This window comes from Gossypium arboreum, chromosome 10 (assembly GCF_025698485.1).
Source record: "Gossypium arboreum isolate Shixiya-1 chromosome 10, ASM2569848v2, whole genome shotgun sequence".
Lineage (NCBI taxonomy): Eukaryota > Viridiplantae > Streptophyta > Magnoliopsida > Malvales > Malvaceae > Gossypium > Gossypium arboreum.
The window spans coordinates 11845194-11989372 of NC_069079.1; the positions used below are offsets into that span (position 1 = coordinate 11845194).

The 144179-nt window shown below is 35.7% G+C and overlaps 6 protein-coding genes and 5 non-coding genes across 17 annotated transcripts in view; 5 read left to right on the plus strand and 6 right to left on the minus strand.

The window, feature by feature from the left end:
• Positions 1-16521: 16521 nt before the first annotated feature.
• LOC128282858 (small nucleolar RNA R71) lies at positions 16522-16628 on the minus strand. The gene has a single exon (XR_008273210.1). It is a non-coding gene; the product is annotated as a small nucleolar RNA R71 (small nucleolar RNA).
• An 8143-nt stretch (positions 16629-24771) lies between these two features.
• On the minus strand, positions 24772-24878 carry LOC128282826 (small nucleolar RNA R71). The gene has a single exon (XR_008273180.1). It is a non-coding gene; the product is annotated as a small nucleolar RNA R71 (small nucleolar RNA).
• Positions 24879-36010: 11132 nt separating this feature from the next.
• LOC128283094 (small nucleolar RNA R71) lies at positions 36011-36116 on the plus strand. Its single transcript, XR_008273436.1, has one exon. It is a non-coding gene; the product is annotated as a small nucleolar RNA R71 (small nucleolar RNA).
• A 937-nt stretch (positions 36117-37053) lies between these two features.
• On the plus strand, positions 37054-37160 carry LOC128283076 (small nucleolar RNA R71). Its single transcript, XR_008273418.1, has one exon. It is a non-coding gene; the product is annotated as a small nucleolar RNA R71 (small nucleolar RNA).
• Positions 37161-53087: 15927 nt separating this feature from the next.
• LOC128283396 (small nucleolar RNA R71) lies at positions 53088-53194 on the minus strand. Its single transcript, XR_008273737.1, has one exon. It is a non-coding gene; the product is annotated as a small nucleolar RNA R71 (small nucleolar RNA).
• A 25827-nt stretch (positions 53195-79021) lies between these two features.
• LOC108489240 (DEAD-box ATP-dependent RNA helicase 41) lies at positions 79022-82876 on the plus strand. 3 transcript variants are annotated; one of them, XM_017793627.2, is made up of 4 exons: positions 79022-79156; positions 79350-79473; positions 80296-80388; positions 81082-82876. In XM_017793627.2, exons 3-4 carry the CDS (start codon positions 80319-80321, stop codon positions 82617-82619), a joined length of 1608 nt encoding a protein of 535 aa, XP_017649116.1. In that variant the 5' UTR covers positions 79022-79156; positions 79350-79473; positions 80296-80318; the 3' UTR covers positions 82620-82876. The 3 variants fall into 3 exon arrangements, with proteins under 3 accessions (XP_017649116.1, XP_017649113.1, XP_017649114.1); XM_017793624.2 differs by having other exon boundaries at positions 79022-79473; XM_017793625.2 differs by having other exon boundaries at positions 79022-79473; positions 80311-80388.
• A 185-nt stretch (positions 82877-83061) lies between these two features.
• LOC108489241 (glyceraldehyde-3-phosphate dehydrogenase A, chloroplastic) lies at positions 83062-85461 on the minus strand. Of its 2 annotated transcripts, XM_017793628.2 has the most exons (5): positions 85096-85461; positions 84884-85006; positions 84175-84482; positions 83843-84087; positions 83062-83758 (listed from the first exon to the last, which is right to left on the minus strand). In XM_017793628.2, exons 1-5 carry the CDS (start codon positions 85141-85143, stop codon positions 83256-83258), a joined length of 1227 nt encoding a protein of 408 aa, XP_017649117.1. In that variant the 5' UTR covers positions 85144-85461; the 3' UTR covers positions 83062-83255. The 2 variants fall into 2 exon arrangements, with proteins under 2 accessions (XP_017649117.1, XP_052875834.1); XM_053019874.1 differs by lacking the exons at positions 84884-85006; positions 85096-85461 and having other exon boundaries at positions 84171-84376.
• Positions 85462-105692: 20231 nt separating this feature from the next.
• LOC108487371 (pentatricopeptide repeat-containing protein At5g16860) lies at positions 105693-109181 on the plus strand. The gene is made up of 2 exons (XM_053020789.1): positions 105693-108691; positions 108781-109181. Exon 1 carries the CDS (start codon positions 105971-105973, stop codon positions 108575-108577), a length of 2607 nt encoding a protein of 868 aa, XP_052876749.1. The 5' UTR covers positions 105693-105970; the 3' UTR covers positions 108578-108691; positions 108781-109181.
• An 84-nt stretch (positions 109182-109265) lies between these two features.
• Positions 109266-110944, minus strand: LOC108488949 (chlorophyll a-b binding protein CP26, chloroplastic-like). Of its 2 annotated transcripts, XM_053020790.1 has the most exons (6): positions 110553-110944; positions 110386-110472; positions 110261-110311; positions 110042-110182; positions 109842-109971; positions 109266-109711 (listed from the first exon to the last, which is right to left on the minus strand). In XM_053020790.1, the coding sequence occupies exons 1-6, from the start codon at positions 110879-110881 to the stop codon at positions 109451-109453; spliced, it is 999 nt and encodes a 332-aa protein (XP_052876750.1). In that variant the 5' UTR covers positions 110882-110944; the 3' UTR covers positions 109266-109450. The 2 variants fall into 2 exon arrangements, 1 of the variants encoding a protein (XP_052876750.1); XR_008273012.1 differs by lacking the exon at positions 109842-109971 and having other exon boundaries at positions 109596-109711; positions 110062-110182; positions 110386-110460; positions 110551-110933.
• Positions 110945-112601: 1657 nt separating this feature from the next.
• LOC108488349 (ATPase 9, plasma membrane-type-like) lies at positions 112602-117559 on the minus strand. 2 transcript variants are annotated; one of them, XM_017792635.2, is made up of 14 exons: positions 117029-117559; positions 116771-116890; positions 116574-116672; positions 116343-116480; positions 115931-116245; positions 115376-115702; positions 115170-115289; positions 114969-115091; positions 114757-114861; positions 114361-114670; positions 113770-114284; positions 113497-113670; positions 113207-113389; positions 112602-113114 (listed from the first exon to the last, which is right to left on the minus strand). In XM_017792635.2, the coding sequence occupies exons 1-14, from the start codon at positions 117080-117082 to the stop codon at positions 112836-112838; spliced, it is 2862 nt and encodes a 953-aa protein (XP_017648124.1). In that variant the 5' UTR covers positions 117083-117559; the 3' UTR covers positions 112602-112835. The 2 variants fall into 2 exon arrangements, with proteins under 2 accessions (XP_017648124.1, XP_052875953.1); XM_053019993.1 differs by having other exon boundaries at positions 113770-114304; positions 114336-114670.
• A 23664-nt stretch (positions 117560-141223) lies between these two features.
• The window catches only part of LOC108489450 (nuclear pore complex protein NUP96), an 8014-nt gene continuing 5058 nt past the window's right edge, over positions 141224-144179 (plus strand). The window contains exons 1-2 of one of the 2 annotated variants that reach the window (XM_017794008.2): positions 141224-141540; positions 142093-144179. The exon at positions 142093-144179 is cut by the window's right edge and continues 525 nt beyond it. In XM_017794008.2, the coding sequence (XP_017649497.1) occupies positions 141531-141540; positions 142093-144179 (2097 nt within the window). In that variant the 5' untranslated portion in view covers positions 141224-141530. The remainder of the gene's footprint in view (positions 141541-142092) is intronic. The other variant, XM_017794009.2, reaches the window with a different exon arrangement.

Consider the following 144179-nt stretch of genomic DNA (forward strand, 5'->3'; position numbering starts at 1 on the left):
ACAATCCAGACTTACTTAGTGCTTGACAAACTAGTCCATTCCAAAAATTAAATCGAACTCCCCGAACGGAAGCTCCATCAGATCAGCCAAAAATACTATCCATTGGACCTCTAATGGTACGTCTTCATACAATTTGCTAACTCGAATAGATTTCTCGAAAGGACTAACAACGGTCACCTCACTAGAAGTATTCTCAACCGGAATCTCTAAAGTTTCAGACACAATGCCAGCAACATAGAAGTGTGTAGAACCTATGTCTATTAATGCAAGATAAGGTACATTATAAATTAAAAACGTACCCGTGATGACGTCTGGAGCATCTGCCATCTCGTCGACGAGCAGGATAAACAAGAGCGGGCTGCCTTGCCTTAGTATGTCCAACACCTCTGCCCGGTGCTCTCTATCCATGGCCCATGCCTTTACCACCCCTAGCCTGACTACAACCCTAAGTGACTACTGAACTACGTTCGACGGCTGTGCAGTACCAGAACCCAGAGCTTGCATCTGATCAGCCCTCAGTAGACCCACATCTCAAACATGCCTCAGTTGTCCTCCAACATTCTCCCGGATGGCGTCTACTACAATGCCCACAAGGCAAGATCCCAGTAGGTGCAACAGGGGCCCCAACTCTAACTGGCCCATCAAGTCTGGCCTTTTTCTTTGGCCTAATCGCAGAGCTTGAGGGCTCTAAATCCCTCTTATTCTTGCCTCTCTTCTTATCTTGGTTTTGGCGCTCAGCGCGCTTCACCTCCTCGACAATCTTCGCCTTCTCTACCAGTACTGAAAACTCACGCTCCCTCTGCGGAGCTATCAAAACTTTCAAACTGTCCCTGAGTCCATCCTCGAAGCGGACACAACACTCATATTTAGTCGCCATCATGCCTCGCGCATAGTGGCTCAATCTCAAAAACTCGGCCCCATACTCAGCCACTAAACGATCCCCTTGTGTGAAATTTAGAAACTTACGTCTTCTAGCGTCGATGTTGCTTGCCCCTACATATTTACCTTGGAATCTCGACTTATAGAAATCCCAAGTCAATCGATCTTTCTAAGTTCCTTCCTTAACGGTCAACCACCATTGATATGCTTCATCATGAAGCAAAGAAATAGCACCTCTAAGTTTCTGATCGATTGTAAAATCCAAATCATCCACAATTCTTTCCGTGGCCTCCATCGAGTACTCGGCCACGTTAGGGGCGACTCTAGTGATGCCCCTAAATAACTTAGCCCCATTGGACTGGAGTCGTTCCGTAACTGATCCACGGCCCCAAAATCTAGTATTGGGCCCAGTGACCCTCTCTAAAATCCTTAACATAGTCTAGTAAAATGTGTCATCCCCGACCATGCAGTTTTGAGACCCAGTTTTTGTGGCAAGTGAAACTGACATCTCACTCAATTTTAAATTAGGCATGCTGCCAGATGACAATGACTTAGCTTGAGCCCCTCTACAGCCTCTTCCACGACCTCTAATACCCTGTCCACGGATACCTCGTTCACTCATCATAGATTCAAAGCTTATCTACATTAACAGTTTTATGAATCAGTTGCAATTCAATAATTATTAGCAGATGTTTTATGTAAATAGTTTTAGAAATTCAGAGTGATTTTCGTTACTCACAGTCTCTATCAGTTTTGCTACAGTCTCAGTATACACTAACTAAAGTATTTTCGGTACAGTATACTACCTATAGTAGTTTCAAAATATCATAACATATATCAATTTCAGAACAACTTACAGGATCGGCGCCGGAGACTCGGTGTACCACATACTCAGTCAAAAATATTTCAAACCATTTAAATTTTTTTTAAAACCTAGTTTTAAAACCCAAATCCACAGTTGAGTTTTACAACCTGGCTCTGATACCACTAAATGTAACACCCAAACCTGGCCGAGACGTTATGGCCGAATTTGGCAATGTCACATGGAATGAAATTCAAAAACAAGTTTTTTGAGTTAAAACCGTTCCAGTTAAATTAGCCTTTATCTTAATTCGAAGTAAAACACATGTTATTCGTTATGTTTAAAATCATATCTTTTTAGCGAAAGCTTTGGAATATACTTATTTTTAAAAGTACCATTTGATTTTGGTGAAAATCTAGTGTTATCTTGCTTAACAGTAATAAATCGTAAAATACTTAAGAAGCTGGAAACTTAACGCCGGACAGTCCAAAGTTCATAAGTTACAGCAAAACCCCAAGTAAGTAATAAAATCTAAAAATTTGCAAAAAATAATCTAAAATTTACGTGTGGGCACCGTTGAGTCCTCCGCTACGCTAATTTATCAAGTCTGGGGATTTCTTGTACAGATTAAACAGAAAGGGTGAGTTTTCGCAAACTCAGTGTGTAATCCCCATAGAAACATGCATACAGATACACTTCAAAATACAGTCAGATATAGGCTGGCCTGAGACCATTATAGATTCAATTTGGGCCTTAGCCCAATCAGATACAGTATGCAATAACAGAAAATCAGAATCCTACCCACCAACTTCTACACACCATCTCCGTCCATGCCTAATCAACCTACCCATCCCTACACACCATGCTGTACTGAAATGCGGCACAAAATCAGAATTTGCTGCAAAGCTGCCAGATAACAGGCTTGATAGCCTTTCAGATACTTCCTTCAAATAACAATAACCCAACCCGATGCAATACAACATACAAAAGATGTCATGCTATTATGCAGTTACAATCCATTTGCATATGGGTTAAGGTAACACAGGTTATTACCGGGGCTTACAGATCAAGCAGACAGAAATTTCAAACATTTTATATCATCGAAACAAAACATCAAAGCATCATTTTAATCCAGATTATAAACTTTCCAAAATTAATCTTATAAGTTCATTTACAATCAAACCACAAAATAACTATTATTTAGACACACTAGGTACATGCCGACACAATGAAATAAACATCTCCATATTTGAGTTCGGGATCGTTGTTGGATGCTGAATCAATGATCAAACTTAGGTATTTAACCTGCGCATGGAAAACAAAACCATATGCTGAGTAAAAATTCAGTGCTATTTCTATAATCTCAATGTTTAAAAATTAACAATAAAATATGTATAATAAGATGTTAAACACAATTGAACATTTAAAACCATACAATACTCAATTTTCATCGCTTGCTATATATAATAGTTTTCCACAATTTATTCACGTATCATTTAAATAATGGTAATGTCCATTCCACATTCAATTCATGAATATATAACTCGTGTATTCCATGTATTTACAATATATTTCACATTCTATTTTCAGTTCACTATCTCATATTCTTAGCCCAAAGTAGACTTTATAGAACACATCAGACATACACAACAAATATAGAGGTGCATTCTTATGCACTAATGAACAGAGAACACTGAAATGCTATACATAGAGCACAAACGTGCTAATCAGAGAGCACTAACGTGCTAATAATCAGAGAGCACTAACATGCTAATAATCAGAGAGCGCTAAGGTTCCTTAATGGCATGCTACTAATATCTTAGTAGTTCTAAATTCTGTCTACTTGGGCATTAAGGCTGAATTTCATACATATAAAAAATAATCCAATTATCATATTTGCACAATTTCACATTTACACACACACACACACACACACATATATATATATATATACCAATTCAATTCAACCAATATAAATTCATCACATACCAAATCAATCCATTTCAATTATAAAACACATTAATTCTCACCTTAATCACTTATCACAACATTTAATTAAAATACAACAATTAATAATTAGATTCGAATTATAAAAATACAAACCAGGAATTCTGAGCTATTCCTCATCGACAATATTTTTCTCCTTTTAGTCGAGAATTTCGGTACGACGCTAGAAAATGAACTTTGAACCTTGAAACCCCAAATTTTCCTTTTTCTATTTCTTTCTTTCTTTCTCCCCTGTTTCTTCTCTGTTTCGTTTCAATTTCATTACTGTTCATTATGTTTCTTTACCTATTTATATAATATATAAAATATAATATATAATAATATATAATAATATTCTTATTTATTAAGTAAACATATATATATATATATATATATATATATATATTTTAATCATAAAATCTTTGATACTTTTATATGTATGTCGCCTCAATTATAAAGAATGGCATAATTGTCTTTTAGTCCCTTTAGAATTTTTTAATCTATAATTAAACTTTCACCTCTATTGTAATTTAATCCTTTTACTTAATTATTTTTAATTCAAGCAAATTTTACTTAACTAAAACCTAAGCAACTACACAGCTAACTTCGTAAATATTTTTAATAAAATATTTACGAATCCGATTTACAGTGACGGAGTCCCGGGAATGCACTTTTTTTTCAATTTGGTCCTTTTTAATCAATTAACAATCGAAATGTTAAAATTTCTTAACGAAAATTTAATACCATCCTAAAGACACTCTGTAAATATTTATAAAAATATTTACGGCTCAGTTTATAATATCTCGGTGTCAATACCTTGTTTTCTACCCAATTTACCTAATAATTTCTTTTAAATCACAAAATTCACTAATCCAAAAATATTTCTAAAATCATGCTTAACTTATAATTATTAATTAATAAAATTTTCTAACTTTTTCATCGGATTTAGTGATCTCGAATCACTGTTCTGACACTACTGAAAATTGGGCTGTTACAACTCTTCCCCATTAAAAAAAAATTCGTCCTCGAAATTTCTCACTTGATACAAGCTATTAAGTCAAATCTTTCTTCCACCTTTTCAATCAAAGTCCATAAAAAAATAATCATAACTCATATTATTTCCAAACTCATATCAGAACTCATTTTAGAACTTGACACTGGGCCTGAACTTAACTGAGTAGCTCTGATGTTCTCCTGTCATCACTTTTTCACTAGTAGTATAACTATTGAGAAATTTCCAGTAATCGTCTGTCGAAACATAACTGAGAAACCCGGATTATTAAACTCTGACTGATGTTTCTGACGTGGTTGCATCTGTAACTTTCAAGTAATATTTGTTTCCCTTTTTACACACACACACACACACACACACACACACACACACACACACACACACACACACACACACACACACACACACACACACACACACACACACACACACACACATATATATATATATATATATATATATATATATATATAATATACCAATTCAATTCAACCAATATAAATTCATCACATACTAAATCAATCCATTTCAATTATAAAACACATTAATTCTCACCTTAATCACTTATCACAACATTTAATTAAAATACAACAATTAATAATTAGAATCGGATTATAAAAATACAAACCAGGAATACTGAGCTATTCCTCATCAACTATATTTTTCCCCTTTTAGTAGAGAATTTTGGTACGACGCTAGCAAATTAACTTTGAACCTTGAAACCCCAAATTTTCCTTTTTCTATTTATTTCTTTCTTTCTCCCTTGTTTCTTCTCTGTTCCGTTTCAATTTCATTCTGTTCCTTATATTTCTTTACCTATTTATATAATATATATAATATAGTATAATATAATATATAATAATATTCTTATTTATTAAGTAAACATATATATATATATTAATCATAAAAATCTTTGATACTTTTATATGTATGTCGCCTCAACTATAAAGAATGGCATAATTGCCTTTTTAGTCCCTTTAGCATTTCTTTAATCTATAATTAAACTTTAGCCTCTATTGTAATTTAATCATTTTACCTAATTATTTTTAATTCAAGTAAATTTTACTTAACCAAAACCTAATTAACTACACAACTAACTTCGTAAATATTTATTAAAAATATTTACGAATATTTGGCCCTTTTTAGTCAATTAACAATCGAAACGTTAAAATTTCTTAACGAAACTTTAATACCATCCTAAAGACACTCCGTAAATATTTATAAAAATATTTACGGCTCAGTTTATAATATCGAGGTCTAAATACCTCATTTTCGACCCAATTTACCTAATAATTTCTTTTAAATCACAAAATTCACTAATCCAAAAATATTTCTAAAATCACGCTTAACTTATAATTATTAATTAATAATTTTTTCTAACTTTTTCATCGAATTTAGTGATCTCGAATCACTGTTCTAACACTACTGAAAATTGGACTGTTGCAACTCTTCTCCCCTTAAAAAAAATTTCGTCCTCGAAATTTCTCACCTGATACAAGCTATTAAGTCAAATCTTTCTTCCACCTTTTCAATCGAAGTTCATAAAAATTAATCATAACTCATATTATTCCCGAACTCATATCATAACTCATTTTAGAACTTGATACTGTGCCTGAACTTAACTGAGTAGCTCGATGTTCTCCTGTCATCACTTTTTCACTAGTAGTATAACTACTGAGAAATTTCCAATAATCGTCTATCGAAACATAACTGAGAAACTCGGGTTATCAAACTCTGACTGATGTTTCTGACGTGGTTGCATCTGTAACTTTCAACTGATATTTGTTTCCCTTTTTCCATAAAAGCATCAAGCAATATCATTTTACACAACTGCAATAACTTCAACAACCAGGACGACTTTAAACCATAATAACATTTCTCGATTAAAACTTACCTGATAGATATATTTCTGTATCAAGTCTTCTAGAATCTGAATTTCTCATTCTAACTGTCCGTCTGTTTACCCATGAATGCAAAAAAATTTATTCCCGGACCTGAGAATAGACTCAAATGCATATAATTCAATTAACTTTACAATAAATAACCCACTCTAATTAGAACAACTAAGTCGATTTTATCTATCAGATAATAACATTTCAAAATAATTCCTTATTCTTATATTCAAGACAACTCGGATATACAATCTATCACAATTCCCTCAGAATACTAATCAAAGATCCTTAAAAACTGTATTAACTTAACGAAACATAGTGCTAGAAAAGGAAGTTAGAAAATGATTATATATAATAAATCTATTTCAATTATTAATATCAAAGCTTTGAACTATGCTGAAGCCATAACCATAAGATAAATTAAAAACCATAATGCTATAATAGGACCGACATCTCAACTGTATGGATAGAACAATACCTTAACATCAATAGTGCATTCCAAAATAGATGAAGAAAACTGAAAGTAGTCCCAATAACAACCAGTGCAGTGATACAACTTCTATAATCTGAGATCCATATCTCCGAGCTCCAATGATCGAACCAGGATTTATAACAGTAATAAATATAATTACCTCTGGCCAATGAATATCTTTTACAGATGAACCATGTTTGATAAATTAAACAATAAGGAGATAATAAAACTGAGATAATGAAATCTAAGATGTGAAGCTATACTGAAATTCCGAGAATAAAAACCACATTGAATGATAAAGAGATCGATGATATCCTATAGAAAATCTAGAACAAAAATATCGCTCATATGCACTAGAAATAGTTGTGATAAAGACAATGTAAATTGCATAAATGTAATTCAGAACATCAACTAGTAGAAGTAGAAAATAACTTCCTATGAGTCTGGTCATCAAGTCTTCTATCTAACATAATAGATTAGAAAACCAAAGAAAGATAGAGCAATGCCGATAATGAATCAACCAGACTAACAATACTTCCATCTAACGTTATGATTAACCAACCTTTCTATATAATAAGAATCACATCTGAAAATAAACAGTTGCATATACCTCTGAGGATAAAAGAACATATAGAATACCTATATAGAATACCTAAAGGAGATAGCTGTAAGATACCCGACTATAATTGCTGCATTCAGATATGTTTGCAATTTTCAACACTATCCCACTGATACGTGATATTCGCGACAGGTTTTAAAAATTTATAATTAATCATTCTTGAAACTAACTATTATCACGATGAAGGCAAGTGTACTTATCGAACAGTAATATAGCTTTAGCAAGACTGGATTCTTGAACCTAAAGGAACTAATAGTACTAGTAATTACTCTCTTTTTATTATCTAGTTTAAAAATTAAGGGATTTGTTTATCTAAACTAATTAACTAAACTAAGGGTGCACAGAGAGAAAATTGGGGAAAAGCTTTTGGGAAAACTTGATTGATTAAGACAATACCCAAGGAAAAATCCACCTAGACTTCACTTGTTATTTAACTCTGAATCAGATGATTTATTCATTTGACTTGATCCGTAGAAATCCCTAAGTTATATTATTATCTTTCTCGAGACTAATAACATCTAACCCTAGTTTGATTAATTGAAATCTCTTTCTAATTAACACCCTAGTGTTGCATTAACTCGATTTATGGACTCCCTTATTAGGTTTCACCCTAATCTAGCAAAATCTTGTCACCCTATCTCTAGGCGTGCAATCAACTCCGCTTAATTACGACAAATTTACTCTTAGACAGGGACTTTTGCTCCTCTGAATAAGAGCATTAACTTGAATCAATATCCTAGAATATTAAAATAAGAATTAAGAACACATGATCAAGAACAAGTCAAATATTTATCATACAATTCAGATAATAATAACAAGATCCATCTTAGATTTCATTCCCTTTAGGTATTTAGGGGGTTTAGTTCATAATTATGAAAGAAAAAAATCAAAAGAATAAAGATAACAAAACATAAAGAAAACCCAAAACTCCTGAAGGAAATTGAAGGGAGCTTCAGTTTTGACGATGAATCCGGCTTCTGAGATGGATCAATCGGCTTTCCTTGAGTAATTTCTTGCCTCCTACTCCGTATGTCCCTTTCTAAGTGCCTCCTCAGGTGTTTAAATAGGCTTTAGAATGCCTAAGAGCCCTTAAAAGTGGCCTTTTCCGAATAGGACTATACTTGGGCTCGGCAGGGACACGCCCATGTGCGATTGCTTCAGACCGTGGTCAAGGCTGTTAAATAGGCACGGGCGTGTGGTCTACCCGTGTAAGTCGTGCTTCGATTCTGTCAAATGCACACGGCCATGTGGATTACCCGTGTGAGGAAGTCCAGGCAGTGTTGATTTCCCATGTTAGCCTGTTTTCTCTGTTTTTGGCCTGTTTCTCGCTCTTTTTACTCTCCTATGCTCACCTAAGTATAAAACATGAAATTAAAGGATTAAGAGCATCGAAATCACCAATTCTAAGGAGAAATCATCCATAAATGTGCTAAGCATGGGATAAAAATATGTATAAATTACAGTTTATCACCCACTAACTATTAAAGTCATCAATAATCTCACATTATCCCAATCACTAAAGAAATCAATTCAGAAGAAATTTTGATTAACCCGTTCTTTAAATGCCATACCTAAATAAGTCGATTATTCGTGAATAACTTCTTCCTTTATAGCGACAATTCGTGTCCCAAATAATCTTCAGAAAAAAAATCTGATATCTTTTCTAGAACTCTCTTTACTTGCTATCTTATCCTCAGCTCTGATCACATTATTATTTATTTAATTATTGAAATCTTCAGTTGAACACTTGTAAGCTCAATGAATATAAATCTTATAAATTCCATTGCACAGGTGAGGGGGTGAAGGTCGTAAAGCCTCAAAATTTAACTCTCATATATACACGTTATCATCAACATAATCATTATAATCATTCAAAAATTTTAACTCTAAAACAAAAACAAATATATCAGCATCCAAATCCCAACTCAATTCAACTCAATTATGGCATGTACCTCTAGACTCAATTTCGAGCTCGATTTAGTCTGAGAATCAGCTAAACCTGCATAGCTCTAATACCAATAAATGTAACACCCTCAACCCGTATCCCTCGCTGGAACCAGGTTACGGAGCATTACCGGAACTTACAGATCAAACCAATAGAAATCTCAAACATTTTTTATCATCGAAACAAGACATCAAAGCATCATTTTCATCCAGATTATAAACTTTCCAAAATTAATCTTATAACTTCATTTACAATTAAACCAAAAAAATAACTATTATTTAAACACTCTAGGTACATGCCGACACAAAGAAATAACCATCTTCATATTTGAGTTCGGGATCATTGTTGGATGCTGAATCAACGATCAAACTTAAGTATTTAACCTGCGCATGAAAAATAAAACCGTACGCTGAGTAAAAACTCAGTGGTATTTCTATAATCCGAATATTTAAAAATTAACAATAAAATATGTATAATAAGATGTTAAGCACAATTAAACATTTAAAACCATATAATACTCAATTTTCATCTCTTGCTATATATAATAGTTTTCCACAATTTATTCACGTATCATTTAAATAATGGTACTGTCCATTCCACATTCAATTCATGAATATATAACTCGTGTATTCCATGTATTTACAACATATTTCACATTCTATTTTCAATTCACTATCTCATATTCTTAGCCCAAATTAGACTTTATAGAACACATCAGATATACGAAACAAATACAAAGGTGCATTATTATGCACTAATGAACAGAGAGCACTGAAGTGCTATACAAAGAGCACAGATGTGCTAATCAGAGAGCACTAACATGCTAATAATCAGAGAGCACATTAAGGTTCCTTAATGGCATGCCACTAATATCTTAGTAGTTCTAAATTCCATCTACTCAGGCATTAAGGCTGAATTTCATACATATAAAAAATAATCCAATTATCATATTTGCACAATTTCACATATACACACATATATATATTCATAATATATATATACCAATTCAATTCAACCAATATAAATTCATCACATACCAAACCAATCCATTTCAATTATAAAACACAATAATTCTCACCTTAATCACTTATCACAACATTTAATTAAAATACAACAATTAATAATTAGATTCAGATTATAGAAATACAAACCAGGAATTCCGAGCTATTCCTCGTCGACTATATTTTTCCCCCTTTTAGTCGAGAATTCCGGTACGATGCTAGCAAATTAACTTTGAACCTTGAAACCCCAAATTTTCTTTTTTCTTTCTTTCTTTTTTCCTTATTTCTTCTCTGTTTCATTTCAATTTCATTTTGTTTCTTATGTTTCTTTATCTATTTATATGATATATATAATATAATATATAATAATATATAATAATATTCTTATTTATTAAGTAAACATATGTATATTAATCATAAAAATCTTTGATATTTTTATAAATATGTTGCCTCAACTATAAACAATGGCATAATTCCTTTTTAGTCGCTTTAGCTTTTCTTTAATCTATAATTAAACTTTCACCTCTATTGTAATTTAATCCTTTTACCTAATTATTTTAATTCAAGCAAATTTCACTTAACCAAAACCTAATTAACTACACAAGTAACTTCGTAAATATTTATTAAAAATATTTACGAATCTGATTTACCGGAATGGAGTCCCCAGAATGCACTTTTTTTTCAATTTGGTTCTTTTTAATCAATTAACAATCGAAACATTAAAATTTCTTAACGAAACTTTAATACCATCCTAAAGACACTCCGTAAATATTTATAAAAATATTTACAGCTCAGTTTATAATATTTCAGTCTCAATACCTCGTTTTCGATCCAATTTACCTAATAATTTTTTTTGAAATCACAAAATTCACTAATTCAAAAATATTTCTAAAATCACTCTTAACTTATAATTATTAATTAATAAATTTTTCTAAATTTTTCGTCGATTTAGTGATTGAATCCTTTGTTCGATACTCTTGAAAATTAAGGTATTACATGGATTATTGTTTATATGATTGAGAATGAAATGTTACTAATGTTGTACATGATATATGAATTTAGTATAATGTAATGTATTGAGTATTGAATTGAAATAATGGATGGTTACATGTACTTATATGGCTAACTTGTGGATGAATGTTTATGTTTAGGCATTTGGAAACTGAGTTAAGTATACCTTATTTATTTCCTTAATTGTATAATGGTAAGTTTAATTCTGAATTATACGGGCTTATTAAGCTATAAAGCTTACTCTGTTTTTTTTTCAATGTTTTATAAAGGTTCGATAGCTTGCTCGTTTTGGACAAGTCGGAGTTAAGCATCACACTATCCAGTTGCCAATTGGTTCTTTTGAATTTGTGGATATATGTAAATATGGCATGTATAGGCTAGTATTAAAGATGATAAGTATGGTTACTTGAGATAATGAATTTTTGGTACATTTTGTGGTATAAGTCTAAGCTATGTTATTTGGCTAAATTTGGTATAATGCTTTGGTTGTATATAAGTGTTCAATTATGGTATGTTTGGTAAGTAGTAGATGGAATGGAATTATGCAGATGTTATCTTGATATGTGGTTGGCATATAATTGGAAAATGCATGGTGTTATTAGGTATTTGAAGACTAAGTTGAATTAGTATCATATATGTATAAAATGTATTGGAATGGCTGCCTATTGAGTTATGAATTGATGAAATTTTATGCTTGTGCCTGTATGTAAAAATAGGGTGGCAAAATGGCTTTGCAAATAGCCTATTTTTGTCCACACGAGCAGAGACACGGGCGTGTGTCTCGGTCGTGTGTGACACACGGTTATGTTACACGGTCATGTGTCCCCTGGTGTTGAATTAAAATGAAGTTAGTATGCTCCACACGGTCTCACACACGGGCGTCTGACCGTCCTTGTGGTACAAGTCAGTATACCCTCTAATTGGCATACGGCCTAGCACACGGGCGTGTGACTTGGTCGTGTTGCATAAGGCAGTATACCTTACAGTTTTGGCACGGCCTAGCACATGGCCTGGTACACGAGTGTGTGTGGCCACTTCGAAGGGCATACGGGCTAGACACACGAGCGTCTGGTCGGCCATGTGACCCAAGTCAGTATGTATACCCTATTTCCACATGGCCTAAGACATGGGCGTGTCTACTAGCCGAGTGAGGCACACGGCCTGTTCACACGGGCTTGTGATCCCTGTATATTTAAAATTTTTCTAAGTTTCAAAAATTTTCATATGTTATCAGTTTAGTCCCGAATCACTTCTAAAGTATGTTTAAGGCCTCGTATTGAATAATGATTGTATGATTTGATTGTTTGTATGCGAAAAGTACATGTATAAGTGTTATAAGTTGAAAAATGCTCCGTAACCCTATTCTAGCATTTAATACGGGTGAGAGGTGTTATATTTATTGTTATCAGAACTACGGTTTAGTCAATTCTAGGACTAACGTAGTGTATGTGAGTCTAGCTATACATGCCATATATAAAACTGTGATAGTGTGATGACTCCTGACATTTTCAAATTTGATTTTATATAGTAATGGGTCCCGAATGAGCTGTAACAAATGATGTAGAGAGTAACACGCCAGCTCTTGCTCAAGGGACAGTGTCTTCTGAATCTAGACCCTGTAGTTTCTCAAGGTATGAATCCTCTATGATTGAATAAGCCACTTATTGATAATATACGGAAACATGGGACTGAGGAATTAAGAGCCACTGTGAATGATAACCCTGAGAGAGCAGAGTTTTGGCTTGAAAACATGATTCGAGTATTTGATGAACTGTCATGCACACTTGAAGAATGTTTAAAATATGTTGTATCACTGTTGAGAGACACTACATATCAGTGGTAGAATACCTTAATATCTGTAGTTCCGCGAGAAAGAGTTACTTGGGAGTTCTTTCAAGTTGAATTCAAAAAGAAATACATTAGCCAAAGGTTCATTGATTAGAAAAGAAAAGAATTTCTTGAATTGAAACATGGTTGGATGTCGGTAACGGAATATGAAAGAGTTTGTACAATTCAGTAAATATACTTGTGAATGTGTTTCTTCTGAAGCTATAATGTGTAAAAGGTTCAAGGATGGATTAAATGAAGAAATTAGACTATTAGTTGGGATTCTTAAGGTTAAAAAGTTTGTCGTTCTATTTGACGAAGCTTGTAAAGCCAAAGAGCTTTGCAAAGAGAAAAAAAAAGAAGATTTTGAGGCTAAAGACTTCAGAAAGAGATTTGTGGGCAAGTCAAATCAATCAGCATCAAATAAATTTAAAGAATATCATTCTCGTTCTACTGCTTTTATGGGGATTTCGATCAGAGATAGAGATACAAGACATTTCAACTCTAAACCTCAAACGACATCTATTGCCAGTATGGGTAGTGTTAGAAATGTTGGACCTAAATGAAAGTACTGCAATAAACGACATTATGGTGAATGTAGATTAGTAAGAAGAGCTTGTTTTAAATGTGGATCTCTTGATCTTTATCTCCGAGACTATCTAGAAAAGTTTGTAGCTGAAAGAGATCAACCGGCGAAAGTAAGTAATACGGCTACTAGAGGCAGACCACCCCTAAACATTGGAAATACTAGTGGTAACTGAGGTGCTACGAGAGATTCTGCTGCAAGATCTGAGGCATGAGCACTTCCAGAGCTTATGCTATCCATGCACGGGAAGAAGCATCAGCACCAAACGTTATTACCAGTACTTTTTCTCTTTTTGATACTGATATAGTTATGTTGATAGATCCTGGATCAACCCATTCATATATCTGTATGAATTTAGTATTTAAAAAGAGTTTACATGTCGAGTCTACAGAGTATGTAATTAAAGTATTGAACCCTTTAGACAAGTGATAAACCGTAATTTATACATATTTTTACCCCATTCTTAACATATTTTATGGATGATTTCTCCTCAGATTTGGTGGATTCGATGCTCCTAATCCTTTAATTTCATGTTTTATACTTAGGAGAGCATAAGAGAGTAAAAGGATCGAGAAACGAGCCAATAACAGAGAAAACGGGCCAACGCAGGAAATTAGCACGGCCTAGAGTTCACCACACGGGTAGACCACACGCCAGTGTAGGTTTAACAGGCTTTGGCACGGCCTTAAGTAATCGCACACGGGCCCTAAACCCTAAACCCTAAACCCTAAACCCTGCCCAGCCCAAGTTTAGTCCAATTTGGAAAAGGCCAATTTTGAGGGCTCTTAGGCATTTCAAAGCCTATTTAAACACCTGAGGAAGCACTTAGAAGGGGGACACAGAGTAGGAAGCAAGGAGTTGCTCAAGTAAAGCCGATTGATCCATCTCAAAAGCTGGATTCATCATCAGGACTGGAGATCTCCCTTCAAGTTCTTTCAAGAGTTTTGGGTTTTCTTATGTTTTGTTATCTTTATGCTTTTGAGATGTTTTCTTTCATAAGTATGAATTAATCCCCCTAAATACCTAAGGGGAATGAAACCTAAGACAGATCTTGTTATTATTGTCTGAATTGTATGATAAATATTTAACTTGTTCTTAATTATGTGTTCTTAATTCTTGTTTTAATATTCCAGGATATTGATTCTAGTTAACGCTCTTATTCAGAAGAGGAATAGACCCTGCTTAAGAGTAAATTTGTCATAATTAAGCGGAGTTGATTGCACGCCTAGAGATAGGGTGATAAGATTTTGCCGGATTAAGGTGAAACCTAATAAGGGAATCCATAAATCGAGTTAATACAATTCTAAGGTGTTAATTAGAAATAGATTTCAATTATTCAACCTAGGGTTAGACGTTATTAGTCTCGAGAGAGATAATAATATAACTTAGGGATTTCTACGGATCAAGTCAAATGAATAAATCATCTGATTCAAAGTTAAATAACAAGTGAAGTCTAGGTGGATTTTTCCTTAGGTATTGTCTCAATCAATCGAATTTTCCCAAAAGTATTTTCTCGAGTTTTCTTTCTGTGCATTCTTAGTTAGTAATTAGTTTAGATAATTAAACCTCTTAATTTTTGGGCTAGATAATAAAAAGGAAGTAAATACTAGTACTCGTAGTTCCTTTGAGTTCGACAATCTGGTCTTGCTGAACTATACTACTGCTTGATAGGTAAACTTGCCTTAATCGTGATAATAAGTTAATCTCAAGAACGTTTCATTTATAAATTTTTAAAACCTGTTAAGAATATCACGAATCAAGTTTTTGGCGCCGTTGCCAGGGAACTAGGATATTAGGAAAACTCGATTTTTATTACTTTAGCCATTTACTTTAGTCGTAATTTAAGTTTTTATTTTCTTTTCTTTTCTAAATTTTCTCTTATTTTCTTCTGACAGATTTTTCTAGTTTATGACCAGAAGAAACCCGTCAGGACTACTACTTTTTGATGGTGAGATCGATCGCACAGTTCGCAGAAATCGGAGAGAAATAAGGCGAAGCCTAAGATACACAGAGGACGAGCAGGAGGAAGATATTTCAACCACAACCGAGGAGATGGCTGAAAACCAAGAAAATTCGTTAGCTCCAGCGATTGCTGCTGATCCAGTAAATCAGATTCCTGTTCCACGCACTATGTATGATTATGCTAAACTTAATTTAACAGGAACTGAGTCAAGTATAGCTAGACCTGCTATTGCTGCAAATAATTTTTAACTGAAACCTAACACAATTCAAATGATACAACAGCTTGTTCAGTATTATGGTTTGCATGACGAGGATCCCAATGCTCACTTGGAAATTTCCTATAATTTTGCGATACTTTTAAAATTAATGGCATTTCTGATGATGCCATTTGCCTTCGGTTGTTTCCCTTTTCATTAAGGAATAAGGCTAAACAATGGTTGAACTCATTACCACGAGGGTCAATCACTACTTGGGAACAAATGACCGAAAAATTCTTATTAAAATATTTTCAACCGGCTAAAACAGCGAAATTACGTAATGATATCTCTTCTTTTATGCAGATGGATTTAAAAACACTCTACAATGCATGGGAGAGATACAAGGACCTTTTGAGAAGGTGCCATCACCATGGGTTACCGCTTTGGCTACAGGTTCAAACGTTTCATAATGGCCTGAATCCTTCGACTCGATAGATGATTGATGCAGCCGCTGGAGGAACCATCAATAATAAGACACATGAGGAAGCTTACGAATTTATTGAGGAGATGTCACTGAATAACTATCAGCGGTAAGTTATGAGAACAAAGCTGACGAAAGCAGCCGGTGTTTTCAACCTCGACGCGATTACTATGCTATCTAACCAAGTAGAACTCTTAAATAAAAAGATTGATGGTTTGTGTGGTTCTACTCAGGTACATTCAGTGATGAGGTGCGATTCGAATGGAGGAGGAGCATGCATAGAATATCAACCCTTCAACCCCAGCATCGAGGAGGAACAAGTCCAATATATGGGTAACAATAACCCTAGACCCCAAAATAACCCGTATAGTAACACTTATAATACAGGTTGGAGGAACCATCCCAACTTCTCGTAGGACGGTCAAGGAAATCAAAGACCACTACCTCCAGGCTTCCAACAATCACCTTACCAACAAGAGAAAAAGTCGAACCTTGAGGAGATACTAACAAAATTCATCTCAGTGTCATAAACTCGTTTTTAGAATACCGAGACAGTACTCAAAAATCAACAAGCATCAATCCAGGGGCTCGAAACTCAGATTGGACAGCTGGCCAAGTTGAATTTCGAATAACCACAAGGTAGCCTGCCAAGCAACACTGAATCTAACCCAAGGGAACAACTCAACGCGATTGCCATTCAAGATGAGGAAGGGCTAGTTGCAGAACCAAAGCCAGAAATGGTGGTAAGCAAAGGTAAGGATGAGGTAGGCCACAATGAGCCAAAGCCGGTAATTACAGAATATAAACCTCGTGTGCTATACCCAATGTGACAAGGAAAGACCGCTCAGACGAACAATTTGGTAAATTCCTTAAACTTTTAAGAAACTACATATTAACTTACCATTTATTGAAGCCCTTTCGTAGATGTCAAACGTAGTCAAGTTTTTAAGGGAGCTTCCAGCAAATAAACGGAAGTTAGATGAAGCATCGTATATGGAGCTGAACGCGGTATGCTTAGCCATTCTACAGAATAAGCTGCCCAACAAACTAAAAGATCCAGGGAGTTTTACAATTCCTTGTTTAATTGGTAGCTTAGATGTTAATAATGTGTTGGCTGATTTAGGGGCTAGTATCAATGTTATGCCTTACAAGTTGTTTAGGCAACTAGGTCTAGGGAAACCCAAACAAACTAGGATGAACATTCAATTAGTAAATAAAATTATCAAATTTCCTAGGGGTATTATTGAAGATGTACTCGTTAAAATCGACAAATTTATATTCCCAATTAATTTCACTGTTCTAGACATAGAGGAGGATAGCAACGTCCCCTTAATTCTAGGAAGGCCCTTTTGAGCAACCGTCAGAAGAATTATTGACATTGGCACAGCTGAACTCACACTTCCTGTGAGAGACGAAACAATCACCCATCAAGCCCGTAATTCAAATAACACATCAAAAATCGAATGTGACTGTACAAATCATTTGGCTAAAACTAACCATATGGTGTAACCTTCTTTGTAGGAAACAGGTTCAAAGAATATACATAAGCCAAGCAACAACAAAGAACCCATCCATGAAGAACGAATGTTACAGATCGAGAAGCTAGATGAATGGCAGACACATAAACTAGGAAAACACGATAAACCAAAACCACGCCATGATGAGCTTAATTCCTTCGAAAATTAACTTAAAATTAGAGACAAAGTACTAATAGATGTAGCAGATCCTCGAATCATCACTTCTGAACCGAATGAAGAAACCCCTCTTACGGTAATTAGTATTTTTCCATATGGTACGGTCGAGGTAAATCACTCCAAAGTTGGCACATTCAAGGTAAATAGTACTCGTCTTAGACCTTATGTTGATAAAATTGATAACAGGGATGAGGAGTGTAAACTCCTCGATCCACCATGATCACACACCAGAGAGGTAAGTCGAGCTTAGACTATAAATAAGTGCTTCTCGGGAGTCAACCGTAGCACTAACAGTATTAATTTCTTTAAATTTTAGTTTTTAACATCTAACCTATTAACTAAGTCTTGAAATACAGGGTTTTCCCATCCACACGGCCAGGCACACGGGCGTGCCTTAGGCCGTGCTCACACCATAGGTGGAGACACGACCGTGCGATACGATTGTGTGAAAATAGGGCTAGATTTTTCCCCAACACGGGATGCGATACGTTGCCACAGTCGTGTGACATGGCCGTGGGTGAAACTGCCAAAACAACATGGGCATGAGATATGCCCGTACCTCAAAACCGTGGTTGAAATTGAGAATATAACACGAGCGTGCAACACGCCCGTGCCCTCCACCCGTGGTCGACACTGTTAAAATGAACACGAGTGTGGACCTATGTACACGGGCGTGGGAGAAGAGAACGAAGCAAGACACGGCCATGTACCCACACGCCCAAGCAACACGGGTGTGGGCCGAATGTCAGACGCACCTAAATTCATAATTCACGAAATACACGGGCAAAAAAATTAGGCCACACGGGCGTGTCCCACAGCCGTATGCCCTAAAATCTATATAAACCCCTCACTATTCATCATCTCCGTCCCCAAAAATCCCTAACCCTAGCCGCTGGAACTCCACACGCCCTACCCCCATGCCAGTGCACCGCCTACAACACTAATTCCGATTCCCCAAGTTCCTTCTTTTTGTGTTTATTTACTCTTTTCTCTCTGTTTTCTCTAAATATGTTGTCTATTTAATGATTTCTCTACTCTATTTGCCTATTTTAAATGAATATTCATAGTTAGAATAATAGAATACTTTTTCTCTTTATAAGAATTTTGTCATTTTAGTCACCACATTATGCCACACTCTTTCATTTTTCTTGTTTCCATGAAATTTATGCTTACACACATGCATCCATTCATTAGATATTCCCGAAACATTATTTTCATAAGTCCTATTTTCATAACTTAATATATTTGCTTTAATTGTTTTAAGTTTTATCTATTCATATTTAGTTTTGATTTTCCATACTATTCTTGAGACGTGTTAGCTGAACTTCAATTTTTGTTTTACTGCAGATATACCATGTCATCTTCACATGGAAAGAAAATCGCTTTCCCCGCCTCCAAGAAGAGGAAAGGAGCAGCATCATCCTCGGGTCCCATCTCGAAAAACTAACACCCATTTCTCTAGTTCCCACCAGGAAATCAGGAGGAACCTTTTCAGATACTTCGGGCCCGACCTTTAGGTGTGGGCCATTGCATTGACTGGACCGCGCTTGAACAAGTTCAGTTGGGTGACGATGTTTGAGCCCTCCTAACAACCGATCCATGGGAACTTTTCTTTACGATCATCGAGCCGATGTACCTTGAGCTTACACTTGAGCTCTGCTCGACCTTCTATATTCAAGATGTCATGACCAACTTCGATGACCCTGGAACGGTCTAATTCTGTCTCGGCGATTTAGTCCACTAGTTGAGTGTGCCCGAGTTCGTTATCGCTTTGGGCCTTTATACGGAGGAGTTCATGGAAGACAACGAGCTCAACACCCTCCATCGCCATATCCACAACTCTCCTTCAAAGTTTTGGAGGGCTTTGGTCCCCAGCTTGGCTTCCTACGATCCCAGCTGCTCCAAGGCATCAGCTCTCTCTCCCTCCTTGAGATACCTACATGCCATCTTGGCACACACTTTGACAGGCCAGCGAGAGAGCACTGGCTTCATCAACACTCATGACGCCTACTTTTTATGGAGTATGGCGAATGGGAACATCTTCGACCTCGCCTACTTTATTTCTCTTGCTATTCGCCACCAGATGGAGCGGCATCGAAGGGGTCATCTCCATTGGCCCCTATGTAACTCGGTTGGCTCAACACTTCGGGCTCCTCAACACAGCAGCCCAATCATTCTCCCTCACTCTCATCAGCCAAACATCCCCACAGGGCATCTCGAGCATGTTACATATGAGGATGATTGAGAAGCATCGAGGAACCCACCCTCCTCAATATCGCCTTGCCCAATCAACCGAGGAGGAAGACCTTGAGGACATTACTGATGATGTCCCTCCACGTAACGAGGACCCACCGTCTCAGCCACACCCCCTCTCATCCAGTTCATGCGGCAACCTCATACGCTGACATCTCTGAGTGCCTTACTCGATTCGAGCAGCAGTGTTTTCGGTGCTTTGATAACATTGATGCTACTCTACAACAGATTTGTCAACACTTTCACATCTCATCGCCACCCCCACCTTGCGAACCATCTAGCGATGAAGATGTTTAAAAACTTTTATTTATTATTTTATGTTGTTCCTTTTATTTTAATTTAAGACTACTTTTTATTTTTCTTTCAGCTTATTTTTATTAGGTTTTATAATTATTATTTTACAATTTTTAATTTCAGCTATTTCGTTATGAGTAATTATTCTTCCTTATATATTTTCTAAAAAAGTTCCTGATTCTATCACTATTATAAAGAGCTCCAAAGCTCACTATTACTCAGGAACTTGAAACTCCACTGGAAAAGGTTCTCCACGACTGCTATGCCCTGCTCGACCACGACCATAGACAACTTGAGTTATAATATTCTTTTGGCACAGCATTTGTGGAACCCAACCTCTACCACCACCGGAGTATCCTCCTTCACCCTCATCATTGCTTTCACCGTTCATTCTCCAAAAATCTAGTTCAAGGAGTTCATTCATCATTCAGGAAGTTTCACTTCTCTCCCTATCTTATGATTATAAATCTATCTTTTTCAATATATCTACCTTTGTCCATTGAGGGCAATGTACATCTTAAGTGTGGGGGTGTCTTTTATATCATCATTAGAAATCCCTGAATTGTGTCTTATTCTCACGTGAATCACTCATATCACTATTAGAATGAATTTTAATTAAGTTATGATTTTTATTGATGTCTTGAATTAAAACATAGGCATTTATGCATTGATTGTTTAAACTTTAAGACATTAGGGAATCAAGCATGATAAGTTGATTTTTGAAGAATTAAAAAAAAACTTTTAGGTTGTTTCCCTAAGTTTAGGTATTATCTTGAGTTGAAATTCACAAGTTTAAACATCAAAAAACCATAATTTTTGTGAGATTTTGAGCCTTTAAAGCATCTATTATTTCTTTCATGCTTATTTTTATTATTGCTTTGAGTGCGTCAGTATTGAATTGTTATTCTAGAACTTGCTTGATTATGCATGTCAAGACCACACCATTTGATTTGATATGTCAAGATGATAAAGGCACTTAGTTTAACCCACTCACTCCGTAAAAGCCTACCTTCACAATTAACCTTTAGTGAACCCCCTTGAGCCTAACAAACCAATCATTGATTTACCCCTAATATTAACTCATAACTCATTATTGTTGAAATCCCCTAAATTAATTTGATCCCTATTTTTGTCAAGATTTGAGTTAGAATAGTTGCTTAGCTATGTTTTATTCTATTTTGTATTTTGACTTGTTCTTTAAAAAAAAGGGAAAAAAACATTCATACTTACATATTAGATGTAATTCGGTATTGTTGAGTCGCAGTATCTGAATTCCATCTTCTGAGAAGAAGCTCACTTGTACTCAATTGATGTTTGATTACTTTTTCGAGTTAGGCAATTTTTCAATTCAATCTCGATTCTAACCTTTTCTTTCAGCTTGTGACCACACCCCCTAACTAAAGCCACGTTACAACCCTTTAAAGACCTTTTGATTGATGTTCATCTCAATATATAATGGTGGAGATTTGATTTTAATGCAAGCCTATGGTAATGGCTTTTCATTATTGACTATTGAGTGCTTCATGTATTGTCCTTAAACACCTCGAGTGATTTGAGTGAATCTTTAGTGAGGATGTGAAACTCTGTGATATTTTGAGTCGAAGGTAATTACTTAGATGAGGGGGGACACTTATGCTTTCATGATAAAATACTCAATTTGGAATGTTTGAAATTTTGATGTTCTTTCAGTCAAATTCTCAATGTATGATTACTTATGGATTATTTTGAGATATTATTAATAAGAATTATAAGTTAAGAAGAATTTATTTTGATTGTGAGTTGAGGGTTTTGCTTGAGGACAAGCAAATGCTTAAGTGTGGGGGTATTTGATCAACCGTAATTTATACATATTTTTACCCCATGCTTAACACATTTTATGGATGATTTTTCCTTAGAATTGGTGAATTCGATGCTCCTAATGCCTTAATTTCATGTTTTATACTTAGGAGAGCATAGGAAAGCGAAAGGAACGAGAAACAGGCCAAAAACGGAGAAAATGTGCCAAAGTATGAAATCAACACGGCCTAGACTTCCTCATACGGGCAGACCACACTGCCGTGTCAATTTGGTAGATTAGAAGCACGATTCACACGGGCGTGTCCCTGCCAAGCCCAAGTTGAGTCCAATTCAGAAAAGGCTAATTTTGAGGGTTCTTAGGCATTCCAAAGCCTATAAATACACCCTAGAGGAGGAAGAAAAGGGGAGGCATAGAGAGGGAGGAAGGAATTACTCGAAGAAAGCCGATTGTTCCATCTCAGAAGCTGGATTCATCATCAAGACTGAAGATCTCCCCTCAATTTCCCTTTAGGAGTTTTGGGTTTTCTTTATGTTTTGTATTCTTTATTCTTCTGAGATGTTTTCCTTTTTAGTTATGAACTAAATCCCCTAAATACCTAAGGGGAATGAAACCTAAGACGAATCTTGTTACTATTTTTTAAATTGTACGATAAATATTTAACTTGTTCTTAATTATGTGTTCTTAATTCTTGTTTGGATATCTCAGGATGCTGATTCAAGATAAGCTCTTATTCAGAGGAGGAATAGACCCTTTCTAAGAGTAAATTTGTCATAATTAAGCGGAGTTGATTGCACGGCTAGAGATAGGGTGATAAGATTTTTCAGGATTAGAGTGAAACCTAATAAGGGGATCCATAGATCGAGTTAATGCAACCTTAGGGTGTTAATTAGAGAAAAGTCTCAATTATTCAATCTAGGGATTAGACGTTATTAGTCTTGAATAGGGATAATAACATAACTTAAGGATCTCTACGAAACAAGTTAAATGAATAAATCATCTGACTCGGAGCCAGAATAACTAGTAAAGTCTAGGTGGATTTTTCCTTAAGTATTGTCTTAATTCAATCGTTTTCCAAAAGTAACTCCCCAATTCTACTTTTTGTGAATTTTTAGTTTAGACAATTAGTTAGTTAAAATAAAACCCTCTTATTTTTAGGCTAGATAATAAAAAGACAATCATTACTAGTACTTTTAGTTTCTTTGGGTTCGACAGTCTGGTCTTGCTAAAACTTTACTACTATTCGATAGGTACACATGCCTACATCGTGATAATAGTTAGTTTCAAGAATGATTTATTATAAATATTTAAAACCTATCACACGAAAATCGCGATCAAGTTTTTGGCCCGTTGCCGGGGAACTAAGATATCTGGAACGCTCAATTTTTATTACTTTAGCCATTTATTTTTCTTGCAATTTAATTTTAATTTTAATTTTATTATTATTTATTAATTTACTTTTTCTTTCTCTTGGCAGATTTTTATAGTTTATGACTAGAAGAAACCAGTTAGGACCACTACTTTTTGACGAAGAAATTGATCGTACAGTTCGCAGAAGCCAAAGAGAAATAAGGCAAAGCTTAAGATACACAGAGATCGAGCAAGAGGACGATACTCAACCCCCAATCGAAGAGATGGCTGAAAACCAAGACAATCAGCTACCTCCTGTAGTTGCAATTAATCAAAATCCTACTCCACGTACTATGTATGATTATGCTAAGCCTTCTTTAACAGGAATTGAATCAAGCATAGTTAGACCTGCAATAGCTGCAAATACTTTTGAACTGAAACCTAACACAATTCAAATGATACAATAGTTTGTTCAGTTTGATGGTTTGCAGGATGAAGATCCCAACGCTCACTTAGCAAACTTTTTGGAACTATGCGATACATTTAAAATCAATGGCATTTCTGATGATGCCATATGTCTTCGGTTGTTTCCCTTTTCATTGAGGAACAAAGCTAAACAGTGGTTGAACTCGTTGCCACGAGGGTCAATTACTACTTGGGAATAGATGACCAAAAAATTTTTACTAAAATATTTTTTGTCCGCTAAAACAGCCAAATTACGTAATGATATCTCTTCGTTTGTGCAGATAGACTTAGAAACACTCTACGATGCATGGGAGAGATACAAGGACCTTTTGAGAAGGTACCCTCACCATAGGCTACCGCTTTGGCTACAAGTTCAAACATTCCATAATGGCCTGAATCCTTCGACTCGACAAATGGTTGACGCAGCTACTGGCGGAACCCTCAATAATAAAACACCTAAAAATGCCTATAAGTTTATTGAAGAGATGTCACTGAATAACTATCAGTGGCAAGTCATGAGGACTAAGCCAACTAAAATAGCAGGCGTTTATAATGTTGATTTGGTTACTATGTTGTCAAACTAGGTAGAACTTCTAAATAAAAAGATTAATGGTTTTCTTAGTTCTTCACAAGTTCACCCAGTAATGCAGTGCGAAGCAAGTAGAGGTGGATCAAGCAATTCAGAATACCAACCTTATGGCCACAATATGGATAATGAGAAATTAAATTACATGGGTAATAATTCTCGATCTCAAAACAATCCATATAGTAACACTTACAATGCAGATTGGAAGAACCACCCAAATTTCTCATGGAGAGGTCAAGGAAATTAGAGACCACCTCCAAGCTGCCAACAACCTCCCTGCCAACAAGAAAAGAAGCCAAACATTGAAGAGATGCTCTCAAAGTTTATATCGGTGTCAGAAACTCGTTTTTAAAATACCAAGACAACACTTAAGAATCAACAAGCATCAATCCAAGGTTTGAAACTCAGATAGGCCAGCTGTCCAAACTAATCTCCGAACAATCACAAGGTAGCTTGTAAAGTAATACTGAACCTAACCCAAGGGAACAACTTAACGCAATTAATATTCAAGATGAAGAAGGAGTCGTTGAGCCTGAGCCAGAACCGAGACAAAAAACTGTGGTAAGTAGAGGTCAAGAAACTGTGGTCAGTAGAGGCCCAGGTGAGGTAGGTTATAATAAAAACAAATTAGTGAATGTTGAATATAAACCTTGTATGCCATACCCCAACGCGACAAGGAAAGACCCCTCAGATGAACAATTTGGTAAATTCCTTAAACTCTTGAAAAAATTACATATTAACTTACCATTTATTGAAGCCCTATCCCAGATGACAAACGTAATGAAATTTTTAATGGAGCTTGATCGCGTGATTCGTAACAAGTAATAAATATTTATAATGAAGATCAAACCTAGACTAACTATTATCACGACGAAAAGACAAGCGCACCTATCGAACAATAGTATAGTAATGGCAAGACCGGATTGTCGAACCCAAAGGAACTAAAAGTACTAGTAATGACTGTCTTTTTATTATCTAGCCTAAGAATAATGGGGTTTTGTTTTAATTAACTAATTATCTAAACTAAGAACGCACAAAGAAAAGAAATAGGGAATTGCTTTTGGGGAATATCGATTGACTTAAGAAAATACCTAAGGAAAAATCCACCTAGACTTTACTTGTTATTCTAGCTCCGAACCGGACGATTTATTCATTCAACTTGTTCCGTAGAGATTCCTAAGTTATGTTATTATCCCTATTCAAGATTAATAACATCTACTCCCTAAATTGAATAACCGAGACTTTTCTCTAATTAACACTCTAGGGTTGTATTAACTCGATCTATAGATCCCCTTATTAGGTTTCACCCTAATCCGACAAAATCTTGTCACCCTATTTCTAGGCGCACAATCAACTCCGCTTAATTATGACAAAAGTACTCTTAGACAGAGTCTATTCCTCCTCTGAATAAGAGCAAGACTTGAATCAGTATCCTGGGATATCAAAACAAGACTTAAGAACACATAATTAAGAACAAGTTAAATATTTATCATACGATTCAGAAAATAATAACAAGATTCGTCTTAGGTTTCATTCTCCTTAGGTATTTAGGGGTTTTAGTTCATAACTAAATAAGAAAACATCTCAGAAAAATAAAGAATACAAAACATAAAGAAAACCCAAAACTCCTGAAGGGAAATTGAGGAGAGATTTTCAGTCTTGATGATGAATCCGGCCTCTGAGATGGATCAATCGGCTTCCTTGGAGTAATTCCTTACTCCCCTATTCTCCGTATACTCTTTTCTCTTCTTCTAGTGTGTATTTATAGGCTTTGGAATGCCTAGAAGCCTTCAAAAGTGGCCTTTTCCGAATTGGACTTAACTTGGGCTCGGCAAGGACACACCCGTGTGCCACAGTTGTGTGACATGATTGTTAGGCCATGTTCGATCCGTTAAATTGCACACGGCCATATGGGTCAATGGCCAGGCCGTGTGAATCGTGAAAGCCTTGGTCGACACCCTCGAAAGACACGGGCGTGTGAGCTACCTGTGTGGCAAGGCTTAGACCGTGTCATCTTCTCGATTTGGTCTGTTTTGTCCCTTTTTGGCTCAGTTTTGGCTCCTTTCGCTCTCTTGTGCTCTCCTAAGTATAAAACATGAAATTAAAGCATTAGGAGCATCGAATTCACCAATTCTAATGAGAAATCATCGATAAAATGCATTAAACATGGGGTAAAAATATGTATAATTTACGATTTATCAGAGCTTTAAGCAAATAAACAGAAGTTGGACGAGGCGTCACATGTAAAGCTAAACGCAGTTTGCTCAGCTATTTTACAGAATAAACTACCCAACAAATTAAAAGATCCAGAGAGTTTTACGATTCCTTGCTTAATTGGTAGTTTAGATGTTAATAATGCATTAGCTGATTTAGGGGCTAGTATTAACATCATGCCTTACAAAATGTTTAAATAATTAGGTCTTGGGAAACCCAAATAGACTAAGTTGAGCATTCAATTAGCAGATAAAACTATAATATTTCCTAGGGGTACTATTGAAGATGTGCTAGTTAAAATCGATAAATTTATATTTCCCGTTGACTTCATTGTTCTAGATATAGAGGAGGACAGCAACACTCCTTTGATTTTAGGACGGCCCTTTTTATCAACTGCTAAAACTATTATTGATGTTGGCACAGGTGAACTCACACTCCGTGTGGGAGACGAAACAATCACCCTTCAAGCTCACAATTCTGGCACCACATCTGAAATTGATGGTGATCGTCTAAACCATTCTACTAAAACTGACAATATGGTACAACCTACTTTGTAGGAAATGAGTCTGAAGGAAGCACATGAGTCATTCTCAAGCAATAGTAGAGGACCTATTCATGAAGATCGAAGGCTAAAAATTGAGGAGCTAGATGAATGGCGGTCGCATAAATCGAGGACACACGATAAACCAAAACTACACCAGAACGAGCTCAATACCTTCTCAAATCAACTTAAGGTTGGAGATAAAGTCTTATTAGATGCCGCAAATCCTCACATTGTCACTACCACACTGATAAATCGTAATTTATACATATTATTACCCCATGTTTAACGCATCTTATGGATGATTTCCCATTAGAATTAGTAAATTCGATGCTCCTAATGCTTTAATTTCATGTTTTATACTTAGGAGAGCATAGGAGAGCGAAAGGAACGAGAAACGGGCCAAAATGGAGAAAATGGGCCAAAGTACGAAATCAAAATGGCCTAGACCTCCTCACACGGGCAGACCACACAGCCGTGTCAATTTGCCAGGCTTGAGCACGGCCTGAAGTAATCGCACACGGACGTGTCACACGGGCGTGTCCCTGTTGAGCCCAAGTTGAGTCCAATTCGGGAAAGGCTAATTTTAAGGGCTCTTAGACATTGTAAAGCCTATAAAAACACCTTAGAGGAGGAAGAAAGAGGACACACAGAATAGGGAGTAAGGAATTTCTCTAAGAAAGCCGATTGATCCATCTCAGAAGCCAGATTCATCATCAAGATTGAAGATCTCTCCTCAATTTCCCTTTCAGGAGTTTTGGGTTTTCTTTATGTTTTGTATTCTTTTTTATTCTGAGATGTTTTCTTATTTAGTTATGAACTAAAACCCCTAAATACCTAAGGGTAATGAAACCTAAGACGAATCTTGTTATTATTTTCTGAATTGTATGATAAATATTTAACTTGTTCTTAATTATGTGTTCTTAATTCTTGTTTTGATATCCCAGGATACTGATTCAAGATAAGCTCTTATTCAAAGGAGGAATGGACCCTGTATAAGAGTACATTTGTCATAATTAAGCAGAGTTTATTGCACGCCTAGACATAAGGTGACAAGATTTTGCCTGATTAGGGTGAAACCTAATAAGGGGATCCATAGATCGAGTTAATGCAACCCTAGGGTATTAATTAGAGAAAGGTCTCAATTATTCAATCTAGGGATTAGACGTTATTAGTCTTGAATAGGGATAATAACATAACTTAGGGATCTTTACGGAATAAGTTAAATGAATAAATCGTCCGATTCAGAGCCAGAATAACAAGTGCAGTCTAGGTGGATTTTTCCTTAGGTATTGTCTTAATTCAATCGATTTTCCCAAAAGCAATTCCCTAATTGTATTCTCTGTGAGTTCTTAGTTTAGATAATTAGTTTGTTAAAAACAAAACCTCTTTATTCCTAGGCTAAATAATAAAAAGACAGTCATTATTAGTACTTTTAGTTCCTTTGGGTTCGACAATCCGGTCTTGCTAAAACTTTACTACTATTCGATAGGTACACTTGCCTACATCACGATAATAGTTAGTTTCAAGAACAATTAATTATAAATATTTAAAACCTATCACGAAATCACTCGATCACACACCTAATGAAGAAATCATTCTTACGGTACTTAGCATTTCCCCATTCAGTACAGTCGAGGTAAGTCACCCATCACACGGTACTTTCAAAGTAAATGGACATCGTCTCAAACTTTATAATGGTGAGAATTTTAAAGATGATGGAAGACTACGACTCCACAAGCATACTGAATAAACCAACAAGGTAACGATCGAGCTTAGACTATAAACAAGCATTTCTCGGGAGGTAACCCGAGCACTAACGGTTTTAAATTATTTAAATTTCAATTTTTAAACATCTAGATCACTAACAGAATCTTTGAGCATAGGTTCCCAACTCCACATGGCCGTGCTTCATCCCGTGTGACAATCACGAATGGAAACACGGCCGTGCGATAGGGCCATGCGAAAACAGGGTAAAAGTTATCTTTCCCAACACGGGATACGATAAGTGGCCACGGGCGTGCGACCTGGCCGTGGTTAAATCTGCCAAATGAACATGGGCGTGCGATATGCCCATGTCTAGCACCCATGGACAACACTGTCAAAACAACACGGGCATACGCAGAGCTACATGACCGTGGGAGAAGCGAACCATATCGCACACGGTCGTGTAACATGATCATATAGCCACACGGCCTAGACACATGGGCGTGCCCTAAGGCCGTGTGACAACATCTCACTTCGCAACAAACACGGGTGAGACACGATCCACACGGGCGTGTGAACCGGCCATGCCACTAGAAAAATTGCATTATCTATCTTATTTTATTTTTATTTTATTAATTTTTGAATATTCTTTTGTTTTTAAACACGGCTTATCTTATGATTACTATCAAATTAGTCCCCCAATTATCCTTTTGTCCTTTAGAATCATGTTTGTCCTCTAGCTTTATTTCCAACAACTCGCTCTCGCTAATCCAGGAATTTCATCCATTTTGAACTCAGGAAGTTTCACTTTTCTCCCTATCTTATGAACTTACACTTCCATGTTCAAAATATCTATCTTTTTACATTGAAGACAATGTACATCTTAAGTGTGGGGGGTATTCAAGATATATCAATCAAAATCATAAATCAATTAAAATTTATCCTAAATATGATATGAGAGCTTTTCAAGAGAACAAGGTAATCATTCAGGGATTTTTCTGATAATGACATGAATACCCCCCACACTTGAGATGTACATTGCCCTCAATGTACAAAGATAGATATTAAAGTACAAAAAGAAGATAGAGGGAGAAGTGAAACTTCCTGTATTAAGAATGGATGATATTCTTGGATTGACAAGATCGAGTATTAGAGATAACTCTGGATAACAACCTTGACTCTGAAGGTAAGCCATTTTTAAAAGGAAACCAATTGAATCTTAAAAACAAATGAATCTTAAAAACTTAATAAAAGAAAAATAAAATAAGATAATTATTCTAATTTTTCAAGTGGCACGACTGGTGCATACGCCCGTGTGGTTCGTGTCCCGTCTGTTTTCGTCGCGAATTGTGATGTCGTCACACGACCTTCTCGCACGCCCGTGTGTATAGGCCGTGTGGCTACATGATTGTGTTGTAAGGCCGTGTCTGGCGTGGTTTGATTCTCCCATGGTCGTGTAGGTTTTCGCCTACCCGTGTCATTCTGACAGTGTGGTCCACGAGTTTGTTTGACAGATTTGACCATGGCCAGGTCACACGCCCGTGGCCACTTATCGCATCCCGTGTTGGGAAGGATAACTTTTACCCTGTTTTCGCACGGACGTCTCACACGGTCGTGTTTCTGTCTGTGGTGGTCACACGGCCATAAGCACGGCCGTGTGATCAGCCGTGTGGAGTTGGGAACCTATGCTTCAAATACTCTGTTAGTGACCTAGATCTTTAAAATTTGAAATTTAAATAATTTAAAATCGTTAGTACTCGGGTTGCCTCCCAAGAAGTGCTTGTTTATAGTCTAAGCTCGACTGTTACCTTGTTGGTTTACTCAGGGCAGTTTGTGGAGTCGTAGCTCCTCTCCATCATTTTTAAAATTGTCGCCATTAAAAAGTTTGAGACGATGTCCATTTACTTTGAAAGTACCGTATGACGGGTGACTTACCTCTATTACAACATATGGAAGAACAGATTGAATTACAAAAGGTCCTGACCATCGTGATTTGAGTTTTCCAGGAAACAATCTGAGTCTTGAGTTTTATAGTAAGACAAGATCTCCAACTTCAAATTGCTTTCGTTGCTTTAAGCGAGTGTCATGGCGCCGCTTTGTTGCTTCCTTGAATAGGCATGAATTTTCGTATGCATTGGCTCGCCACTCATCAAGCTAATTCAGTTGCATCAACCTACTTTTTCCTGCAAGTTCGGGATCAAGGTTTAGAAATTTGATAGAACAAAAAGCTTTATGCTCTAGTTCGAATGGTAGATGACAACTTTTTCCATAAACAAGTCTGCAAGGTGATGTCCCTATGGGGGTCTTAAAAGCAGTTCTATAAGCCCATAAGGCATCATCTACTTTCATTGTCCAATCTTTTTTATTTGATTCTACTATTTTTTCAAGGATCAGTTTGATTTCTCGGTTTGCTACTTCAACTTGTCCATTAGTTTGAGGATGGTATGGGATGGCTGTTCTATGATGAACTCCATATTTCTTAAGGGTTTTTTCAAATTGGGTATTACAAAAGTGTGTGCCCCTGTCACTAATAATTTCTCTAGGTGTTCTGAATCTCGAGAAGAGTTTCTTAAGGAAATGTACTACCACTCTAGCATCATTAGCAGGTAGAGCTTGGGCTTCTACCCATTTGGACATGTAATCAACTGCTACTAAGATGTATTTATTCCCAAATGAACTGGGGAATGGGCCATGAAATTGATACCCCAAATGTCAAATATTTCACATGAAAGTATATAGTTTTGAGGCATTTTATCACGTTTAGATATGTTACCTGTCCGTTGGCATTTGTCACATGAAGTAACGTACCTGTTAGTGTCTTTGAATAACGAAGGCCAATAAAAACCGAATTCAAGTATTTTGTGTGCAGTCTTAGTTCCACTATAATGTCCTCTGGTTGGCCCTGAATGGCAATGTTCCAATATTTTTTATGTTTCTGATCCTGTAACGCATCTTCTAATGACTTGATCTGCACATCTACGAAATAGAAAGGGGTCGTCCCAAAAGTAATGTTTCACATCATTAAAGAATCGCTTCTTTTACTATTGTGTTAACCCTTTTGGGATAATGTTAGCGGCTAAAAAATTCGCGATGTCTGCAAACCAAAGTACCTCAGAGTCAGATATAGCAAAAAATTGTTCTTCAGGGAATGAATCAGTTATTTCAACTTTATCTAGTTCTCTGGTATTGGAGTTCTCAAGCACAGACGGATGATCGGTAGTGAGGTTTTCAGCTCATTTCTTATCCTTAATTTCCAAGTCGAATTCCTGCAATAGGAGAATCCATCGAATGAGTCGAGGTTTTGCATCAGTTTTAGTTAAAAGGTAGTGAAGGGCAGAATGGTCAGTGTACACAACAACTTTAGACAATATGAGATATGATCGAGTTTTATCAAATGCAAAAACCACAACTAGCAACTCTTTTTCTGTAATGGTATAATTCTCTTATACGGCTGTCAAAGTTTTGCTAGCATAATAGATAGGTTGAAAATGCTTGTCTCTCCGCTGTCCCAGTACTGCACCTACTGCAAAGTCACTCGCATCACACATTTATTCAAATGGTAAATTCCAATCAGGTGCAATTATAATTGGAGCATTAATTAATTTATCCTTTAAAGTATTGAATGCTTCTAAGCACTCCTGATTGAAATTGAAAGGTATTTTAAAGCACTCCTTTAAAGTATTGAATGCTTCTAGCAATTTAGTCAAAGGCTTAGCTATTTTAGAAAAATCCTTAATAAATCTTCTATAAAAACCAGCATATCCTAAAAAGCTTCTAATAGCCTTAACCGAAATAGGAGGCAGTAATTTTTTGATTGTTTCTATTTCAGATTTGTCCACCTCAATCCTTCTACTAGAAATTTTATGCCCTAATACAATACCTTCTTGAACCATGAAGTGGCATTTCTCCCAGTTAAGCACAAGGTTCATTTCCTCACATCTTATTAAAACTCGTTTTAAATTTTTAAGACAGAGATGGAAAGAGTTACAGAATACTGAGAAATCATCCATAAATACTTCTATGATATCTTCCACGAGTTCGTCGAAGATGGCTATCATACAGAGCTGAAAAGTGGCAGGAGCATTACATAATCCAAAAGGCATTCTACGATAAGCGAACGTACCATATGGGCATGTGAATGTCGTATTTTCTTAATCTTCAGGAGCTATTGGGATTTGTAAATAACCTGAGAGTCCGTCTAGAAAGCAGTAGTACATGTGCCTAGATAATCTTTCCAACATTTGGTCAATGAATGGCAAGGGGAAGTGATCTTTCCAACATTTCCTGGGACTGTCCTTGTTGGAATTAATTCATTCTTCTCGTTGGTCACAACCGTCATGCCGCCTTTCTTAGGGACAACCTACACTGGACTTACCCAAGAACTGTTAGAAATAGGATAAATAATCCTAGCATCTAGAAGTTTAATTACCTCAGCTTTTACAACTTCCTTCATGTTGGGGTTCAATCGTCTTTGAGCTTGCACACACGGTTTGTATTCATCGTCCATCAAAATTTTGTGGGTGCAAAAAGAAAAGCTGATTCCTTTAATGTCAGAAAGTTTCCAAGCTATGGCCTTTTTATGTTCTTTTAATACTTGGATTAATTCCTCTTTCTCCTTGGGTTGCAAGTTAGAAGCAATGATAACTGGTAATGTAAAGTTATTTCCAAGGAATGCGTACTCCAAGTGGTTTGGTAATTGTTTAAGTTCTAGTTTGGGAGGCTCTTCAATAGAGGGTTTTTGCTTAAGTTCAGTGTTTAGCTTAATGCCCTCATATTCTACTTGTCTTGAAGAGTACTCATTAGGTTCATCATCTGTCTCCTCTTCTTGAGCTAGATACAGTTCCAATGTGTCCTCTTGTATAATTTCTTGAAAAGAGTCTTGAGTAGTATGATCAATACAATCAATAAAATAACATGAATCATCATGTTCCCTAGAAAACCTCATAGCATCATAAATTTTAAAGATAATCTCCTCGTCACCTACTCTAAGTGCCAATTTACCGTCACCCACATCGATTACAACCCTAGCAGTGGCTAAAAATGGGCGCCCTAAAATTAAGGGCACTTCCACATCTTCATCCATGTCAAGCACAACAAAGTCAACAGGAAATATGAATTTATCTACTTTCACGAGTATGTCATCTATAATGCCCCTAGGATATTTAACAGATCTATCGGCTAATTGAAGACTCATCCTAGTAGGTTTAGGTTCCCCAAGACCAAGTTGTTTGAACATTTTATATGGCATCAAATTAATGTTAGCGCCTAAATCAGCTAGTGCTTTCTCAACATTCAGACTACCAATTAAGCAAGGGATAGTAAAACTCCCTGGATCTTTCAGTTTGGTTGGCAACTTGTTTTGGAGTATGGCTGAGCACTCCTCGTTGAGTTCTACTGTAGACAAGTCCTCGAATTTCCTTTTATTTGTTAGAAGCTCCTTCAAAAATTTTGCGTATGTAGGCATCTGCGAGATGGCTTCAACAAAAGGTAAGTTGATATGTAATTGCTTAAAAAGTTTAAGAAACTTACTGAATTGCGCATCAATACGATCTTTTTTCAGTTTTGCTGGGTACGGAACCGGAGGTTTATATTCTTTCAGACCCATTTGTCACTATTTTCGATTTTTTCTTCCCCTCTTTCGCTTATCACGGCTTCTTGTGTTAGCTTCTTTTTAGTTTCCGCTAACACTTTCCCACTCCTTAGTGTAACTACTTCCACATGCTCTTTTGATTGGGTGTTACTAGGTAAACTCTTTAGTGGTCTTTCTAAAACTAATTTGGATAGCTGGCTTATCTGAGTTTTGAGCCCTTGGATCGATGCTTGTTGATTCTTAAGTGCTATCTCGGAGTTCTCGAAATGAGTTTCTAACACTGATATAAACCTTGAGAGCATCTCTTCAAGGTTCAGCTTCTTTTCTTATTGGTAGGGTGGTTGCTGAAAACCCGGAGGATGTTGTGGCCTTTGATTTCCTTGGCTTCCCCACGAAAAATTGGGATGGTTCCTCCAACCTGCATTGTAAGTGTTACTAAATGGATTGTTTTAAGGTCGAGGATTATTACCCATGTAGTTTAGTTGCTCATTATCCATGTTATAGCCATAAGGTTGGTATTCCGAATGGTTTGTTCCACCGCTACTTGATTCACACTGCATTACTGGGTGAACCTGTGAAGAACTAAGAAAACCATTAATCTTTTTATTCAAGAGTTCTACCTGATTTGACAGCATGGTGACCGAATCGAAGTTATAAACATCGACTGTTTCTGTTGGCTTTGTCCTCATGACTTTCCACTAATAGTTATTTAGTGACATCTCCTTAATAAACTCATAGGCATCTTTAGGTGTTTTATTATTGATGGTCCCGCCAGCAGCTGCGCCAACCATTTGCCAAGTCGAAGGATTCAGACCATTGTAGAATGTTTGAACTTGGAGCCAAAGCGGTAACCCATAGTGAGGGCACCTTCTCAGTAAGTCCTTGTATCTCTCCCATGCATCGTAGAAGGTTTCTAAATCCATCTACACAAAGGAAGAGATATCATTATGTAATTTAGCCATTTTAGCCGGCGAAAAATATTTTAGTAAGAATTTTTCGGTCATTTGTTCCCAAGTAGTAATTGACCCTCGTGGTAACGAGTTCAACCACTGTTTAGCTTTGTTCATCAATGAAAAAGGGAATAAACGAAGACAGATGACATCATCAGAAATGCCATTGATTTTAAATGTATCGTAAAATTCCAGAAAGTTTGCTAAGTGAGCGTTGGGATCTTCATCCTGCAAACCATCAAACTGAACAAATTGTTGTATCATTTAAGTAGTGTTAAGTTTTAATTCAAAAGTATTTGCAGTTACCTTGGATTAGGTTCCCTTGGGTTAGGTTCGATATTACTTGGCAAACTACCTTATGGTCGTTTAGAGATTAGTTTGGAAAGCTGGCCTATCTGAGTTTTGAGCCCTTGGATCGATGGTTGTTGATTTTTAAGTGTTGTCTCGGTGTTCTAAAAATGGGTTTCTGACACTGATATAAACTTTGAGAGCATCTCTTCAAGGTTTGGCTTCTTTTCCTATTGGTAGGGTGGTTTTTGGTAGCCCGGAGGATGTTGTGGTCTTTGATTTCCTTGACCGACCCACAAAAAATTGGTGTGGTTCCTCCAACTTGAATTATAAGTGTTACTATATGGATTATTTTGAGGTCAAGGATTATTACCCATGTAGTTTAATTGCTCGTTATCCATATTGTGGCCATAGGGTTGGTATTCCGAATAGTTTGTTCCACCTCCACTTGTTTCGCACTGCATTACTGGGTGAACCTGTGGAAAATTAAGAAAACTATCAATCTTTTTATTTAAGAGTTCTACCTGATTAGAGAGTATGGTGACTGAATTGACATTGTAAACATCGGCTGTTTTCGTTGGCTTTGTCCTCATGACTTGCCGAGTCGAAGGATTCAGGCCATTGTGAAATGTTTGTACTAGGAGCCAAAGCGGTAACCCATGGTGGGGGCATCTTCTCAAAAGGTCCTTGTATCTCTCCTATGCATCGTAGAATGTTTCTAAATCCATCTGTACAAAAAAAGAGATATCATTACGTAATTTAGCCATTTTAGCCGGCGAAAAATATTTAGTAAAAATTTTTCGATCATTTGTTCCCAAGTAGTAATTGACCCTCGTGGTAACGAGTTCAACCACTGTTTAGCTTTGTTCTTCGATGAAAAAGGAAACAACCGAAGACGTATGGCATCATTAGAATCTCCATTAATTTTAAATGTATCGAATAGTTCTAAGAAGTTGGCTAAATAAGCGTTGGGATTCTCATCCTACAAACCATCAAACTAAGAACTAATTACGGGGTTTTGTTTTAATTAACTAATTATCTAAAGAAAGAACTCACAGAGAAAAGAATTGGGGAATTGCTTTTGGGAAAAATCGATTGACTTAAGGCAATACCTAAGGACAAATCCACCTAGACTGCACTTGTTATTCTCGCTCCGAATCGGACGATTTATTCATTTAACTTGTTCTGTAGAGATCCCTAAGTTATGTTATTATCCCTATTCAAGACTAATAACGTCTAATCCCTAGATTGAATAACCGAGACTTTTCTCTAATTAATACTCTAGGGTTGCATTAACTCGATCTATGGATCCCCTTATTACGTTTCACCCTAATCCGGTAAAATCTTGTCACCCTATGTCTAGGCGCGCAATCAACTCCGCTTAATTATGATAAATGTACTCATAGACAGGGTCTATTCCTCCTCTGAATAAGAGCTTATCTTGAATCAGTATTCTGGGATATCGAAACAAGAATTAAGAATATATAATTAAGAACAAGTTAAATATTTATCATACAAATCAGAAAATAATAACAAGATTCGTCTTAGGTTTCATTCCCCTTAGGTATTTAGGGGATTTAGTTCATAACTAAACAAGAAAACATCTCAAAATAATAAAGAATACAAAACATAAAGAAAACCCAAAACTCCTGAAGGGGAATTGAGGAGAGATCTTTAGTCTTGATGATGAATCCGGCTTCTGAGATGAATCAATCGGCTTCCTTGGAGTAATTCCTCACTCCCTATTCTGTGTGTTCCCCTTTTCTCCTCTTCTAGGGTGTATTTACAGGCTTTGGAATGCCTATGAGCCCTCAAAATTGGCCTTTTCCAAATTGCACTCAACTTGGGCTCAGCAGGGACACGCCCGTGTGACACGCCAGTGTACGATTACTTCAGGCTGTGCTCGAGCCTGTTAGAATGGCATGGGCGTGTGGGATGACTGTATGAGGAAGTCTAGGCCGTGTTGAGTTAGTAATTTGGCCCATTTTCTCTGTTTTTGGCCCGTTTCTCGTTCCTTTCGCTCTCCTATGCTCTCTAAGTATAAAACATGAAATTAAAGCATTAGGAGCATCGAATTCACCAATTCTAATGGAAAATCATCCATAAAATGCTTTAAATATGGGGTAAAAATATGTATAAATTACGGTTTATCATTATTTAACTGTTAAATTATATTAATTCGATAATTAATTTAATTCATGTGACAGCTAAACACAATACCAACTGTCTTTCGATTTTGTTCGTTTTAACCATAGGGTGTGACCTTGTCGGTTATTGTAACATTAGTAGTAATACTAGAACATTTCTAATAATACAAGCAATGAATGGAATTTAGTAATGCATCATTTCCACTTTAAGTTACAAGAAGTTGTAATTCGACATAACCTTTCTGTGATAAACCTTTCATCTATTACATCATTTTGTCATTTATATCTAGATTGGGTACAAGTCATGGAACAGTCACATTTGCATAATCCAATCTCATGTTTCTTGATATCTCAAGTAGACTATAATAAACAAATAAGTATGATATATCATTTCAACCTATTCGAGCATGACTATACATTTCTAGTCTCACTCAATCAAGTAACATAAGATATTACTCCCATTATGTAGGAGGGACAAATCCTATATTGATCAACTATATCCCACTACATAGATTGTGGCGTATCCTACATCAATCTTTTTAGTACAACCTGTTACGGAAGACATTTGCCTGTATCAAAATATACGACTCACGATATTGGGATAATGATGATCTTAAGTCTGAGAATCATATTCATGGTTATCACTCTGAGTAATGTTATGACTATTACATAATAATCCAAGAAACATACTCATAGCGGGTTAGTCCAATATGTTCTTCTCTAGCACATACTTATGTATTGATTTTGACATCCCTATGTCAATGACAACACATTATCTTCAATCAACTACACATCAGTCTCAATGCATTATTGTTGTTCAAGCCCACTATAACTGTGTACATAGAAATCGAAGTGCCTAGAATCTCCCACAATCGCTAGTCTCTTTGGTAGGTCAACAAGATATGATGCCCTTGACATGTCCTGGTCAAACCTAGCGTATTTCGTGACTCGAAATAGCAAGTTTCGATGTGAATGACACATTACATACATAGTGTTCACTCTTGCTATATTTTGTCTAATTTCTTGGATGGCATCCTCGCACCAAACATGTCCATCTGTAATCAGCCCAGCATATGTCATCTCCCGTTTTGGAAATAAGACAACCAGGCAAAAGTATGTTTCTTTAACAATCGAGGATATCGAGAAATGACGAGTCCTCTTTAGTACGAACTTGATGCATTCGACTAAGTTCATCATCATGTGCCTGTACCATAGACCCCCATTATATGATTAAGTCCACTATTTGAATGATATGTCGGTGAGGTACGTTGCATAGTAGATGTTGATAGCACGCAAGTTATCCATTATTTCATGGAAATAATGTTGAACGAGCTCGTACCTTGTCGAGAAATGTAAACCCATGAATGCAAACAATGAACAAAATATGATGTAGCATGATTGTATAAATAGCAGAAACTACACACTCATGTCAATGACTTGATCTCGTTTACTTTCCGAAGAAAATTTTGAGTGGTAGTTGGAGTCGACGTGTCTTATACAATGCCTATGAAGCGTACAATGTAATAGCCTGTTTTCAGTAAAAATCAGAATAGTAGTTTTGGGACCACAAATCCGTGTCTAGAAGGAAATTTATTTTAATATTATTTCATGGCCTGTATTATGATAGAAATGTCATATAAAAATTTCATAACTAAATCTTATCGGTTACATGTCTAGTTAGGTGGAAAGAACCAAATTGCATAAAATGTAAAAGTTGAGTTCTAGTAGCTAAGGATCAAATAGCTATGTAATTCAAAATTAGAGGTCCTTATATGAAAAATAAACCATTTAGAAGATTTAACAGATAAGTATGATGATTTATCCTTGGAAAATTAAATAAAGAAAAGGATGAAATTGGAAAGTAAAAGATAAAAAGATGATAAATAATAAAATAAAGTAAAATATCATCAAATTATCATCTTTCCCAAATAAAAATACGTGGAAACCCTAGTTTGAAGCTTGAAGATAGACAAGTTTATTTTGGCGCAATTAGATCTGGATAGACCAAATACGGAGTTAGTTCTTGGAAAGGAAAAGTCTCGGATTAGTAGATTGTGCGTATACGAAGACTTGTTGAGGCAAGTTCGTGTAACTAAATTGTATATTTATAAGTTTGAATTGAATTATATGTATGAGATTGTATTACTTCCATGTATATGAAATTAATCACGTATCCGACGATGATCGACAAGTATTAAGTCCCATCTGAATAAATGAAATTCGATGCATATAGGGTTCCCGAATTAGTTGTGGTCCTGCATGTGTTGCAGACACACCACAGCTCAAAAGAGAGTCCCATTATTAGCTCTCAGGAGCTTCCCGTTATATGGTTCTTGTGAGCTTCCCGTTGATAGCTCTTCAGAGCATCCCGATTGGTTGTGGTCCTGTATGTGTTTTAGACACACCACAGATCTTATGAGCATCCCGATTTATGGCTCTCTAGAGCTTCCCAATTAAAGGCTCTTTCATTGTAACACCCCTTGCCCGAGGCCGGGGCCAGGACAGAGTCCGAGGCCAGGACAGGGTACGAGGCATTACTTGACTAAAACGTACACATACATGTAAAATGGGTCATAAAATTTCGTTCAAAATAAAAAAAAATTCATTCATGTTCATAATATCCCTTATATGGGCTCACGAGGTCCAAAACATATATCGGGGGTGGTTCGGGACTAAATCAAGAACTTACGAAACTTTTACAACACTTGGGAAATTTTCCATATTTGGAGAGTCACATGCCCGTGTGGCTTGCGACATGCCCGTGTCCTCAGCCTGTGTAACTCTCTATTTATGACGTTAGCAACGATATAGGGTCATAAGGCCAAGTCACACGCCCGTGTGCTAGACCGTGTCCTTCACACGGATGGATACACAGCTGTGTCTCTGCCTGTGTGGCCCAGAAAATGGCTATTTACCAAGACATTTGGCACCCTCGTTACTTAAACATAACTTCAATGGCACTTTTCTTGGCAATTTCATATCAATTTATTCATGCATAAGGCACCGTACCTTGCCTAGTTTAAACTTATTAACTTCATGCCATGATTATCATTAACACATTTGTACAGTTCATACTTATGTTAAGGTCTATCCATAAGCCAATTTAGTCACTTTAAAATCATCAATTAATCTAGGGCACATTCAGAATTCATCCATACCAAACAGACATGACCACACCATATGAAACCATTAGCACATGTATGCATATATGGATAGGTTTACAACCAAATAACCAATATGAGCCACATCACATGGCCATAAACAAAATGAATCATATTCCCATTATGGGCCAATACATTTGGCCAAATCAAATGACACATACCTAATTGACTAAGTCTTATACATGCCATAGGCTTAAAGTGCTTGAAATCATTTATACCCTTCAATAGTTGGATAGTGTGATAGAATCTCTGACGATCTCCAACCCAAGCTAGCTTAGTGACCCTATAACATGAGGAAAAAGGAAGGGGTAAGCTATATAGCGTATTAAGTCCATATGAAAATAATAAGTGATTTATTTACATGTTTTTTCCATATTCTCACAACATGTTCTCAAGGTAACACAATCATAATTGCACATAATTCCACTATTTATTCATATTCCAGCCAAGTTGTCTACACGAGCCATAGTCACTAAATTATTGATAAATTGAGATAAAGAATTCTAAATTAAGATCCGCTAAAATAATTTGAAACGAGACTCATATATCTTTCTATCATAAAATTTTCAGAATTTATGGATTAGTCAATAAGTACAGTTTATTCTTCAAAATTACCCATATTCTGGTGTTTGACAGCTTCGACCTTTCTTTACTAAAAATTAATTATCTCATAATATGGGATTCCAATAATGTTTCTGTCTATTTATATTGAAAATAAACTCATTAAGGATTCAGTCATATGAATTCTAACCCATAATTATTTTCATACAATTTTTAATGATTTTCCAAAGTTAAGACAAGGGAACCCAAAATCACTCTAACCCTTTTTCACAGAAATCCAAATATCTCATAACATGAAATTTTTTTGTTACACCATTTCTTCTATGTGAAACTAGACTCGATAAGCTTTAATTTCATATTTTATTCAACCTCTAACTAAATTTCCAAAATTTTTGGTGAATTTTCAAAGTCGGACTACTGCTGCTGTCCAAAACTGTTTTAGTGTAAAATAATGATGACTAAGTTTATAAAACCTTTACAAATCATTTCAACCATCATGGTAAAAATACATATTTATACATCAGAATCATAGACCGATAATCACAAGATCATTCTCATGGGCATGACTTACTTATTTGCATCCTTACCAAAAGTGCATCATAAACTGAAATCATTTTTCATGAGTTTTGCACACATACCTGTACCACTTGCAACATAATCATAACTTTTCTCAATCATGACACAATCTTTAAATCACCCGTTGAACCAGTTGGAATACTAAAGGATAGCCGATAAGCCGCATACAAAAGGGTAAAATGCCGATGTCATGTCCCGGACATGGTCTTACACTGGCTCTCATATATCAGTGCCGATGCCATGTCCCAGACATGGTCTTACACTGGCTCTCATACATCGGTGCCGATGTCATATCCCAGACATGGTCTTACACTGGCTCACATAACAATGTCGATGCCATGTTTCAAACATCGTCTTACACTGGCTCGCATATTGAAGCTGATGCCATGTCCCAGTCATGGTCATACACTAGCTCTCATAACAATGCCGATGCCATGTTCCAAACATGGTCTTACACTGGCTCACACATAACCCTAGTATCATGGCATGGATATCAGATCTATTCTTACGGTTCAACCGGAAGTTTTACCACATCAAATCTCATCATGCATATTCGTAACAAAAATCGCATATTCCATGTAATATCACTCTTTAACACCAAGTTACCATTCATTACAATGTCATCAAACATCATAGACATATGTTTTAGGTCATTGCATATACATAGCATGCAATATAATTTTGTGAAGCATAACACCATCATGTACATAGTACCACAAACATATAATTCAATGCATCCGAATTATCATATCAATTCAGATTTCAATAACAAATCACCATAACATTATCGCCTTACCAATTTTATCATACGATTCGTTTTTTGATTCCTCATCGAGTATATCCATAACGAATCATACAAATTATATAATAATAATTAAGCATTTCAATTCAAATAAGACATTGCATTATTATTATCACACGAACTTACCTCGAATGCAAAAACGGCTAATTATTCCCTTTATGTCTTTAACCACGTACTCTCTCGATTTAAGTCTCTCTGAATCTCGATTTTTTGGATCTAAAATTTCAAATATAGCTTATTTATTACTCACAATATTCAAATTGACCCAAAAATCATACTTTGGAAATTTTATAATTTTGCCCCTAAACTTTCACTTATTTGCAAATTAGTCCCTAGGCTCGAAAAATAAAATTCATTCAATTTTATCCCAAACCAAGCCTAGCCAAATATTTATCTTACTTACAGAAGCCCACATATTTCACATATTCACACTTTTATCACACAATATAACACATTTCACAACTTAGTCCTTAATCGACATTTTTATCAAAAATCACTTTACAAATGTTGTTTATGAACAACAAGGATGCATTTTCTATCATCAATTATCAAAATACAAATTTTATCAACAATGAAAAAATTCAAATACTTTAACAGTTTTGAAAATGAAGGTACGGGATAGCTAAATTGAGTTACCACGACTCCGAAAACATAAAAATAATTAAAAACAAGACAAAAACCGTACCTAGATGAGCCATAAAAGCTTGTCCGAATATCATGCTCATCCATGGCTGCCCATTTTTCATCATTTCGGTGGAAGAAAGAAACATAAAGATGATAATTTTTTTTGTATTTTTGTCTTATTATACCTTTTTAACTTAATTATCAATTTACCCTTTTAATTTCTAACTAATTTCAATAATACCAAACAAATATCTTCCACTAACTTATTAAAGGGTTAATTTCCACATAAGGGCTTCCACTAAAAATTCTATAGCTATTTAATACCTTTAGCTATTAGAATGCAACTTTCGCACTTTATGCGATTTAGTCCTTAAAGCCAAATTAAACACTTCGCACATATAATTTCTTCATGAAAATTTTACACAATCATATAAACATATCATAGACCTTATAATAATTATAAAATAATCATTTCTAATTCGAATTTATGGTCTCAAAACCACTATTTTGACTAGGCCCTAATTCGGGATGTTACATTCATGAGCTTCACGATTAACGGCTCTCCGGAGCTTTCCGATATTGGCTCACTTGAACTTCTCGATTATGGCTCTTATGAGTTTCTTGTTATACAGCTCGAATGAGCTTCCCGTTACATGGCTCACGTGACCTTCTCGTTTTATGGCTCGAAAGAGCTTCCCGTTTACATGTCTGCATGAGCATTCATGTATATGAATTGACGAATTATAGTTTTGTACACCTTGTATGTACTACCTGTATATCCATCGTTATTTTCAATGATTCAACAAGCAAAAATCCTGACATGAGAAAAAAAATGAGCTCTAAATGAATCATTTCTCATATAACCTTGAAATACATAGATTCGATATATGTGAATACAAGATGTGGGAAATTTAAGAACATGGAAATTTGATATTTGATGAGCTCATTCATGTTTCTTGAAATTCATACGAAATACATGACTAATTTGTTTGACGGGGATATGTGTTTAGGCTATTGGCTAAATTGCTTTGGATGTATTGTGTAAGCTTTGCTATTGGCTAAATTGCTTTGGATGTATTGTGTAAGCTTACCTTAAATGTAAATAATAAACCGTAATTTATACATATTTTTACCCCATGCCTAACGCATTTATGGATGGTTTCTCCTTATATTTGGTGAATTTGATGCTTCTAATCCTTTAATTTCAATTTTTATACTTAGGAGAGCATAGGAGAGTAAAAAGAGCGAGAAATGGGCCGAAAACGGAGAAAATGGACCCATATGGGAAAACAACACGGCCTGGACTTCCTCACACGGGCGTGTCACACTGCCGTGTCAATTTGGTAGGATCGAAGCACAACTTACACGGGTGGATCACACACCCGTGTCCATTTAACAGCCTTGACCACGGCCTTCAGGAATCGCACACGGGCGTGTCCCTATCGAACCCAAGTTTAGTCCAATTTGGAAAAGGCCAATTTTAAGGGCTCTTAAGCATTCCAAAACCTATTTAAACACCTGATGAGGCACTTAGGAGGGGAGGAGAGAAGGAAGCAGGGAATTACTCAAGGAAAGCCGATTGATCCATCTCAAGAGCCGGATTCATCATCAAGACTAGAGATCTCCCTTCAAGTTCCTTCAGGAGTTTTAGGTTTTCTTATGTTTTGTTATCTTTATGCTTTTAAGATGTTTTCTTTCATAAGTATGAACTAAACCCTTAAATACCTAAGGGGAATGAAACCTAAGACAGATCTTGTTATTATTTTCTGAATTGTATGACAAATATTTGACTTGTTCTTAATTATGTGTACTTAATTCTTGTTTTGATATTCCAGGATATTGATTTAAGTTAAGCTCTTATTCAGAGGAGGAATAGACCCTGTCTAAAAGTAACTTTGTCATAATTAAGCGGAGTTTATTGCGTGCCTAGAGATAGGGTGACAAGATTTTGCCGAATTAGGGTGAAACCTAATAAGGGAATCCATAGATCGACTTAATGCAATTCTAGGGTGTTAATTAGAAAGAGATTTCAATTATTCAACCTAGGGTTAGACGTTATTAGTCTTGAGAGAGATAATAATTAACTTAGACATTTCTACGGATCAAGTCAAATCAATAAATCGTCTGATTTAGAGTCAAATAACAAGTGAAGTCTATGTGGATTTATCCTTCGGTATTGTCTTAATCAATCGAATTTTCCCAAAAGAATTTTCCCAAATTTTTCTTTCTGTGCATTCTTAGTTAGTAATTAGTTTAGACAACAAAACCTTTTAAATTTTAGGCTAGATAATAAAAAGGAAGAAGTAAAAACTAGTACTCGTAGTTCCTTTGGGTTCGACAATTCGGTCTTGCTGAACTATACTACTGTTCGATAGGTACACTTTCCTTAATTGTGATAATAAGTTAGTCTCAAGAACATTTCATTTATAAATCTTTAAAACCTGTTACGAATATCACGCATCAAGTTTTTGGTGCCGTTTCTGGGGAACTAGGATATTAGGAACACTCGATTTTTATTACTTTAGCCACTTTACTTTTATTACCATTTAAATTTTTATTTTCTTTTCTAATTTTTCTCTTATTTCCTTCTGACAGGTTTTTCTAGTTTATAACGAGAAGAAACCCGTCAGGACCACTACTTTTTGACGATGAGATCGACCGCACAGTTCGCAGAAACCGGAGAGAAATAAGGCGAAGCCTAAGATACGTAGAGGACGAGCAAGAGGATGATTCTTCAACCACGACCGAGGAGATGGCTGAAAACCAAGAAAATCTGCTACCTCCTGCGATTGTTGTTAATCAGAATCCTGCTCTGCGCACTATGTTTGATTATGCTAAATCTTCTTTAACAGGAACTGAATCGAGCATAATTAGACCGGCTGTAGCCTCAAATACTTTTGAACTAAAACCTAACACAATTCAAATGATAGAACAGTTTGTTCAGTTTGATGGTTTGTAGGACGAGTGATAAACGCCAAATTATATGTGTTTATACCCCAAATACTTAGCATATTTATGGATGTTTATTACTAGATTTGTGGATTTTGGTGCTCTTAATCCGGTTATTTCATGTTTTGTACTCAAGAGAGCACCAAGAGTCGAAACGAGCCAAAAATGAGCTAAAAAGGGACAAAATGGATCAAATCGAGAAGATGACACGGCCTAAGCCTTGCCACACGGGCATCTCACACGCTCGAGGCTTTCGGAGGTATCGACCAAGGTTTTCAAGATTCACACGGCCTGGCCATTGAGCCCACACGGCCGTGGCACACGGGCGTGTCCCTTTTTCAAAGAGTTGTATTTTACACAGAAAAGGGGACTTAGGGAGGAAGAAAGCCAATCCAAAGTCTATATAAACACCCTAAGTGTGACCTAGAAGGAGGCCACTCTTTCCAGAACTTTTCTGGAATACAGAACCAGACGCCAAGAATTACTTGAAGAAAGCTAGACGATCCATCTCAAAAGTCGGAGCTACTCCAAGACTGAAGATCTTTCTCAGAATTCCTTCAAGGGTTTTAGAGATACAACGACTTACTGAGAAGGTGCCCTCACCATGGGTTACCGCTTTGGCTGCAAGTTCAAATGTTCTACAATGGTGTGAATCCCTCGACAAGACAAATGATTGACGTAGCTGCTGGTGGAACCATCAATAATAAAACACCAGAAGATGCCTATGAATTCATAGAGAGATGTCACTGAATAACTATCAGTGGCAAGTTATGAGGACAAAGCCAACGAAAGCAGCCGGTGTCTATAACATCGATTTAGTCACCATGCTCTCTAATCAGGTAGAACTTCTCAATAAAAAGATTTATAGTTTTCTTGGTTCTACACAGGTATGTGACTCAAGCGGAGGAGGTGTGCATACAGAATATCAACCCTTCAATCCCACAACCGAAGAGGAACAAGTCAACTGTATGGCTAATAATAGCTTTCGATCTTAAAATAACCCATACAGTAATACTTATAATGTAGCTTGGAGGAACCACCCAAATTTTTCTTGGGGAGGTCAAGGAAATCCAAAGCCACAAAATTCTCAGGGTTTTCAACAACCACCTTATCAACAGGAGAAAAACCAAACCTTGAAGAGATGCTTTCTAAATTCATCTCGGTGTCAGAAAACCCGTTTCTAAAATATCGAGACAGTACTTAAGAATCAACAAGCATCGATCCAAGGACTTGAAACTCAGATAGGCCAGCTATCTAAACTAATCTCCGAACGACCACAAGGGAGCCTACCAAGTAATACTGAACCTAATCCGAGGGAACACCTCAATGCAATTAGCACTCAAGATAAGGAAGGATTCATTGCACTTGAACTAGAATTACAGTAAGACAACACAATGAACAAAGGACGAGAAGAGGTAAACATTAATGAGCCTAAACAGGTAAGTACGAATCATTAACCTCGTGTGCCATATCCTAAAGCGATGACGAAAGACAGAACAGAAGAACAATTTGGTAAGTTTGTCAAACTCTTAAAGAAATTACATATTAACTTACCCTTTATTGAAGTTCTTTCGCAGATGCCCAACTCAGCAAAATTTTTAAAGGAACTTCTGAGCAATAAAAAGAAATTAGACGCTACATCACATGTGGAACTCAATGCAGTCTGCTCAGCTATTCTAAAGAATGAGCTACCTAACAAATTAAAAGATTCAGAGAGTTTTACAATTCCTTGTTTAATTGGAAGTCTATCTGTGAATAATGCTTTAGCTGATCTAGGAGCAAGTATAAATGTTATGCCATATAAAATGTTTAAACGACTAGGTCTCAGTAAACTCAAACAGACTAGGATGAGCATACAATTGGCTGACAAAATAGTTGGATTTCCTAAGGGTATTATTGAAGAAATTCTTGTTAAAATTGATAAATTTATTTACCCAATAGACTTCGTTGTCTTTGATATGGATGAGGATACCGAGGTACCTCTAATTTTAGGACGACCATTTTTAGCAACTGCCAAAACCATTATTAATGTAGGCACAGGATAGCTAACACTTCGTGTAGGTGACGACGCAGTAACACTCCAAGCATGCGACTCAGTCAAAACCTCTAAGACTCAAGATAATGCTATAAAAACTGTCGATGATAAAACTAATATTCAATCGTCCTTGCAGGAACTTCCTCGAACAAAGACAACAGAGACAATCCGCTACTATCATGAAGAGAACAAAGACGTCCATGAAGAACGAATACTACACATAGAGGAGCGAGACGAATGGTGTGAACACAAACTGAGAACACATGATAAACCGAAACTACGCAAACACAAGCCCGATACCTCTCCTAATCAACTTCAGGTCGGCAATACAGTCTTACTAGATGTCGTTGATCCTCACATTGTCACTGCCACACCAAGTGAGGAAATCCCTCTTACGGTACTTAGTATTTTTCCATTTGGTATAGTGGAGGTGAGTCATCCTAAGTTCGACACTTTTAAGGTAAACAACACCTGTTTAAAACCTTATTTTAAAATTGACAACAGGAATGAAGAGTATGAACTCCTCGAACCACTATGATCATTTAACGGTGAGGTAAGTCGAGCTTAGACTATAAATAAGTGTTTTTCGGGAGGCAACCCAAGCACTAACATATTTTGATTTCTTTATTTTTATTTTCTCACACTTCGAATCAATTAACTTAATCTTTTAATTGCACAATTTTTCAGCACACACGGCCAGGCACACGGGCGTACCTAGAGCCGTGGCCAAACAGAGGAAGAGACACGGCCGTGCGATACGGCCGTGTTGAAGTAGGACATGATTTCCCCAAAACACAGGGTGCGATAAATCCCCACAGCCGTTCGACATAGCCGTGGGTGAACTTGATAGGAACACACGGGCGTGGGAATGAAAACTCACGGGCGTGCCAGGGACAAGGCTCGATTCTGTTTCTTTGAGACGGGTGTACGACATGCCCGTGCCATTCGGCCGTGTACAACAATACACGGGCGTGCTACCATAACACACAGGCATAGGAAAAGCGAACAAAGCTAGGCACGACCGTGCGACATGGCCGTGTGCTACACACGCCCAAGACACACAGGCGTGGGACAGTAGTGGGGCACAACCTAAATTGAAAAATTCAAAAAACACGGGCTCACACTCAAAGCACACGGGTGTGGCCCTAGGCCGTGTGACCCTCCCCTATATATACAAACCACTCTTCATCTTCTTCCTCCTTTCAAAACCCTAGCCAAAAACTCCTCCTCCCCACTCCTTAATCCTTATTCCAGCCACCATTTCCAAGATTCTCACTTCCCCAACCCTCAAACCACCCTAAAATCTATTCCCCTTGCATTAATCCCCACTTTTCCCTCTTTATACCCTCTATTTTTCCCACCACACGGCTTCCTCTCCACATCACACCCCCGTGCTCGCCACCACACGCCCATGCGCCGCCATACAACAGACCTTGCTAAATTGGTACTTAGAGTAGGTGGCGAAGAGATTATCTTTAAAATTTATGATGACATGAGATTTTCTAGAGAATAGGATGACTCATGTTATTTTATCGACTCTATTGATCATGCTACTCAAGATTCTTTTCAGGAAATCGTACACAAGGACACGATGGAACTGTGTCCCACTCAAGGAGAGGGGATGGATGATGATTCTGAAATAGGAACTGAACTAAACTCCAATGAAACTTCTCCAAAACTAGCAGAATATGAGGGAATTAAGGTAAAATATGAACTTAAGCAAAAACCCTCTATTGACAAACCTTCAGAACTGGAACTTAAACAATTGCTGAATCACTTGGAATATGTATTCTGATAAACCGTAATTTATACATACTTATACCCAATGTTTAACGCATTTTATGGATGATTTCCTATTAGAATTGGTGAATTCGATGCTCCTAATGCTTTAATTTCATGTTTTATACTTAAGAGAGAATAGAAGAGCGAAAGGAACAAGAAACGAGTCAAAAAATAGAAGAAAATTAGCCAAAGTACGAAATCAACACGGCCTAGACCTCCTCACACGGGTAGACCACACGATCGTGTTAATTTGGCAGGCTCGAGCACGGCCTGAAGTAATCACACACAGGATTGTTATACGGGCGTGTCCGTACCGAGCCCAAGTTAAGTCCCATTCAGAAAAGGCTAATTTTAAGGGCTCTTAGGCATTCCAAAGCCTATAAATACACCCTAGAGGAGGAAGAAAAAGGGGGCACAGAATAGGGAGTAAGGAATTACTCCAAGGAAGCCGATTGATCCATCTCAGAAGCTGGATTCACCACCAAGATTGAAGATCTCTCCTCAATTTCCCTTCAGGAGTTTTGAGATTTCTTTATGTTTTGTATTCGTTATTCTTCTGAGATGTTTTCCTTTTCAGTTATAAACTAAATCCCCTAAATACCTAAAGGGAATGAAACCTAAGACGAATCTTGTTATTATTTTCTGAATTGTATGATAAATATTTAACTTGTTCTTAATTATGTGTTCTTAATTCTTGTTTTGATATCCCAGGATACTGATTCAAGATAAGCTCTTATTCAGAGGAGGAATAGACCCTGTCTAAGAGTACATTTGTTATAATTAAGCGAAGTTGTTTGCGCGCCTAGACATAGGGTAATAAGATTTTTCCAGATTATAGTGAAACCTAACAAGGGGATCCATAGATCGAGTTAATGCAACCCTAGGGTGTTAATTAGAGAAAAGTCTCAATTATTCAATTTAGGGATTAGACGTTATTAGTCTTGAATAGGGATAATAACATAACTTAGGGATTTCTACGGAACAAGTTAAATGAATAAATTATCCGATTCAGAGCCAGAATAACAAGTACAGTCTAAGTGGATTTTTCCTTAGGTATTGTCTTAATTCAATCGATTTTTCCAAAAGCAATTCCCGAATTCCATTCTCTGTGTATTCTTAGTTTAGATAATTAGTTAGTTAAAACAAAAACCTCTTGATTCTTAGGCTAGATAATAAAAAGACAGTCATTACTAGTACTTTTAGTTCCCTTGGGTTCGACAATCCGATCTTGCTAAAACTATACTACTGTTTGATAGGTACACTTGCCTATATTGCGATAATAGTTAGTTTTAAGAGCGATTAATTATAAATATTTAAAACCTATCACGAAATCAAGCGATCAAGTTTTTGGCGCCGTTGCTGGGGAACTAAGATATTAGGAACACTCAATTTTTATTACTTTAGCCATTTATTTTTCTTGCAATTTAATTTAATTTTATTACTTATTTTTTCCTTCTCTTGGCAAGTTTTTATAGTTTATGACTAGAAGAAACCCGTCAGGACCACTACTTTTTAATGAAGAAATCGATCGCACAGTTCGCAGAAACCAAAGAGAAATAAGGCGAAGCTTAAAATACACAGAGAACGAGCAAGAGAACGATACTCAAACCCCAACCGCAGAGATGGCTGAAAACCAAGACAATCAGCTACCTCCTATAATTACAGTTGATCAAAATCCTGCTCTAAGCACTATGTATGATTACGCTAAACCTTCTTTAACAGGAACTGAATCGAGCATAGTTAGACCTGTTGTAGCTATAAATACTTTTGAACTAAAACCTAACACTATTCAAATGATACAGCAATATGTTCAGTTTGATGGTTTACAAGATAAGGATCCCAACGCTCATTTAGCCAACTTCTTAGAACTATGCGATACATTTAAAATTAATGGTGTTTCTGATGATGCCATTCGTATTCGGTTATTCCCTTTTTCATTGAGGAACAAAGCTAAACAGTGGTTGAACTCATTACCACGATGGTCAATCACTACTTGGGAACAAATGACTGAAAAATTTCTATTAAAATATTTCCCGCTGGCTAAAACGGCCAAATTACGTAATGATATCTCTTCGTTTGTGCAGATGGACTTAGAAACTCTTTACGATGCATGGGAGAGATACAATGACTTACTGAGAAGGTGCCCTCACCATGGGTTAGCACTTTGGCTTCAGGTTCAAACGTTCCATAATGGCTTGAATCATTCGACTCGAAAAATGGTTGACGCAGCTGCTGGCGGAACCATCAATAATAAAACACCTGAAGATGCTTATGAGTTTATAGAAGAGATGTCACTGAATAACTATCAGTGGCAAGTCATGAGGACAAAACCAACTGAAACAGCAGGCGTTTATAATGTCGATTTGATTACTATGCTATCAAACCAGGTAGAACTTCTAAATAAAAAAAAATGATAGTTTTCTTAGTTCTTCATAGGTTCACCCAGTAATGCAGTGCAAAGCAAGTGGAGGTGGAACAAGCCATTCGGAATACCAACCTTATGGCCACAACATCGATAATGAGTAATTAAATTACATGGGTAATAATCTTTGACCTCAAAACAATCCATATAGTAACACTTACAATGCAGGTTGGAGGAACCACCGTAATTTCTAGTGGGGCAGTCAAGGAAATCAAAGACCACAACCACCTTCAGGCTACCAACAACCACCCTACCAACAGGAAAAGAAGTCGAACCTTGAAGAGATGCTCTCACAATTTATATCAGTGTCAGAAACTTGTTTTCAGAACACTGAGACAGCACTTAAAAATCAACAAGCATCGATCCAAGGGCTCGAAACTCAAATAGGCCATCTTTCCAAACTAATCTCTGAACGACCACAAGGGACCTTGCCAAGTAATACTAAACCTAACCCAATGGAACATCTCAACCCGATTAATGTTCAAGATGAAGAAGGATTTGTTGAGCCTGAGCCAGAACCGAGGCAAGAAACTGTAGAAAGAAAAGGTCAAGGTGAGGTAGATCACAATAAAAACAAATCGATAAATGTCGAATATAAACCTCATGTGCCATACCCCAACGTGACAAGGAAAGACCGCTCAGATGAACAATTTGGTAAATTCCTTAGACTCTTAAAAAAATTACATAGTAACTTACTGTTTATTGAAGCTCTATCACAGATGCCCAACGCAATGAAATTTTTAAAGGACGAGGCATCGCATGTGGAGCTAAATACAGTTTGCTTAGCTATTCTCCAAAATAAACTACCCAACAAACTTAAAGATCCAAGGAGTTTTACAATTCCTTACTTAATTGGTAGTTTAGATGTTAATAATGCATTAGCTGATTTGGGGGCTAGGATTAACGTCATGCCTTACAAAATGTTCAAACAATTAGGTCTCGGGAAACCCAAACAGACTAGGATGAGCCTTCAATTAGCAGATAAAACTATAAGATTTCCTAGGGGTATTATTGAAGATGTGCTAGTTAAAAATGATATATTTATATTTCCCGTTGACTTTATTGTTCTAGACATAGAGGAGGATAGCAACATTCTTTTAATTCTAGGAAGGCCCTTTTTAGCCACTGCTAAAATGATTATTGATGTTGGCACAAGTGAACTCACACTCCGTGTGGGAGACGAAACAATCACTCTTCAAGCTCGCAATTCTGGCAACACATTAGAAATTGAAGGTGATCGTTTAACCCATTCTACTAAAACTGACAATATGTACAACCTACTTTGCAGGAAATGAGTCTAAAGGAAGCACATGAGTCATTCTCAAGTAATAGTAGAGGACCCATTCATGAGGATCGAAGGCTAAAAATCGAGGAGCTAGATAAATGCCGGACGCATAAACTGAGAACACTTGACAAATCGAATCTACGACAGAACAAGCTCAATCCCTTTCCAAATCAACTTAAGGTTGGAGATAGAGTCTTATTAGATGCCACAGATCCCCACATTTTCGCTACCACATCGAATGAAGAAATCCCTCTTACGGTACTCAGCATTTTCCCATTCGGTTGAGGTGAGTCATCCCAAGTTCGGCACTTTTAAGGTAAACAACACCCGTTTAAAACCTTATTTTGATGAGATTGATAGCAGGAATAAGGAGTATAAACTCCTCAAACCACTATGATCATTCAACGGAGAGGTAAGTCGAGCTTAGACTATAAATAAGCACTTCTCGAGAGACAACCCGAGCACTAACTGTATTAACTTCTTTAAAGTTTAGTCTTCAACATCTAACTTACTAATGGAGTGCTTGAATACAGGTTTTCCACAGGGACACGGCCAAGAGCACGGGCGTACTTAGGGCCATGCGAAAACAGGACAATAATTTTTCCCAAACACGGGCTACGATAAAATGCCACGGTTATACGACATGGCCGTGTTCGAACCTGCCAAAACAACACGGGGGTGAGACACGCCAGTGTGGAAGAACTGTGGGTGAACCCGTTAAAATAGCACGGGCGTTCAACACACCCATGTCTAGCACCCGTAGTCGAACCTGTTAGATTGACACGGGTATGGGTCTGAATACACGGGCGTGGGAGAAGCGAACAACATCAGACACAGTCGTGCGACACGGCCGTGTGCACACACATGCCTAAGGAACACGGACGTGTACTAAATGTCAGACGAACCCAAATTCAAAATTTGCGAATCACACGGGCTAAAATTAGGGAACACGGGCGTGTTACCTGGCCGTGTGCCCTAAAATCTATAAATACCCGGCACTATTCATTGTCTTCCCCACTCAAAAACCCTAACCCTAGCAGCTACAATTCTACACGGCCTCCTTACCACACCCGTGCACCGCCTTCAACTCCATTTTTGACACCCATTCTCCTCTTTCTAGTGTTCCATGTTGTCTTCACAAGGAAAGAAAATCGTTGTACCTGCTTCGAAAAAGAGGAAGGAAGTGTCATCTTCCATAGGTCCAACCACAGAAATTCGTCACCCTCTCCTACAGTTCCACCGAGGGCTTCAAGAAGAACAAGTTTAGTTCGGGCCCGACCTTTAATTGCGAGTCGCTGCATCGACTGGGCTACCGTAGAACAAGTTTAGTTGTTTGATGCAATTCGGGCCCTTCTAACCACCGACCCTTGAGAGCTGTTCTTTGGGATCATCAAACCAACATACCTCGAGCTCATGATGGAACTATGCTCAACGTTCTATCTTCAGACTGTAATGACGAATTACGATGATCCCGGCACGGTTCAGTTTTGCCTAGGCGGGTTAGTCTACCAGTTAAGCGTCTCAGAGCTCGGTTCTGCACTGTACGAAGGAGTTCAAGGAGGAGAATGAACTACATGCTCTCACTCGCTACATATATTTCTCTCCCTCGAAGTGCTGGCACACTTTGGCCCCTGGCGCAGTCTCCTACAATCCTAGCCGCTCTAAGGCATCAGTTCTCCCACCATCCTTAAGGTACCTACACGCCATTTTGGCTCACACGATTATAGGGAGGCGAGAGAGCACTGGCGTCATCAACACTCACGACGCCTACTTCTTATGGTGTATGTCGCACGGGTACGTCATCCACCTTGCCTATTTCATCGCCCTCGCGATTCAGCACCAGACGGAGCCGAATAGGAAGGAGGTCATCTCTGTTGGCCCCTATGTTACTCGGTTGGCTCGACACTTCAGGCTCCTCAGCAGCGCGACCAAAGAATCATCCCTTACCCTCATCGGCCAGATGTCTCCACAAGGCATCTCGAGCATGCTTAGCATGACGATGATTAAGAGGCGCCAAGGAACCTACCCTCCACAATATCGTCTCACCCAATCTACCGAGTAGGAGGCCTACGAGGACATTTCTGATGATGTCCCTCCACAGCATGAGGACCCACCGACTGAGCCACCACCACCCTCTCGTCCAGTTCATGCTGCAGCTTCATATGCTGACATCTCTGAGCGCCTCACTAGATTCGAGCAGTAGTGTTTTCAACGATTTGACAACATTGATTCTACTCTACAGTATATTTGTCAGCACCTCCACATCTCATCGCTAGACCCACCTCGCGAACCATCCAGCAATGAAGATGTTTAAAAACATTTATTTATTATTTTATATTTTAATTTTTCTTAAAACTACTTTTTAATTTTTATTAGATTTTAGAATTTTATTTTTAATTATCAATTTCGGTTATTTCTTTATGAGAAATTATTCTTCCTAATATCCCCTTAAAAGTTCTTGATTTTATCATAGTTATATAGAGCTCTTCAGCTCATCATCGCATAGGAACTAACAACTCCACCGGGAAAGGTTCTTTACGACTGCCATGTCCTGATCGACCATGACCATAGCTACTACTAGATATAATATTCTTTTGGCACAGGACTTATGGACTAATGAACCTCTACGACCGCCGGAGTATCCTCCTCCACTTTTAAACCGATTACTCTCCAAAACTCTAGTTCGAGGAATTTATCATACAGGAAGTTTCGCTTCTCTCTCCATCTAATTTTTATACTCTAATATCTATCTTTTTATATTGAGGGCAAAGTACATCTTAAGTATGGGGGGATATTTATTTCATTATCAGAAAAATCCCTGAATGACTACCTTATTTCTTGAAAAGCTCTCATATCATATTTAGAATAAATTTTGATTGATTTATGATTTTTGTTGATATATTTTGAATTAAAACATAGGCATTTATGCATTGATTGTTTAAACCTAAAGACATTAGAGAGTCAAGCATGATAAGTTGATTTTTAAGAATTTAAAATCTTAGGTTGTTTCCCCAAAGTTTAGGTATTACTTTGAGTTGGAATTCACAAGTTTTAAACACCAAAAAGCCATAATTTTTGTGAGATTTTTGAGCCTTTTGAGCATCTATTAATTCTTTCATGCTCACTTTTATTATTGCTTTGAGTGCGTTAGTATTGAACTGTTATTCTAGAACTTGCTTGATTATGCATGTCGAGACCACACCATTTGATTTGATATGTCAAAATAATTAAGGCACTTAGGATTAACCCACTCATGCCATGAAAAGCCTACCTCCACGATTAACCCCTAGTAAACCCCCTTGAGCCTAACAACCCATTTCTTATATTACCCTTAATATTAACCCTTAACCCATTATTGTTGAAATCCCCTAAATTAATTTGATCCCTATTTTTTGTCGATATTGGAATTGAAATAGTTGCTTAGCTAAGTTTTATTCTACTTTATATTTGACTTGTTCTTAAAGAAAATGTATACATCTTAATAGTAGTAATCTTCTGAGCTAAAGAAGTAAAATTTCATATTTTGAGAAAAGCTCTGTTGTACACAATTAATGACTAGCTATTTTTCTAGTTAAGTAATTTTTCAACTCAATCAAGATTCTAAACCTTTCTTTCAGCTTGTGACCACACCCCCTAACCAAGCCTCATTATAACCCTCTAAAGACCTTTTGATTGATGTATCATCTTAAATTATAGTGGTGGAGATTTGATTTTCATGCAAGCCTATGGTAATGACTTTTTATTATTGACTATTGAGTGCTTCATTTATTGTCCTTAAACACCTCGGGTGATTTGAGTGAATCTTTAGTGAGGATGTGAAACTCTGTGATATTCTGAATCAAAGGTAATTACTTGGATGAGGTGCGAAACCTATGTTTGCATGATTAAATACTCAAATTGGAATGTTTGAAACTTGTATGTTCTTTTATTTGAATTCCCAATGTATGATTACCTATGGATTATTTTGAGATATTATCGATAGAAATTATAAGTTGAGAAGAATTTATTTTTATTATGAGTTGAGAATTTTGCTTGAGGACAAGCAAATGCTTAAATGTGGGTGTATTTGATAAACCGTAATTTATACATATTTTTACCCCATATTTAACACATTTTATGGATGATTTCCTATTAGAATTGGTGAATTCGATGCTCCTAATGCTTTAATTTCATGTTTTATACTTAGGAGAGCATAGGAGAGCGAAAGGAACAAGAAACAGGCCAAAATCGGAGAAAATGGGCCAAAGTACGAAATCAACACGGCCTAGACCTTCTCACACGGACAGACCACACGATCGTGTCAATTTGGTAAGCTCGAGCACGACCTGAAGTAATCACACAAATGCGTATTACACGGGCATGTCCCTGCCGAGCCCAAGTTGAGTCCAATTCTAAAAAGGCTAATTTTGAGGGCTCTTAGGCATTCCAAAGCCTATAAATACACCCTAGAGGAGGAAGAAAAGGGGGGCACAGAATAGGGAGTAAGGAATTACTCCAAGAAAGCCGATTGATCCATCTCAGAAGCCGGATTCACCATTAAGACTTAAGATCTCTCCTCAATTTCCCTTTAGGAGTTTTGGGATTTCTTTATGTTTTGTATTCGTTATTCTTCTGAGATGTTTTCCTTTTTAGTTATGAACTAAATCCCCTAAATACCTAAGGGGAGTGAAACCTAAGACGAATCTTGTTATTATTTTCTGAATTATATGATAAATATTTAACTTGTTCTTAATTATGTGTTCTTAATTCTTGTTTTGATATCCCAGGATACTGATTCAAGATAATCTCTTATTCAGAGGAGGAATAGACCCTGTTTAAGAGTTCATTTGTCATAATTAAGCGGAGTTGTTTGCACGCCTAGACATAGGGTGACAAGATTTTGCCGGATTAGGGTGAAACCTAATAAGGGGATCCATAGATCGAGTTAATGCAACCCTAGGGTGATAATTAGAGAAAAGTCTCAATTATTCAATCTAGGGATTAGACATTATTAGTCTTGAATAGGGATAATAACATAACTTAGGGATCTCTAAGGAACAAGTTAAATGAATAAATCATCCGATTCGGAGCCAGAATAACAAGTACAATCTAGGTGGATTTTTCCTTAGGTATTGTCTTAATTCAATTGATTTTCCCAAAAGCAATACCCCAATTCCATTCTCTGTGAATTCTTAGTTTAGATAATTAGTTAGTTAAAACAAAAACCTCTTTATTTTTAGGCTAGATAATAAAAAGACAGTCATTACTAGTACTTTTAGTTCATTTGGGAACGACAATCCGGTCTTGCTAAAACTATACTACTGTTCGATAGGTACACTTGCCTACATCGCGATAATAGTTAGTTTCAAGAACGATTAATTATAACTATTTAACACCTATCATGAAATCAAGCCATCATATTCTTTGGAAATAATTCCATATTACCGGTAATTATTGCAACCAACTTGCAACCCAAGGAGAAAGAGGAATTACTCCAAGTATTAAGAGAGCATAAAAGGGCCATAGCTTGGAAAATTTCTGATATTAAAGGGATCAGCCCTTCTTTTTTTACCCACAAAATTTTAATGGAAGATGAATATAAACCGTGCGTGCAAGCCCAAAAACGACTGACCCCAACATGAAGGAAGTTGTTAAAGCTGAGGTAATTAAACTCCTAGATGCTGGAATTATTTATCCTATTTCTGACAGTTCTTGGGTGAGTCCTGTGCAGATTGTTCCTATGAAAGTAGGCATGAATATTGTAACCAATGAGAAGAATGAATTAATCCCAACAAGAATAGTCACAGGTTGGAGAGTGTACCTTGATTATAGGAAGCTAAATGATGCCACGAGTAAAGACCACTTTCCCTTTCTGTTCATTGACCAAATGTTGGAAAGATTGTCAGGACACATGTACTACTACTTTTTAGATGGACTCTCTGGCTATTTCCAAATCCCAATAGCTCTTGAAGATAAAAACAAATGACATTTACATGTCCATACGGTACGTTTGCTTATCATAGAATACCTTTTGGATTATGTAATACTCCTGCTACTTTTCAACGCTGCATGATGGCCATTTTTTACGAACTCGTATAAGACATCATGGAGTTATTTATGGATGATTTTTCAATTTTCGGTAACTCTTTCCATCTTTGCCTAGAAATTTTAAAACGAGTGTTAATAAGATGTGAGGAAACAAACCTTGTGCTTAACAGGGAAAAATGTCACTTTATGGTTCAAGAAGGTATTGTGTTAGGACATAAAATTTCTAGTAGAGGGATTGAGGTTGATAAATCAAATAGTGAAACCATTGCAAAACTACCTCCCCTTAATTCGGTCAAGGCTATTAGAAGTTTCTTAGGACATGCTGGGTTTAATAGATGATTTATTAAAAAAATTTCTAAAATAGCTAAGCCTTTGACTAAATTATTAGAAAAAGATGTACCTTTTAATTTCGATCAGATTGTTTAGAAGTATTTAACACTTTAAAGGATAAACTGACTAAAGCTCCAATTATAATGTGCAATGTGATAACCGTAAATTATACATATTTTTACCCCATGTTTAATGCATTTTATGGATGATTTCTCATTAGAATTGGTGAATTCGATGCTCTTAATGCTTTGATTTCATGTTTTATACTTAGGAGAGCATAGGAGAGCGAAAGGAACGATAAACGGGCCAAAAAAGGAGAAAATGGGCCAAAGTATGAAATCAACATGACCTGGACCTCCTCACACGGGCAGACCACACGACCGTGTCAATGTATCAATTTGACAGGCTCGAACACGGCCTGAAGTAATCGAACACGAGCGTGTGCCACAGGCGTGTCCCTACCAAACCCAAGTTGAGTCTAATTTGGAAAAGGCTAATTTTGAGGGCTTCTAGGCATTCCAAAGCCTATAAATACACCCTATAAGAGGAGAAAAGGGGGCACACAGAATAGGGAGTAAGAAATTACTCCAAGGAAGTCGATTGATTCATCTCAGAAGCTAGATTCATCATCAAGACTGAAGATCTCTCCTCAATTCCCCTTCAGGAGTTTTGGGTTTTCTTTATGTTTTGTATTCTTTATTTTTCTAAGATGTTCTCTTATTTAGTTATGAACTAAATCCCCTAAATACCTAAGGGGAATGAAACCTAAGACGAATCTTGTTATTATTTTCTGAATTGTATGATGAATATTTAACTTGTTCTTAATTATGTGTTATTAATTCTTGTTTTGATATCCCAGGATACTGATTCAAGATAAGGTCTTATTCAGAGGAGGAATAGACCCTGGCTAAGAGTACATTTATCATAATTAAGTGAAGTTGATTGCGCGCCTAGACATAGGGTGACAAGATTTTTCCAGATTAGGGTGAAACCTAATAAGGGGATCTATAGATCGAGTTAATGCAACCCTAGAGTGTTAATTAGAGAAAAGTCTCAGTTATTCAATCTAGGGATTAGACGTTATTAGTCTTGAATAGGGATAATAACATAACTCAGGGATCTCTACGAAACAAGTTGAATGAATAAATCGTCCGATTCGGAGCCAGAATAACAAGTAAAGTCTAGGTGGATTTGTCCTTAGGTATTGTCTTAAGTCAATCGATTTTTCCCAAAATCAATTCCCCAATTCTTTTCTCTATGAGTTCTTAGTTTAGATAATTAGTTAATTAAAACAAAACTCCATTATTCTTAGGCTAGATAATAAAAAGACAGTCATTACTAGTACTTTTAGTTACTTTGGGTTCGACAATCTGATCTTGCTAAAACTATACTACTGTTCAATAGGTACACTTGCCAACATCGCGATAATAGTTAGTTTCAAGAACGATTAATTATAAACATTTAAAACCTATCACGAAACCACGCGATCACGATGCGAGTGATTTTGCAGTAGGTGCAGTTTTGGGAAAGTGAAGAGATAAACATTTTCAACCTATCTATTATGCTAGCAGGACTTTGACAGCCGCACAAGAAAACTACACCACCACGAAGAAAGAGCTACTAGCTGTGGTTTTTGTATTCGATAAATTTAGGCCATATTTAATATTGTCTAAAGTTGTCGTTTATACTGACCATTCCGCTCTTCGCCACCTTTTGACTAAAACTGATGGAAAACCTCGACTAATTCGATGGATCTTATTATTGCAGGAATTTGTCTTAGAGATTAAGGATAAGAAAGGAGCTGAAAATCTTGCGGCTGACCATCTCTCCAGGCTTGAAAACTCAAGTACCAAAGAACCAGATGACATTGAAATAAATGATCCATTCCCTGAAAAACAATTTTTTGTTATCTCTAATTCTGAGGTACCTTGGTTTGCAGATATTGCAAATTTTTTAGCCGCTAACATTATCCCAAAAGGGTTGACACATCAGCAAAAGAAGCGATTCTTCACTGATGTGAAAAACTACTTCTGGGAAGACCCTTTTCTTTTCTGTAAATGTGCAGATCAAATCATTAGGAGATGTGTTACAAGGACAGAAGCATGGAAAATCTTGAAACATTACCACTCAGGACCGGTTGGACGACGTTACGGTGGAAATAAAACCACACATAAAGTCCTCAAATCAGGTTTTTATTGGTCCACTCTATTCAAAGACACCAATAGGTATGTTACTTCTTGTGACAAATGTCAAAGGACAGGTAATATATCCGAACGTGATGAAATGCCTCAAACATATATGCTCTCATGTGAAATATTTGACGTTTGGGGTATCGACTTCATGGGTCCATTCCCTAGTTCATTCAGGAATAAATACATCTTAGTAGTTGTTGATTATATGTCCAAATGGGTTGAAGCCCAAGCTTTACCTACTAATAATGCTAGAGTAGTAGTATGATTCCTTAAGAAACTTTTTTCTCAATTTGGTACACCTAGTGTAATTATCACTGATAAGGGTACTCATTTTTGTAACTCCCAATTTGAAAAAACCCTCAGGAAATAGGGAGTTCATCATAGAACAGCTACCCCTTATCACCTTCAAACTAGTGGCCAAATCGAAGTAGCAAACCAAGAGCTTAAATGGATCCTAGAAAATAAGTAGAATTAAACAGGAAGGATTGGGCGATGAAAGTAGATGATGCTTTATGGGCTTATAGAACTGCTTTTAAGACTCTTATAGGAACATCACTTTACAAACTTGTTTATGGGAAAAGTTGTCACCTACCGTTTAAGTTGGAACACAAAGCATTCTGGGCTATAAAATTTCTAAACCTTCACCCCAAACTTGCAAGTGAAAACAGGTTGATGCAGTTGAATGAGTTAGATGAGTGGCGAGCCAATGCATATGAAAATTCGCGCTTATATAAGGAAGCGACGAAGCTCCGCCACGACGCTCATTTGAAGCAACGAAGGCAATTTGAAGTTGGAGATCTTGTCCTGTCATATAACTCGAGGCTTAAATTGTTTCCTGGAAAGCTCAAATCACGATGGTCAGGTCCTTTTTTAGTTCAAACTATGTTTCCATATGGTACAGTAGAGGTAAGTCATCCATCACAAGGCACTTTTAAGGTAAATGGACATTGTCTCAAAATGCATAATGGTGAGAATTTCAAAGACGATAAAGAGGAGCTACAGCTCCATGAAGTTACCTAAATACACCCACAACATAGAGTCGAGCTTAGACTATAAACAAGCGCTTCTCGGGAGGCACCCCGAGCACTAACGGTGCTAATTTCTTTAAATTTTAGTCTTTAACATTTAATTAACTAACTGAGTCACTGAACACAGGATTTTCATAACCACACGGCTATGCACACGGGTGTGCCGTAGGCCGTGCACATACCACGGGATGAAACATGGCCGTGCGATACGGTCATGTGAAAACAGGGCAAAAATTTCTTACCCAACACGGGATGCGTTAAGTTGCCACGGCCGTACGACATGGTCATGGGCGAAACTGCCAAAAGAACACGGGCGTGTGCTGTCATACACAAGCGTAGGAGAAGCGAACGAAGATTGACACAGTTGTGCAACATGGCCGAGTACACCGATGCACCCAATTTCGAAAACCACAAAATGCACGGGCTGAAACAAAGGCAAACGGGCAGGCCCACGGCCGTGTGCCCCAATTTCCCTATAAACACCTATTATCTATCTTAGCTTTATCTTTATATTTTGAAATTACTTTTTATTTCCTGTTTATACTATTTTATCTTGAGTTTTTACAATTTCCAATTTCAGCTATTTCATTATGAGTAATTATGCTTCCTTATAGTTCCTGATTCTGTCGCAGTTATAAAGAGCTCCAAAGCTCATCTTCGCATAGGAACTAAAAACTCCATCGGGAAAGGTTCTCCACGACTGCCATGTCCTGTTCGACCATGACCATAGCTACCACCAGATATAATATTATTTTGGCGCAGGACTTATGGACTAATGAACCTCTACTACCACTAGAGTATCCTTCTCCACTCTCACGCCGATTATTCAACAAAACTCCAGTTCAAGAAGTTCATTCATCATTCAGGAAGTTTCACTTCTCTCCCTATCTCATGAGTATCAATCGATCTTTTTCAATAAATCTATCTTTGTACATTGAGGGCAATGTACATCTTAAGTGTGGGGGGGTTATTCATATCGTCATTAGAAATCCCTGAATTTTGTCTTATTCTCATGTGATCTTCTCATGCCATGATTAGAATAAATTTTGATTAATTTATGATCTTAATTGATATGTCTTGAATTAAAACTTAGGCATTCATGCATTGATTGTTTAAACTTTAAGATATTAAAGAATCAAGCATGATAAGTTGACTTTTGAACTTAAAATTTTATAGGTTGTTTCTCCCAAGTTTAGGTATTATCTTGAGTTGAAATTCACAGGTTTAAACATCAAAAAGCCATATTTTTTGTGAGATTTTGAGCCTTTAGAGCATTTATAATTTCTTTCATGCTCACTTTTATTGTTGCATTGAGTGCGTCAGTATTGAATTGTTCTTCTAGAACTTGCTTGACTATGCATGTCAAGACCACACCATTTGATTTGATATGTCAAAATGATAAAGGCACTTAGGTTTAACCCACTCACTCCACAAAAGCCTACCTTCATAATTAAACCTTAGTAAACCCCTTTGAGCCTAACAAGCCATTAATTGATTTACCCTCAATATTAACCCATAAACCATTATTGTTGAAATCCCCTAATTTGATCCCTATTTTGTCAAGATTTGATTTGAACTAATTACTTAGCTATGTTTTGCTCTTATATGTATTTGACTCGTTTTTAAAAAAAAACATTCATACTTACATATTAGTAGTAATTCAGTAGTGTTGAGCCGCAGTATCTAAATTCTATCTTCTGAGAAGAAGCTCAATTGTACTCAATTGATGTTTAAGTACTTTTTCCAGTTAGGAAATTTTTCAATTTAATCTCAATTCTAACCTTTTCTTTCAGCTTGTGACCACACCCCCTAACCAAAGCCAAGTTACAACCCTTTAAAGACCTGTTCATTAATGTTCATTTCAATATATAGTGGTGGAGATTCGATTTTCATGCAAGCTTATGGTAATGAATTTCCATTATTAACTATGTGCTTCATGTATTGTCTTTAAACACCTCGAGTGATTTGAGTGAATCTTTAGTGAGGATGTGAAACCCTGTGATATTTTGAGTCGAAGCTAACTACTTAGATCAGGGGAGACACCTATGCTTTCATGATAAAATACTCAACTTGGAATGTTTTGGAACTTTGATGTTCTTTCAGTCAAATTCTCAATGTATGATTACTTATGGATTATTTTGAGATATTATTAATAGGAATTATAAGTTAAGAAGAATTTATTTTGATTGTGAGTTGAGGGTTTTGCTTGAGGACAAGCAAATGCTTAAGTGTGGGGGTATTTGATAAACCGTAATTTATACATATTTTTACCCCATGCCTAACGCATTTATGGATGGTTTCTCTTTAGATTTGGTGAATTCCTTTAATTTCATGTTTTATACTTAGAAGAACATAGGCGAGTAAAAAGAGTGAGAAATAGGCTAAAAACGTAGAAAATGGACCCACATGGGAAAATAAATGGCCTGGACTTCCTCACACTGGCGTGTCACACGGTCGTGTCAATTTGGCAAGATCGAAGCACGACTTACACGGGTGGATCACATGCCCATGCCCATTTAACAGCCTTGACCATGACCTTCAGGAATCACACACGAGCGTGTTAAACGGGCGTGTCCCTGTCGAACCCAAGTTTAGTCCAATTCAGAAAAGGCCAATTTTGAGGCTCTTAGGCATTCCAAAACCTATTTAAACACTTGATGAGGCACTTAGGAGGGGAGGAGAGGAGGAAGCAGCGAATTATTCAAGGAAAGCTGATTGATCCATCTCAAGAGCTGGATTCATCATCAAGACTAGAGATCTCCCTTCAAGTTCCTTCAGGAGTTTTGGGTTTTCTTATGTTTTGTTATCTTTATGCTTTTGAGATGTTTTCTTTCATAAGTATGAACTAAACCCCTAAATACCTAAGAGGAATGAAACCTAAGGTAGATCTTATTATTATTATCTGAATTGTATGATAAATATTTGACTTGTTCTTAATTATGTGTACTTAATTCTTGTTTTCATATTCTAGGATATTGATTCAAGTTAAGCTCTTATTCAGAGGAGGAATAGACCCTGTCTAAGAGTAACTTTGTCATAGTTAAGCGGAACTGATTGCGCGCCTAGAGATAGGGTGACAAGATTTTGCTGGATTAGGGTGAAACCTAATAAGGGAATCCATAGATCGACTTAATGCAATTCTAGGGTGTTAATTAGAAAGAGATTTCAATTATTTAACCTAGGGTTAAACGTTATTAGTCTCAAGAGAGATAATAATATAACTTAGGGATTTCTACGGATCAAGTCAAATGAAATAATCGTCTGATTCAGAGTCAAATAACAAGTGAAGTCTAGGTGGATTTGTCCTTAGGTATTGTCTCAATCAATCAAATTTTCCCAAAAGAATTTTCCCAAATTTTTATTTCTGTGCATTCTTAGTTAGTAATTATTTTAGACAACCAAACCTCTTAAATTTTAGGCTAGATAATAAAAAAGAAGTAAATATTAGTTCTCGTAGTTCCATTGGGTTCGACAATCCGGTCTTGCTGAGCTATACTACTGTTCGATAGGTACACTTGCCTTAATGTGATAATAAGTTAGTCTCAAGAACGTTTCACTTATAAATCTTTAAAACCTGTTATAAATATCACGCATCAGTAAATGAATGGTAAGTAATTTCTCATTATACGAACTTACTAAGCTTAAAAGCTTACTCTATTTTATTTTCCCCTGTCTTATAGTATTTGGAAGCTCGTTGGGTTGGAAGCTTCAAGGAGATCATTCACACTATCCATCAGCTCATTTTGGTATAAATAATAAATTAATTTCGTTATAATGGCATGTATAGGTTAATTAGCCAATGTTGGCTTATAAGTATTTTGTTATAACTACCTATTGGAATGGCTTATAATGGTTATGTTTTGATATATATATATATATATATAAGTAGATTTATCATGTTAGAAGTTTGAATTTGATTATGCATTGATGCATTTGGTACCTAGATAAATATGAGTATCAGGATGACATAATAATAAATTGTCATTTGCGATGCCTTGGTGCCTAAGAGCACATTGGTTGTATGTGGTAATATGTTATGTTTAAGACATGATTTTGGAATGTTTTAAGTGCTTTGATATGGTTTGTAAGTGTACAAATTTGTTGTGATAGGTTGATGCCAAAATTGGGTGAGAAATATGGCCTAGAAATGGCATTATTTTTCCACACGGGCGTGTGTCTCAGCCATGTGTGACACACGGCCTAGCACATGGCATGTTTTGGTCGTGTGTCCCCTGCATCTTTAAAATTTCAAAATAGAATGCTCAAAATTTCTCACATGGCCCAGCACACCGGCATTTGGCTTGGTCGTGTAAACTAAGTCAAAGAGTTACACGGGTACGGATAGGGGCTGGGACACGACTATGTGTCCTATTTCGAATGCCCACACGACTTGAGAAATAAGCGTGCCTCTTGGCCGTTTTAGTCACACGGCCTAACCACACAGGCATGTGCCCCTTGTATCTTGGAAAAATTTTGAAATTTTACGAAAAATTCTTTGAATACTCGGTTTAGTCTCGACTTGTTTCTAATGCATATTTTGGGCCTCGAGGGCTTATATAAGGGACAATATGATTTATTATGATTGTTTTCTGATATGAATGTTAAATGATACGAAATGATTGTATCTAATCTGTAAATTTTTGGTAATGCTCCGTAATCCTATTCCGACAACGGATATGGGTTAGGGGTGTTACATGCGATCCTAAAGGCTACCATGCCTTTCAATAGCGGCTAAGATTCCTAGTCCCCTATCGGAAATGACACATATGTCGGGCTAAAGGCAAACATGACGGCCCAATTAACTAATGAAAAAATCCCAATCATCTCTCATTTCTCTTGGAGTTATTGTAAACATTATCAATAGAATCTTACGATTACAATCCTTGGCAACGACCATCAACAATTGATGCTCATACCTCCTGTACAATCAGGTGTTGTCAATTTCTACCAAAAACTTACAGTGCCGGAAAGCTTCCTTGCATTGATTAAAGGTCCAAAAGAATCGGTAGAATATTTTTTTCTTAGAGACTAGATGATCGCCGAAATACCCTGGATGCGTTTCTATATCAATTAAGGAACCTGGTATGTACCGATCCAGTACTTAACACCATTTTCATAAACCATTGTATGACCTGTCCCAGTCGTGATACAACTTATCCATAGCCTTTTGTTTTGCAAGTCATGCTTTGTAATACGATGGCATGTATTTATTTCTGGCTACGAATGTTGGCAATCAACACTGGGATAGGAATCTTGGGACTCGTCTTCACCATAGGTATAATAATTTCAGATATCATGTCGAAGTCTAGCCTTGGATGATCCTGACTTACACATGTAAAATACGAGTTAAAGTTAAGTGACTATGAAAAACAAAGACCCCAGTCATGACACATTATGTCAGAATATTGGGTGAACACATCGCGCACATGCTACAACACATGTATGTGGACCAGAATACTTCTTTATCATCCACAAGCTTGTCTTCTTCCGAAAAGATACCATGATTTTCCATTTGTACCCCCATCGCACATTATGCAATTTCCCTTGAATTTCTTCAAACGAGATTTCGTGACATGATAGTTCACACCGTTCTTAAAGTTGTATCATTTCAGTGCAGCAAGAAAAACACCTTTGTTGGGGTATTTCATGTCAACTTCTAATACTTGGACATCTAACGACGAGCTTGCATGGTCAAGTATTTTGTGTGGTAGCTATCGGAACTCTAAACCACCCTCAACGGAGAGGTCAATGTTGGTCATGTGGGGCGGGTGTTCATATGCCCTGAACTACAGATCTGGATTTAGAGTATTATTAGAATAGTTATCGTCAGAAACGCAAGGTTCTAGTTTAATTGAAACCTACTCTTGTTCCAAAAAAGTGTTACTTTCGAACCATCCTAACTAAACTATCGGATTGGATTAGGGTCTTACTCTGATCTGTCAACTGCAACCGTTGTCCCTTCTTCCTCGGCTGCATCTTTGTAACACCCCTAACCCTTATTCGTTGCCGGAACAGGGTTACGGAGCATTACCTAACTTTTCAGATCTATTACGACTATTTCATATTATTTAACATACATATCATAAACTAATCATAAATCACTCATATTGTCCCTTATATGAGCCCTCGAGGCCCAAAATACACTTTAGAAACAAATCGGGACTAAATCAGAAACTCAAAGAATTTTTCACAAAATTTCAAATTTTTTCCTAAGTGCACAGGACACACGCCTATGTGACCAGGTCATGTGGCTCATACGGTCAAGAGACACGTTCGTGTCTTAGGTCTTGTGGGCATTCAAAGAAGGGCACACGACCGTGTACCAACGCGTGTCCATGCCCATGTAACTCTCTGACTTGGGTCACATGGCCAAGTCACATGCCCGTGTACTAGGCTGTGTGAGCACACTGACTTATTAAATTAAAGTGCAAGGGTCACACGACCAAGCCACATGCCCGTGTGTTAGGCCGTGTGAAAATACCTGGGCATTCTGTTTCTTAATTTTAAGGATGTAGGTGACACACGGCCAGACCACATGCCTATGTGCTAGGCCACGTGTCACACACGGCTAAGACACATGCCCGTGTCTCTGCCCATGTGGATATGGCCACTTTTCTTACCCTTTTAAGTAGCACTCTAAACACAACATTTTCACACATCAATTAGCTCACAACCAAGCATTCAAAACAAGCCAAAATCATGTTTTTAGCATAACATAACATCACATATATACACTTAAGTCGATTATTTAAACAAAACTTCACTCCTAACATTTATACAAACCAAGCTTTAGTCAAATCCATACCAACCGTATACATGCCATATAAACCATAGTATACATTTCAAAGGCTACCGGGATGAATGGGATAGTGTGACTTGATGTGTTGATCCGATCTCCGGACCTCACGTTAATCTACAAGGACATTAAACAATACAAGTAAGCTTAATGAAGCTTAGTAAGTTTGATAGGTTAAACGTAAATCTTACTGAACCTAATTTAACAAATCAAAGAAGGAAATTATTCATGCAATCTCCCTGTCAATCACAATTTTAATCAAAGATCACATTTCTTTCAGATCAATATCAATAATAAACAATAAATCTTTCAATTTTAATTACATGAGTCACTTACCAAATCTTACCAAATCGGAGAACGACTTATGGATAAGAGTACATCATTTTTAGAAGCCCGAAGGCTGAACGGAAGCACATAAGTGCTTAACGAAAACCCATAAGGGTTGAACGGAAGCTCATAAGAGCTGAACAGAGACCCATAAGGGTTAAACAGAAGCTCAAAATAGCTGAATGGAAACTCGTATGAGTTAAACAAAAGCTCGTGAGAGCTAAACTGAAAGTAAACATGAAAGTTCGCAACAAATGCTGAACCTCAATTTACTTGGGTAAATTTCCACATTTTTCTCCAATGTCATCAATTCATCGCATGCCGAATGTACTTAAATCCCGCGTTCCATTTAATTCAGATATTCAATTCAAATTTATAGTTTTAACAATATTTCAACTTCAATAATAGAATAAATACAGAATATCATTCATCAATTCAGTATATAAATGTTTAATTTTAACCATACGAACTTACCTGGATTAAGTCGTAAAATTTACAGAAGTTCAGGGACTATTCTGCTAATTTTCCTTTTTCACAAATATCTACAGGCTCTTGATCTAAAATATAAAATTACTCATTCATTAGCATATATTTTAGTTCAATTCACTTCATAATTAATACCCCTCAATTTTTTTGAATTTATACAATTACCCCAACTTTAACACTTTTGCAATTTAGTCCCTTATTAATTAGTCTATCAAATGAATTAATTTTTTCTCAATTGACAATTTATCTAAATATTCTAGGCTATCATACAGCCCTTGATAAACAAAAATTTAATACCAAACCCTAATATTTAGTCTTTTCATAATTTGGTCCTAAAATTAACATCTAATAAAATCACTTTATAAAATCATCATACAACAAAATTAAAGCTCTAAATCCATGTTATTTCATCAGAAACATCCAGTATTCATCAACGGTAACTTTCAAAATTTTCAATAAAATAAAAAAAATAATGAAATAGCTAGTTGGACCTAATTATAAAAGTCTTAAAAACACAAGAATTACAAAAAAAGCAAGAATTAAACTTACATGAAGCTAAAATATGAAAACCACCCTTCAGAGCACTCCAATGGTGTTTTTGGATAGAAAATTGGAGAAGAAATGGTCTAGAAACTATTAGAATCTCATTTTGGCTATTTTATTTTATTTTATTTTATTTCCAATTTTGCCTTTAAATAACATAATTTCATTATTTTTTTCTGCTTATGCTACCTCAACCATCCCATATGTTTCTATTTGTACTTTTAATTATTTGGTCTATTTAATCACTATTTCTTTAATTAGCAAGTTTTGCACCTTTTTCAATTTAGTCCTTTTTAATTAATTAACTATCAAAACGTTAAAATTTTCTAACGAAACTTTAATACTACCTTAATGACTCTCCATAATCATTTATAAAAATATTTATGGCTCAATTTGTGGAATTGAGGTTTGGATACCTCATTTTCTAAACTGCTTAACCTAATAAATCCTTATAAAAACACAAATTACTAGTTCAAAAATATTTCTAAAACCACATTGGACTCGTAAATACTAAATAATAAAATTTACAAGCTTACTCGTCAAATTTGGTGGTCTTGAACCATTGTTTCTGACACCACTAAAAATTGAGTTGTTACAACCTTCTTTTAAATCTACACTTTCATTGTCATCTTCAATTAAAGGGTTCAATATACTCTCGTCTGACCATATCGTAGAAAGTAAGTCATTGATTCTTCTATACCTCAAGTACCCGAAAAATCTGCATCGGATTGTGAAATGGTATAGGTTGATGGCCCCCCATATAAGTTTTTCAACCTTAGGACATTGATCCACCGAAGTTGAAATCGAACGCACTAATTGAATGTCTTGCTCTAGTGTTAAGGTTTGGGTTACGGTCATACCCTAGTTGATAGTAGCCACTGAAATTGAAATTGGTGCCGAAAACCAAAAAATGTCTACCCATTTATGTTTCAAGGACATCATAGTAGGAGCTTTGTAACAAACCAATGAACCCATTGCACAACCGTGTAGTAGGACTTCCTACTTTAGCTTCAGTTCCAACAGTAGTAATAACAGTGGCTAAAGATGGACCAACTCTATCAACCTCGACAAACTCAACATATAACTCTATTACAGCATTTTCGCTCGAGCAATGCAATGATATGACCTTCTTCAGCTTGAACTCGCCTTTCACATCAAATAGTTTTACTTAATAGGGTCAACCGATGCCAGATATCTACATTACAAGCTTGAAATTCTTCCCTAGCTCAAACCCTCAACTTTCTTCCTTATTCTAATCCGTAGCTCATGCAATTGAATGGTACGGTTGAAAGTTAATTCCATGTATTGGGCTCCTGCAAATACGACCCCGACTTTAGTATTAAAGATTTGACCGTCGTAATAAATGATGAATTTCACTCGTCGACTCATTTCAATTTAAAATGAATTGGATATTTCCTATAAAATAAATCTTTAAACGATTATCTAAAGAAATGCAGAAGACTCTCACAACTTAACTCTTCGATGTTTGATATGAATTGATTGCGTGCCTAAGCTCTGATTATTTTGGTAATTTAATAGCAAAATATAACTAGGAGAAAGGTAACACATGTTTCAAAATTCGTTTCTGATGAAGTTCTTTCCTGGAATAATGATAATGAAATGCTATTCGATGCTCAAAAATACGTTTAACAAATAACTAATTGAAATCAGATGTGTGCTTTAGAGGGTATTTAGTGTTTGAAAACGTACTTCAAATTTTACCTAAGATTGTCGGGGTTAGGTACTTTTTTTTGGGCTTCATGAAAATGTTAGTGAAAACTCGTCCATTTAGATGTACTTTCCTACCATGTTAGTAGAGAAGCTTGCCCAACCGGACGAGTTTTCACTAAGATTTTCATAAAGCCTAAAAAAAGGTACTTGACAAAAAAAGGTACTTGGCCTCAACAATTTTTTGGCAGTTTTGAAGCACGTTTTAAAGATAATCGATGAAAACATTGGTCTTGCAACACGTTTTCGACCACAAGATTTTTTCTTTTGCAATCTCTCTCTTCCCTTGTGCCTATAAAAGGGGGCTTCCCCTCTATACTTCATTATTCGAAAAACATATCTCCTGCCCTCTATCCCTCAATTTTACAATATTTTTCTCTCTTCATTTCATTCTTCGATTCAGTGTTAAAAAATTTTCGCTAATATAATTTCCAGTTCGAGTAGTCTTGAGTTATCGATGATGCAATCCGAGACGTACACATTTCATATATCCTGCCAAGATGGGACCATTACCTCCGAAACCTATCATGTGGAAGTTAGGTTTTGGGGTTACTTTGCTTTGTACAATCACGAGTGAAAAGTCTACGTAGAGATCTCAATCGACGGCCATTATGCAGTCATGAATTGGAGTATAACAGGGGAGCCAGTTGACGATCATTACATGGCCACGAGCTCAAACTTTTTGGATGCCCTAAAATTTTCCCTTATAAATACCATATATAAGTTTGAGGGCATAATCATAAGGAAAAATTATGGGACTTCCCGCTATAATCGACATAATGTTTTCTCTATTTCCACACAACTAGTATCTTTAATCTTTCTTCTTACTTGAATATCAACACCGCCGTAGACACGGAGGACTCTCAGACGGATAGGAACTGTAATGTTGGAGTAAAGGTGATACTCTTTTCAGGGTGACAACGGTTGTCATTATTAAACAACTCATTAATAACTACAACCGTTGTCGTGCCAAACTGAGTTTGACATTTACTCCAACGGAACATCCACTCTCTTTCTGAGGATCCTCTTGAATCCACCTCGGTGTCAACCTTCGACTAAGAATGAAAGGTTAAAGATACCAGCTTCCTGGAAATAGAGAAAAAAATTATGTTGATTTTACCGAAAAGCCCTTCGTTTTTCCCTAGGATTATGACCTCAGTCTTATGTGTGGTATATATAAACCATAATTTACAGGTATCCAAAAAGTTTGAACTCATGACCACATAATGATAGTCAACTGGCCCCCGGTTATACTTAAACCTGTAATCGCATCACGATCCCCATCTGGGACCTCCACTTAAACTTCGGCCCATGGCCATATCAAACACTGTCACCCGAAACCTAGCTTTCACAGGATGGGTTTCTGATGTAATGGTCTTATCCCACCATGACATATGAAATGTATGTGTTCTGAGTCACGTTATTGCATCCCCAACATGGGTTATCGCATCCCTAACACCTCAAATCTACCAATAAACTTTCGCGATTTCACGCCTAAAACCATAACTCTAATTCTTAAAAAACCCTAACCCTAACAAAATTAAAAAAATCCTAACCATAAAAAAATCCAATGAGCTGGGGGTGCTCTCACACACTCTCTCCAAAAATGACCTATTTCCCTAAATTAAAAAAATAGCCTAAAAGGCCAAATAAAAAATCGGCATATATGCCTTATTTAGCCGTCATTTCCTCTATTTTTCTCATTAAAGTGAACGAAAAATGATGGTAAAGCTAAAATAATTTCTTTAGCCATCACTATTTATAGTTTTTTTTTTTTGTCAATTTGATTCTTACTCTTTAAAAGTATAATTTAAAAAAATTAAAAATTTTCATATTTTAAATAAAAATTATAATTATAATTTTAAAATAAAAAGATTATGAAAATAAGAACTCTTTAAAATTCAAAAATAAAAATGATTTTAAATATATAAGATTTTCCAAATTTCATTGTTATCTAAATCAGACCAAACCAACTAGTTGGATTAAGAACTGACTAGGGTATCAGTCCGATGAGAGGTAAAAAACTAATTGGGCCTTGAACCGTTACAGAAAAACCGGTTGAATCAATTTTGAAAACTGATTTGACCAATTGATCCCTTAAACGACTAGTTTGACCGGTTCATAGCAAATAAATTATTAAAAATAAAAAATATATATATAAAATTCGATTCTAATTGTCAAATTAATTAGGTTTTTAACCTGGTTCAACCAATTCGTATTGGTTCTGGGTCAATCAGTTTTTAAAAAATTTAAACATTTTTAGCCTTAAACATTTACAGGTTTTTGTCAATTTGGTCTATACGCTTTAAAAGTACGTAAATGTTTTTAAAACTTTACATTTTTTGTATTAAAAAAATTAAATTTAAAAAAAAATCTAAAATTCAATATTATCTAAGTTAGACTAAATCAGTTAGACTAAGAACAGACTGGGGTATCGATTCTATGATAGGTAAAAAATTGGTTGACTCACGAATCAATATGGACTAGTTGAACTAGGTTAAAAAACAATTAAACTAGAAGTTGAATCGATTTTTATAATTTTAAATTTTTTATTTTTTATTTTTTTAATAATTTGCTTTTAAGCCAATCAAGTGAGTGGTTTTGGAAACTAATTGGCCCGACAAATTTGGAATTGATTCAACTACTAGTTTAATCATTTTTATAGCTTAATTCAACCAATTCGTACATAGCTCGTGGGTCGATCGATTTTTACCTCAAACTGGACCGTTACTCCAATTGGTTCTCAATCCAACCAATCTAACTGCTTGGCCTAATTTGATTTAGATAACATTGAATTTTGGATTTTATAATTAATTTTTTTTAGTTTTTAAATTTTAAAGAGTTTTTTCATAATTTTATTTTTAAAAATGTAATTTTATATTTTATTTAAAATGGAATATATATATTTTAATTTTTTATGCTCTTTTAAAGGACAAGGACCAAATTGACAAAAAATTGTAAATGCTGAGGGCTAAAAAAGTTACTTTACCTTTGACATCATTGTGGAGTGTGTCTCACATTTCGATTGAATAGACGACGACATTGTTATGAGTAAGAGTCGACATCCCAACGACGCGACACACGGCGTCACAATGAGAAGAACCTGTCGTCCCGATGAGGCAACAAGTGATGTCCCGACGAGCTGATAGCGACATCACGATGTGGCAACATATTCCCCACTTAATTGGGTTTCTTCTCCTAGTTAAACTCGGCTATCTTTTCCCTGTCAAATTCTAATTACTCTAGGATATTTCTAATCAAATTAGTCACAAATTATAGCCTATAAATAAGGCTTTTAGCAATCCTAGAGTGAGAGATTCAATAGCAAAAATTAAGAGAGAGTTTGTAGGAATTTCGGGAGACCTTCGTATTTTGGGAATTTCGGATTTGGTTGGTTCTCCATCTTGTACTCTTCTTCGGGTTTTTTTTTGTCGTTTTAGTGAAGTTTTCTTTACTTGTGATTTTTTATCCTCTTTAGAAAGGTTTTTCCACATATATGTGTCCAATTTTCTTATTTTTCATTCATGTTCATTGCATGATTCAGTTTTACCCCAATAATCATTAACTTTAACGGTAAAATTAGATGGAGGGACTGAGATTTTTAAATAAAAAAGTACAAAGACTCAATGTCTCAAAATTAAAGTATTGAGACTAAATTTTAAATTTTCAAAGAGTACAAAGACCTTTGGCATATTTAAACTTCCTAGAAATTTAGTCACTCTATTAACACCGTTCAAATTATTTTGTTAAATTCAGGTTTATTATAATGTCATTTTTAGTTATATTGCTATCAAGTGAATATGTTTTATATAAAAATCTCACATGAACAAATTTTAAAAAAACAAAATAACAATATTAACAATTGACTTTGAATTTTGACATAGGAAAAGTAAGACTAAATTCTGAAAATAAACGTACAAGGACTAATTTCTAAATTTGTAAAAAGTATAAGGACATGTTGCATACTTTAACCCTAAGTTTTTTATTCAATCTAATATTTAAATTATTATTTTGTCTTAGTTCAGCTCGAAAGGTTTAATTCCAACTTGTAAGAGATAAATTGGGATAAATAAGTATTTTAAATAGCCAAGTGACTATTAAGTATTAAAGTGAAAAGGATGTATAATCTAGCAGCTAAATCGTCAATAAAACCTTATTAGTAACATGGATCATAGGGTAAGTTCTTTATAATTTGAAAAATAAACAAAATTATAAATAAATTTCATGAATTATATTATTTATTTTAACATGTATGGCAGAGGGTTGCGGAGCAAAATTCGTTTGTCTCGAAGAAATAAAAAAATAGAATTTCGATTTAATCGTATTGGATTATTTATAATTTTTAATTTTTTTAACTAAACTCAAGTAAGTAATTTAAGTTTCGAGTTAAACTCAAATTAATTTTACAATTTAAATAACTCGAATAATTGATTACTATAAATATATATTTGATTTTTGTCAATTTTAAAATTGAGCCAATTGATCTTTCTATCAACAAAAATTACAAAAAAAATTAAAATATTTATAAAATTAAAAATTTATATTTTTAAAAATTATAAAAATTAAAAATATATATAAAATAATTATAAAATAATAATTTTGAAACCTAAATAAGTAAATTAATTATTCAAGTTTATTATTATTATTTTCTTATTTTATTTTGAAAGATTTTATATAGTTTGAATGGAGTAGTTATATTGTAATAAAATTTTAATTTGAAATATTTAATTTTTTAATTTAATTAAAATAATTTTATTCCATTTAACTTGATGAAATTAAAATAATAAAATGAGAGTTATGAATTCCATTAATTCAAAAAATTTATTTATTTCGATTCCAACACCGCTGAAGTAAAACATGTTAATAATATAGTGATGGTGAATTCACAATACCTATTCCAGTCCAAACTCCATTACTATCTCTTAGGGTTACGCAATTCGGGGATAGGAAAGAAAGGTAGTCTTAGCCCAAGTTGCTCAGTTGATTTTACAGAATAAACTGAAATAAGCAAATCCATTATGATTAGACTCATATTGTCTATGTGTTGAGTTGAGTTGGGTTGGGTTGAAGAGGTTGGCGCGCGAGTTCGCTTCCTGTCTTCCTGTTTCGGCCTTTGGCGTTCCAATTCCTAACGTTAACAATTTTCCAGGTGCATACCGCAGATTGCAGAAGAGGAGATAGGCTGAACCGCCATAGTTGATTGCTGGTAGTTATAAGTTCTAAAGAGAGGCCAGGCCAGGCCAGGCCTTTCAAATTCCAATTCCCTTTATTCGGTACGCGCCTTTCTTCTTCCTTCTATTTCTTTTCTGTATATATAATTTCCCCCTTTGGAAACTAAATTAAATCTGGGCGACCTTGATTTGCATTTGTCTGCCCGCATACCCATAACTTATTTTTGTCTTTTTTTGCTTTCACAAAACTTTTGATTGTGATGTTTATTGCTTATCAAATACTGGTAACACTAATATATTAAATGTAAGAAAATAAAGTGTTGAATTCTGTTCCGCAAGGAGGAAACAAGATGATTAGCAATGGCTGCTTAACCTTTTTTACCGTGCAGGTTGTCTAAGTCGTCACCCCTATTTCTTTTTGTTGTTGATAGCCTAGTCATAATGCTATTAATAAGAGAATAATAAGTTTAAATGAAGTTTATTTTCCTGGGTTAGAGCGAAAAGAGGCTGATCCTGTCCTGAATCCTGATAGTGAAATCAAACGGCTAATAGCTTTCAATATGTTAGCTCATCTACCCTTTTCTTCTCATATCTAAGTGAATGTGATTGCCTCTTTAACCCGTGGCAAATGACAATGATTTCACTATTACTTACTATACCTGTCTGGCTATCTCCTCATCATTTTCTCTTACAATCTTCATTTTTTTCATTTGGTTGTTTTGTATAAATCAATTCTTTATAATCAGCTTTCATGTAGAATATCCAGTTCCAAGTGACTCTGATTTTTTTTGGTTTCCCTTTTTTTGCCTGATAATAAATATTTCATTGGGTTTTAGTACTCCATTTATCTGCTATTCCCAAACAGCTGGCTGCATTTGTATTCTACTTTACACCTTGTTTCATTATTGAATTTCTGCCAATTAGATCTTTTTTAACCAGCTTATGTCATGGAGGATGGAAATGGAAATGATCCTTGTGAAAGTTCAGTATTACAGAAAGATATTTATCAAGGGATTGGTAATTATACACCACTTTTGACTTGTTAAATTATTTCCCTGTTGATTCTTGTAGTGTATTTCCCATATCTTGGCTATCTTATTTTTCTTTGTAGTGCTTTCTACTCCTTATTTTTGGTTTATTGCCAGTATTTGTAATTAAGGGGTCGTTCAGGTTCTTGCCTCTTTTTCAATGTTTTATGTTTCCAGAGATTTTTGTTTTCTATTATGTTTAATTCATTGAAACTGAAAACACGTTTATTTGCTATGTTTTTGTTACAATGATACAAAAAATAGTACTTAAGTAAAGGTGGTTGGAAGTTGAATTCCGAAAGTTGTAAGTCTTTGTTTTCTTTTATTTTTAATTTATTGAAACTGAAAACGTGTTTGTTTGCTCTGTTTTATTATTTTTTAAAGTTAGAAACAAAACTTGGCTGATAAACGCAATTTTTGTTGTATTTCCAGACAAACACACAGAAAGCAAGCTTTTCAAAATGTGCCCTAAGCCATCCATTATTTTTTTCATCATGTTTCATTTTTTGTGCATGCTCGTGTGTGTTACATGTTCCTTTTGTGTTCTGTTTGCGAACCTTCAGCTTTGCATGTTGTGTGACCATTCATGACACTTCTTTTTCCTTTCTTTCTTGTTTGCTTCTTGGAATAGTAAGCTCAGACTTACGTATTTTCTACATTGAATTTTCCATCTATTGTGCAGATGATGATGTTAAACTGAATTCTAAAGATCAGAGAGATGCTCTGGCGGATGAACCTAAATGTGTTATTTGCGGGCGCTATGGCGAGTATGTATGTGATGAGACAGATGATGATATTTGCAGCTTGGAATGTAAACAAGCCATACTCCTCAGGGTTGCTAACTCATTGCCAGTTTGCTCATCATCTACTCAGCGATTACCTGCTACTGATGAATGCTTTTATGTTAGAGATTCTGTTGATAGGTCAGGCTCTCCATCTTTAACTTGTGATCAAGCTGAATTGCTTCGAAACAAACTTGAAATTCATGTAAAAGGAGGTGTGATTCCTGCTCCAGTATTGGCATTTTCTTCCTGTGGTCTTCCTCAGAAGCTCCTACAAAATATAGAAACTGCAGGGTATGTCATGCCAACACCGGTCCAGATGCAAGTAATCCCAGCTGCTTTAGATGGACGAAGCCTTCTTGTTTCAGCTGACACAGGCTCTGGGAAAACTGCTTCCTTTCTTATTCCTATTATTTCTCTTTGTGCAAAACTTTACCCCAACAACAACTCAAATATCAGAAAGCCATTAGCGGTGGTTCTAACACCAACTAGGGAACTAGGTATCCAAGTTGAGGACCAAGCTAAGTTGCTTGGAAAAGGTTTGCCTTTCAAAACTGCACTTGTGGTTGGTGGAGATCCCATTGCTAGACAACTCTATCGCATTCAGCAAGGAGTGGAACTAATTATTGGAACACCGGGCAGGCTTATTGATATTTTAACCAAGCAAGATATTGAACTAACTGACGTAAAGATATTTGGTCTGGATGAAGTAGACTGCATGCTTCAAAGGGGCTTCCGGGACCAGGTGATGCAGATTTTTAGGGCTCTGTCACAACCCCAGTTACTGATGTATTCTGCAACAATTTCACAAGACGTGGAGAAAATAGCAAGTTGTATGGCAACCGATATAGTTAGTGTTTCTATTGGCAAGCCTAGCAGGCCGAGTAGGGCTGTGAAGCAGCTAGCCATCTGGGTTGAGTCAAAACAAAAAAAGCAAAAGCTTTTTGACATATTAAGGAGTAAACACTTTAGGCCACCTGCTGTGGTGTATGTGGGTTCCAGAGCAGGGGCAGATCTACTGTCTGATGCAATTACAGCCACCACTGGAATTAAAGCTTTGTCAATACATGGGACGAAGTCCATGAAGGAAAGGAGGGAAATAATGAGGATGTTTTTAGTTGGAGAAGTATCAGTAGTTGTGTCTACTGGGATTTTGGGTCGCGGAATTGATCTTTTAGCTGTGAGACAGGTGATAGTGTTTGATATGCCCAATTCCATTAAGGAGTATGTGCATCAGATTGGTAGGGCATCAAGATTAGGGGAGGAGGGTAATGCAATTGTTTTTGTGAACGATGAGGATAAGAAATTGATTCCGGAGTTTGTAGATATTTTAAAATCCTCTGGAGCTATTATTCCTCGAGAACTTGGTAATTCACGGTATAATGTTGTTTCTTTGCCATCAGGCAAGAACTTCAAGAAAAGAAAATATGGTGGCTGAAGTTGCGTGCCTTTTATCTGTTAGCCGCTTTTTTTTTTCAGTTCATCACATCACACATGGTTAAAGAAGCCAAAAATGTAAAAGCTTTTGTTTACAAAAGATTGTGTATTAAATTCTGCTGAAGCAGGTTTGGTAGTTTGAAGTAGTTCATAAAATATGCTCTTCGAGTCAGGACCTGTGTTACTTCTACAAGGATGAATGGTGTTGGATCTAGCACCTTCCCCTTAATTTCCATTTCAATTATTATCTTTTTTCTATTCAGTCCTCTTCAATTCATTTTCAGTGAAAAAGCATGGTCAACTCAATAAAATTGTTGATGTGAAACAAATTTTTTAACATTGGTTTTTTTCAATTTGGGTTTTACTCTCATTTCGTATTCGAGAAAAAAAAATGGTCACCAAGCATTCATTACGAGAATTGATATAGGTAGGGGCCTTGAGCATGAATGCTAAAGTAAGAATTTTATTCCATAAGCATATTAGAGAATGTATGTATCCAACATTACATTACAGATTATATAGTAGCCTTGACAAAATGAGAAATTGCTGAAGCCGAAAGAATAAAAATGAAGTGAGCATGCAAAAATCAACCATCGGTGACATTGTTATGCATATATGTATGTATAGCACATTGAAGTCACTTCCAGCTATTGGCAACAATGTCAGCCAAATCCACAACCCTTTGAGAGTAGCCCCACTCATTGTCATACCAAGCAATCACCTTAACCATGTCATCTCCCATGACCATGGTGAGTGATGCATCAACGGTGGAGGACACATCAGAGCACCTGAAGTCCACTGAAACAAGGGGTTCTTCACACACTGAAAGTATACCCTGTAGCTCTTTCTCTGCACTCTCTTTGAAAGCAGCGTTCACCTCTTCAGCAAACGTCTTCTTTGAAACCTGGACCACTAGGTCCACCACCGACACATTTGGTGTTGGCACACGCAATGCGATGCCATTAAGTTTGCCTTTGAGAGTAGGGAGTACAAGGGCCACGGCCTTCGCCGCACCAGTTGAAGTCGGGACGATGTTGAGAGCTGCGGCTCTAGCACGCCTGAGGTCACGGTGGCTAGCATCAAGAAGCCTCTGGTCACCGGTGTACGAGTGAGTGGTAGTCATGGTGCCCTTGATGATACCTGTCATATATATTACATTAGCATTAGTCAGAAACTCGTAATAGGGCATATCATCTATATTAATATAGTGTTAAAAGGAATTACCAAACTTCTGGTCCAGAACCTTGACGAAAGGAGCAAGGCAATTGGTGGTGCAAGAAGCATTGCTGATGATAGGCTCATCTGGGTTGTAGGTGTCAGCATTCACTCCAACAACATAGGTGGGGATGTCACCCTTACCTGGGGCAGTAATCAGCACTTTCTTGGCTCCTGCTTGAATGTGCTTACCTGCACCTTCTCTATCGACGAACACACCGGTTCCTTCGATGACTAGATCTATTCCTAGGTCCCTATAATATCATCTTTATCAGTTTGATTGAAGCCAAACAAATGTTGTATATATGAAAATGTGATGCATTTAAAATTTCAACTCTTACCCCCATGGGAGGTTGGAAGGGTTGCGGTCAGAAACAACCTTGATAACCTTGCCATCAACAGAGATGCCATCAGTGCCGACAGGCTTGACATCGGCAGCGAAGATGCCAAGGGTGGAATCATATTTGAGAAGGTGAGAAGCCTGCTTAACACCACCAGTGTCATTGATGGCAATGACATCAAGTGGGGAGTCTTTACGGCCATGCCAGCACCTTAAGAAGTTCCTGCCAATCCTACCAAACCCATTTATAGCCACCTTTACCTTTGCCTCTGCCATCCCTTTCCTGTACCCGCCATTATTGCTTCCTAGCTACAAACACCAGTACGGGTCCAAAACCCAAACGCATATAAGTCTTTAAATAAAGAAAAAACTAATTTGTAATTTGAACTTTTAACAAGAGGGTTAAGGATATAAATGGATTCAGCACATTATACATGAACCAAAGTGTATCTGTATAAAGAGAGAATTCATATTCGATATTGTCGTTTCACTATCGATTTGACAGATCAGTCGTGAGTATGATACTGTATTACTAACAAGGTGATTTCTGGTCTTATAACCATCATATCTGTCGTATAAGTACGTGATAAATGGAAAAACTTAGTGGAGAAAGCGTTTCTCCCACAGGTCTTATAACCACATCATGTAGATAATGAAAATGGAATAGGAATGTGTGTGAAGATGGAAAAGCGTGAAATGGAAGAACTCACAGCAGATGTCTGAAAAGCAACGAGTGAATGGAAGTCATCAGAGGTTTTCCTTGCAAAGGGAAGGCTAGTAGAGGAGTTGTGTAGGCCTGAGAAATCTGCAAAACCAACACCCTTTCCTTTTGCCTGAAACAAAAAGAAACAATATTGGAATGAGGAGTATGCAATGCATCAGATGAGTAGGAATAAGAGGAGAGGTGTGCGTAAAGCTGAACCTGAATCTGAAGGTTGGGTTTGGCTACAGAAACAGTAGCCGAAGCCATAATGGTAGTGATAGTGGTTGTGGAGTAAAACAGAGAGACAGACAGATGACAGAGGTTTTAGATTGAATAAGTAGAAGAGAGCAGAGCAGAGTAGTAAGTAAGGTAATTGGTGGATGACTGAATCGGAAACGAGAGGATGAGATTACGGATAGGATAGCGGATAGGGATATAATACAGCCTCTACTTCAATGTATGGTTGTGATTTCAGCTTTTCCTTGTGTCTCTCCTTACTCCATTTTCAATCATTCATCCATCTTGATATTCTATGGCTCCCTTCGTTTTTCCTTTTAATTAAATCTTTTCTTTTTTACACATTTTTCAATGGAGGATTTTCATAATGCCCATTTGTTATATATATATATATATATATATATATATATTTAATAATTAAATTAATTCATATTTTTATTTAATTGGATTTACAAATAATATATAAAAATTTTAAAATTAATATTATCTTCAAAAAATATGTGATATTAAAATAATAAATAATTTATATTACTTATACTTATCTTAAAAAACTTTACCAACTTTATTTTTTTCGTAAATGTGATCTACATTATATGAATTATGACTTGTGTATTAGTATGTAAGATTGAATGTTCAATCAAATCAAATCAAATGAAAATTTTTGAGTTAGTTCAGTTGACAATTATATTTTATCATCCTAATTCAATTTAAAAATTTTCAAATTAAGTCGAGCGAAATGAAAATGAGTCAAATTAATTTAATTCGAATAAATTTGTTTAAGTTAAAGTTAAAAAAAATCGACCATAATGAAATCTTATTAACAATATCACTAAATTCCAAGTTAAAGAACATTAATTTGATTTTATATATATTTGAAAACTCTTTTAAAACAAAATAAGAGGAGAAAACACAAGATAATTAGTATGACAAACTTGATTTGATAATTTATTTGTTAAAGATTTCAAATTTATTATTTTGAAAATTTTAAAATATATATTATAATTTAATATTTTTATATATTTTTGAATTTTCAAAGATTGTTTTGATTGTTTAATAATTTTTAAGAGGACCGATTCACACATTTTTGAAACTGTTAGGGCCCTAAGAGATTTTTATACTCATTTGTTATTCAAGTATTTGAGTTGTAAAATTTAACTTAACTTGAACTTGAAAAATCAAAATACGTATTTAAATTGATTTGATTTACATAATACAATTCAATTAACTCAAAATTAAAAAAAAAATTGAAATGAAATTGAAATAATTCTTATGCATGCGACAAGAAAACGAATTACTCGTGAAGTGGTGGAATGTGGCTATACATTGCGTAGAACTTGAAAAGAAATGGCAAAGGGTAAGTAATTTAAGTCAGAAATCAAATGTGATTAACCCCCATTTATGTTAATATGTGGGAGATAGATTTTATGGGCCTTTTTTCTTCCTCATTTGGTATTTTCTTTTACTTGTCATTTATGTTTCTAAATGGATACAAGCTTGTAATGGTGATATTAAACTTACAACTGCATTGATTAGCCATCGTTGGACTCATTTTTGCAATAAGTTGTCAATGCTCTCGTGAAAAAAATATGAGGTGCAATATATCATCCATAAATTAAAGGTGTACTCGAAGCCTTAAATTTACAAATCAAATTTATTTTGAAAAAGACTATTAAATCAGATAACAAGGATTCAAGTCTCCAATTAAATGACGCACTTTGGACTTATTGAACGACTTACAAGGGTCTTTTGACATGCCACTTTACCGACTTATTTTTGGTAAGTTGTGTCATCTCTCGATTGAACTTAAATACAAAATTTACTGAGATTCGAAACTAGTATGTACAAAACTACAAATTTGGAGAAACTTTTGAAACGATGAGAATGTAATTTATTGATCTTAAATTAAAATTGAGTTGGCTTGGTTTGATTGGAAGTACAGTTGGGTGATATCATGAGATCAAGGGATCTAATTTAAATGATTCATGCAGTTGAGATCATTAATTAGAGTCGGGTTCTTCTAGTTTACAAGACTGCCAAGAAATAAATTTGTGGAAGTTGGTGTCAAGGTCATTCGCTTGATAAGGGTTAATTCTCGGGTTCTTCTTGCAGTTAACTTATGATTAAGGAAGAATTGGTGGTTTAAGGTTGTTTTGCTATCATTATAATCAACTTATCAATAAGCAAGAAAAATTCATAGTCCGTGATCAATTTTGAAACCGAGGTCTGTTAGATTATATGGACATCACATATATAATAAGGGTAATTACATGTTATTATTTACTATCATGATAGGTTAGTCCAAATTAAAAGTGATCTAATTAGGTCAAAATTTTATTGGGCTTTAATTATTAAATAAAGCATGGGTCAAATATGTGTAGATACTCTAGTAATTGAATTCTAATCAAATTCTGATTAATAATGAGCTAATTAGAATTTAATTAGAACTAATATGCCAAGGTTATAAATATTAAGGTTATGAATTATACACAAGATATCTTTTCTAATATCCCATCATTAGAAAAGAGAGAGCAGATATTCTCTGAATTTCTTGTGTTCTAATTTGGAATATCAAATCCCCAAGATCCAGTAAAACTTGAAGGAATTCATGGATTCAGGTACGTTTCCGCATCTAGTTTTGTTCTTGATTTATTCTTGATGATTTGACATGATAGATCCTGGTTTATTAAGTTTTATTTCAGATTTATTTTAAAAATTAACAAGTGGTATCAGAGTTTTGTCATGTTGAATTATTGAGAATGAATTGATTCTTTATTAATTTTTGAATTGATTCGTTTTTTCTTTTTTTAAATTTTATGGATGTTGAATCTTTGAGATTCTTGATAAACATTTAGTTTTGGTTCTTCAAATAAAGTTTTAAGGTTTTATAAATATAATCTAGTTTAATATTTGCATATACTATTGGAAAAGTGAAGGTTTATTTATTTATTTATAATCAATTGATAAAAATTAATTTGTAAGATTCCTTTCTCTTCTTTTCACATAATTATTTTATAAATTTTGGTTAAAGTCATTATTAAATTAAAGTTACATATTTACAACTTTCTGCAATTGAAGAATTCCAATTGGGTTGTATAATTGGTTTTGAAAGTTAATTTACTTGATAATTGAATAAATGAATGTTGTTAAGATGTTTTTTCTGCACTATTTGTTTTAAATTTTCTATTTGTGATTGAATGTATATGAAATTATCATCTTTTGTCTTTATTCATGATTAATTATATTCACCATTGAATTTAATTCATATATGCAAATGATTACTTTTGGTTCCTACTATAATTATTTTATATAAGTTTTAGTCATTATGGAACCCGACTAAAATTAAAATGTTTGGATTTTTTTTTTAATATGGTGGCTATGAATTTTCATAAGTGGTTGTGCATATGAAGGCTTTTATACAATTTGTGATTCTTTTATATTTGGTGGTTATGGACTTGTTTTTAAAATATTTGTGTGTATAAAGAAGTTTTATGGTAATGTTATTAGTCATGAATATGAATTTGAGTTTACACGAAATATGTAAGGCAAACCAGATTATTTTTTATTATATAATTGTGTGTATATGTTGTGTGTATATATATTATATTCATATCAATGATTTTGAGGATTAATGCATGATTATAGTTGGCATGAATAGGTGTTTATAACCATTATTCAATAAGATATATTTTATAGTTTAATTAGTGAAATTAAGTTTTGATGGATATCATTGAAGTTAATTTTTTATGGTTATATATTCAATTTTATGGGTGCTTTGGTGCAAGATAAATTAATCTTTAATGTTTAATGTTTTGCATCATAGTTGCTGTTGAAATTTACCAATTGTGCCGCCTATTTTGATTATTTTTTTTTGGCATAATTGCTTATTTTTAAGTTATTAATATTAGTCGATGAATTTCAATTATCTATCCTGCCAAGATATTAACACATATATATTTAGTTTTAAGTTTGGTCGAATAATATTTAGGATTGACATATTATTATTTCTAATATTCAGTTAAATTATATTGATATAGTCTATGGTATGAATTATGGGTTATGTCAACTAGAGGTGTTCATGGGCCGGGTTACCTGGCCTGGCCCGAAGGTCCACCCGAAATGTGGGAGGGTTTGGGCAAAAATATAGGCCAGAAAAATGGGCTTGGACAAAAAAAATAAGATCCATTTTAAAAATGGGTCAGGCCTCGGGTAAGATATTTTTAGCCTGGGCCTGGCCCGAATTCTCTAAAGGATTAAAAAAATCTATATTTTTTTATTTTTGAATGTTATTTTCTTGTTGCTTTCTCCCTATTTTACTACCATTTTAATATTATGTTGCTACTATTTTGTTGTTATTGTTTGGATATTGTATAAAACTTATTTTATTGTTCATTTTGTTATTATTTTAAACGCATTTGTTAATTTTTTTTATTATTCTAGAGGCATTTGCTTGTTAAGTTGCATTTATCTTAGTGCTATTTAAGTCTACATATTTTTAAAATTTATTTTCAATTTGTTGGGAAATATTTATTTTAATGTTTTTAGTATTTTGATGTATTATATATATTTAAAATAATATAAAAATTAATCTGAGCGGGCAGGCCAGGCTTTTGGTTTTATTATTTTTATCCGGGTCTAGCTTGGGCAAAATTTTAAGCCCGTTTTTGGGCCTGGCTTGGCCCGAGCCCAATAAATGGGCATGATTTTTTTAGTTGAGTCCGGCCCAAACCCAACCCGGCCCAGCCCATGAACACCTCTAATGTCAACTATTATGGTTTTATTTATGAGATATATTGACTTGAAGTTTTTATTTCAAATATTCATTTGAATCTCTGTTTAATCATAAATACAAGTTTGGATTTACGTGATATATGTAGGGTAAGGTTTTTTTCCTATTTGATTATGAATACATGTATATGCGTGAATTGCTTTGGTGTTTTTATCCATGCCAAAATTATGAATACATGTGCTTGTTAACTATTTGGTGTTGAGCCACTACATTATTTTTGTTTGGTTTTGATATATATGGTTTTGGAACAAAAAAGAAATAGTCAAAAATTAAGGGTTTTGGTTTTTTATTTCATTATTAAGACAACCTTATTTTGGGTTATTTCGGAGTCTATAAAGCAATAAAAATATAGTTTTGACATTTGACTATTGGGGAAATTTTAAATTTGAATATTGGTATGTTTATATATATTTTAAAATAACTTAATTGAAGCAATAAGTCAACAAAGTGATTTTTTTGTATAAATTATTTTGTTTTAAAATATAAAATTTTTGTGCATGTAGCTTAAGTTATGTTGATATTGGTCGGCCGAAATGAAGGTTAATAATACTTGCAACTATAGTGATAAACATGTGACGATTATTCGGTTTTACATGTGAGTAATAAATCGGCCCAAAGGAAGATTTATTGTTCGACATGTTCTTATTGTCAATGTTTGATTACTACACCAAGATATCACTTACAAGTTAATATTTAGTCCAAAGATGAAATATTAATAGAGTGCCCGATATCTTAAGATGAGGTTTACCTTTATTCAAATTATTTTGGTTTAAATTTGAAGTCTTATGTGAAGTTGTTTATGGTTTATGATTTATTCAACTATTATTATATTTGCCAACTTCATTGTATCTTGTATTGAGATAGCTATCTATACATATATATATATATACTAGTATCTTTTAATTTGATTGAAAGATGAAATTAAAAGAAATATTTCAAACAAATAAATTCAAATTTTGGCTTTGGGTTTTAATTAAGGATGTCTAATATTTTAAATAGGTTAGCTAAAACAAAATGCTGCCAAAATGACCTCTTTTGTGTAGACTAGTTTATTTGAAATATTAAGATGATTATATGTTTTTGTGATTCATGCGTTTATTAATTGACCCAAAGGTAAGTTAATATTTGGCAGAATTTCAACAACATCTGTGGTGATAAATGTGTGACAATTATAAGGTATTTCAACTAGCTTATTTTTTGTTTTATATTCAGCTAATTCATCTTCTACTGCCACAAATATCTGCTAATATAAATTCTATACCCATGCTTAATGGGACTAATTTCAATGAATGGAAAAGGCACTTACTTATAGTGTTTGGTTGTATAAACATAGACATTGCACTAAGGGAAGAACAACTCGCACCTCTTGTAACACCCCTAACCCGTTTCCGTCACCAAAATAGGGTTACGAGGCATTACCGAACTTATACACTATCATTTATACAAAACCGAGTCATAAAATTTGCATACCAAATCAATTCTTTTCAAATTTCACCATAAAGTCCCTAATATGGGCCTACGGGGCCTAAGACATGCTTTGGAAATGGTTCGGAACTAAACTGGCAACTTTGGAAATTTTTCCTTGAAGATAGGGGAACACGCCCGTGTGACCTGAAACATGGCCGTGTGGCCAGCCCGTGGGGATCCCATGGCCGTGTGGCCAGCCCGTGTGGAATTCTGACTTGTAATTTCTTAAGTATCAAAGGGGCACACGGCCTGGGCACACGCCCATGTGGCTAGGCCGTGTGGTAAACTAATTTTTCACCATTTTTAAGCCATTTTCACATGATTTTGACATATGACCATACTTGATACCCGTGTCCTTCATACGACCAAGACACACGGCCATGTCTTGTGCCCGTGTACTATCCAGACTTTACAATTAAGGATGCTTGGGACACATGGTCATATCACACGCCCGTGAGCTTACCGTGTGGACGAAAATAGGCCGTTTTAGGCAACTTTTCTTACCCTTTCATCCATTACCTGCACTTAAACACAATTATACATAAATTACAACCAACCAATCAACCAATTTATGCCCATAATATGCATTTTATATTAATAAACTACTACTTAACCGTTAAACTAAGTTTCATACACATATGTCATCCCTTTTCATACTTTAACCATCATTAACTTTATCCAACCAAATACTTTTACATGCCATATAAATCAAAAGATAATAACCCAAAAACTACCAGAGAACGTCTGGATAGTGTGATTTTCGGTGATAATCCGATCCTCCATTTTCACGTTAATCTACAAGACATATCAAACACAATCAAGTAAGCTTGTGAAAGCTTAGTAAGTTCATGAACTTAGAAATTAAACTTACCAATTATGATAAAGCATTCATGTCATATATAATTCATTAACTTCTCCTGACATTCACAAATCAAATCAGTTTCATTTAGTATTATTCAATATTACTGACACTTAAACTCCATTCTTTTGGGCCCATTTATCGCTTACCATCTCTTTTCTAATTAAGAAACTATACGGAAGTGAGTACTTCGTCTTTACTTTGCCATAGTAAACTATGGACTTACACATGATCACGATTCACTTTCCGAAGCCATGGCCCAGCCATGGTCTTACATGAGTTATATATCATACCGATGCCATATCCCGGATATGGTCTTACACGAGAGCACTTATCACTTTTCTTTAATTCCATAGCCCAGCTATGGTCTTATACAGATCACTTGTATCACTTTAATCTGAAGCCATAGCCCAGCTATGGTCTTATACGGATATCACTTATCACTTGTTGCTATGGTCCTACCATGGTCTTTTTCCATCAATTCATCGTTTAACACTGGACAAAAGTACTCAATCCGATGCTTCTCTCAATGTGATCATTTCTTCAATTTCATAATTTTTACATTGTTCATGGTTTTATCATAATCATATAGTATAACTTATGAGAATAACAATGATCACTAAAATTTAGCCACATGAACTTACTTAGGCTAATTTGCAAAAGTCGTAACAATTTAGAGACTATTCTTGCAATTTCTCTTTTCTACGATTTACTTCGTTTTCTTGATCTATAATTATAAAATCATTCCTTCATTAGCATCTATTTCAATTATATTCTAATTCACTATTTATGCCCTTAAATTTTTGAAATTACACTATTACCCCAAACTTTTTAGTTTTTATAATTTAGTCCCTGGTTAATTTATTCATCAATTGAGTTAATTCCTCTCAAATAACACTTTATCAAGACATTATAAGTTACTTCACAACCATTTAAATTTAAAATTTCCACATAAAACCCTAATTTCATGTAACGCCCCAATTTTCGGGAATCCTGTGAATGTTGGCATAGGTTTAATTATGTTAGTGGGCCTCTAGAAGGCCCAAGCTTAAGATAGAACCCGGTAATTTTAGTTAATTTTTGTTCCATAAGAAAAAAGGAGTGAATTATGAAATAGGACCTATTTGAAAAAGTTTGAAAATGCTATAGGCTAAATTGAAGTGGCCAAATAAATAGGAGTGCAAAATAGGAGGATTTGCATGACAAACCTCCCATTTTACATGAAGTGGCCAACCATCATGTTGTTGTAGACAAAATGTACACTTGATATCCATAATTTATGGTACAAATTGATACAAATTGATAATAGGTTAGGTAAATGTTCCATGATAATGGGTTAGGTAAATGTTCCATGATAATAGGTTAGGTAAATGTTTCATGATAATGGGTTAGGTAAATGTTTCATGATAAGAATATCATGTCTTTTGTATTAAAGAATTAAATGGATGAAATATGAAGTTTTATTAAAAGAAAAAGGGGTGAAAAGAACAAAGTTTTGTCCATCTTTGTTCATCATAGCTGAAAGTTAGAGAAGAGAAAGGAGAGGAGAAAGCTCTTGAATGTTCGGTCACTTGGGGAAGAAAATTGAAGGTAAGTTCATGGTAGTTTGCTTCTATCTTGATGTTCATGAGTTCTTCTTGATTCTACCTTAACTCTTGAAGCATATTTTGGTTTTTAGTTGTGTTGTGAGCATTTAGTCATGAATTAAAATGAAGGAAATGGTTGTTGTTTCATGTTCTTTTGATGAAAAATGGAAGATAGGTGAAGTTGAGCCAAACAAATGAACATGCATGTGCCTTGGATGTTAAAGGGAAAAATCAGCTAACATGTTGTGCTTTAAAATGATAAAATGGAGATTATACTTAAGTAAAATCATAGATATGTGATGATTGATTGGTGATATACATGTTTAAATAACATGCATGCAAGTTAGGTGTGAAAGAGTGATTTGGTAATAAATCTGCTTGGGACAGCAGCAGTAATGTGACTTTGGAAAATCACCATAAATTGTGGGAGATAAATTAGAAGCTGAATAAATTATGTAATTAAAGCTTATTGAGTCTAGCTTCTAATGAAATAAACAAGAACATATTTTGAATTCTGTACAATGAGAAATTTGATTCGTAATGAAGAGTGGTCAGATTAGTCAAACAGTGAAACATGGGAAACTTTGAGAAAAATCTGGTATCGATTGGCTAAACCAAAAATTCTGAAAATTTTATGGATAGAAGATATATGAGTCTATTTTCAAGGAAAATTAACGGAACTTGATTTGGAGTTTTGTAGCTCCAGTTATAAATGATTTAGTGACTGTTGCTCGGAAGACAGCTTGCAGTGAAATTATGATTATGTGGTAAACATTGACAAAAATTTGTTAATGAGTTGCTTATTGTTTTCTTATAAGCTTACTATGATCTGTAGGTGTGGTTGGCGAATATTGTAAGGGGTTAATCGTAGTTTGTATTTGAATAGTTAGATTAACGTGTTAGTAATCCAATTGTAGGCGGTTCGTGTGTGGATCTCGTCAAGATATCGTCGCAAATGTGTGTAACTAACACCTCTTTCTTAGTCTAGATCGGCAAAAGTCGAAAACCGAAATGCCGAAAACCGTATTTTGTAGATTTGCGAGTGTGCGAATGCTCGTGAGGTAAATCGATTAATGTTTTTGGTAAGCTGCAATGTTTGGACCGCAAAGTGCATGATTTACGTGCCTCGATATTTTTGGGCTTAATGGGCCAAAATTGGAATGATGGGCCAACGGGCCCAATTCGGTAAGAACCCTCGGTACGTAATTCAGTTAGTACGTGAAAGGTAGGAATATGCATGAAAAACCCTAAAATAGATAAATTACTGAAATACCTTTAAAAGTGGAAAATTTACAATTTTACCCCTAGTAGATAAATTATCGAAATACCCCTAGGGTTAAATTGACTTAAATACATGTTTGACTGTTGTTATTTACTGCATGCCATGTTGTTATTATCTGATGTATGGGATTAGGATATTGACGGAGGAAGTACTGAAAGTGGCTTGTCCACGTCTTGGAGGCTTTGCCTCAATTTATCGTTAACTCGAAGCAAAGAAGGTGCAATCGTGAGAGTGTTAAATGGGTGGGTTGAGCTATTCCCACATGGAGTGTATGGCTGGTACGGTGGAGTGTAGTGGTTGGTGGGTTGAGTAGTCTCCCAAATGGGCTTGCATATGTTTATTGATGTTGCATGTATTTTGAAATGGGCCTATGGGCCATCTTATTATCTGAATAAGGGCTAAGGCCCGGTTTATTGTAATCTGAAAAGGGCTCGCCCAGACCACTGCACTGAATGGGCTTAGGCCCAATGGGCTTGAGCTGACTTGGGCTTTGAATGGGTTTTCCTTACACCGAGTTTCCCAAAACTCACCCTTTTATTTTCATCCACGCAGAAATCCCCAACCATAGTGGCTTGGAGTCGTGAGGGAATTCGGAGTGGCCACCCGCTCGAAAGTTTGATTTTCTTCCGTGAACTGGACATCCTTTTAATTACGTTTGAGGTTTTGGGCTTTTAAATGTAATAAGGCCGCTTATTTATTTTTGATGGTTTTTAATATGTATTACTAAGATAGGTAATACTTATTTTAACTGTTGAAATTAGATAGCTTTAGTAGCGTTTTCAAAAACAACAGATTGATTTCAAAATAACACGACAACAAGCAAAGCTTCCGAATGAAAGTATTTTCCAAAATTAATCAATTTTCCTAAAATGACTTAATCGAATCGGTTTCTAGAAATATCCATGACGTTAAGGTGTGGTAATGGCGGTATGCATGTCAGGATTGGATCCAGAAGGAGGTTGGTACTTAAGCGGTCAGATGGACTCACCACCTCTTTTACGGTTTCCTACCAGTGCATGACTTCCATTCACTTTAACCCTTAATAAATTAATCTTTTGAACATCAAGTACGATTTTCTAGACTTAGAATGGAATTTTTTTTACGTTTTTGATGTGGCATGCGGATCCCACCATAACTTCGGGCGGGTTTGGGGTGCTACATTTAGTGGTATCGAGCCCGCCATACAACAACTCGGCTGTGGAATGGGTTTACAAAATTTAGATCTTTGAAAACAAAAATTTTATAAAGATTGCGAAAAATGCGATTTTCAAAATTTAGATCTTTAGAAGGTGGCATTCAAATCTCCTACCAAGCTCGTAAGTATTACTCGAACTCTTCGAATATTTTTCGACTTATCATGCATCTTGAAATTCGCTAGGATACTCTAGATAGGATGATACTGAAACCATAGGAAAATCTGATAAGAGACTGAAACTGTAGCTAGACTTCGATTCTGTGAAAACAAACTTTGAATTACTGTCTGATTCATAAAACATCTGTAATAAACATTGGAATATTAATTGATGCATAAAAATTCGTAATCAAGATAATACGATATGAGTACAAGAGGCCGTGGACGAAGCCAAGGAAGTGCTCGAGCGAGATCTTCGTCTTTGAGACATATGCCTGCGGTGGATACACCGGTACCACTGACAACAGAGGTAGAGTCTCATGACCGCGGTGCCGGGGATGATGCCTTGTCACAGGCAATGCTTCGTGTTTTGGAAAGGGTTGCTGGGGCAAGTGCGGGCAATAGAGTTCGGGGATCTATTTCTGAATGAATTCGGGCCAACGGAGCTGAGATCTTTAGGGGCGTGTCTGGTATAGCCCCGAATATGGCAGAATATTGGTTGGAGGCCACAGAACGGATTATGGATGACTTGGACTGCTCTGAGGAGATTGTGAGTGGGGTATCTGTACTAAGTCCTTTGGGTCACTCGGTTAGGGTAGACAAACTGTATAGGGATGTACCTTTAGAAACTCAAGGTAGGATTTTCCCTGGAGATCTGATGGAGTTACCGTTCAAAGAGTTTGATCTCATTTTGGGAATGGACTAGCTTGTTAAGCATAAGGCGACCCTGGATTGTGCTGCTAAACAAATGGTGTTAAGGACCACAAAGGATGAGGAGGTTATAGTGATAGGTGAGTGAAGGGATTATTTGTCCAATGTAGTGTCGGCTTTAAGAGCCGAAAAGTGGATTCGGAAAGGTTGTGAGGCCTATTTGGCATTTGTAAGTCAGTCGGAAGAGAAGGGACTGACAGTGGATAAGGTTAAGACCGTAAAGGAGTTCCAAGATGTTTTTTTTGGAGGAACTTCCAGGATTGCCTCTGAACCGAGAAGTTGAGTTTGGAATAGATTTGTTGCCTGGAACGGCGCCCGTGTCCATCGCACCGTATAGGATGGCATCGAAGGAGTTAATGGAGTTAAAGGCTCAAATTCAAGAGTTGTTGGATAGGGACTTTATTAGGCCAAGCGTGTCTCCATGGGGAGTACCGGTGCTATTCGTGAAAAAGAAGGATGGTAATGCGGATGTGCATTGATTATCGCCAGTTGAACAAACTGACGATTAAGAATAAGTATCCACCGCCAAGGATTGATGATCTGTTCGACCGACAGAGGAGCTTCGTATTTTCCAAGATCGACCTTCGATCCGGATATCATCGATTAAGGGTCAAGGAGGCGATATCCATAAGACGGCATTCGTGACTCGGTATGGTCATTACGAGTTTCGGTTATGCCATTTGGATGACGAACACTCTGCAGCGTTTATAGATCGATGAATCGTGTGTTCCAACCATTTTAGATCAGTTCGTAGTCGTCTTTATTGACGATATCCCGGTATATTCTCGAAAATGAAACGAAACATGATGAGTATCTCCGTATAGTCTTTGCGAGTATTAAGGAGAAGGAACTCTTTGCGAAGTTCAAGAAGTGTGAATTTTGGTTGAAGGAGGTAACCTTCTTAGGACATGTGGTCTCTGCTGAGGGATTAAGGTGGACCTCGGAAAATTGAAGCGATTTTGGAGTGGAAGCCGCCTAGGTCGGTGTCGAAATACGGAGTTTTCTAGGGTGGCATGATACTCTGAAGGTTTGTGGAAGGTTTTTCTATGACGGCAGACCTCGACAAAACACATAAGGAAAGGAGTACCGTTTGTATGGACTAAGAAATGAGGGAAGCTTTTGAGAAGTTGAAGAAAGTTCGATCAAGCACTTGTGTTAATTCAATAGAGTCCGGGAATGATTTTACTGTATACGTGACGTATCACACGTGGGTTTGGGCTGCGTGTTAATGCAAGAGGGTAAGGTGGTTGCATATGCATCACGATAGCTTAAGCCTCATGAGGGAAACTATTTGACTCATGATTTAGAGTTGGCGTGATGATATTTGCACTTAAGATTTGGAGACATTACTTGTACGGAGAAAGGTGTATTATATATACCGACCATAAGAGTCTTAAGTATTTGTTGACTCGAAGGAGCTGAACCTTAGGCAAAGGAGATGGATTGAGTTGCTTAAGGATTATGACTGCTCGATCGAGTATCACCCAAGCAAGGCTAATGTGGTAGCCGATGCTCTAAGTCGTAGAGTCAGATCGATCCGAGAGCAATGTTTGCTCGTCTGAGTCTCAGATGATGATGGAAGTCTGTTGGTGAGTTGCAAGTGAGGCCAACTTGGGTGGGTCGAATGAGGAAAACAGTTGAACAATGAGTCTTTGGTCGCTCGTTTTCAACAAGTTAAGGAAGGGGAAACTTCTGAGTTTAGGAGCGAAGAGACGATGCAACAAAGAATACCCTCATCTGTTTGGATTAGGTAAATTTCGAGGACGAAATTTCTTTAAGGAGGGTAGAGTTGTAACGCCCCAATTTTCGGAATCTCGTGAATGTTGGCATAGGTTTAATTATGTTAGTGGGCCTCTAGAAGGCCCAAGCTTAAGATAGAACCCGGTAATTTTAGTTAATTTTTGTTCCATAAGAAAAAATGGAGTGAAATTATGAAATAGGACCTATTTGAAAATGTTTGAAAATGCTATAGGCTAAATTGAAGTGGCCAAATAAATAGGAGTGCAAAATAGGAGGATTTGCATGACAAACCTCCCATTTTACATGAAGTGGCCAACCATCATGTTGTTGTAGACAAAATGTACACTTGATATCCATAATTTATGGTACAAATTGATACAAATTGATAATAGGTTAGGTAAATGTTCCATGATAATGGGTTAGGTAAATGTTTCATGATAATAGGTTAGGTAAATGTTCCATGATAATGGGTTAGGTAAATGTTTCATGATAATGGGTTATGTAAATGTTTCATGATAAGAATATCATGTCTTTTGTATTAAAGAATTAAATGGATGAAATATGAAGTTTTATTAAAAGAAAAAGGGGTGAAAAGAACAAAGTTTTGTCCATCTTTGTTCATCATAGCTGAAAGTTAGAGAAGAGAAAGGAGAGGAGAAAGCTCTTGAATGTTCGGTCACTTGGGGAAGAAAATTGAAGGTAAGTTCATGGTAGTTTGCTTCTATCTTGATGTTCATGAGTTCTTCTTGATTCTACCTTAACTCTTGAAGCATATTTTGGTTTTTAGTTGTGTTGTGAGCATTTAGTCATGAATTAAAATGAAGGAAATGGTTGTTGTTTCATGTTCTTTTGATGAAAAATGGAAGATAGGTGAAGTTGAGCCAAACAAATGAGCATGCATGTGCCTTGGATGCTAAAGGGAAAAATCAGCTAACATGTTGTGCTTTAAAATGATAAAATGGAGATTATACTTAAGTAAAATCATAGATATGTGATGATTGATTGGTGATATACATGTTTAAATAACATGCATGCAAGTTAGGTGTGAAAGAGTGATTTGGTAATAAATCTGCTTGGGACAGCAGCAGTAACGTGACTTTGGAAAATCACCATAAATTGTGGGAGATAAATTAGAAGCTGAATAAATTATGTAATTAAAGCTTATTGAGTCTAGCTTCTAATGAAATAAACAAGAACATATTTTGAATTCTGTACAATGAGAAATTTGATTCGTAATGAAGAGTGGTCAGATTAGTCAAACAGTGAAACATGGGAAACTTTGAGAAAAATCTGGTATCGATTGGCTAAACCAAAAATTCTGAAAATTTTATGGATAGAAGATATATGAGTCTATTTTCAAGTAAAATTAACGGAACTTGATTTGGAGTTTTGTAGCTCCAGTTATAAATGATTTAGTGACTGTTGCTCAGGAAGACAGCTTGCAGTGAAATTATGATTATGTGGTAAACATTGACAAAAATTTGTTAATGAGTTGCTTATTGTTTTCTTATAAGCTTACTATGATCTGTAGGTGTGGTTGGCCGAATATTGTAAGGGGTTAATCGTAGTTTGTATTTGAATAGTTAGATTAACGTGTTAGTAATCCAATTGTAGGCGGTTCGTGTGTGGATCTCAAAGATATCGTCATAAGCAATGTGTAACTAACACCCTCTTTCTTAGTCTAGATCGGCAAAAGTCGAAAAACCGAAATGCCGAAAACCGGTATTTTGTAGATTTGCGAGTGTGCGAATGCTCGTGAGGTAAATCGATTAATGTTTTTGGTAAGCTGCAATGTTTGGACTGCAAAGTGCATGATTTCTGTGCCCTCGATATTTTTGGGCTTAATGGGCCAAAATTGGAATAATGGGCCAACGGGCCCAATTCGGTAAGAACCCTCGGTACGTAATTCTGTTAGTACGTGAAAGGTAGGAATATGCATGAAAAACCCTAAAATAGATAAATTACTGAAATACATTTAAAAGTGGAAAATTTACAATTTTACCCCTAGTAGATAAATTATCGAAATACCCCTAGGGTTAAATTGACTTAAATGCATGTTTGACTGTTGTTATTTACTGCATGCCATGTTGTTATTATCTGATGTATGGGATTGGGATATTGACGGAGGAAGTACTGAAAGTGGCTTGTCCACGTCTTTGGAGGCTTTGCCTCAATTTACTATTAACCGAGCAAAGTAAGGTCAAGAATCGTGGAGTGTTGAAATTTGGTGGGTTGAGCTATTCCCACATGGAGTGTATGGTGGTACGGGTGGAGTGTAGTGGTTGGTGGGTTGAGTAGTCTCCCAAATGGGCTTGCATATGTTTATTGATGTTGCATGTATTTTGAAATGGGCCTATGGGCCATCTTTATTATCTGAATAAGGGCTAAGGCCCGTTTATTGTAATCTGAAAGGGCTCGCCCAGACCACTGTTATTACTGAATGGGCTTAGGCCCAATGGGCTTGAGCTGACTTGGGCTTTGAATGGGTTTTCCTTACACACTGAGTTTCCCCAAACTCACCCTTTTATTTTCATCCACGCAGGAAATCCCCAACCATAGTGGGCTTGGAGTCGTGAGGGAATTGAGTGGCCACCGCTCGAAAGTTTGATTTTCTTCTGGTGAACTGGACATCCTTTTAATTACGTTTGAGGTTTTGGGCTTTTAAATGTAATAAGGCCGCTTATTTATTTTTGATGGTTTTTAATATGTATTACTAAGATAGGTAATACTTATTTTAACTGTTGAAATTAGATAGCTTTAGGGCGCGTTTTCAAAAACAACAGTTGATTTCAAAATAACACGACAACAAGCAAAGCTTCCGCAATGAAAGTATTTTCCAAAATTAATCACTTTTCCTAAAAATGACTTAATCGAATCGGTTTCCTAGAAATATCCATGACGTTAAGGTGTGGCAATGGCGGTATGCATGTCTAGGATTGGATCCGAAGGGAGGTTGGTACTTAAGCAGTCCGATGGACTCACCACCTCTTTTACGGTTTCCTACCTGGTGCACAGCTTCCATTCACTTTAACCCTTAATGAATTAATCTTTTGAACATCAAGTACGATTTTCTAGACTTAGAATGGAATTTTTTTTTTACGTTTTTGATGTGGCATGCCGGATCCGGCCATAACTTCTGGGCCGGGTTTGGGGTGCTATATTTCAAGCTATTTTATAATTAGGCCCCCAAATATTCACTTTCTTTATAATTCTTTCGATAAAATCAACATATAAACAAATTAAAGCTTTAATTCCATGCTAAATCATCATAAACTTCCAGAACTTATTCATGCAAACTTTCAAAATCAACCATGAAATTAAAAACTAATGAATTAAATGATAGGACCTAGTTGTAAAAGTCCCAAAAACATAAAAATTTCAAGAAATAATTAAGATTTGAACTTACTTGCAATAAAAATATATAAAACCAGCTCTAAGGTTTCTTCAATGGCTGTTTTTAGCTAAAGAGGATGAAGAAAATTGAAGAAATCTCTAGATTTCCAATTACATCTCATTTTTAACTATTCAATTTTTACTTCTTTTCCAATTTTACCCCTTGTTCACACCTAATTTCAATATTTCCTGCACACACATGCCGTCCAGCCTAATAATAGGTGTTTAATTGCCTATTTAGTCCTCCTTTAATTATTACTAAAGCTATTTAATCACATTTCACAATTTTGCACTTAATTTGATTTAGTCCTTTTTACCCAATTGACTACCGAAACCTTAAAATTTCTTGACGGAACTTTAATACTAGCTTAATACTAGCTTACTAAATGAAACTTTAATACTAGCTTACTAACACTCCATAAATATTTATAAAAATATTTATGGCTCGGTTTAATATTTCGAGGTCTCAATACCTCGTTTTCACCTCCAAATTATTTAGTATTTATTATAAATACTATTCACTATTTCAATCATTTTCCAAACTTCACATCTAACTTATTTTCATTAAATTAATAATACTTTCTACTCATTTGTCAGATTTAGTGATCTCGAATCACTATTCCGACACCACTGAAATTTGGGCCGTTACACCTCTCACTGCAGAAAACACCCCTTATGTTAAAAGGGATTTTGAGATGTGGGATCGTTCAAATTTCATGAGTCTAATGATCATGAAGCACAACATTTTAGAAGTATTTAGGGGCATAGAATCTGAAAAGATTACTCAGGCCAAGATTTCACTGACAAAATTGAGAAACATTTTGCTAAAAACGATAAGGTTGAAATGACATCACTTATGACTTCTTTGATGTCTGTAAAGTTAAGGGTTAAGGAAATTCTGAATGATCTAATAGCAATGAGTTTTATGATCCCACAATTAGGAATATTTTTTAGACGAGAATTTCAACATTCTTTAAGGATGTTGAGTTTGGGGGAGAAATAAGGTTAGAGACATTACTTTTGAGGAGGAATTGGATTCTAACTCATTTCCTAGATGATGTTTAGGTTCTTATACCTATTATTGATTAAGAAGTGAATCTAGAATTTCAATAAGACAATTTTGAACAACTCCTTATTCAAGATGAGGTAATTGTTTCAGAAGAACAAACTCAACAACCTCCAGAATGAATGTCATTAAAAAGGTCCACTAGAGAAATAGTTATAATGGCTTTAGTGGAATATTTTGACATTAAGCTACATCAGATGAATATTAAGTTTATGGTTTCTCAATGGTAACATTGATCATACATTTATATGGTGCAATTAGATGGCTTTATATCTAATGATGCAAAGTTAATGATTTGCAAAGAACTTCATCTATAGGCTTAAGCAAACTTCTCATCAATAATATTACAAATTTTACCAAATGATTGTCTCCTTTAGTTTAGAGATGAATTTTATTGATAATCGTATATACCATAAGTTTAGTGGGAGTAAGGTTCTATATTTGGTTTTATATTTTAATGACATACTGATTGTCAATAATAAGTATAGCCTCAATCAATGCCCTAAGAATGTTTTTGAGATTTCAAAAATGCATTAGATTTTTTACATTTTAGCAGTGGAAAGTCTAATATATGTTCAAGTTTGTATTCATTGGAATATTGTGTACACTATTGGGATGTTAGGCAGATATTTTAAGCAACCTTAGTTTGGACCATTGGATAGCATCCGAAAGAGTTATAAGGTATTTGTAGAGAACAAAAGATTACATGCTCACATATCGGAGGTCTAATTAGTTAGAGATCATCAGGTATACAGACTCTGATTTTGATGGAATATGGATACAAGATTTTGTCACTAATGTGCAAATTGTGAAAACAAATTGCAGTCTTTTATTCCAATAGTAACAAGAGCACATCAAAGTCAAAACACATACACTTTAAGTTCTTGGTTGTTAAAGTAAAAAGTTCAGAGTTGTTAGGTTTCTATAAAGCATAGTAGGAAAAACTCCATGATTGCAGATCCGATTACTAAGGGACTACACCCAAGGTTTTTCATGAGCACATTGCTCATATGGGTGTAATATCATTTAAGGATATTTGGTTTTAGTGGGAGTTTGTACTTTTAAATGCTTTTATGTTATAGACACATTTTTAGTTATTTCAGTTTAAAGATATTAAGTTTATTTTCTGCAGAAATAAAGTTTATTTGGTTTATTCACACTCTGATTTTGGTAAGGTTTGATCTCACTAAGGAAGACCAGTTGGAAATAGACATGTTTAGATCATATTGCATGTAATTTCCATGCTACACATCCATACTTGATATATGTCATTTGGTTGTGTTAATATACGTGATCATGGATGGATTTAGTTACGATATATGTAACGAAAGTCGCCTTAGTTCTATGTTAACATAATTAATGGACGAGATTGTTCGGAATACCTTTTGGATATGACAGTAAAATTTTGAGCTCATAAGGTTATATAATGACATGTAGTTATAGAGTAATTAGTATATATATGTGGTCCAAGTGGGAGATTGTTAGAAAATATGGACATCACATATATAATAAGGGTAATTACATGTTATTGTTTACTATCATGATAGGTTAGCCCAAATTAAAAGTGATCTAATTTGGTTAAAATTTTATTGGGCTTTAATTATTAAATAAAGTATGGGTCAAATATGTGTAGATACTCTAGTAATTGAATTCTAATCAAATTCTGATTAATGATAGGCTAATTTGAATTTGATTAGAACTAATATGCCAAGGTTATAAATATTAGGGTTATGGTCCTAAATTATACACAAGATATCTTTTCTAATATCTCATCATTATGAAAGAGAGAGCAGGTATTCTTTGACTTTCTTGTGTTCTAATTTAGAAGATTAAATCCCCAAGATCCAGTAAAACTTCAAGGAATTTATGGTTCAGGTACGCTTCCGCATCTAATTTTATTTTTGATTTATTCTTGATAATTTGACATGATAAATCTTGGTTTATTAAGTTTTATTTCAGATTTATTTTACAAATCTAACAGGGTCAACTCGCACCCAAGGCTAAAATTTTGATTAATTTGGTTCATTTTTATTAATTTCGACTTCATTGTTTTATTATTTTTCAACTTATTTATTTATTTAATTTCATTATACTTTAATTATCCTTTTTTTTTAAAAAATTTATGCAAGACTGCAAAGATCGTGAGCACAAAACTACTACGAAATACCACTCAAATCAGACCAATTCCTATGGGATCAATCCTATAGGTTGACAGACAAATTTAGGTAAAAAAAGTAATAAGAACCAAAGTGATAAAAATGTAGAGGTTGAAGATTGAATTTGATATTATGCCATTAGTAATTGGGATCGACTAAAATCATTGTTAACCTCCCCCACCACCCCCAAAAAAAAAAAACACAAAACAAAAAAAGGAAAATGCAAATCCATCAACGAGAGATTGGGGCGCTCAAAGTAACAATAATGGTGCAGCAAAATAAAAGGGCAGATGTGAAATCCAGTAGAGATTGATGTAACACAAAATCCATTACGATTTAGCCACCAACTACTCTTTCACAATCTTTGTCGTTCAGTTTAAACTTAAGCAACTTGTGCCTCCCATTTAGCTCACTTCCCATCTTCGTCTCATATGCTTCTTCTCTGCCACTTGAGCTGAGCATGCTCCGCTCCTTTTCCCGCGCCAACACCAAACCTGAGTTTCTTCTGCAATCCAAACCCAGACCCAGTGGCGGCGCTATTACCATTTCCCTCTTCTCGTCAGCCGTTGCTCAAAATCGAGCCTCACTCACCCCCATCACCACAACACTCCTCCAAAAATGCAACTCTCTTGCCCAAGCCAAACTCATCCATCAACAACTCCTTGTCCAGGGTCTCTACCAAGATTTCACTACCCGTCTCGTTTCCGCTTACCTCACCCACAATGCCCCTTCTCATTCCATCTCCATTCTCGAACGCTTAACCCCTTCTACCTCTGTGGTCTTCTGCTGGAACACTATTATTCGACGCTCCCTTCGCCTCGGCTTTTCCCATGACGTTCTTTCTCTCTTCCGCATGATGCTAAGGGTTCACTGTCCTCCTGACCATTACACCTTCCCTTTTGTCCTCAAAGCCTGCGGCGAGCTTCCCTCCTTCCGCAGTGGCGCAGCTGTTCATGCTGTTGTCTCCACCACTGGATTTGACTCTAATGTCTTTGTTTGTAATGCGCTGGTGGCAATGTATGCTCGTTGCTGTGAGTTGGACGATGCGCGACAGATGTTCGAGGAAATGCATGACAAAGGGATTTGTGATATCGTCTCCTGGAATTCTATTGTTGCTGCTTATACGCAAAGCAGGGATGCAAAGAATGCGGTGGAGTTGTTCCGAATAATGATGGATGACTCCGAAATCCACCCAGATATCGTCAGCCTTGTCAATGTGCTACCGGCTTGTGGATCTCTAGGCGCGTCTTTACATGGTATGCAACTGCATGCTTTTGCATTGAGGAGAGGTTTATTTGAGGATGTTTTTGTTGGCAATGCTTTGATGGATATGTATGCAAAATGTAGGATGATAGAGCAGGCAAATAAGGTTTTCGAAAGTATGGAGGTCAAGGATGTTGTTTCTTGGAATGTAATGGTTACTGGGTATTCTCAGGCTGGTAGGTTTGAGGAGGCTCTGGGTTTGTTTGAGAAGATGAGAGAGGAGAAAATTGAGTTGGATGTTGTGACTTGGAGTGCTGTGATTGCAGGCTATGCTCAAAAGGGTCATGGTTATGAAGCATTGGGGGTATTTAGGCAAATGCAACTTTGTGGTTCTAAACCCAATGTGGTTACGCTTGTGTCCGTTCTTTCAGGCTGTGCTTCTATTGCAGCATTACTTCAGGGGAAGGAAACTCACTGTTATGCAATCAAATGTGTTTTGAACTACGATTGGAATGATCCAGGAGAAGATCTCATGGTGATTAATGGTCTAATTGACATGTATGCTAAGTGCAAAAGTACAAATGTAGCTCGTTTAATGTTTGATTCAGTTGCACCAAGTGATAGGAATGTTGTGACTTGGACTGTCATGATTGGTGGATATGCACAGCATGGAGAAGAAAATGATGCACTGAAGCTCTTCTCTGAAATGCTCCAAGAAGGTAACTCTATGAAGCCAAATGCTTTTACCATATGTTGTGCCTTGATGGCTTGTGCTCATTTGGCAGCACTAAGGTTTGGTAAGCAGATCCATGCTTACATATTACGCAATCGTTACGAATCTGTAATGTTGTTTATGGAAAATTGTCTCATAGATATGTATTCCAAATCCGGTGATATACATGCTGCTAGGGTTGTGTTTGACAATATGCAGCACAGGAATTCAGTTTCTTGGACGTCGTTACTAACTGCTTATGGTATGCATGGCTATGGAGAAGAAGCTATCAAGGCTCTGGATGATATGAGAGTAGCAGGTTTTGTTCCTGACGGTATTACCTTTCTTGTTTTACTCTATGTATGCAGCCATTCAGGTATGGTTGACCAGGGAATCAGATTCTTTGAAAGCATGCATACTGAGTACAGTGTCACCCCTGAATTGGATCATTATGCTTGCATGGTTGATCTCTTAGGCCGTGCTGGTCGGTTTGGTCAAGCTCTGGAATTTGTTCACAGCATGCCCATGGAGCCAACCGCAATTGTATGGATTGCATTACTTAGTGGTTGTAGGATCCATGGAAATGTGGAACTTGGGGAATATGCTGCAGCCCAGCTTCAGGAATTGGGTTCAGAGAATGATGGGTCGTATACATTGCTTTCAAACATATATGCTAATGCAAGGCGTTGGAGAGATGTGGCCAGGGTCCGATCTTTGATGAAATATTCAGGGGTCAAAAAGAGAGCAGGTTGCAGCTGGGTCCAAGGAAAGAAAGGCACTGCAACCTTCTTTGTGGGTGACAGGTCTCATCCACAATTTGAACAAATATACAAACTTCTTGCTGACTTAATTCAATGCATCAAGGCAATTGGGTATGTTCCCGAGACGAACTGTGCACTTCATGATGTGGATGATGAAGAGAAAGGTGATCTTCTTTTTGAACATAGTGAGAAGTTAGCTCTAGCCTATGGCATTTTAGTCTCTACTCCTGGGGTGCCTATCCATATCACTAAGAACTTGCGTGTCTGCACTGATTGCCATAATGCCTTTACTTACATATCCATGATCATTGATAATGAAATCATATTAAGGGATTCAAGTCGCTTCCATCATTTCAAGAGTGGATCTTGCTCCTGCAGAGGCTACTGGTGATACAAAATCATTGATGGTGAAGTGGGTTATGAGATTTGGCAATTGAAGAGGTCCGTCTGATAGGATGATCCCACAATGATGGAGTAAATCTGCTCCTAATATTGAATGCAAACGGTACCTTTTATATTTAGCTTCAGCTAACATAACAATTAACACAACTAAGGCCTAAGATGCAGAGTTTATTCTGAAATGGCTTTATACAGGGGAAAGAAATTTCTGTAGCAACACAAGCTTGATCATCTAAAAAGGTAGATTTCATTCATGTAGAAATACAGGACAAAGCAATCTCTGATTCATTCTATGTCAAAAGTTAGTAGAGACATGGGGATTGGCCCTCGGAATGGTAATAGGAACAGGCAATTCAGTTTCTTTCCGATAAGCTGCTGGCTATTTTATGTATGCTTCCGTTATGCATGTTTGAGGCTTGCTTAACAAACCCAACTGAGAATGTCTCATATTCTTTCTTTAGCATTAGCTAAATGCAGGTGTGAATTTGGATAACTGTAGATATTCGGTTTACCTTTTACAAAATTGAACATTGCAGATTTAGATAATATTCATATCTGGATATTATCACTACTTTCTTCGACATCATCCGATTCCATTATACTTTTGTGGATAAAGGTTCTGATACTTGAACATATTGTTTGAATCCATTTTACTTTTATAGATAATAGCTTTGAATCTCTTTTATTTTATTTAAAATTGTATATATTTTTTAAAATTTTCTAATTAAATTCAGTTGAAATTTGAAGTTGAAGCCTCTACTCAAGATTAAAGTGCTAGCTTAGCTGGATGTACAAGCGATTGATGCATAGAATAGACGCAAGCAACGAGTAGTGTTGCAGATTATAATAAAATATAGTATTAAAATCAGAGGGTGGGAGCTCTTTCAGCAGTTCCAGCTATGACGGTGAGCAAGTTGTTCCCGAAAGGGTCACTGAGATGTTTGGCAAGGTTCTCAACGGGACCTTCTCCAGTGACATAGGCTTGGAAGTAGAAACCCAGCATGGCGAACATTGCCAGTCTACCATTTTTTATCTCTTTCACCTTGAGCAGAGCTGCTTGGTCAGGATCCTTGGCCAGCCCAAGTGGGTCAAATGGACCTCCAGGGTGAAGCTTGTCCTCCAATTCCTAAATAAATTATGGCAAAATTTTGTTAATTAATTAATAATGTTTGGTTGGTAAAAGGTTACTATTCATAATAGTATTAAAGAGGCAGGCATATATATATATATATATATATATATATATATATATATACCAAGCCATTAATGATTCTGTAATATTCAGCTCCACCAACGAGAACGATCTCCGCAATGACAGCAGCAATAAGGTTGATAGGGATATTCTTGCCGAAGTAGTTCAAGGTGTTACCATCCAGGAGAAGAGCTCTTGTATGCAATGCAGGTATGGAAAATCAACGTTCAACCAACACATTAATTCCATATATATAGTTATAGCCCAAATAGTAAAGCTAAAACCTTGAACCAAACGGCTTCAGGGCCGCATTTGGCACCAAATTTGTTAAAGGCTTCTGGGATGATGAATCCAGCTGCACCAAGCATCGCCCACCTTGCATGTATCAGTTCAAATGCTTGATATCTGCATTCAATATATATATATATTTTTTCATTCCTTAAGTATTGTATTCATCCCTTAAAAGGAAAAGTATTAACTTACTTGGCAAGGTCTTCTGGCTTTTTGCTCAGGCCAAAAGGATCGTATCCATAGCTGAATAAAATAAATATCATCATGAATGAATGTTGTCTTATTTATAAATCTTATTCTAACTTAATAATACGCACTCTCCGGGGACTTCTCCAGTCAAGTACTCAGGGATCTCTGATCTGTCTAACAGCCCTTCCGGCAAGAAAATCCTTCTGTAGGGACCAGATTGAATATGCAACAAATGATCAAGTACATGCATTAAGTTGAATTGGTTTAGCCATAGGGTTGCAGCTAGCACATACCGTACCACTTAGCGAGCTCTTCATTGGCTGGGGAGACAGAAGCAACCTTGGACTTGGGAGGAGGTGCAGCCTTCTTATTGGAGAAAAGAGCCACGGTCTTGAATGTGGCAGAGCTTGAGGGTGTGGGAGCTGATGACTTGGCCCAAACACTGAAATTCAGTGGGTTACCTAGCATTTCAGATTTGGCGAGGGAAGGAGCTAATGGGGCCATGTTGGCGGAGTAGGGAAGGGAAGATGAAATGGATACTATAATTAAGGTGGACGTGGATGTTTCCATAGGCTGGCTCATGAGAAATCTGATAGGAGGGTCCATGGTGGTGTGGCAGATCATGGTGCTGACGTGGAACGAAGGCCTCTGCTCCTTCTAGATTGCTACCTCTTGTTTGGATAAGTGGTAGTACAGTTACTACATGTTTTGCATTTGCATTTGCATTTGGTCTCACTACCCCACATGATTTTCCCTTTTTATTTTTCTTTTTTTGAATTTATTATGCGGATGTTATTGCATCTCTTCAGGTATAATCACAAATTTAACTCTTAATTTTTATATTTTTATCAATTTCATCCTTATTTTTGGGTCTTATTTTTTAAGTTAAATTTGGCCTTCAAACCTTAAAAAAATTTTGAATTTGATCACCAACCTTTCAAAAAGAATTAATTTGTTTTTTTAGTAAAAATACCAACTAAAACGTTAAATTTAAACATGATAATCCATTTGTACTTCATGCATTTTTGTTAATTTTATTATAATTTTATATTTTTAAATTATTTGTTGATGTAGCTATAAGACAAATAGTGTCTTATTTTATTTGGCATCATGACAAATTTAGTCCTCAATATTTACATGTTTTGTCAATTTAACCTTAATTCTTTTTAGCTAAATTTAATCATTAACCTTTCAAAAGAATCAAATTGTTTTTTTTTAAATGTTAACTAAAACATTAATTTTTTAATGATATTGACATGGCAACTCGTCTAGCAATCTACATGTATTTTATGTTGAGATGTCATTATTTATTTTATATGCCACATCAACAAAAAATAATTTAAAATTTATAAAATATTCATAAATTTAAATATATATATATATATATATATAGAAAGTTCATAAAATTGAAAAAAAAGTATGAGTACACATGATTGCCATGCGTACTATTATTTTTAAAACTTTAATGTTTTAGTCAATACTTTAAAATAAATAGCAATTCCTATTTGATTGTTTTTGAAAAGTTAATGATCAAATTCAACTATTGTTAAAAGGTTGAAGGTCAAATTTAATTTTAAAAAATAAGGGTCATATTGATAAATGATACAAATATCAAGAGTTAAATTTGTAATTATACCTTCTGAAAATAGTTTTGCAACTAAAATGTCTAATTTAATTTTCAAACCCTACATTCCTACAAATTCTTCCTACAACAACATATTTTCATATGTAGTACCAGTATAATGCTAAAGTATTGTAAAATTATAATATAAAGGGTGAAAGGGATAAATATCAAAATTATAAATGAACTTTACTTTTGTGTAATTTTATGCATGAATTTTCTATTTAATCTAATTTTCACAAATTATTAACGAATAGCTGTTGGTATTGCATTGTTTTATGTTTATATTGCACATAAAAATATTTATATTTATCCCATATAAAAATAAACTGATATATTTATTTCTTTAAATATATTTGATTGAATCGAAATTAAAATTTCATATATATATATATTTAAACTATGATCAAAGTTTCACGTGTATAAATGCATGCATCAAATTAAAGTTCATATATCAAATTACATATTACATCAAAATTCATGTATAATTTTGATATTCATCCCTACCTACAAACAAAAATGAAATGAAAGATCCATGATGATTATAATGAACACCCTCGGCGACTCTTGAACATGCAAGCTTATTAATCTTGGTTGACTTAATGAAATATAGTGAAAGAATATTTTAACCGATCCTCTCTCTAGGTTGGTCCGTGATTTAAACGAACCATAAACTTTAGTGCAGTTAGAGAAGATCGATTTTGAAGAGAGGAAAAAAACTGATGATGTAATAAAAATCATTGCCATATTCCAGCCAAGGATTGTCCGAGATAGCTATACGACAATCTCTTATGTTGGATTATTCAAAAAATTATTCCAATACCATGCCTTCCATAACCTACTACAAAAATTCATAATAGGATAGATGCTGATTTCGGAAACCCTAAAAATTTCTTCCTCCATACCTTCCAAGCTTTTCATGCCACATTACGACAACACCCAGTTCCACTCTTTCCCTCAAACAGTGTAGTGCTGTTGGATGGTGTCAATGTCGAGTCCTTTGAGTTTAACTACAGATTCAACGTGCCCTTTGAGTGTATGAAGTTCCCTCAACCTTGCTACTTCGGCACGCTTCCTTGCTTGTTCAGCAATCTCTGACAGTTCTCTATAGTTGGTCTCCTCGTTGTAGAGCTGTGTCATTTCAGGTGGTGTCAAGCCATGAAGGGTGCGTTGTGCCATTGCCCATTGTGCTTCCCTCTCTCCTTTTCCATAATCCTTCTTTGTTGTGAAGGCAGTCTATATAGATTGATATCAAACATCAATACTTATTTGAACGAGGAAAAAACCTTGTTTTGAAAGGAGTGATTTTATTAGAGTCGATTAGATACCTTGCTTTGAAGTAAATTATCCCAAGCCTTTCCACTCAAAGAATAGCGAATCAAGAACTTGAGTACGTCAAGTGGGACGTAGAAGACTAGACTGTAGAGCCAGATAACGCCAGCCCAACCCCAGCCAATGCCTTTGATTCTGGCAAAGCCCCAGTTTGCATAAACAGCAAGGAGTGTAGCTATCTAAAATGGTGAATCCAAAAACCAGAAGTTTATACCAATTCTAGCTACAATTATATATATATTCTAACAAATTGAAGTGGAATTTTATATATTCATATATAACTCACGAGTTGGGCCAAAATGAAGGCAACCACGAGGAGAAGACCAGGACGTTCGATGAAAGACCAACTTCGAGAACGAGTGACAAAAATGAGTGCCTGACTCACTATACTCACTTGGAGGTAGATAGCAGCTGTAAGTTCATCTTGATTGTGCCTAATGGATCTTACCCCAAACTTGTCCTGCAATTATTATTATTATTATCAACCTTTAGATGTTTCCAGTGGATGTTTGGTTCTTCTTGTTATGGTTTTATAAAGAGTGTTTGATGTTTTTCTTACCTGAAAGAAGTTGGAATCGTTAGCAGCCCAGAAGAAAACAACAGTCATGCAAGCAAGGTAGGTACCGAGGACAATGCCGGTGGCAAATATCTCCTTGAGCTTCCATGAGTCAGGCATAGGAGATGGCTTAACCCTGTCCTTGGAAATGGTCATAATGGTTCCATCGTTCAGTATGGCAATGATCAAAACCATGAAAGGCGAAAAATCGAACTTCCAAATAAGAGCAATGAGCATAAACCCTAACACGATTCGGACAGTAATGGAGACGGCATAGATGGTATAGTTTTTCATTCTCTGAAATATGGCTCTGCTTGTTAGAACAGCACTCACAATGACACTAAGTCCTGGTTCTGTTAGCACTATATCTGATGCACCACGAGCTGCATCAGTTGCATCATCCACTGCAATTCCAATGTCTGCCTTCTTAAGCGCTGGTGCATCATTCACACCATCTCCAGTCATGCCACAAATATGATTCCTTTGCTGTAGCCTCTTAACAATCTCATATTTGTGCTCTGAATGAGGAAAATAGTGAGTTTTCAAAGACCATCAAACTAATATTGCATTTCAGAAAAATAAACATGAACATACCAGGGAAAACGCCTGCAAAGCCATCAGCCTTCTCAATAAGCTCATCAACACCAATCGTATCGATTGTGTCACCCTTATTTTGGCCAAGGAGAGCAGATGATGGATACATGTTGGTTCCCATACCGAGCCTGCGACCAGTTTCTTTGCCAATGGCTAGTTGATCACCAGTGATCATCTTGACATTGACACCGAGATTTAGAGCCCGACGAATTGTCTCCGCACTGTCATGCCTTGGAGGATCAAACAGTGGCAGTATACCCACAAATTCCCATGCTTCTCCTTGAGCATCCTTGTTTTTTTCTTTCACAGTCTACAATATCAAAATGTCCATTTCATAATGACCTTTTTCTTTCCATTATTGAAATTAAGTTTGGGAGAAAGAATACAGAATATTACTTGTCTAGCCACAGCAAGAGAGCGAAGCCCTCGATCTGCAAAGTTAGCAATGATATCATGAGCTCTCCTCTTCACATCATCTCGGAGATTGCATAGATCAATAATCTGATTTTATGTCAAGTAATAACAACACGAAGTTACAACCACAACTGTAATTTAAATCCCGGAGATGATATGGAAAGCATTGGTACAATATAAGTCAATCCATTTACCTGCTCTGGAGCACCTTTGCTGACTCGATGCCAACTACCGTCAGCCTTGATATATGTCATGGCTGTACGCTTGTCTACTGGGTTAAACGGAAAGAAATGGACCTCGGTAATACCTGCTCTGGCCTGCAAATCAATTGAACATTGAAGACTGATGAGCAAAAACATAATGAAAGGGGGTTGTTTTTGTCAATCTTAGCTGACCTCTTTTGGATCACCTAGCATTCCAACAATACAGGCATCAATAGCATCTTGATTCTCAACCCTGGAAGCCCTTGCCGCTAGTAGAATAACCATGTCCTTGTCAACATCGTTTGTGAAAACCTGAAATCTCACAACATGGTTCTCTGTGAAGGGATGAATACATCATCAATCCATAATTGATGTTAACTTCCAATTCAAGGACCAACCTCGACTAAGGACTTGTCTACAGTAAGCTTGTTGAGAGTAAGTGTCCCAGTTTTATCACTGCAGAGTACATCCATTCCGGCCATTTCTTCAATAGCTGTCATTCTCTTAGTGATAGCTCCTTGTTGTGAAAGCCGGTGAGATCCAATGGCCATTGTCACAGATAAAACTGTTGGCATGGCAATTGGAATTCCTCCAATGAGAAGCACCAGCAGATTATCGATTCCGTCTCTGTACCTGCGCTGTTGGATTGGATACATCACCACTATCTCAATAAGCATCCCTACCCCAATTGAGCATATACAGAAGTTTCCAATTGCTGTCAACACCTAAGGAAACAATCACCATTTAGTGCACATCAAGCATAAGATATGTTGCTCTGACTTGATCAGACACATGTATGTTCAAGCTTTTTCATATATTTGGAAGATCCTTTTAGGATCATATCCCAATATTCATATCCAGACATGCAACACACGAAGAAAATTGAAGATCCTTTTAGTATTCATCTTCACCATAAAAGAGGTTATTTGCTAGAAAACAGCTCCTGAGATTACCTGCTGGAAGTGCCCTACGTTGTTGGTGCTGTCAACAAGGTGAGCAGCTTTTCCGAAAAAAGTGTGCACGCCGGTGGCAATAACAATAGCCTCTAACTCCCCTTGCTTGACGGTAGAACCAGAGAATACCTCATCCCCTGCATTCTTGTTTACAGGCAAAGACTCACCAGTAAGGGCGGACTGATCAATCTTGAGTGGATCACCTTCAAGGAGACGTGCATCTGCAGGGACAATATCTCCCAACTTAATGCTGATGATGTCTCCTGGTACCAGTATCGCAGCTTCTTGCTCGCTCCACTTTCCATCTCTTAGGACCTTCAATCATTCAAACATGCAAAAATGGTTAGAGACATTAGAAACATTCAAACAAGTAAGTTCTACTTAAATTGAATTTATTGATGTTCCTAAGCACCTTTGTTTTGGGGGCAAGACCAGCCATAAGTGCTGCAGCAGCATTGCCTGCATTGTTTTCTTCAATGAAGCTAATAGTTGAATTGATCAAGAGCAATGCCACAATACCAATGAAGTCTTGCCAGTCTGGGGGCTTGCCCTGAATTTATCCATAGAATTAGAGATTTCATATCGAAGAGAATTAGTTCAAGTACAAGGGAAAGGAAGAAAGAGCGATAAGGGATAAGCATACTCCTCCATTAGCCAAAGCAATGGCCATAATAGCTGCAATCTCCATCACCCATGACAGAGGATTCCACATAAATCCCAAGAACTTCAAAACCTTGCTTTCCTGTTTAATGTAGTTTTTTTAAGATTTTCAGTTTTTTTTTTTTTCATAAACAAAATGGAAAGAAGAGAAAATAAAGAGGGTTAAATTAGGGTGTTTGCCTGTTTCTCTTCAAGCTTGTTAGGACCAAAGATATGCAGCCTTTTTTGGCCTTCCTCACTTGATAAGCCATCTCTGGTGCATTTCAACTTTTGAAACACTTCATGGACAGGAATTCGCTCCTGCATTGAAAGTTGGAAATCAAACTCTAAACTTGGAATGAAATTATAAACAAGAAATGAATATTGATAATAAAAAAAACTATATATTTGAATTAAATTCCGTAAGAAAATTTACCAGAAACAAAAGAAAACACTTACAAGGTCGATGGTCTCATTCTTGATATCTTCCAAGCCGACGCTGGTTTCCGCCATCTTTCTCTCTTCTTCAAATTACTTTCCTAGAAAAATAAATTTAAAAAAGAAAAAAGAAAATGCAGTCTCTTTCTTTCTTTTATCTTTGCATGCAAAGCAAAAAAAGTACACGTTAAACTTTCAGCTACTTCTTTTTTAACTCTTATTTCAAAGAAAATGAAATCAAGAAGAACAACTTAATTACTAGTTTTCTGTTTTGTTTTGTTTTTTTTTTTTTTGTTAATGAGTAATTTGTAAAGATTAATTAGTTGGGGTTGGTATAGTACAAGAAAAAAATATACATATAACAGAGAGAAAATGAAAGTTGTGGGGATCTATATATTGGAAAAGTGGTGAAGGTGTTGGAATAGAGAGAGTGTAAATGAGCGAAGGAGCGGGAGTTTCTTGGTCGACGCAGCCCAGGTCATTCGGCTCTCACTTTCTCTTCAACTCACGTTTTTCTTAACCTATAAAGCTCACGATTAATTGGGTCTTTTTTTTATTATTAGCCCCATGATATGATTACATGCAGCCATTTAAGCATTGGGTTTAATATAGAATGGAGGATGCTTCAGTGTAGGAGTAGCCCCACGAGATGATTTAGGTGTAATCATTTAAGCATGAAATATGTTTGACACACTTAATTGTATATGTAGTGGCTATAAATTAATGATATATTTTTTCTTTTTTAATTCTTAAATTAAAAATAATTATATACTTAATATGTTTATTAAAAAAAAATATTACCATGCTGATTAAGTCATAACTCAATTGGCATGAGAATTGTTATTAATGAAGAATGACATGGGTTCAAGTGCAATGAAGCTCATTACCCTATTATTTATGGGCTGGGAGTGGTTATGGGTAGTTTTACGCATTGTTTTATAAAAAACACATATAATTAGAACTTATAATGAAATTGTTCAAAAAAATATTACCGTATAATATATTTATCAAGTGAGTCACATTAATTCCAACATTTTATTATAGAAGTTCTGATATTATTGGCAAAGGTTTAGGTTCTAGATCTTTGAGTACTCAAATTCAAATTCTACCATACACAGTTATTATGGATGAGATCAATTTGATCGGTAGGTTTTGTTCAATTTATTTTAGTTTTTTGTCCATTTATGCATTATATTCATTTAATTTTATTTTGTAAAAACTCGAATATATATTTAAAATTATAGTGTACTTGTGATTGTGCATGTGGTTGCACTATAGTTATACTTGTAGTCTCTTAATAAATCTCTAACATTTTTTTCACTTGGCCAATATGATAAATCCAATACCTATATGTTAATCTAGTCTAGTTCTCACTCCATTAAATATTCATTAACATGAATCATGACAATAGCATTCTTTTATTTATACAATATTAGAGGTCGGGATGGTGGTTACACAATTTGAACTTATGTTAAACGAATATTTGATAAAAGTTTTAATCACTGATACATATAAGTCAAGACATGGCAATCATATTCCAATGCAAGTTATTATACCCACTTTGGCTTAGGACATGTGCATCTAGCAAGCCTACTGAAAAGTGCCCACAAGCAACCCTCCGCTTTCCATTGTCCGAGTGGTCATCGGATGACTAGTGTCTTGTAAGTCCTACTACCATCCAACCTCCTGATCTCCTTGGAAGGGTCCTAATCACCCGCTCTTGAGGATAAGTCTTTCACCCCTGTGAATGAACTACCCTCTCCCTTAGAAAGGCCTTATCAATCTATCTTTATGAATAGGCCATTCGCTCCTCAAAGAACCTGTTTTTCTAGTGTGAACACTTCTCTTAATGTGAACATGCCCTTTAGGCCCACAATTCAAAATGAATGATAAAATGAGCCCCATCACATTCAACCCTCTATGTATCCCACAATGATGACTTATTGGTAACAAGTTCACCACCTCAGCACCACCTACCAGAGGACCTCCACTATATATGCCTTTCAGCACGATGGAGAAAGGATCGACCCTTAAGCACTCATATCCACCTTATTGTCCTCAACCTCCTTACTTGCATACCTCCATCGGCTCTCTGCCCTACTAGCTTGAATCGACCTTTTTAGCACCACCATATCATCCTCCATGACTCTTTCCTTATTGATATCCTCATCAACAATTCGTGCAGTGAGTATGAAAAGTCACCATGGCTTCCTTTTCAAATATCGATACTCCCCTTAACCCAGAAAATCGAACCAAATCTACCAACCCAACAGACTCTTCAACTCCAGTTAACACCATTTATCCCGTTACTTTTAACTTCCCTTCAACCCAAAACCCTACTACCACAACTCAACCACTAGCATCCTTTCAGACTTCTAATCCCCTTTATTAGAATCTATGGTTGTTCTCTCGGTCTGCTCCACTCCCATAATTTTTCTAACCATTTCCACCATTATCCCAGTTGTAGAGCCTAAATTTTGCCCGGACCCAACAAGCAGAGCTCAAAGCACCAAATAAATTAACAGTCCAATTAACGCCCCACTAAACCAACCACTAAACCCCACTAAACCAATAACTAAACCACCCCACTAACTCTATCACCCCACTTGTCTGCAAAAAGAAAGAGGCAATTAGTTGTAAAATTTGGCTACAAAAATCATTCAAAACTATTGTAAAGGGGGTTCTCTTTTTGGAGAAAAAAGGAGAGAGATTCGAATAGAGATTTTCAATACAAGAAATACACGAGATTAATCAAAAATCAAAGCAAAAGATGTGTTTTTTTTTCGTCTATTCTCGTTTTAAGTACTTTGTTTATTTTATTTTATCTTTCAATTTTATTTTGTTTTTTACATACGAAAGTAAAAATAAAGGAGAAGAAGCTTACCCATTTTAAAATTGCCGAAAAAAGGGTTTTTTAGGTCGACCACTGTCTGGTGACAACCGACATGACGCCTGGAGGTCCGTGTGAGAGCAAGACCGGACCGATGGCCGAATTTTGAAAGGAGAGGGAGAGTGTTATTATTATTATTATTATTATTATTATTATTATTATTATTATTATTATTATTATTATTACTATTATTCTATATACTATTATTGTTTTCTTTTTATTATTATTAGTAGTAACGTAATAGTGTTTTATTATTTTATTATTATTACCTTTTTATTATTATTATTATTAACCTACTATTATTATTTTTATTAATATAGTATTATTTTCTTTTTTATATTATTATTATTATTAACACGTATATTATTATTATTGTATCATTTCTATTTTATTTTATTATTACTTTTATTACTATTGTTTCTATTATTTTTATTTTCATTACTTCCATTATTATTATCATTATTTTCAATTCTCATTAATATGTTGTTTGTTTATTATTATTATTTTTAACACTATTATCATCATTATATTTACTTTTTTAATATTATTACCATTTTTTATGATTATTACTATTATTTATATTATCCGTCCTATTTTTAACCTATTTCATTCAATATTTTGTTATACATGTGTTTATTTGCCCACTTGATTTAAATTAAATTTTCATTAAAATTTTCTTTATATTCCATTTTATCTCTATATTATTTTATTTATTATTATTTTTGTCTGGATTTTTCAAGTAAAGGCAATATTTGGTACTTGGAAATTAGAGAAATCGTGTCCTAACGTATTGGGTTTCGGTTTTTCGTTTGATCTAAGTAACCGATTATCCTTTTAAATTAAAATACATGAGTTTTAAATAAAATAAATGCAATATTCGGTAATTAGAAATTCGAGTAGTCGTGCCCTAACGTACTGGGTTTCGATTTTCTGTTTGATCTAAATATCCGAATATACTTTTTAAAATTTAAATACATGAGTTTTAAATGAAATAGAAGGCAAGCTCATACTCAAGGGTTGAGGTGTTGTGTCCTAACGTGCTGGATATAACATTTTACCTTGAGATGAAACGGTCCTTGACATACGTTTTAATTCATCTAAATACTTTAAAAAAACATTAACACTAAGAGGGATCGTATTTTAAACTCTTGTCAAATTTTCAATTTTCGACATTAAGATATTGAATAACCAATAAGGTACCAAATTTGGGTGTGTCGAGGGTGATAACCCTTCCTCGCACGTAATCAACACCCGAACCCGTTTTTTCAATTTTCGTAGACCAAAATCGTTGTTTTGATAAATAATCTATTTATTGAAAAACGACCACGTTTTGAGGTGACCTGATCACACCTCATCGAAAAGGATCAATGGCGACTCCAAACTTTCGTTTTAAAAAGTTGATTCTCGTTTTTCAAAAAAATGGTTTCGACAGCTTGGTGACCCCACTAGAGACCATAAGAGTGTCAAGCCTTAAATTGATTATTTTCTGTCTTTTTTTCAAAAATTGAAAATTTGGTTTTTAACATACAATCCTCTGTTTGCATTTCATTGGTGTATGGTTTTCATCATTTTATTCATGTTTTTTGTATTTCGAGTTTTTATATCCCCTCGCATTGCATTGCATGACAGTTTGGTCATGCCTTTTTAAGTGAGAGTGAGAAACTACGCCTTCGTGAGGTTTTCACCTCCGCGTGGGATAGTGGACCGCTTCCGGGATACATCCGTACCTATGTTTTCGTGAGATTTTTATCTCTGCATGGCCATAGGGAAATGTATTCCCCTAAACTGAACTCGATCCATATGAGCCTATAATGGGTGAAGATCGAGGAATCTGCTGGTTCAGGTACCCTGTCTTTAAAACCAAACCGCATATAGCGAGCCTTAAGAGCCCACTCTAGGTAGAGCCATTCCAAACCTTAGTGGTTACCCAAGTAGGTGCTCTATTTGCTATTTATGTATTTGTACTGACATGTTTTCTTTTGTTTTGGTTATGATTGCATTGCATTTTCATCATAGAAAAGAGGTGTTGATTCACGTTCAGTTACTAAATAGAGAGCTTGTCATGGAAAATAAATTTCTTGATAAAGTGGAATACAATATGGCCGTCCGAATATGGTCCGAGTAAACACGACAAGAGAAGGATGAGGGTCCACAGAGGAGTACATGACTTGGTTTCAAGATTTAAGCCAAAAAAGATTATTCTGAAATCGTCAACGTCTCGACTTACTTAAAGAAGCTGACGAGCATCACGAGGATGAGTGAGCAATGAGTCACAGCCCAGATCAAGCAAAAAGGAGATAATTTGCAAGATTTGATTTTAGCGTTCGAATATGAGGAAAAAGATCAATGTCTTCGCCTGGAGTATACGGGCAAGGCCGTACATGTTTTCGCTTTATGTAAAGAGATTTGTTATCTAGAAAAATTGTTCTAACAGAATTGAACCAGAATCAACGTCTCTTTTTGTATTAATTTTATGCATTTGCATTGCATTTCATCATATGCATTGAATGTCACAAAAGGGCCCTAATTAGTTAAAAAACTATTTCAGTTAATCTGGAAACCAATAAAAACCTCCCAAGTACGCATCTTTACTGTACACGAAGAAAAACTAAAGCGATGGATGAAAGACTAGAAAGGTTAGAACCAATACAAAAGGAAATGTAAGAACAGATGCAAGCACAAATGCAAGAACAACTGGCTAATATCCAATATGATATGAGGGACCAGATATTAGAATCCCAAAATAACATGATGAACCAATTGACACAGTTATTGGCTCAGGGGCAAGGAAAAGGAAAAAGCCCTATGGTCAATACTGGGAATGATAATGAAGATCTTCTCTACCCCCGGGTTTTACCCCAAAAAATGTTCAGACACAACCTAAGATATATACACGAAGGCTATCTATTACAATCAAGCCCTAACAGTTTCAGGCAGGTGATTCGGCGTCTATGAATTACCAAGTCAACTCAGGCTCTAATCCACAGAATAACTCAATTAATCTTGTTGTCTTCAATCCCGATGAAGAAACAAAAAAGACAAGGGTGAAGTTCTCGAAATAATTAGAATACCGATGCAAATGGTTAGAGGAAAAGTTCAAAGCAATAGAAAGTGTTAACTATCACTGTGGAATCGATGCTAAGGATTTGAGCTTAGTTCCGGACTTAGTGCTTCCCCCCAAATTCAAAACTTCAGAGTTTGAGAAGTACAACGGGACTAGCTATCCCGAAGCTCACATCACCATGTTCTGCAGATGAATGACAGACTATGTCAATAATGATCAATTATTGATTCACTATTTCTAAAAAAGTCTGGTCGGGGCAGCATCCAAATGGTACAACCAATTGAGCCGTACTCAGATCAATTCATGAAAAGATCTAGCACAGGCTTTCATGAAACAGTATAGTCATGTGAAGGATATGACTTCTGATAGGATCACTTTATAAAGCATCGAAAAGAATCGAATGAGAGTTTCTAGCAATACACCCAAAGGTGGAGGGAAGTCGCCATACAAGTCCAGCCACCTCTCTTAGAAAAAGAGACTACCATGGTTTTCATCAATACTCTGAAAGCCCCGTTCATTAACCATATGTTGGAAAGTACTACTCTGGGCTTTTCAGATATAGTAATGTCCGTGAGATGATTGAAAATGCGGTAAGGAGTGGGAAGATAGATGCAGGAGAGAGCGCTAAAAGGTCAACCCCGAGAAATAAGGAAAATGAAATGAACATTGTGAGCCTGCCTTCCAAATTGGTTAACGTAGGCCAGCCGAGGGCTATAACCACTAGATATCAAGACTCTTCAAGGCAGGAATCCAACTCGAGGCCAAATACAGAAAGGTTCAGGTTTACACTTATCCCGATGTCATATAAGGAGTTGTATCAAAATCTTTTTTATGTGCATGTGGTGTTTCCGTTCTACTCGGAACCCGTGCAACCTCCGTTCTCAAAATTGTATAATGAGAATGCTCAATGCGAGTACCATGCGGGAATAACGGGACACTCAATTGAAAACTATACTACATTTAAAAAGTTGGTCGAAAGGTTCATTGAAATGGGAATTGTGAAGTTCGATGATTCCCTAGAACCTAATCTGACAATGAAGTAAATGCAATATTTGAAAGTGAGGGCAAAAGAGTTGCAATGACTTGAACAAGTCAAAAGCCTGGAATGAATATCAGGGAATCTGAATGACATATCTGAAGAGGGAACCGGGGAATAAAAGTTTCCAAACCCTTGCATACTTGGGAGTGTTTTGAACAATTGGACTGTAGAAGAGATCTCTGTATTTATAGAGCTAATTTAGAGCAATATTCAAAACACGTTTGTTACTTTAAGCCTAGAAGCAATAGGAATCCTTTTATGAAATAGGCTTGTGTCTAGAATCTTTATTTCAATAAAATGCATCTTTTTAAGCAAATATTCTTTTATTTTTTCCATTTCATACTGTACAAATAATTGTTCTTAAATTCTTTTGTTCATTGGACTTTCTTTCAAATATTATTTTATTATTCATTCATGATCATACCATATCAATAATCATCCTTAGAATCATTTATTCTTTGGAATCTGCCTTCGTACCTACAACAGGTCCCTAGATATCAATGACGCGAGTGACGCTGTCACTTACTCAGAGTCTCCTTTTGAGTGAGATATGTGTTTAGGGGGATCTAAGGACTTTGAAGATGATAGAGATTGTGACTTATCTCATGATTTGTTAATGATGGTAGAACAAGATGAAAATAGATCCTACATTACAAAAGGTTAATGGACGTTTTGAGCAAGAGGCAAAGATCGGAGCCTATATCACCACAGAGATAAAGCAAGACGTCATTGAGTTATTCCAAAATGTTTTCGCATGATCGTATCAAGATACACCTAGGCTACCAAGACGTGTGGATGTTGTTAAGGTTAAGAAAATCTTAGAAGAGGTCCATAAAGGTGTCTGAAGAACACATGTTAATAGTTTTACAATGGTCAGGCTAATCATGAGGTTCGGGTACTGTTAGTCCACCATGAAAGGGGATCGCATCAGTTATACCGTAAATACCAAATTTATCGAAACAAAATTCATGTGCCTCATTCATTCCTTCATAGACTTTCTCTATGTGGGGCATGGATATTATTGAGCCGACCACGTCAAAAGATTCTAGCAGACATTGTTATCTTTATGGTCATCGATTACTTCACTAAATGGGTGAAAGTCGCTTCATATGCCAATGTTACAAAGTCAATAGTCATCAAATTCTGTAAAAAAAAAGAAAAAATAAAAAAGATCATGTACCGATAATGAATACCAGAAAGGATCATATTTAATAATGCACAATAGTATGATATAAAAAGTTCGTAGTCTGTTCAAGACCAGACACCATATCATCCTAAAATGAATGGCGCAATAGAGGCAACAAAAAATAATCGTGGGGAAAATGACCGAGACTTGTAAATGTTGGCATAGGAAGTCACCATTCACCCTCTATGCTTATCGATCGTCGGACAAAACTTTTGTCGAGGCAACACGTTTTTCATTAGTTTATGGAATAGAAGCGGTTGGCCTATTGAAATCGAGATTCCTTCTCTCCAAGCTTCAATTGAATCAAGAATTGGATGAAGCAGAAGGATCCAATGAACTTAATTGAAGAAAAGAAGTTAAAAGTTACCCGTCATGGTCAAAACATACCAAAAACGAATAATGCGAGCTTACGACAGAAAGGTTCGTCCTAGAGAATTCCATGAGGGGGATCTGGCGTTAAAGAAGATCATTTCTATACAAAAGGACTTCAGAGGAAAGTGGATGCCCAAACTGGGAAGAACCTTATATAGTAAAGAAGGCCTGTTCTGGAGGAGCATTGATATTGACTGAGATGGATGGCAATGACCTGCCCAATCCAGTGAATTCAGATTCAGTCACAGTTAGTAGTTTCAAAAAAAACACAGAAAAATAAAAGAAAAAAGAAAAAGGAGAGACCAAGGTGAAAACCCGCAAATGACGTTTTGAGGCTAAAAAGGTTTTAAATTGAAAACTCGGAAAGGGCAATTCAAATAAAAAGTAGGGCATGCGATAGTCTTGCTATGCCTGAATTAACAAGGAGGAGGTATGCTACATCTTGGGGCATCGACAAAGTACTCTAGATCTCTTAAACACATGTCGAGCTCAAAATGGTCCTTAAAAAGTTCGTACAAAGAAGCTCAGGCTGCAATATCTGGGGCAACTAGTCTTCATCTTACCCATATTGAATTTACTATTTTTGATTACTTTATTCATTTCAAGACACGCTCCCAATAAATTTCCTTCTTATTGCATTTGCTATCTTTGATGAACTTATTTATTTCAAGCTATGCTCTCAATTATTTTCTTTCTTATCCATTGTTATGATCTTTTTCAATCATTTTGCATTGAAATATCGATTAGTGGACTAATAATACTTTCGTAAAAAGAGTTTCGCATATTATTTTGGAAGCTTCTAAATAATACAAGAACCTGAAACAGGACTATTGTTTAAAACTTACCAAGCCTAAGGGTTTGAAATATTGGAGAAAGATGATTATCTCTTTGGACTTTTTATTGGTTGAACAAAAAAAAAGACAAGACATTTTGTCGGTGATACAATTTCGACAAATAACGAGCAATGTCAATTCAAGTGTAAAAGGGGGTCATTCTCTGGAAAAAAAATGACACTCTACATCCATGCAAATATCAGACATATACATTTAGTCATTACACCTAGAGAATGGTGTAACAGAGCAAATTGATTGAAGATGGTACTAATCCCATATCTCTAAGTTACAACAAGATGGATAGAAGAAACCAAATGTTATTCCCCTGAAGTTGCAGTGGGAAGTACAAACTTTATGTCCCAGAAAGTACAGTGGAAGGGACTTTGAAATTATAGCGGGGCAAGTTTGCTGAGCAGAATGTGATTGTTTTTTTGAAGGTTTTCTGTCGAGAATGCCAGTCGAACAAGATAGCAGCGTAATACGTCAGTAATAAAACTCTGATGAACAACGAATGATAACACTTTAAGCATTTAAAAAGGAATCATTCTCATGACATTTCTACATTCATATCATTCATAACACATTTGGTTAGGAGCATCTGATTCATTCTGATCATAGTATCCTAATCATTTAGCATAAATATAGGCATATGAAACCGAGTCTACAGGATATGTCCCCAGAGGACGGTGTAGCAACACCGAAAAATTGTAGATCTTATCTCCCTAAGCAGTAGTGGAACAGATCGAAGACGACAAATCTTATCTCCATGTAGCGGCAATGGAGCAGATTTAAGCCACTAGCCTTTTCTTCATGAAGTTGCAGTGGAGCAAGTTCAAGATATAAGTCTTATCTCCCTGAAGTTACAGTGGAGCAGACTAAAAATTGCAGACCTTATCTCCTTAAACAGTAGTGGAGCAGATCGAATACGGCAAATCTTATCTCCATGTAGCGGCAATAAAGCAGATTTAAGCCACCAACCTTATCTCCCTGAAGTTGCAGTGGAGCAGACTGAAAATTGTAGATCTTATGTCCCTAAGCAGTAGTGGAGCAGATCGAAGACGGCAAATCTTATCTCCATGTAGCGGCAATAGAGCAGATTTAAGCTACCAGCCTTATCTCCCTGAAATTGCAGTGGAGCAGACTAAAAATTACAGATCTTATCTCCCTAAGTAGTAGTGGAGCAGATCGATAATGGCGAATCTTATCTCCATATAGCGGCAATAGAGTAGATTTAAGCCTCCAGCCTTATCTCCCTGAAGTTGCAGTGGAGTAGGTTCAAGATACAAGTCTTATCACCCTGAAGTTGCAGTGGAGTAGACTAAAGATAGCGAATATTATCTCCCTAAGCAGTAGTGGAGCAGATTGAAGACTGCGAATCTTATCTCCATGTAGCGGCAATGAAGCAGATTTAAGCCACCAGATCTTATTTCCCTAAAGTTATAGCGGAATAGATCGAGGATAGCAAACCTTATCTCTCTGAAGTTGCAGAGAGCAGGTTGAAGTTACAAGTCTCATCTCCCTGAAGTTGCAGTGGAGCAGATTGAAGATAGCAGATCTTATCTCCTTGAAGTTATAGCGGAGCAGATCAAAGATAGTAAATCTTATCTTTCTGAAGTTGCAATAGAATAGGTTGAAGTAGCAAGTCTTATCTCCTTGGAGTTGCAGTGGAGCGGACTGAAGACCACAAACCTTATCTCCCTGAAGTCGTAGTGGAGCAGGTTGAAATTATCAATTCTTACCTCCTTGAAGTTCTAGCGGAGTAGATCGAAGCTACAAATCTCTTCTCTCTGAAATTACATTGGAACAGATTGAAGCCATAAGTCTTATCTCCCTGAAGTTGTAGCAGAGTAGACTGAAGACAGCTAATCCTATCAACCTGAAGTTGTAGTGGAACGGATTAAGGCGACAGCAGAGTAGATCAAAACTACAAGTTTTATCTCTCTGAATTTACGGTGGAATGGATCAAAGCAACAAGATGCAGAGGACTAGAATGAGGTTATCTGAAAAAAAAAAGAAACACCAAAAGAAATCAAGACCCCATGAGGTCGGGCAAAATTGGTCTTCTTCGAAAGTCTTTGCTCTATTCTCGTTACACGATAATGAGCAAAGAGGGGCAGCTGTAGAGCCCAAAGTTTGCCTGGGCCCAACAAGTAGAGCCCAAAGCACCAAATAAATTAACAGTCCAATTAACACCCCACTAAACCAACCACTACACCCCACTAAACCAACCACTAAACCACCCCACTAACTTTATCACCCCACTTGCCTGCAAAAAGAAAGAGGCAATCAGTTATAAATTTTGGCTACAAAAGCCATTCAAAACTATTGTAAAGGGGGTTCTTTTTTTGGAAAAAAAAGGAGAGAGATTTGAATAGAGACTTTCATAAGAAATACACGAGATTAATCAAAAATCAAAGCAAAAGAGGTGTTTTTTTTCATCTATTCTCTTTTTAAGTACTTTGTTTATTTTATTTTACCTTTCAATTTTTTTTTACATACGAAAGTAAAAATAAAGGGGAAGAAGCTTACCCATTTTGAAATTGCCGAAAAAAGGGTTTTTTTAGGTTCGGCCGCCGTGTACGGTGACGCCTACGGCGGCGCGTGGAGGTCCTGTGATCGGAGCAAGGCCGGACCGATGGCCGGATTTTGAAGGGAGGGGGAGAGTATTGTTTTTAATATTATTATTATTATTATTATTATTATTATTATATATATACTATTACTATTTTCTTTTTATTATTAGTAGTAGTAACGTAATAGTAGTTTTATTATTTTATTATTATTATTTCCTTTTATTACTATTATTATTAACTTACTATTATTATTTTTATTAATATAGTATTATTTTCTTTTTTATATTGTTATTATTATTAGCACATATATTATTATTATTAATGTATCATTGTTATTTTTATTTTATTATTACTTTTATTACTATTGTTTCTATTATTATTATTTTCATTACTTCCATTATTATTATCATTATTTTCAATTATCATTAATATGTCATTTGTTTATTATTATTATTATTAACATTTATTATCATCATTATATTTACTTTTTTTAATATTATTACTATTTTTTATTATTATTACTATTATTTATATTATCCGTCCTATTTTTAAACTATTTCAGTCAATATTTTGTTGTAGATGTGTTTATTTGCCCACTCCCGATTTAAATTAAATTTTCATTCAATTTTCTTTGTTATTCCATTTTTATCTCTATATTATTTTATTTATTATTATTTTAAATCGGATTTTTCAAGTAAAGGAAATATTTGCTACTTGGAAATTCGAGAAATTGTGTCCTAACGTATTGGGTTTCAGTTTTTCAGTTGATCTAAGTAACCGATTATCCTTTTAAATTAAAATACATGAGTTTTAAATAAAATAAAGGCAATATTCGGTAATTAGAAATTTGAGTAGTCGTGTCCTAATGTACTTGGTTTCGATTTTCTGTTTGATCTAAATATCCGAATATACTTTTTAAAATTTAATTACATGAGTTTTAAATTAAATAGAAGGCAAGCTCATACTCGAGGGTCGAGGTGTTGTGTCCTAACATACTGGATATAACATTTTACCTTGAGATGAAACGGTCCTTGACATACGTTTTAATTCATTTAAATACTTTAAAAAAGCATTAACACTAAGAGGGATTGTATTTTAAACTCTTGTCAAGTTTTCAATTTTCGACATTAGGACATTGAATAATCAATTAGGTACCAAATTTGGGCGTAACGAGGGTGATAACCCTTCCTCGCGCGTAATCAATACCCGAACCCGTTTTTTCAATTTCTGTAGACCAAAATCGTTGTTTTGATAAATCAATCTGTTTATTGAAAAATGGCCACGTTTTGAGGTGACCCGACCACACCTCATCAAAAAGGATCGGTGACGACTCCAAACTTTCGTTTTAAAAAGTCGATTCCCGTTTTTTAAAAAAATAGTTTCGACACCAGTTATTCCTAACGACCTTACTGTCATCAATCTTTAGCCTTACTTTACCAACATCCTCCAATTCTCAGCCAACCTCTAGTGTCAATGGGTTAGAACTTTAGCCTCGCAATTCGTGTAGCATTAGGTGAATTTTTCACTTCAAAAACATCTAAGTCAACCTAACTCCCAACAATTGAGGATTCAAGCAGAATTCCTCTAAGGCACCAACGCAAAGCAGAAACAACTCAAAGATGATGAAGATGAATAAACTTGAAATATAAGAACAAAGCCACCGAAAAGCAAAAGCACAAGCGAGAATGTTTGAGTGAATGCTCTCAAAAATTATATTACTGAAAATTGAAGTGATTTACAATGAATGGGAGAGACCTCTGTTTATAGTTAGTCTCCCCAAATTCAACGTTACAGATTAAAGTACATCAACAACTAAGATTAAAAGTTGTCTACAAATCAAATCTCTAAGATTACAAAATCATATATTTTAAGATTACAAGTAAAATGTAAGATTGCATATCTTCAAAGATTACATTCTATAATTGTCATGCTTTGTAGATTGGCCTTCAATTCAATACTATAGATTAAACTCCATCAATGGTTAAAATTAAAAGCTATCTACAAATCAAATATCTAAGATTACAAAATCATATCTTCTAAGGTTACAAGTAATATTAAGATTGCATATCTTCAATGATTACATTCCATAATTGTCATGCTTTGCAGATGAGCCTTCAATCTCTCCAAGCAGCGGGTCAGTTCAATTGGGCCAAATGACCTCCCTTGAACATGATGAATCGCACAAATGTGTCATGGTTCCGAGCTCCCATGTGTAATGACTCGATAGTCACGAGAATCGAAAAGTGTATTTTTGAGTCTCCGTTTTTGTAAAACAGATTCGTAAATATTTATTAAAAATATTTACGAAGTTAGTTATGTGGTTAATTAGGTTATGGTTAGGTGAATTAGCTTGAATTAAGGTTAATTAAGTATAAGGATTGAATTGAATAAAAAGTAAAAGTTGAATTATAGATTAGAGAAAAGTGAAGGACTAAATAAGTAATTAAACCAAATCTTGACAAGTGTATGGTATTTTTAGTGACATGTGTAAATTTATATACATGTATTTATAATAATTATGTATTTCCTTATTATATAAGTAAGTATTATATATTATTATATTATTATATTATATTAGTAAAATTTAAAGTAAATAAAAGAAATAAAGAAAATAAAAGATAGAAAAAGAATTAATGGGAGACGAAACAGAGAAGGAAAAAGAGGAAAGAAAAAGAAAGAAAGAAAAAGGAAAATTTAGGGTTTTAAGTTCAAGGGTTTAATTGGTAAGCCAATTTAACCCATTTTCTTATAATTTTGATGTTTTTAGAATTCTAGAACAAAATGCTACTTGATTTATGTTAAAATTTTAGAAGTTAGTGAATTTATAGAAGTTGTTCATGTTGAATAAATTGAAGTGTTAGGGGTTAAATTGATAGAATTTCAAGTTAGAAGTGAAAAAAAGATTGAATTGTAGAATCAATCATAAGTTTTGAGCAATAAGGACTAAATTGTAAAATTTCAAAATTAGGGTTTTATGGTGAAATTAGAGAGTTGAAATTAGTCTAAAGTGGAAATTGAATAAGATATGGAATTAGTTTTGGAAAAAAAATAAAATTAGTCTCGGTTTAGGGATTAAATTGGAATTTAGGCAAAAGTTGAGTATAAATTGAAATGTTTAATGTGAAATTGTGTGTATTGATGATTTTAAATTATTTTAATTTCTGTAGCTAACGTCGTGCCAGAAACATCAGCTAAAAAGGGAAAAGAGAAAGTCGACGATGAGTGACTCGAAAATTACGGTTTGTATTTCTATAATCCAAATTTAATAATAAATTATTGTAATTATTATTTCATGTGTATGGTGAGTGGATAAAGGTGAGTATTGATATTATGGTATTGAATTGATTGAATTTATCAATATTTATGATTATTTGAATTGAAATATATATATTGGTTGGAAATTGAAAAATGAATTGAAATCCTATTAACTGTATCGGGCTGAGTCGGATATAATTGGCATGCCATAGGATTGGAAGTGTTCAGGGATTACTTCAGCTTCGAGTGATGAGACACTGGGTGTCAAACTATTACTTCAGATAAGTTTGATGAGGTACTGGGTACCAATTTGCTTTGGCAAAACCGATGAGACACTGGGTGTCAATCTATTACTTCGAATTATCCAATGAGGTACTGGGTACCAAACTGGTGTGTTTTGGTTGGATCCGTGTATCCGTTTGAGTCCGAGTCATGTTAATAGGGGTAAATAAATAAATTGGCAATATGAATGATATTGAATTGAGATATGAAAATGAAATGTATGAACCATGGGTTCATGAAATGGTTATTGATATAGTGAGATGATGTGTGAATCAAAGTAGAGAAAAGCTATTTGAAATAGCTATTGATAAGAAACGAAAGTTTACTGCATGAGTTGATTTATTGAAAGACTAATGTTTTTGTAAGGTTAAATGTGCATGTTTTATTATTTTGATTTAAGAATTTGGATTATAGAGATACCACTAAGTTTATATTCAATGTACGGTTTGTTTTCCATGTGCAGGTTAGGTTAAAATCGAATTGTCGAATCAGCATCCAAAGCTGATCCCGAACTCAAAACGTGGTGACGTATGTTTCTTTTTAGTAATGGCATGTACCTAGGATGTTTATGTTTGTCATTTTGGGAAGTGCCTGTAAATAATATTATAAGATGATATTGGTTGGTTATATATAAACATATGTGTTATGTTGAGGTTATAAAATGGTATGTTTAAGCTAATGCATAAATGTGTATAAAATAAGCAAAATTTGAGTTAAATTGGTATGATTTAGAAATTGGTTTGAATGATGACTTGTTGGATTGTTTTGATATTATGAATAAGGTATCTATGAGAGTTCATTGATTAGGCACTTAGGATGTCTATTTTAACAAGTTTTAGAGATGTTTAGTCGTGTTTTGAAGTGGTTGAACGATTGGATTTTGAGTTGCTTGTTGTTTAAGATTGCAGGGTTGGTAAACTTGATGTTTAAGGTTCATTTTGAGCCCACACAACCAGACACACAGGCGTGTGACTAGACCGTGTGAGAGATACGGCTAGCACACAGGCATGTGCTCCAGCCGTGTAAAAACTGCACTTAATTTTCAAAAAATAAATTGACCACAAGACCTAGCACACGGGCGTGTAACTTGGCTGTGTGAGGTAAGTCAAAGAGTTATATGGGGTAGGACACGGCCTGTAACAGCCCATTTTTCATAAAATCGGAACAGTGATTTCGGGACCACAGATCCAAGTTCGGAAAGAAAAATTATTTTAATACTATTTTATGATCTACAGTATAATAATAATATTGTGTGAAAATTTCGTAAAGAAATTTTATCAATTACATGTTTAATTTGATAAAGAACCAAATTGTACAAAATGCAAAAGTTGAGTTCTAATAGCTAAAGGGATTAAATAGCTATAGAACTTTAAATTTGAGGTCCTTATATGGTAATTAGACTATTAATGAAAAGTTAGTAGATATTTTTGGATGATTCATCTATGGAAAATTAGAAAAAGACTAAGGACTAAATTGGAAATCAAAATAATTAAAGATGATAAATTAATTAAATAACAAAATATCATCATTTATCATCTTCCCTAAATATTTTGCATGGAAACCCTAGGAAAGAGAAAGAAAGCTTTCTTGGCCAAATTAAATAAGTATTCAAGTATCGTTTTTAGTAATTTTTATATTTTCGAGATCGGGATAACTTAGTCTATCTATTTTGGGGGTTAATTTGTAAAGTTATCAAAGAATGAAAATTTTTCCACAGATGAATATGCTTAAATTTTGAAATTTATGGTAAAATATGAAAGGTTGTTGATACATAAACAACTTTTACAAAGTGAATTTTGATGAAAACATAATTTAGGGACTACATTGAAAAGTTGTAAAAATCATGGAAAATTTTTGAATTTTATGAAATACATGGGCTGTAAATGTTACATGTAAAAATCGGCTAGGCTTGGAACAAGGATTAAATTGCATGAATTTCATTTTCCGAGCCTAGGGATGGAATCGTCATTAATTAAAAGTTAGGGGCAAAATGGTAATTTTACCTAAGATGTGAATTGGACTAAATTGAGTTTAAATTGTATTAAATTGATGTTAAATTTACTCGTATAGATCCAGATAGACTAAATTCAGAGTTAGAACGAGGAAAAGAGAAAAATGTCGGATTAGTAGAGTTTACGTACATGAACATTTGACGAGGTAAGTTCGTGTAATTAAATTGTGTATATTTATATGCTTGAATTAAATGTTGTGATTGTGAATTGTATAAATATCATATATGTATATGACATTGAAAACATATCCGAGAAAGCTGGATAAGTGATAATGTTTGAAATAAATGATAATGCCCGATAAATGATAAATGATAAAAAAAAAATTATTTTTATACTCTAAATGAATATGGAATGTATTTATTGAATTATATGACTATTATAAATGTATGAAATAATCACATGTCTGATAATGCCTGAAAAATGTTAAATCCCATTTGAATAAATGAAAGTCGATGGATATAGTATTTTCTTGTATTAATATTAAGGTCCTGCATATGTTGTGGACGGGATTTAACTCGAACAAGTAATCCTGATAAAAGCCCTCTCGAGCATCCTGATATATAGTTTTGCGAGCATCTTGATTGGTAGTGATTTAACATGTGTTGCGCACTACTGTAGCTCTTTGTGAGCGTCTTGTTACATGATTCGATCAGTTGTGATCCAGCATATAATGCGAACACAAGCGTAGCTCTACATGAGCGTCCTGATATAGGCTCTAATGAGCTTCCTGACATGGCTCGCTTGAACTCTTTGTTACCTTATCTGGTGCTCCCTGATATTATCTATTCGGAGATATCTGATAAGCTTTATAAGCTTCCTGAGTAAAATTTTTATGAGTTTCCTGTTTAGCCCGGATAAATGTCCTGTTACATGGCTCAACTGAGCATCCTAATATGTAGCTCAATAGTGTGTTCCCTAGTTATGTGCCCTAAGGGTACCCCTGAATATGAATTGACGGATCCGATTTGTACACGTCGAATGTATTACTTGTGTATCCATCGATATTTTAAAAAAATTCAAAGGGTAAAAATCCTGACATGAGAAGATATGAATAAGAAATGAGTTATTACACGTATCTGCCTGAAATACATGAAAATGATGATACATGATAATTGATATATGAAAATATGAGATGATGATATTTGTACATAGAATTTATTTGATGAATATGTTCATCCTTGATTATAGATTTGTACACCTTAAGTGTACTACTAGTCTGACATTGATATTTCGAATGATTTAATGGGTAAAGTACCGGCATGAAATAATCTGAACTTGAGATAAATTATTATGAATATGTACTTGAAATACAAATTTATGATTTATACATGTTATATGAATACGTGATATGGAAAGTATATATATCTGGAAATCTAATTGTTGTTGAGCCCATATATGTTTCTTGATGATATTGTGGAATGTATGACTAACAAGGGCAATGAGGATATGTGTAGGGCTTGAGATCAAATTGATTGAATGTGCCTTACATGTTTATCTTGAAATAGAATGAATGGTAAGTTAAGTACCATGTTATACAAACTTACTAAGTATTATATGCTTACTTAGTTTTATTTCCCTGTTTTATAGTAAATCAGAAGCTTGTTGGATTAGAAGCTTGGTGGAGATCACTCACACTATCCATCAGCCCATTTCAGTACATATGGTAAATCAATTATAATTATAATGGCATGTATAGGTTAATTGGCCATATTGGCATGTAAATGTAAAAGGTTATTGTAATCTAGCCATTGGAATGGCTAGTGATGATTATGTTTTGGTATATAAATATTAAGATTATTTCATAGTGATAACATAAGTGTTTATTATTGATTGATTAAGATATGTTAAATAAGTTTTCCTATAGAAGGTAAGATTAAAAGCATGAATGTATGTAATGATGTACCATGTTAGATGTTAGAATTAACTTAGTTATGATACTTGAATTTGTTGGTATATGAATGAAAGTTTTGGTGTAGGTCAATGTTTGGGTAAGAAATAAAGCTAGAAAATGGTTTTATTTTGTCCACACGAGTAGACACATGATAAATCGTAATTTATACATATTTTTACCCCATGCCTAACGCATTTATGGATGGTTTCTCCTTAGATTTGGTGAATTCGATGCTCCTAATCCTTTAATTTCATGTTTTATACTTAGGAGAGCATAGGAGAGTAAAAAGAGTGAGAAACGGGCTGAAAACGGAGAAAATAGACCCACATGGGAAAACAATACGGCTTGGACTTCCTCACACGGACGTGTTAATTTGGCAGGATCGAAGCACAACTTACACGGGTGGATCACACGCCCGTGCCCATTTAAAAACCTTGACCACAGCCTTCAGTAATCGCACACGAGCGTGTCCCTGCTGAACCCAAGTTTAGTCCAATTCGGAAAAGGCCAATTTTAAGGGCTCTTGAGTATTCCAAAGCCTATTTAAACACTTGAGGAGGCACTTAGGAAAGGGGATGCAGAGGAGAAAGCAAGGAATTACTCAAGGAAAGCCGATTGATCCATATCAAGAGTCAGATTCATCATCAAGACTGGAGATCTCCTTTCAAGTTCCTTCAGGAGTTTTGGGTTTTCTTATGTTTTGTTATCTTTATGCTTTTGAGATGTTTTCTTTCATAAGTATGAACTAAACCCCTAAATACCTAAGGGTAATGAAACATAAGACAGATCTTGTTATCATTATCTGAATTGTATGATAATTATTTAACTTGTTCTTAATTATGTGTTCTTAATTCTTGTTTTGATATTCCAGGATATTGATTCAAGTTAAGCTCTTATTCAGAGGAGGAGTAGACCCTTTCTAAGAGTAAATTTGTCATAATTAAGTGGAGTTGATTGCGCGCCTAGAGATAAGGTGACAAGATTTTGTCGGATTAGGGTGAAACCTAATAAGGGAATCCATAGATCGAGTTAATGCAATTCTAGGGTGTTAATTAGAAAGAGATTTCAATTATTCAACCTAGGGTTAGACGTTATTAGTCTCGAGAGAGATAATAATATAACTTAAGGATTTCTACGGATCAAGTCAAATGAATAAATCGTCTGATTCAGAGTCAAATAATAAGTGAAGTCTAGGTGGATTTGTCCTTAGGTATTGTCTCAACCAATCGAATTTTCCCAAAAGTATTTTCCCAAGTTTTTCTTTCTATGCATTCTTAGTTAGTAATTAGTTTAGACAACCAAACCTCTTAAATTTTAGGCTAGATAATAAAAAGAAAGTAAATACTAGTACTCGTAGTTCCTTTGGGTTCGACAATTCAGTCTTGCTGAACTATACTACTGTTCAATAGGTGCACTTGCCTTAATCGTGATAATAAGTTAGTCTCAAGAACGTTTCATTTATAAATCTTTAAAACCTGTTATGAATATCAAGCATCAACACACGGGTGTGTGTCTTGACCGTGTGTGACACACAGACTGGCACATGGGCGTGTGGTTTGGCCGTGTGTCCCCTGCATCTTAAATTCGAGAAACAGAATGCTCAGAATTGAGCACATAGGTAGAGACACGGGCATGTGTCTCAGCTATATGTGCTACACGGCATAGAACACAAGCGTGTGTCTTGGCCGTGTGAAACCTGCACCTTAATGTTTTGCAAGTCAGAGAGTTACACGAGCTGGGGACATAGCAGTGTGACCTATTTCATACACCACACGGCCTAGGACATGGTTGTGTCACTTGACTGTGTGAGCCACACGACCTATCCACACGGGCGTATGACCCCTGTTTATGAGAGAAATTGTGAAATTTTAGAAAAAATTCCTGAGTTCTTGATTTAGTCCCGACTTGATTCCAACGTTTATAATGGGCCTCGAGGGTCACTAGTTTCATAAATGAATAGTATTTAACATGAATTATCTGTAGTTATTCTGTAAAATTTGATAATACTCTGTAACCCTGTTTCGGTGACCGATACGGGTTAGGGTTGTTACACGGCTTAAAGTACGGGCATGTCATAGGGTCACACGAGCGTGTCCCTTGGCCACACGGGCGTGTGTGCCCTGCACTTAGGAAAAATTTTGAATTTTCGCGAAAAATTCTCAGAGAACCCAAATTAGTCCCGATTTGTTTCTAATACATATTTAAAATCTTCAGGAACTATATAAGGGACAATATGATTAATTTATTAAGTGTATGCTAATTGATTTGTATTATGTTCGTATTTAATTTGAAAAGTTCGGTAATGCTCTGTAACCCTGTTCTGGCGACAGATAAGGGTTAGGGGCTGTTGCACCATGTGCAACCTATGAAACTAGTGCCTCCTCCCAAGAGCTAAAAGAACTCCTTGCCTAATACTTATAGGATACCCTCTCCTCCTATCTTGTTGCTCAATCTCCCTAACTAGCAATCACTATTGCCACTGCTACCACTACCACTCCTTTAAACCAAGCCTTTTAGCAACGACCTTCTGGGTCCTAGAAACAAGTTTTTAAGGATGCAGGAGAAAGTGCAACGTCTAAAGAGTAATTTTTGTAATGGGAGCGGCACTTCAAGAAGCAACAAGAGCATCAACAACTCCTAGATCAACGGAATGCTCAAAATGAGTGATATGCTTGTCGTGATAAGTTTTAAAAATTTATAATTAACCGTTCTTGAAACTAACTATTATCACGATGAAGCAAGTGTACCTATCAAACAGTAGTATAGCTTTAGCAAGATCGGATTGTCAAACCCAAAGGAACCAAGAGTACTAGTAATTACTTTCTTTTTATTATCTAGCCTAAAAATTAAAGGATTTGTTTATCTAAACTAATTAACTAAAATAAGGGTGCACAGAGAGAAAATTGGGGAAAAGCTTTTGGGAAAACTCGATTGATTAAGACAATATCCAATGAAAAATCCACCTAGACTTCACTTGTTATTTGACTCTGAATCAGACGATTTATTCATTTGACTTGATCCGTAGAAATCCGTAAGTTATATTATTATCTCTCTTGAGACTAATAAAGCCTAACCCTAGGTTGATTAATTGAAATCTCTTTCTAATTAACACCCTAGTGTTGCATTAACTAGATCTATGGACTCCTTTATTAGGTTTCACCCTAATCCGGCAAAATCTTATCACCCTATCTCTAGGCATGCAATCAACTCCGCTTAATTACGACCAATTTACTCTTAGACAGGGACTTTTGCTCCTCTAAATAAGCGCATTAACTTGAATCAATATCCTGGAATATTAAAACAAGAATTAAGAACACATAATTAAGAACAAATCAAATATTTATCATACAATTCAGATAATAATAATAAGATCCATCTTAGGTTTTATTCCCCTTATGTATTTAGGGGATTTAATTCATAATTATGATAGAAAACATCTCAAAAGAATAAAGATAACAAAACATAAAGAAAACCCAAAACTCCTGAAGGAAATTTGAAGAGAGATCTTCAATCTTGACGATGAATCCGGCTTCTAAGATGGATCAATTGGCTTTCCTTGAGTAATTCCTTGCCTCCTACTCTGTGTGTGTCTTCTAATCCTCTTCTAGTGTGTTTAAATAGGCTTTAGAATGCCTAACAACCCTAAATAGTGCCATTTTCCGAATAGAATTAGACTTGGGCTCAACAAGGACACACCCGTGTGACACGCCCGTGTGCGATTTCTTCAATCTATGTTTAAGGCTGTTAAATAGGCATGGGCGTGTGGTCTACCCGTGTGAGGAAGTCCATGCCGTGTTGATTTCCCACGTTGGCCCATTTTCTTTATTTTCGGCCCGTTTCTCATTCCTTTTACTCTCCTGTGCTCACCTAAGTATAAAACATGAAATTAAAGAATTAGGAGCATCGAATTCACCAAATCTAAGGAGAAATCATCCATAAATGTGCTAAGCATGGGATATAAATATGTATAAATTACGGTTTATCATAGCTAAACTCTGAATAGCCGTGAAGTCCCCAAGAAAAACAATTTGATTCATCCAAACAATGAGGCCCAATCCATCATTTGTAGAGATCTTAAGCATCTCCACCCCAATTACCCACCCATTAATAATAATCAACCAGCTACTTCGCAGGAAACTCATGTTGACAATGTTTCTTTGGAAGAGCATATGAAGGTCCTTGAAATGGAAGTGTTATAAGAAGTAAAAAGTGTCAAAACAGACAAAGCTTCTTAGAGTTGCTCCAATGAGCCTCTTGCCCCACACTTGTTAACCTTTAACCTCTCAACTTCCTTCAAGTTCCCCGAGGTTTCTTATAGTGGAGTAAGGAACCTGGAGGACAACCTAGCATATTACAATAATCATATGAATATCATAAGTGGCTTTGACGTGATCAAATGCAATATCTTCTCTATCACTCTTTCTTACACTGCCCGGGAGTGGTATTTGTCCATTCCGAAGGATCTATCCGCTTTTTTGATTAATTGGTCAAGTTGTTCATCAACTAGTTCCTAACCAACAATACATTGCAGTAATTCCTTCTTATCTTATGTTCATCCACCATCTATTTGTAGAATATATTGATTTTTTTTTATATTCTTCATGTTCGTTTTACAATTCATATTTTGAGTTTGAGATTGACCTAATAATGTTATCAGTAATTTCAAACTTACATTCTCCTTAAAAGTATGATATCTCCTAACTACATTCAACACTTGTTAATTAAACTTTATATTGATTTAATTCAACTGTAATATATATTACTCATAAACACTAACAAAATTGATTTTTTTTTTTTTTTTTTTTTTATATTTCGAACCTTTAACTCGATCTGACCCTACAGATGCATAATCACCGTTTAACGGAACCCATCAGGAACACTGAAACGAGGGTGCGGGGCGGAAATTAAAATTCGCATGTTGGATTGACTATAGGATCGAAAACCCCAAACCCTGACCTCAACCCTCACTGCCTCATTCACTGTCTAATTACTAAAAACGCCAAAACCCACCCCTCCAAAACCCTTTCCCTCCCATTCCTCTCTCTGCTTTTACTTCACCACCTTCTCCTTCAACTGATTCAACTCTCAAGGATCTAAAACCCTTAATAAACCCTCATTCTGCAGCTATGCCTTCAGGTAATTCCCTCACTCTTTCTTTCTTTTTATAATGTATCTCGGTTTTAAACTTGGGTTAATCCAAATCAGTCATGCTCTTCAAATAAAAAAAAAACTGCTTTCATTTGGCGTTTAGAGTTCAATGTTTCGGTTTTTTTTTCTCTTTTGGTGTTCTTGAATTCAACTAGCTATTAAGTTTCTAGGTCTTGTCTGTTTGATACCCAGATATTGTTGGTTTGGATGTTCTATGTAGGTATCATAGATCTGCCAAGTTTTAAGATTTTGAGATTCCTTTCTTTTTTTCTTTTTTCTTTTTTGAGAAATTGGAGAGATAAAAAATGTGGGTCGTATCAGCGTGTGCTTATGTTTGTGCTTGAACTTTGAACTGAATTTTGTTCCCAAATAGAGTCTCATTCAGGTTTTGCTGGGAATAGTATTTTTAGAATGGTTTTAAGGCATCTGTTTGCTTGGCTTGTTTTTATTATCATTACTATTGTTGTTGTTATTATTATTTTTGAGCTAATTGGAGATGCAAGTTAGTTTGTATGAATTTACTCAATCTCTGAGTTGTAGTTGCAGGGACTTTGTGTGAAATTCATAGTACAGCAAGTGAAATTTCTAGAAGGGGGACAGAAGTCAATACAGAAAATTCTGATTTACATGTTACATTATACAAGAAGAGAAAGATATCTGCAATTTCTGATTTTTTCCCACATGTTATGAGAAGGATAGAGGAGTCTTTACCCAGTTTACATTCCCCTGATTATTATATGGAGCCTTGCTTGGAAGATATGGTAAGAATGGAACGCTTGGAACCTGGTTATTGCAGCCATGTTCCGGATTTTGTGGTTGGGAGATCTGGTTATGGGTGTGTAAAATTTTTTGGGAAAACTGATGTTAGAGGGTTGGATTTAGATCAAATTGTGAAATTCCATAGGCATGAGGTAATTGTCTATGAAGATGAAAGCAATAAGCCCATGGTTGGTCAAGGCCTTAACAAAACTGCCGAGGTAACTTTGAAACTTCAGATTGAAAATTTAGGCTTGGAAAAGCAGGAAGTAGATAGTATTGTTAAGAAATTAAGACAGAGTATGCGGAATCAAGGGGCACACTTCATTGCATTTGACCCTGCTAATGGTGAATGGAAATTCTTGGTTGACCATTTTAGCAGATTCGGGTTGAGTGAAGATGACGAGGAAGATATTATAATGGATGACGCAACAGGGGCTATACAAGATCCTGGGGTAATGAATGGTGGTGGGAATCCTGAGATTGATGAAGATATGCAACTGGATACTAATGGACCACTGCTTTCTCATTCTCTTCCTGCCCATCTTGGGCTGGACCCTGTTAAGATGAGAGAAATGAGGATGTTGATGTTTCCTGTTGAGGAAGAAGAGGACATTGAGGATTTTAGAGGAACAGGTTCTAATCAGAAGCAGGCCTTTGCTAAAGAATATATAAGGTCCTCTTTGCATAACTCTAGCCAGAGGATGCCCAATAGGACTAGCCCACCTGTTGTACGGAAAACCCCAGTTGCTTTGCTTGAGTACAACTCTGGTACTTTTGATTCAAGCTCATCTGGAACTGTTCTGATGACACAAGAAAATAAGGGTTTGCCACTGAAGACAACAAAAAGGGAAGGTTTCAAGTTGGACATCAAACAAGAGACACCTGTCACTGGAAGCCATTCTCACAATATAGTTGATGCAGCATTGTTCATGGGTAGGTCATTTCGTGTAGGTTGGGGGCCAAGTGGCATTCTTGTGCACTCTGGTGCACCTGTAGGTAGTAATGATGGCCAAAGAGTATTATCTTCTGTAATCAATGTAGAAAAAGTGGCAATTGATAAGGTAGTTAGAGATGAAAATAGCAAAGTAAAGAAAGAACTTGTTGACTTTGCTTTTGATGCTCCATTGAATCTTCATAAAGCTCTAAATTATGAAGAAAAAGAAGTGGATGTTGGGTCCTTTCAGCTGAAGCTTCTGAAGGTTGTTTCTAATCGCTTAGAGCTTTCTGGCATTTGTAGGAGCTATATTGACATTATTGAGAGGCAGTTGGAGGTTCCTGGTTTATCTTCTTCTGCTCGCTTGGTTTTGATGCATCAAGTGATGGTGTGGGAATTGATTAAAGTTCTTTTCTCAGAGAGGGAAAATACTGGTCAACTGAAATCTATGGCTGCTGATAATGAGGAAGATATGATGCAAGATATCAAGGAAGGTCCTCCAGAAGTAGACCTGGAAGCACTTCCTCTTATTAGGAGAGCCGAGTTTAGTTGTTGGCTGCAAGAAAGTGTATGTCACCGTGTACAAGAAGAAGTAAGCTCTGTGAACGATTCAGGTTACTTGGAACACTTATTCTTTCTCTTGACTGGGCGACAACTTGATGCAGCTGTAGAGCTGGCAGCTTCTAAAGGAGATGTTAGATTGGCTTGTTTACTAAGCCAGGCTGGTGGACCAACAGTTAATCGTTCTGATGTTTCAAGACAGCTTGATATTTGGAGAATTAATGGTCTGGACTTCAATTTCATCGAGAAGGACAGGATTCGGCTTTATGAGTTGCTTGCTGGCAATATTCATGGTGCTTTGCATGGTATTAAGATTGACTGGAAGAGATTCCTAGGATTGTTAATGTGGTATCACCTACCTTCAGATACTGCT

Coding starts and splice junctions, on each gene's coding strand:
- LOC108489240 (XM_017793624.2), top strand. CDS start 80,319: ATGGAGGATGGAAATGGAAATGATCCTTGTGAAAGTTCAGTATTACAG. Junction 80,389..81,081: donor AGATATTTATCAAGGGATTG/GTAATTATACAC, acceptor TCTATTGTGCAG/ATGATGATGTTAAACTGAAT.
- LOC108488949 (XM_053020790.1), bottom strand. CDS start 110,881: ATGATCTGCCACACCACCATGGACCCTCCTATCAGATTTCTCATGAGC. Junction 110,473..110,552: donor GAAGAGCTCGCTAAGTGGTA/CGGTATGTGCTA, acceptor GCATATTCAATC/TGGTCCCTACAGAAGGATTT. Junction 109,972..110,041: donor GTTTTAGCTTTACTATTTGG/GCTATAACTATA, acceptor ATTGCATACAAG/AGCTCTTCTCCTGGATGGTA.
- LOC108489241 (XM_017793628.2), bottom strand. CDS start 85,143: ATGGCTTCGGCTACTGTTTCTGTAGCCAAACCCAACCTTCAGATTCAG. Junction 85,007..85,095: donor AACCCAACCTTCAGATTCAG/GTTCAGCTTTAC, acceptor TTTTTGTTTCAG/GCAAAAGGAAAGGGTGTTGG. Junction 84,088..84,174: donor CCTTCCAACCTCCCATGGGG/GTAAGAGTTGAA, acceptor ATGATATTATAG/GGACCTAGGAATAGATCTAG.
- LOC108488349 (XM_053019993.1), bottom strand. CDS start 117,082: ATGGCGGAAACCAGCGTCGGCTTGGAAGATATCAAGAATGAGACCATC. Junction 115,290..115,375: donor TAGACAAGTCCTTAGTCGAG/GTTGGTCCTTGA, acceptor GTGAGATTTCAG/GTTTTCACAAACGATGTTGA. Junction 114,671..114,756: donor CTCTTGCTGTGGCTAGACAA/GTAATATTCTGT, acceptor TTGATATTGTAG/ACTGTGAAAGAAAAAAACAA.
- LOC108487371 (XM_053020789.1), top strand. CDS start 105,971: ATGCTCCGCTCCTTTTCCCGCGCCAACACCAAACCTGAGTTTCTTCTG.